The sequence below is a fragment of the Cydia splendana genome, chromosome 4 (assembly GCF_910591565.1).
Source record: "Cydia splendana chromosome 4, ilCydSple1.2, whole genome shotgun sequence".
Lineage (NCBI taxonomy): Eukaryota > Metazoa > Arthropoda > Insecta > Lepidoptera > Tortricidae > Cydia > Cydia splendana.
Genome location: NC_085963.1, coordinates 8675881 through 8817827, shown reverse-complemented (window position 1 = coordinate 8817827; position 141947 = coordinate 8675881). Strand labels below are relative to the sequence as shown.

The window sequence follows — 141947 nt, the reverse complement described above, 5'->3', positions numbered from 1 at the left end:
TTTCACTAGTTAGTTGGCACAGATAACCCCAAATTTTCCGCAAACATATTCGAAAATTTGGGACGGGTATTTAACGCCTTAGGCGGGTGGTCCTCCCGGATGACCTACATGACATGACGTTAAGATGAAGACGCTGCAAGTGTAATGTTTACCCCCTTATTCATAAACGCGTTACAAACCTCAATTAGCTAATAATCGTTTGTCCTTATCTGTCACTTATCTGTCACTTATCTGCTTAGGTATGTATTAGTAAGAGAGGGTTAAGAGCGCTCTTACAAGAAAAGTCGAAATAATGCAAAATTGATGATACTAGTCGACGAAATTCAGGACTTTGCGCTCATTATTAGAAACAATGAGTACTTGTTCCAGTAAAAGCGTCTTCTTATCTTTATAAATATCGTTGTAAATATTAGAAAAAGGACTTATTAAATTAGTAATGATTTTTTTTCTGATGGTCGTTTCCGAAAAACCCCGTGAAGCACTGAATGGCGAGCTCTTATTTGGAAATGTTGAGAATTTTACTCTGCTAAACCTGGCTATTTTGTATTACTAATACCCTGTACTTTAGGCATATCAAACTATATTTTTCCTACATACCTTTGAGAAAGAGAAAATCAAAATAAAACGAACTCGATTTTCTCTCCGAAACAAGTGTCAATTCCTACGAAAATCTACTTAATATCGAAGTCATTTTCATACTCAAGCAATCTGCAACGTTTGCTTATACTGTTGGTATACATTAGTGTTTATGAAATTCTACTATAATTTTTTGGCAATTTTTTGAAAACTACTCTATATTACCGATGACGCGCGCTGCGCCAGCTCAGTGCCGCGGCAGAGCTTGTAGAGGCAGGACGTGTGTCGGTCGGCTCCGCACATTTTCAACGGCGACGACGAGGTTTTTTATCATTGTGTGCGGCGGGCGCCGTGTAAAACGCTATACTGTGTGCGTGTAAACCGCAACGAGAGACTTTGATCCTAGCACTGTTTTTATAGTATTATAATTTATAATGGTACAGTTTAATAAACTACCGGACAGGATTAAAAATATTTGAAACGACCTGACATTCTATATGTATTTATTTGACTCAAGATAGTACTCAGGGTCTGATGATGGAGCCGGAAGGTGGTCACCGGTACCAATCAACCATGCAACTAAACCACTTCGTGTTTAGGCTCGTTTTATTCATCTCAACAAGATCTTTGACACAAGATAGTACTCAGGGTCTGATGATGGAGCCGGAAGGTGGTCACCGGTACCAATCAACCATGCAACTAAACCACTTCGTGTTTGGGCTCGTTTGATTCGGCTCAACAAGATCTTTGACTTAAGATAGTACTCAGGGTCTGATGATGGAGCCGGAAGGTGGTCACCAGTACCAATCAACAATGCAACTAAACCACTTCGTGTTTAGGCTCGTTTTATTCGTCTCAACAAGATCTTTGACTTAAGATAGTACTCAGGGTCTGATGATGGAGCCGGAAGGTGGTCACCGGTACCAATCAACAATGCAACTAAACCACTTCGTGTTTAGGCTCGTTTTATTCGTCTCAACAAGATCTTTGACTTAAGATAGTACTCAGGGTCTGATGATGGAGCTGGAAGGTGGTCACCGGTACCAATCAACAATGCAACTAAACCACTTCGTGTTTGGGCTCGTTTGATTCGTCTCAACAAGATCTTTGGCACAAGATAATACTCAGGGTCTGATGATGGAGCCGGAAGGTGGTCACCGGTACCAATCAACCATGCAACTAAACCACTTCGTGTTTAGGCTCGTTTGATTCGTCTCAACAAGATCTTTGACACAAGATAGTACTCAGGGTCTGATGATGGAGCCGGCAGGTGGTCACCGGTACCAATCAACCATGCCACTAAACCACTTCGTGTTTAGGCTCGTTTTATTCGTTTCTATAAGATCTTTGACACAAGATAGTACTCAGGGTCTGATGTTGGAGCCGGAAGGTGGTCACCGGTACTAATCAACCATGCAACTAAACCACTTCGTGTTTAGGCTTGTTTGATTCGTCTCAACAAGACCTTGGACACAAGATAGTACTCAGGGTCTGATGATGGAGCTGGACTGTGGCCACGGGTACCAGTCTACCATGTAACTGAACCACTTCGTGTTTGGGCTCGTTTAATTTGTCGCAACAACATCTTTGACACAAGGTAGTACTGAGGGTATGATGATGGATCCGGAAGGTGGTCACCGGTACCAATCAACCATGCAACTACACCACTTCGTGTTTGGCTTCGTTCGATTCGTCGCAACAAGATCTTTGACACAAGTTAGTACTCAGGGTCTGGTGATGGAGCTGGACTGTGGCCACGGGTACCAGTCTACCATGTAACTGAACCACTTCGTGTTTGGGCTCGTTTGATTCGTCGCAATAAGATGTTTGACACAAGATACTACTCAGGGTCTGATGATGGAGCTGATGATGATAGACAGGTACCCGTCGCCACCTTCGCGCTCCATCATCAGACCCTGAGTACTACCTTGTGTCAAAGATCTTGTTGAGATGAATAAAACGTGCCTAAACACGAAGTGGTTTAGTGGCATGGTTGATCGGTACCGGTGACCACCTGCCGGCTCCATCATCAGACCCTGAGTACTATCTTGTGTCAAAGATCTTGTTGAGACGAATCAAACGAGCCTAAACACGAAGTGGTTTAGTTGCATGGTTGATTGGTACCGGTGACCACCTTCCGGCTCCATCATCAGACCCTGAGTATTATCTTGTGCCAAAGATCTTGTTGAGACGAATCAAACGAGCCCAAACACGAAGTTGTTTAGTTACATGATAGACTGGTACCCGTGGCCACCTTCCAGCTCCATCATCAGACCCTGTGTATCTTCAGTGTCAAAGATCTTGTTGAGACGAATCAAACGAGCCTAATCATGTTACTACATGGTTGATTGGTATCCGTGACCACCTTAATCATCATCAGATCCTCAGTACCAGTTCGTTTTTAAACCCTCGTTGATACAAACTTTACAACCTACCAAATGCAATGACGAAACATGTAAATAAGCGAGTAGGTACCTATAATTTCTTTCGAGTAATATACCTTCATAAGTACGAGTATGGGGCTATTCATAAATTACGTCGTTTCAAATGGGAGGAGTGGGGGGGGGGTCTGGACATCGGATGATGGTAACATGACGTAGGAGGAAACAGATTCATCCTAAGCTTGATTTTTGGATGATTTGAGGGGTGGGGGGGGGGGGGGGGGGGGGGTCAAAAATCGTCAAAAATAGATGACGTAATTTATGAACAGCCCCTATGTACATTTGCACTGCATTTAGTATTTTCGTACTTACCAAATAACAGTTTTAGAACTTTAAAAGTTAAGTACAGTTAGTGTTGTTATGGTTGATTTCAATATGCTTCGCGAAGGATCAAGAATGTTTAATCCATCATTGTAGTGCGAGTGTGGTAGAAGGGATCGGCATACTGAGCTCGCACGGCCTGCCGCAGCGCGTAAAATACCTAAACTCGCTCAACGCCGAAATGTAATAGCGCTCTTAAAATATAATTTAACTAGGTAAATCAGGCCCTTAAGTTTTATGAATTAGTTAGTTTTTATTGATCGCGTTGGTGTGGTGAAAAATGTTGTTTCACTCGGTAGCAAAATGTACGTTAAAACACTCGCAACGCTCAAGATTCCACTTTTCTGAACCTTTTCGGATCCTCCGCTTATCAATCTCGCTGCGGGTATGAATTTTAGCACGAAGGTTTAACAACAATTTTGATCTCTTGTAAAACAATAATTAATACATATTAAACGCGAATGTAGATTAGTGCTAGTGTTAAAGTAACGTGTTAAATGTATTGGAGGGTGGCCTTTAGAGATCTCAGTTTATTATAGATTAAGTAGATGCTGACTGTACACTATGTACCTAATGTACCTATAGTAGCGTATCAGACTATGAGCCAAAATAGAGGGAGAGCTAGCCACGGAAATAGGTATGCAATTTATAGAGCGACGAAATCCCTCTAGTTAGTGTGCCATACTATCATTATTAATCAATCCGGGCGCCTGGCAGCTATTCAGCTGTGGGTGCGGGAGTGGACAAAGGGGTTGAAAAATCAATTGAAGGTGTGCAATTTATAGAGCTCTGAGTTTGATGTAGTATAATAACTAATTATGTATTTAATTCAAATATAACACTGCCAGGCGTTTTAATTGGGCGAAAACTAGTGCCAGGTGACGTACAAGGTGCGGAAAAAAGTGCCAAAGTTGTCTCATTTATAGAGGTCTGGGCCTTTACTTTTTCATTGGAGTGGACCTTCAAAATCGTGTGTGCAAAAATACAGGCGCAAATATTCAGTCGATCACCCCGCCAGGCGACGACAAAGAGCAACTGGCCTCGCGCCGCCCGGGCCACCCGCGTCGACCGCGCTGCCGTGTCACGCCCAACGCTCCGCAACTTCAGTTCTTTAGATGTGTTACGGATAACCAGTCTAAATCATCTTTAAAATTGTTGACAAATTTGAATTAGTACGGGTTCGATAAAACCGGCCAAGTGCGATTAGTAATAGAGTCCCGTTTTCAAATCAGCCCAACCCCACCCAAGTAACGAAACACGATACAATTTGACACAGTAAATGAGATGACTTGGCACTTTTTCGCGCATCTTGGACATGGCATTACTTTTCCCTCAAACAAAACGCATGGCATTGTTATATTTGAATTAAATATATAATTATAAATAAATATAAATATAAATAAATATTATGGGACATCTTACACAGATCAAACCTAGCCCCAAACTAAGCAAAGCTTGTACTATGGGTACTAGGCGACGATATACATACTTGTATAGATAAATACATACTTATATACATAGAAAACAACCATGACTCAGGAACAAATATTAGTGTTCATCACACAAATAAATGCCCTTACTGGGATTCGAACCCAGGACCATCGGCTTAGCAGACAGGGTCACTATCCACTAGACCAGACCGGTCGTCAAATTAGCTATAATATCACACCAAACACAGAGCTCTGTAACACCTTCAATTGATTTTACAACCCCTTTGTTGCCCAACCACTGTCACACCCACCGCTGAACAGCTGCCAGGCGCCCGGATTAATTAATAATGATGGTATGGCACACTAACTAGAAAGATTTCGTCGCTCTATAATTTGCAAATCTATTTTGGTACTGTTTCGCGAATCTTGTACGTCACCTGGCACTAGTTTTCCCCCAATTAAATCGCCTGGCATTGTTATATTTGAATTAAATACATATTTAGCTATTATATCACACCAAAATCAGAGCTCTATAAATTGCATATCTTCGATTCATTTTACAACCCCTTTGTTGCCCAACCACTCCCACACCCACCGCTAAACAGCTGCCAGGCGCCCGGATTAATTAATAATGATAGTATTGCACACTAACTAGAAAGATTTCGTTTCTCTATAAATTATAAACCTATTTTGGTACTTCTTCGCGAATCTTGTACGTCACGTGGCACTACTTTTCCCCCAATTAAAACGCCTGGCATTGTTATATTTGAATTAAATACATATTTAGCTATTATATCACACCAAAATCAGAGCTCTATAAATTGCACACCTTCGATTGATTTTACAACCCCTTTGTTGCCCAACCACTCCCGCACCCACCGCTAAACAGCTGCCAGGCGCCCGGATTAATTAATAACGAAAGTATGGCATACTAACTAGAGGGATTTCGTTGCTCTATAAATTGCATAGCTATTTCCGTGGCTAGCTCTTAGACCAAAAGTATAGGTACCTACCTACCATTCTCTGATACCTTAACAAAAAGCGATTGTCTCTAATATGTAGAACAAACTTTTACAGATCATTGCAGATACTTTTGAACGGAAACTGTCGAGAAATCTATTTGCTAAAGTACCTATTTGAGCCGTAGGTAGCCGTAGGTAGCCGAGGCCGAGGGCGACCCCTCACAACTTGGAGCAGCACCGTTAAAAGAGACATGGAGGCAGCAGGCATAGATAAAAGTATGACAGAACACCGCATAAAGTGGCGGAATGGTATAAGGAGGGCCGACCCCAACTGTGTATGTGTGCTTTATCGAATAAATGACTTTCTATTCTATTCTATTCTATTAGAGATGGGAATAATAATGGCCAGAAAGAAGAAGAAGAAGACCTATTTGAGGGTGGCAGATACATTTGGTGCGTTGTTTCATACGCTACTTTTGGAGCTGACAGTACACCTAAACGTATTATGAAACACCGAGTTGCGGAAACTAACCCGCGTAAACCAATAACCTTAGCTTATTTCATTTATCACCGCCTCGGGGCTTCGTTCACCGTTAACCATTATTTCGAATAGATTTCCCTTCGTTTCATTTTGTTAACATTGTCAGTCACTTTTGCCTGTGTTGAATAAATCTAAATTCCAAATATTTACATATACATTATTCTTATCCAGACGTTTAAAAACAAATGGTTGTTCCTGTGAGCAATATTAAAAGCTTACGAGTAGGTACGTGCATTTTAACGGTCTTCTTGCCTAGACGGTAGTGACCCTGCCTACGAAGCAGGAGGTCCCCGTTTCGAATCTGGCAAGGGCATGTAACTGTGTTGTTCACAAGTAAGTATCAGATCATATTATTGATGTTTTCTATGTAAGTATATAAGTATTTATTCTTATAAACCTATATTTATCGTCGTGTAGGTCCCACACAACACTATTACGTTACTCATATTTGTATAAGTATTGATTTTATAATATAACACAGGTAGATAATAATTTAATACACTTTTATGAGCATAAGGGTTGAATAAGAAAATTATAGGCTTTATAGCCGTTAACGTCGGGATTTTAGGCGGGCGTCGTTCTAATTGCAGTGTATTGTATTGTGTATCGTAATTGTGTGTAATATGGACATTTAGGGGTTAGAAGGTTCAAAGTGTAAAGATAAGCACCTACTTAGTTCAGCCAGTAAAAACACTTTCACTGAGTAGGCAATTTTGGTACATTCAATTTAACCGTATTGGAACTTGGTTCCGAAATACAATTTGTATAAGTAGTTTAAGAACCTTTTACATACTGCGACGGTTTCCTGCATTCGTGTAAAAATCGAAATTGTGCAGGCTGTTATTTTGGTATTGAATGAACGTCATTAACCGGAAGTTAATGCCATATAACATTTAGTCTAACTTTTGATACCTAAGTTTAGTTTTCCGCTATGAAGATTGAATTATATATTACAGAATTTTATACCTACGCAAATTTTCTCAGCTTGCTTACTTACTTGTTTGATAAAATAACCTAATACAAAAATTGGTAATAATAAAAGGTAAGGTACCTACATAATACAAATTAATCAAACAGGTATCTTCCTAATGACTTAATTTATGTCGAGCCATTACCATAAAGCCATACTTTATCGTATATTAGCATATTCATAAGGTACCTTCAAAAGTTTTAACATACTTTATTGTGCCGTCTGTAACTTTTAACTTCGTAAGCATGTACATCGGGTACATCCTTCTAAGATTAAAAAAGTTGTGAGTTCGTAATCATCAAGTTTTCTGTTGGATTTGAGTCTAAAAAAAGCTTTGATTCATCATCCAAGTAAACTCAATGATTTTAAAACACGTGCGCTTTTTTATGATATATGTAGGAGGCAAAGGAGCAGACGGATCGCCTGGGCTCAGTTTTATAAAGTTACAAGTTACAGGTTACAAGAGTACAGGCTACAGGCACCTGTAATGAACTGTGAACGGCTACAGGTGTTTTATAAATACACACAGATAATTACAGTTGTAAAGAACCACGGTCAATCTCGATTACATGTGACATCTACAGGTGTGAAGGACATCACTATTTAAAAATAAACGTCTGTCATAGATACTCTGTGCTCTACTTAATGCTGTGTTATTGTTTGCTGTAACATTTTAAGTATTGGAACAATGGCCAGAAATGAAGGAAAAATCGAGTGGTGTTCGATGCCAAGGATATACTTTTCGGGCCGTTTATAGATTCAGATTAAGTTAGATTTAATGAAATATTTACCTAGTAAATAACTACTGTTTCACATTACATTAAAATGTATCGTTTCGGTAGCGGCTCAAAGATACGTACGCTGTGTATCGAAAATTATGAATAGTACACTTTACCATAATGTGAATGCACTATACTTAAATAAAGAGACGAATGCTAATAAATCAACGACACATATCGGCACTAATCCTTTTCCGTTTCCTAGTAGATAAAATAAAACGAATCATCAATAAAATCAATATCAAACATATTATCAAACTACACAACGGGACTTAATCGCGTATTTAAGTCCCGTTGTGTAGTGTGATAATGTTTAATAATCGTGAAAGTTTAAATCAGTGTTATCAAACATATTGTCACTTTATTTCCTATTTACTATATATTTCAGATAGTAACATTAACAAAAACTGATAAGGTCAGTGCATGGAAAAGTATGCATGCCCTGGCACAATCGTTGGCGTTGGTGCCTAACAATAAAGAGTAAAGTTTAAAATCTCTCAGAAAACGAATAATTTTAATTAAAAGTAAGAATTACGAGCGAAAGAGCGAATCACTGAGATACTACAAGTAGCTGCTGTTGTGCTGTTACAGGACTCAAGACGTATGTCAGTTTTAGTTACAGGTGTACCAATTTACACTTGTAATTTGTGATATTTTTATAAAACACTTGTTCGATTATGAGTTTAAAACGGATGGGGAAACTCTCTATCACTCTCCCATATTAGTGTGACAGTGACAGTTTGCGTTTCGTTCGATACGGAGCATCTAAAAGGGCTGTTTGAGCTGACAATTTTCATTTTACTGCAATAATAACTCATGTTGTACGAATGTATAGTTGAATCATCGAGAGCGTGGATTTGCATATGTAGTAGTATTGTTTGTTTACAGGCATTCTATATTTGAATTTTCTATTTTCTTGTACTATCAGCATACAACCACTACAAATGCAATTCCATCTTCTCGGTAATTCAACTATAAAGTAGTATGGTAAAGTCGAATTGCCGAGACATGAAATCAGCAGGGATATCATGGTCGCATTTTTATCACTTGTCATGTCATGCGTCACTTTCGCACATTCATACTTGTTAGAACGTGACAGACATGGTGACAGATGATAAAAAGGCGACCATATTAGCCTTGCTGGTCAAACAATTCCTTCCATATTTATGAAGCCACGGTAAGATATAGGTATTCACAATACGGTGTACTTATCTCGGTAAGTGATAACTTAATCTAACGATCCATTAGAACAGATTATTGAGTTTAAATTAATTACACTGAACACGTTATCTAATTTGTTTCAGGTTCGGTGTACATAAATCAAAATGTGTTAATTATTATGTTAAACATATTTAATTACACAAACGGGTCTACCGCGATATAATTTCATTCATTTCATTTTTCATTTTTATAAACTAATTTCGGGTAGTTTAGTGGTGTTTTATTAATATCTCCGTTGACATTTGTTGGGACGTCAGTCTTTCCGTGACCACAGCTGGTGCAACTCAGCTGAAACGTCGGAATTAAAGGTAAAAACAATGAAATTATATCGCGGTAGACCCGTTTGTGTAATTAAATATGTGTACAAAACGCGAGAGTTTAAAGTGTTATATTATGTTAAATATTTATGTGTTGTAAACCAGAATTGTAATAATTTGCTGTAGCTAAATACAAAATTAATGTTTAGTACTAAATTTAGGTATACCTCACGCTCTTAAATAGATTAAGGAAGGCAAACTAACTATTATATTATTTATATTAAGGCTTTGTTATATGCCTAAATGGAAAAATAACTATTTTTAATTTACATAAAAATCATAATTCTTTTATTACAAAAACTTATAAATTATAGAAGTCGATGACCCCTATTCGACGTGTCGTGTTGATCTCCCGTTGATGTGGGACAAATCATAAGTTCTCGAATACGTACAATGTCAAAATTTGACATTAGCAATCCACAGTTAGGTGACAACCAAATCAAACCGAACTAGGGGAGAGCGGGGCCAGACGGGGTGACGGGTAAGACGGGGTAGGGGCTTTATTTGGCGATACGACTGACCAACCAGAATCCCGTTAGTGCATGACGATGCGTCGCCATCATGGTAATCTGTTCGCATAGTGACCGGTTAGACAAAAGGTGTCGTTAATTATTATTAGCAAAAAAAACGGTTATTGTCAAATTTCTTGTTATTTTAATGTCTTTTTTGTTTTGTGTTTGTTGCCTTAATATCACCAGCACAAATACAGTGTTAATTTATTCCCATGGACCAGCAATGACGCCCGCAGCTAAGGACTTGTTTGGTTTCAAATACGTAATGGTTTTTTTACAAAAAAAAATAAAATTTCATCAGCCACAGGGGGGGGGGGGGGGCAAGATGGGGTACATTGCCCCTCCGTAGTTTTAAAGTGATGAAATTGCAGATTTGAATGTATTTATTTCTACTCTCGTAGAATGGTGAAAATGCATAAAAAGAAAGTCAAATATAGGAGAGGCTATGAAAAAAGCGGTGGATGGTGTTATAGAAGGGAAGATGCGGTACATCTTTGCTGCAAAAACATTTTCTGTCCCGCACACGACCAAGAAATATAAGTAAAACCAGTTCGTGAGATTACAAATTAGACGACTATTCCAATAGCCATCAATGGAAGTTTTGTTTAGGCCCTAACGATACTGTTTATATGAATCATTCCTATAACCCCATCTTGCCCCAGAGGGGTACCCCATCTTATCCTACCTAGGGGGCATGATGGGGGGAAGGGACCTTTAGATATTTTTTTTTTTAAATTTAATTAACGAACTGGAGTTCCTACTAAGTGTTGAGTATGAAAGACTAATAACCAAAGATAAAAATAAAAATAACAAAACCTTAAAAATAGTTGCATTTTCAGTTTTATTGGACTTGAAACCTTAAGTACCCCGTCATACCCCCTCTCCCCTACCCCGAGTTCAGAGTTGAGTTTTGGTTGTACCAAATGATCGAATCAACATGCAATAAAATCAACTGTTGATTTGACGTGGATGCGAAATCTGACAGTTGTACATGTCGAATTTGGCCCCTTATTCACCGATTATCTTAGATACTGAGTCCGTCATAATCAACGGAACCATTTGGTACTTCAATAAACTAATACGTAAATGGTATGAACCTATGTAGGATGTAGGTAGACTAGGTAGAGGCCTAGGTATTCAATAAAGAATAATACGAGTAATTATTTACGCTGATTTCAGTACTTATGTAATACAGACAACACGCAATCAAACACGTTATTACGTTCCTTCAGTAAGTATTAACAAATTACAGCTAACCATTAGTAGGTACCTATAAATTGAGATAATCAAATGTTTATTCTGAACCAAATAACAATGAGGGTATCTGTATCCTAATAGGTTCAGCTCATTGTTAGGGAACAAAACACAAAACCAGCACGAAGTTGTAGACCGGCGACCTCTTAACCCTTTCATTTCTTAATGGATTTGTCCGAGGCACTTAATCAATGTCATCTAATTTGAGGCTTGATATTAATTGTTATAAAATCTGTCTTGTGACTCTCGCGATGAACTTGTGCATGGTATAATAATATACTCCGCCTGGTACTCTCTTCCCGTTTTTTCGTGGTCACGTGACTGACACAAGCCTACGTCATCATGCGACAGCGCTATATGATAATATGCGATAGCGCTATATAAAGTGGCAATGTTATTGTGACGTAGGCTTGTGTCACTCTGGGAAGAGAAGAGAAGACCATTTTTTATTAGACTATGAACTTGTGTAAAGTTAATATCTTGTATAATAGTAAATTGTGGGGGAAATCTGATACGCATTTTAAAATAGATGGTTCTTCTTAGTGATAACGGGCCATTTTCGAATTTTTTAATAATTATAAATAAAAATCTGGGCCATTAATAATAAAGAAATATATAGGAATTATATTTATGTTCTTTGTTCTATGTTTACACTAGGTGTATGTAATTTATTGACCGAGTACGGCAAATCAAAAAGGAAATGGTAGGTATGTTAGTAGCCTATAAAATGTGATCATTCGTAAATCTTATTACTTACATTGTGGTAAAACAGTCAACATACGCCTTAAGTAAAGAACTTACGTGTGATGTAGGTATTCTCATTACATATTGACCAAATTGTGAGTAAGTAAGCTCGGTAGTGCTAAATCAAAACACAGGTGTAACTAGGTACACCATAGCTGCACGTTGTAGCACTTTACCTCAAATTAACGATAAGTAAAAGTACCGGAAAATTTGGCGTAGTAGGTACTTTAAAGCATGTGTATACGATACGATTTTAAAATTGCGACTCTTCAAAACACATATTATATTTTTGAGTTAAGAATAACTTAAAAAGTAACAGAGTACCTATCGCGTATTGCAATGGGCTATACAAATTTTAAGTGTTCACGTTATTTACTTTGACGTTGTTATCGCCAGGAAAGTCAGTTAAGGTTTTAAGGCCATTAAACCAAAAGTCAATGTCGGGAAAAGTCCAAATACCGCAAGTAGAGCTTTAAATAGTGCTATAAAATCATAAAATTGTAGGTACTGTAACAGCTAAGAATGATTCTACATGATATATTTTAATCATAACCTACCTGTATATTTTATATGAGTAGGTACATATTTGTAAAGGTTTGAATTTTACTTTCGGTGGCTCTTTTGTAATATGCTAACATGTGGTGATAAATTAATCGATTAGGTATATCAAGAGAAAATAAGATAATTATTGCAACACATGCAGGGTAGGCCCGTCTCCGTAAATGATATTTTCTTGATGCTACTGTGCGCTGTCTACTTACGGCTAAAAGAGACTAAGAAAGTTAGATATTTGAAAACATAAGCCCTTCTCTTATTTGTTTGGTACTAAGTAATTGTCCCTAAGCGCAGTACACGTGCACTTTTACAACCCACGTGTAAACTCGACACGTGTGCATAATGGAAAATGCAGAGAACAAGGTAAGAAATGTACAGTCAGCTGTAAAAATATGGGTGTAGCCAACTTATTCAAAATTATGTCCCATAGTTCTTAATTCGCTGACATAAGAGCTATGGGACATATTTTTGAGATAATTTGTGCACCCATCTTTTTACAGTTGACTGTACCTAACATTTAGTTACTAAATCTGGAAAAAATATATTTCTACCGTTTTTCATCGGGCAAAATCCTCAACAAATTTGTAGGTAGTACAATACCCTCTTAATCTATCAGGGCCTTTCACCGACATGCTATGCAATAAAACCGGAAACCATTAATTTTGCACGATGGATAAAAAAGGTTTTAGACTTATACAATGGCGGAACTGACTAGGGGTAGTGATTAGTGACTCGAAGACTTCGAAGAGGCTGAGTTCATCTTTAATTCGACCAGATTTGGCCTAAGCCGACGCCGCCATTGTTCTAATTGAAGTGGTTTCAAAGATTACTGGCTGTTTGGCCGTGTACGTATTGCCATTGCATGCGCGAGAGAGTGCGTATTGAGTACTTAGACGAACCAGCATAATGGTATCTCGAAACTTGTACCAATTGTAAGTAATCGGAGAACTCACTTTTATTGGTTCTTCACAGCCTTCTTGACAAGGGTGTGGAATGACACTCGTGCTTATAGGGTTCTGGTAGCATTTTGTGAAACTGTGTCGGTTAAAATATACCTATTATACCTACTATTCATGATTGTTGACTGTGAAATTAGATGCTAGCAAATGGGTGGGAGGGCTTATTATTCTACCTAAATGTTGATTTTGTATGTAGGTACCTAATATATTTATGTAAAAGTTAAAGTTTCCACATAAGTGCATAGCATTCGCATTCCAATTATTGCCGAAGCGCAACGTAACGATTGTTGTATAATTTAAAAATAAATAAGTGTTTCTCCTAATTGTATTTCAGAAATCAAATTATAACACTAGTTCGATGGTTCAAAGAAGCAATCCATAGGTACATTTAAAATTATCGTTCAATAGATAAATTGAACGCAGAGTTTGAACACTGGCCTGGATGGTTATCACACAGATCGATGACCGCGGGCTCCCGCCACACGAAATCTGTCAGCTCACACTTATCTAAGTGCTTATTTCCATCTCTTGCAAAAATGACATAAACATTCGAATATAAAAATTTCTCCCAGATTCTCCTCTTAGCAGTATCGCGATAGAACAGTAGGTATGTTTTATTGTGTTGAACTGTTTTATTTTACATGGGACTAGCAGTAATTCTGTAATCAAAAAATAAAGATAGCTTTTCCTTTTTACTTATGTTAAAACTTTGTTTGCCGCTTGTTTAACCATTTGGTAACAATAGATTGAGTTTCCTTTTTCTTGTGAGTTACTGAACATATAAATTATGTAAATGTTTTCTTTTCTGATGAGCCTACACCTACCTGAGAATTATAGATGATTTAGTAGGTAAGTAAACGCTTTGTAAAATAAATAAGGATAAGAGAATCATGGCATTCCATCTCCACGGATTTAAAATAGGCAATTACTTACAACTAGGATGATCCAGGCGTGGTACTGGGCTTTATCTAATTCTTACGCATTCTTACACTTTTTATTTACAAGCTTTTATTTACTTTCACCTGACCGTTGTCTGTATGTAATCAAATCTTGCAAGTTAAATTTGATCCACTTTCCGGTTTCCGATTGAGCTGAAATTTTGCATACATACATAAGTCGGGTGACAATGCAATATTATGGTGTCATCGAGCTGATCTGATGATGGAGATCGGAGGTGGCCATAGGAACTATGTGATAAAACAACGAAACCTAATTGTGTTTGGGGTTTTTAGAATTGTCTCGATGAGCATTAGTTGCCCGTGGAAAGACAAGTACAGTCAGCGATAAAAGCTTGTACCAAAAATGAAATTTTTGCCAATAACTTATTTGAACCTTGACATCAAATATAACACCAAACGACGAAGCGGTGAGCATCAAAAAGTACCTACTTAATCTATAAAGAAAAAACTATTATATCGAAATTCTTATTATTGAATTAAAAGAATTAAAAACATATAACTACATGATAAAACTTATTACTCAGGGATGCTTGAGTTTTTTTCTGGATAAGCCGCTTGCCTGCGGCTGCCCGTGTAAACATGTTTTCAAAAGTTAATTGCTTTTGCGATATTAATTTTGCTCTTGTTCGCTAATCGTGATTAATTAAAATACTTTACACGCCACGTCACAGGTGTTTGAGATGCTATTTTAAAAACTTTTTGACTACTTTTTCAGTTCTTGCACAAACTACTAAGAAGATAGGTACTAAGTTCTCAATGTTTTTTTTTTAAAACATTACGTAAATATTTTACCGATTGTTTCACAGTGTCAAAAAGTTAATTATTCAATGCTATGTTAACACAATGTAAAATGCAAAGAATTCACACCCAACCCAACCTGCAGAAAAAAAGTAAATAATTTGTTTTTGAATTAGAACATTATTTATTATGAATCCTTCATACCTATACGACTCGGAGATCAGAGAGGAAAAAAGTAGAGCTGAACCAAATAAATATATTATAATTAATAATTTCATAGAAGTTTGACGTTTAAAATGACACTTGCACTGCGTGGGCTATCAAAATCGCTGCAGACTTTTCACGGTCTGACTCTACCTACTTGTTATAGACGGTCAAGCAGATCTTGTCAGTAAAAAAAGGCGCGAAATTCAAATTTTCTATGGGACGATATCCCTTCGCGCCTACTTTTTTCAAATTAGCCGCCTTTTTCTTTGTCATTTTAAACGTCAAACTTCTATGAAATTATGACGTATAAATAACACTTACACTGCGTGGGCTATCAAATCCGCTGCAGACTTTTCTTGGTGCGACTCTAAGTAGTTAACACGTCGTTATATTTCTGTTTAAAAGATCATTTTTAATCTTATTTGGTACCCTTTTATGGCAGTTTACGTACATATACCTATGTGATAACCTACTTTTGGTTGAAATGCAGAAGTTTAATTCAATATATTGGTACATATTAGACTATATGTACCTATATGGTAAATTAATGTTAGTATGGGTTACTTTTTTTATACGAACGCGATTTTACGGGTTGTTTTTTGTTACTCGACAAAAATTTATTTTGTCCCTTCATATAAGCACGGTTGTGATAGGAGACAACGTGATTATTAAAGTGTCAATCACTTTAATACGCGCGGTGTTAAAAATGACACTTATTTTATCACGTAGATAAGCTATCATTTATTACGTCTGCAGTCTGCTTCCTGAAAAATACTGACACATGGTGTATTCCTCTCCAATAGACAATAACACATGATATTACTTTTTTTTTCATATGTATTAGTTATTAGAGTTAGACCAAGAAAAGTATGCACAGATTTTGACAGCACACGCAGTGCAGCCGGCGTATTATGGATGGCTTTATCTATATTTATCCACGTGATAAAAGAACAGTCACTTTTTAACACCGTGGGATAGAAAGTGACGGACACCGTTTTATCACGCTGTCACGTAGACAAGATCGACCATCATATTCGTACTGGTTATGTAGGTGTTATTTTAAACGTCAAACTTCTATGAAATTATGACGTATAAATAACAGTGGCACTGCGTGTGCTGTCAAAATCTCTGCAGACTTTTCTTGGTCTAACTCTACATATTTTTACTTATGAATTATTCATACAACACAAACGTTTCATTTTGCTTTAATCTTAAAATTAGACATTCAGTAATGGTATACGGCTATTTCAGGAATTACCTTAATGGCTATCTGTCTGGAGGTGAGTGGGATCTGACAGTGAGTGGCGTGCAAAACTTATGCGGGCCAAATTATCAGGACTACAGGAGCCACTTTCTTTTCCACTTCATCTTATATTAACTATCAAAGAGTATATATGCAAAAGTTATCATTCATTTTTACGGCCCTGAAATTAATTATTAAGGAATATTGAAAGATAATTAAATAAATAAGTTATTCAAGGGTCATTCTGATTAAGAAAAGTCAGAACTCCCTGGCTAACTACCTCATGAACATTTACCTAACTGTTAGTTATGACGTATACATTGTATACTATAAGTATGAGCTATGTGGGAAGTACCTGATGAGAGAATTATGTAAAATCGATTACAAGTTGTAGCATGAATGAATAGGTTCCGAAGGCGTCAGGTGGGTGGTGTCGCCGTCGTGTAGGTTTGCGGTACATTAGATTTGCGGAACATTTTAGCAGCCTCCAATAATAGCGTCGCTTTTTGACATTGGAAATGTCTTTTCGTTCGCTCCAGTATACGGTCCGATTTCACGAAAAAGTGCGATCCCCTTTTATCTCGGAAAGTTGTGAAGATATGATATTAAAAAATAGGCTCAAAAGACGCATAATCACGAGAGCTGTAAGGTGCATAAATAATTATTCGAGAAAGTCAAAAACAAAAAAAGTTATGGTCGAAATAGTGAAAATAAAATTCAATTTTTTCCGAATTTTTGATTTTGGTGCTCGATAATTTGGAAACGAAGAATGATATCAAAAATTTGAGAAAAACGGCTCTGGACAATTTAGTCAGCTACAATTTGAGCCTAAAACAAAGACGATCGGGTTAAGGGTTTGCCCTGTAGCCTAACCTTAAAATAGTCAAAAAGTCAGAACGACATTTTTCACAGGACATTTATGACTTCATGTTTCGCAGAGTTCGTTATCGGTGTCTGTTGTGAAGAGAGGGAGAGGGAGGAGGGAGAGGGAGAGGGAGAGGGAGAGGGAGAGGGAGAGGGAGAGGGAGAGGGAGAGGGAGAGGGAGAGGGAGGAGAGGGAGAGGGAGAGGGAGAGGAGAGGGAGAGGGAGAGGGAGAGGGAGGAGGGAGAGGGAGAGGGAGAGGGAGAGGGAGAGGGAGAGGGAGAGGGAGAGGAGAGGGAGAGGGAGAGGGAGAGGGAGAGGGAGAGGAGAGGGAGAGGGAGGAGGGAGAGGGAGAGGGAGAGGGAGAGGGAGAGGGAGAGGGAGAGGGAGAGGGAGAGGGAGAGGGGAGAGGGAGAGGGAGAGGGGAGAGGGAGAGGGAGAGGAGAGGGAGAGGGAGAGGGAGAGGGAGAGGGAGAGGGAGAGGGAGAGGGAGAGGGAGAGGGAGAGGGAGAGGGAGAGGGAGAGGGAGAGGGAGAGGGAGAGGGAGAGGGAGAGGGAGAGGGAGAGGGAGAGGGAGAGGGAGAGGGAGAGGGAGAGGGAGAGGGAGAGGGAGAGGGAGAGGGAGAGGGAGAGGGAGAGGGAGAGGGAGAGGGAGAGGGAGAGGGAGAGGGAGAGGGAGAGGGAGAGGGGAGAGGGAGAGGGAGAGGGAGAGGGAGAGGGAGAGGGAGAGGGAGAGGGAGAGGGAGAGGGAGAGGGAGAGGGAGAGGGAGAGGGAGAGGGAGAGGGAGAGGAGAGGGAGAGGGAGAGGGAGAGGGAGAGGGAGAGGGAGAGGAGAGGGAGAGGGAGAGGGAGAGGGAGAGGGAGAGGGAGAGGGAGAGGGAGAGGGGAGAGGGAGAGGAGAGGAGAGGGAGAGGGAGAGGGAGAGGGAGAGGGAGAGGGAGAGGGAGAGGGAGAGGGAGAGGGAGAGGGAGAGAGGGAGAGGGAGAGGGAGAGGGAGAGGGAGAGAGGGAGAGGGAGAGGGAGAGGGAGAGGGAGAGGGAGAGGGAGAGGAGGGAGAGGGAGAGGAGAGGGAGAGGGAGAGGAGTCGTGGGGAGAGGAGGGAGAGGGAGAGGGAGAGGGAGAGGGAGAGGGAGAGGAGAGGGAGAGGAGAGGGAGAGGGAGAGGAGAGGGAGAGGGAGAGGGAGAGGGAGAGGAGAGGGAGAGGGAGAGGGAGAGGGAGAGGGAGAGGGAGAGGGAGAGGGAGAGGGAGAGGGAGAGGGAGAGGGAGAGGGAGAGGGAGAGGGGAGAGGGAGAGGGAGAGGGAGAGGGAGAGGGAGAGGGAGAGGGAGAGGGAGTGGGAGAGGGAGAGGGGAGAGGGAGAGGGAGAGGGAGAGGAGAGGGAGAGGGAGAGGGAGAGGGAGAGGGAGAGGGAGGGAGAGGGAGAGGGAGAGGGAGAGGGAGAGGAGAGGGAGAGGAGAGGGAGAGGGAGAGGGAGGGTTTAATACAACATAAGCACACGCTGTTTTGGTCATCGGACTCGTCTCGATGAGCACTTAGGAGAGTATAGTACCCAAGATAGAGCTGATGCTGAACCCTGGTTGTACCTAAAGGAACTCAGGTTTGTTGCAGCATAGGCACACGCTGTTTTGGTCATCCGACTCGTCTTGATGAGCACTTAGGACAGTAGTACCCAAGATAGAGCTGATGCTGAACCCTGGTTGTACCTTTTTTTTTTTTTTTTTTTTTTTTTTTTTTTTTTGACGCAGGGGAAATGCATTTATGCATCCACCCCGGGCTGGAGAGGCCCATTGTGGGGGTGGTATGTGGGACTCGCTCCTCCCGTAACTCCCTCTGCTAATCAGAGGGAGGGGAGGAGAATACCCACTAAAACCCCTGCGGCGTTACCCTCTCTGCCGTTATAGGGGAGCACCGTGAGGTCACTAATATTCTACCACGATGCTCCCCGGCCGCCCCGGCTGTTCACCGGGGGCACCCTCAGATTGGAGGAGGAGGGATTGTGTAACGCTACAACCCCTCCTCGAGCGTGTAGAGCTTTATTTACGGGTCCCCAGCCCGCAGCTCTACTGGGGAATCAAGGCATTGACGAATTGCCGCCGCCTGACTCCCCTCCGTCTTTGTCGTAGCGGATGCGCATCGGCTCTGTCCTCGCGCGCCCGCTCCGCTTCTTCCTTCTTTCTCATTACTTTTTCGGAAAAGTTATGGAACGCCGCCCAGGATCTCTCGCTGACTAGGATTCTTGCTACTATATTGTGCAGCGAGAGATCATCCACGTTCAGGGCCATTTCCAGCTCCCATCTCTCAGGAGCCCAGGTTGGGCATTCCACCATCGTGTGATAAGCAGTGTCATCATCGTACCCGCAATGGTGACAAACCGGCGAAGGTTCCCTCCTTATTGTGTACAGGTAATGACCGAAGCAGCCGTGTCCAGTCATTACCTGCACTTGTCTATACGTAAGAGTACCACTTTTTCGGTCTAGCCAGCTGTCAAAAGATGTGAGGAGCGCCGCTATGGTATACGTACCATAGGGCTCGTCCTCCAGCTGGCTTTTCCAACGATCCCTCGCTCTCTTTTTTTTCCGCATCAAGCCGAGCCTCCAACTCCCTGGGAGCCAGACGCTCATCGGCGATGCGTAACTCCGTCCGCTGGTTGTACCTCTCGGCCAGGAGTCGGGCGTCAAGCTCCCACGGTATGGTGCCGGCGAGGGCGCAAGCGGCTGCATGCCCTATTGTCTTGTACCCTCTTATGATGCGTTGCGCAATCACTCTCTGCGGCCTTCGGAGGAGGGCCCTAGTTTTGCTGTTAAGCCTCCCGGCCCATATAGGTGCCCCGTATAGTGCCATGCTGCGAACGACGTTCGCATATAGGCGTCGGCATGGAGCTTGGGGGCCTCCTACATTGGGCAATAGACGCTCCAGCGCCGAGGCGGCACCAACGAGCCGAGGAACCAGGTTGGCAAAATGTTCCTCGAACTCCCACTTGCTATCCAAGACTAGGCCCAAGTATTTGATGTGGGCCCTCAGGGGAACCGCCTCACCCCCTACTGGGATCACATCGTTGGGCCGCAGTTTCCAGCCTCTTCTTTGAAGACCACGGCGTCAGTTTTATTGAGGGACACAGCAAGCCCTAGGAGGTTGATGCGTCCCACCGTGAGTTCGGTTGCGACAGCGGCTCTCCTCAAGGTTTCCTGGAACTGCTTCCCCCTCACGGCCACCATTGTGTCATCGGCATAACAAATGGTGACCATGCGGGGAAGCTGCTCTCCTCGTATTGCCCAGTCGAATCCGATGTTCCAGAGCAGGGGCCCCAGAACCGACCCCTGTGGAACACCACATTCCATCCGTCTTTCAAAGCGGTCGCCTCCCGATTCATAGAGCACTACCCTATCAGTAAGGTAGTGCTCCACGATCGTCCTTAGATAGAGAGGGACGCCGTGGTACCGGAGCGCCTCTTTTATAACTCCGTAAGGGAGAGAGCCAAATGCATTGGCAATGTCTAGAGACACTGCTATTGCTCCCTCCTTTTTCTCTGCTGCCAGATCGCTGAATTTCTTCAACGTGCCTACTGCGTCTATTGTAGACCGCCCCTCGCGGAACCCAAATTGCCGTTCACTAATGTTTGGGCCCGTGTCCTCCAGATGCTTAGTGATACGCTTTGCTATGATGCGCTCCAACATCTTTCCAGTTTCATCTAGGAGGACGATGGGGCGGTATCCCGAAGGAGAGTCAGCTGGACGACCCTCCTTTCGCAGCAGGCACAGCCTACCCTCCTTCCAGCAACGAGGGAAAATTCCCTCTTTGAGGCAGTCATCGAATAGCCCGCGAAGTCGGACTCCGAGGTGTTTCAATGCCAGGGAGAGGACTCTCCCTGACACACCATCCGGCCCAGGAGCCTTTTTGCCGGCTCTCATTCTGAACACTGCTCCCATGATTTCCACGTCCGAGATTAAAGGGACATCCGGGAGGCCCTCCGGTTGTTCCACTGGGAGAGCCATGACGGGAGGCGTAAAGTCCGGTGCCACCGGGAAGAGGCCCTTAACAACTCTTCTTAGTAGTTCCGGCTCTAAGGAATCCATGGGTGGAGCATGTTTCATTTTGTTCCTCACAATTTTATAGGGTCGCCCCCATGGGTCCCTGTCTAAGGTTCTCAGGAATTCCTCTCGGGCCTCATCCTTCCGTTTTGCAGCTACTAGGGCCTCCCGGAGTATCTCTTCCTCTGCCGCTGTGTGATGTCGGCGCCTGCACCTTATGAATTTACGGCGTGCAGCATTGGCAGTTACTCTGAGGGCCGCAATTTCCTCCGACCACCAGTAGACCTGTTTTTTGCCAGTTGGTTTCTTTGCCCTCGACATGCCAGCATCGCACACCGTGGTGAGCGAGGTACGGAAGCAGGCTGCCCGTTCTTCAACCCCGAGGTCTACTGGCGGGGGAGCGCACCAAGCCTGTATCAATGCAGCCTCCTCAATCATCTCTTTATCTAGGCTAGCCAAGGACCACCTAGGGAAGCGGCCATTGGGACGACGCCTACCCGCTGTATGCGGTAGACCCTGTGGTGGAGCCGCTGGAGATGGAGAAATCCTCATTCTGATGTAGACGTGATCGGAGAGGGTCTCCACATTCTCTAGTACACGCCAGTCCTCAATTCGATTGGCGATAACAGGGGTTGCAAGAGTGACGTCCACAATGGACCCTCCCTGGTGTCGCACACATGTGTAAGCGTGACCTTGGTTTGAAACCACAAGCCCCATCGCTAGCACCCAATCCCTAAGGGTTTCGCCCCTCACGTCTGTAACAGGGGAACCCCAGGCTGCGCTTTTAGCATTGAGATCTCCCATTACGAGTACCGGGGTTGGCGCTAACCTCCTTATCAGCCCCCCCAGATCGTCTAAGTAACCCTCGAATTGCCATAGTGGCCTATTGGGAGAAAAATAAGTGCCGATTATTATAATATTTCCCCATTTGGCTGCCGCAATTCCTGGACCTTTATGAACGGCGATCAGGGGAGGATAGTCCCCGATAGCCGGTACCATTATGGCCACTTTCCGATCAGTTGCTCCTACCCAGTTGGGCTGAGGAGGAACACAATATGGTTCCGCTGCCACAGCCGCGCCAATGCCCCACTCTGCTATTACCTGCATAAGCAGGTCTTGGGCACGGGCGCAGTTGTTCAAGTTGGTCTGTAGGAGTTCGTAAGGGCGTGGCAACATTACACATCCATGTCTTGTCCCTCGTCAGCCCCATGGGCGGATCTCTGATCAGGCCCCTGGGGCCGGATGGGGTCTTGTCTACCCTTAGTCGGTGGGGGGCAGCACGCTTGGCCTCCCATGTAGTGTCCGGCTGGTTTTTTGGCCTGATGACATACCGCGCAGAATGGCGCCTCGGTACAGCCAGACGCCTTATGTCCCGGCTTGCTGCACCGGAAGCACGTGTTGCCTCTGTCTATTTGTGAGGGGCAAGTAGCGCGAGTGTGTCCCGTCCCCATGCACTTATAACAGCGGAACGGTGCTGGATCTAGGATCTGTACTTGTGCACTCGACCACCCCACAAGCAAACGCCCTCCCTCTACTATCTTTTTGGCGGCTGTCACCGGGCATTTAATGAGGGTCGATCCTGCCCCATTCAATCCGGTACGGATTGCACCGACCTTCACTTCGTCAAGTCTACAACCACCCTTCGCTGTTATTGCCTCGGCTACTGCCTCCGTGGTTGCAGATTCCATGAGTCCTGATATCCTCAAGCCAGCCATTTTAGTTGGCCGGTACACCCTCGCGTCGTCGCCAATAAGGCCCTCCAATTTCTCGCGCAGGATATCGGCCGCCCTGCCATTGTCGGTACCAGAAACCTCGATGATACGCGCCCCATCGGCCGTTTTTCTAACTTTGACGTGGTCTATCCCCACCTCGGCTACACACACAAACATAGACAAACGCTGTTATGGTCATCTCTCGTCGCGTCAAACTGCTGTCAAGAAAATTTCATATCTTGCAGCAAATGGGCCGCTGCCGATCACCACTTCTCGAGTTGACTACGGATTTGCCGTGTAATAATTTTCTTGTACTTTGAACATTAATATATCCTGCTTATTAATCGAAAAATGAAATATGTACCTATACTTATGCGCCACGGCGACAATTATTCAAACTTGGATACGCGTGGGGAAATTTTGCAATTTGTTTGTTCACATGCGTTATGTCCAGGATACTTGTGTTAGTCTAAGAATAAAATAATTATCATTCAACGTTGTAGTTTTATTTTGTAACTTTTTCCTTATCCAGACTTTCTCGTCGCTCAGCGACAATATTTTTTCGAATTCCGTAGATTCATTTCCAATGTGCTCGATAGTCGTGTGAGGCACGAAATCTGTGAATTTTTATTCCCTCCAGCCTATGCTTCATATTTTTCAATAATATTTCCTGAAATTTTATGTCGTTTGTAACATCGTGGGTAGTTTTGCAAGCGGGCCGGCCGGCCATGCCGTAATTGATTGGTTTCACACTCGACCGCTCGCCACGCTACATAGCACACGCCCGCGCCTCATCACAATGCCCCATTGCCAAGGTTTCGGCGAAGAATAATGGACCATATAAATTCAATATGGACCGGTGTCGGGGGGTTTTTATTTGTAGTCTAAATTTAGATATATTTAAGAAATGTCCAATAACATGTATGATTTGATGAACATAAAAAGGTGAACTTTTCTTTAACCCTTAATTCGAGAACCTCCAAAATACAGGACCATAATTTTGCATTAAAATAGTAATTTTTTGCATTTTTGTCCTAACCAAAATCATTAGAGTCAGACGAAGAATAGTCTGCAGCGGATTTGATAGCCCACGCAGTGCAAGTGTTATTTTAAACGTCAAACTTCTATGAAATAATGACGTAGAAATGATACTTGCACTGCGTGGGCTATCAAATCCGCTGCAGACTTTTTTTGGTCCGACTCTACAACTATAAGCGCTTCACCTTCCATGTTTTGTCGATTTAAGGGCTAACCATTGCGGAGGTTTAAGCGAACATCTCCTTCCTCCCCTTTTTGATTTGATTGCAAACAATCAAATGTCATTATTAACAAACAAATAAACTTTGTCAAAATCAAATAACAGATGAATTCATACACAAGTTTGATTAAAAGTATTCTACAGGTTGGCCTAAAGTATGTTGTAATTTTTTTTTACTGCGCTGCGGCATATTTTAAATCATTGTAACAAACGTAACCGTACGTGTCGTGTATCAAAGGCATCAAAGCTAAAGGATAATATTTTGAATATAGTTAATATTACGTTTAGTTTAATTATTGATTTTAGCTTAAGTTTTTTAAATTACTTTTTGTAAAAGTTGTGTAAGTAAGAAATATACTCAATTTTTTTTATCAACTGGTTTTGGGACCATCCTGTGTTGTGGCTACCCATAGTACCTATATATATAGTTAGATCGCTTCCAGGAAATTCTAAGAGTAGGGTAACCTGAGGAGGGTAGTTAATTATTTTCACCACACCAGCTCGGAAAGGCTTACTTTGCCCTTCAAAAACTGATAGCAAAGTTGCATTTTATTCACATGTGAGGCAAAGTAATCAAATGCAAATTTTGAGTTGTTTTCTTATGTTTGCTGGTAGAATTGACTTTTAAATGATGATTTTGTATGATAAATATTTAATAACATTCATTTTAATAACATTATTTGCTTCGGGTTGGTGTGGTGAAAAATTTTGTGTTCACTCGGGGGCAGATTTTGTTTAACCCTCGTGCTTTGAAACCCTCGCAACGCTCAAGATTCCATTTTTCGAATGGATGGAGAAGAATCAATTTTGGAATCTTTCGCTTGCTCGGGTATCAATATTAGCACGAGCGGTTAAACAACAACTTTGCCCCCTTGTAAAACAAATAACTATTGTATAGCTATTTCGTCTATTGTATGCTTCTTTGCCGCCCACATGGTACTTATTAATAATTTTACAAAACTACATACCTATTAGTAATTATTACTAAGATAAATAAAGTCTAAGAAAAAAACGTGCCTCGGAAATCAAGAAAAAGTCATTCTCGAATAGATGGCGCCATATACCTTTGGCCTATTCTCGGCTAGATGGCGTTGACACCGTTTGATATTCAACAATTTTAACAAATATCAGTGAAAGAACATGGGGCAATATGAAACAATAAAAATTAAAACTCATTTATCCGTATACATATTTTGATTAATTTATACATTTTCATTTTTTTTTTAAGTTTTAATCGTGTGTCGATAGATGGCAGTAAATGTACCGTGACTACAAAATTGACTATGGCAATAGCCCTCTATGTATTACATACCTACGCACAGATGCGAGAATTACGATATAAGTTATGTTATGTGAGTGTCTATAATCGTTATGTTTGGCGTTTTGTGTTTAATAATTTACCGGTAAAATAAATTTAAAACACACTGTTAGCTGTACCTTTAAGTATAACTTTAAAAACTTAATACATAACATAATAATGTGTTTTAGCTAATTGAAACTCAAGCCTTACCTTTTATTCTCAAGAGTGTAATTTTGGCAGTGCCGCTTATTGAAATTGATCGTTGTTTCCCTTATTTTAGACGACAAAAGGGCATCATAACAAAATTAAAAAGGTTTCGTCGTGCAAGTTAATAAATAACAAAAATACGAGTATCAATTTTAGTCCTCAAAAGAAAATCGGTGTGTTTACGTCATACGTATAATGTATAACTGGCTAATCATAATCATTATCAACTGTGTAATTTTCATTTAAAAGGTACTTACGTCACAGACGTGACGTGCAAGTGTTATAATTATTAAAATATTAAACGTCAAAATTCCATGAGGTTATGACGTTTAAATAACACTTGCACGCCTGTGCCAAAGAGAATATAATCACTACGTTTCACTGTGATATACAAATCGCTGCAGAGTTATCTTGGTCTGAATCTATAATCATTCCTTGTCTCGCAAAAAGTCCGATACCTCCACGTCACTGTACTAGTTTACTATTTAAACGTACTTGCGAAAGAGGAACCTAACGTCTCGTTTAATACACGTCAAAAATGATCACATGTGTATAACATAATTATCTTCAAGGAAAACGTTAAAGCGAACCGTTAAAATAAACTTGTGAAATACCTACGTTTCAGCAAAATATAATTTAAAAATAAAATTTACCGCTGCACGAGAAACTTTATCAACTAAAAAGTTTTGCATTAGATACCTGTTGTACGGACGAAGCGTAGTTAAAGTTAACATCTAAACCGGTAGAGATAACGTTATAACATATATTTTTTCACATTCGATAAAACACGAAAATGAAATAGGGTTTATGTCATTGTACAAGTGTTACTGGAGCAAACTGCTGTTTTAAATGTTTATTCCTTTCCTTATCTACAATACATATAATGTTTTAGTTTTGAGAGTTGATTGGTGTTAGATATTGGACTAAGTGATATTGATATACAATAATAGTTATTTGTTTTACAAGGGGGCAAAGTTGTTGTTTAACCGTTCGTGCTAATATTGATACCCGAGCAAGCGAAAGATTCCAAAATTGATTCTTGATTCGAAAAATGGAATCTTGAGAGTTACGAGGGTTTCAAAGCACGGGGGTTGAACAAAATTTGCCCCCGAGTGAAACACAAAATTTTTCACCACACCAACCCGAAGCAAATATTAAATATAAAATATCAAACAAAATCAAACCAAATCAAACCAAATCAAATTCAAATGAATGTTATTAAATATTTATCATCCAAAATCATCATTTAAAAGTCAATTCTACCAGCAAACATAAGAAAACAACTCAAAATTTGCATTTGATTACTTTGCCTCACATGTGAATTACTGATAGCAAAGTGCAACTTTGCTATCCGTTTTTGAAGTACAAAGTAAGTCTTTCCGAGCTGGTGTGGTGAAAACATAATTACCTAATTAAAATGTTATAACTGTCACATTTTTGACGTAAAATGCTTAAACACGGCAACAATTTAGTATGGATTTTTTTTAGTTCAATTTTATTTAATTTCTGTTATTTTATGTCACACTCTTAGTCGCACTATATTACAGAATGTTAATTGAAATAAAATTATTTTTGTCTATTTACTAATTAGGAACTTTGATGAATGAAATGATCAAGATGAAATCTTAAACTTTATAAAGTATTGAAATGGCACTCTTAGTTAAAGCAATTAAATACTATTTAGTACTGATAAGTGATACTACGTTAAACACAGAACTCCACCGTGATACGGTTGAATTTAAACTAACTATTACTTTCCTAATGGAGCTGAACTCGTGTAAATTGCACTAATCGCTAGCATCGAGAACTCTACGCTCTGTGGCTGCTGCAATCTCACGCGTCTTGGCTCCGCTAGCATGCTTCATTTAAAGTGGTTTCAGATATTTGATACACTTCTAAAAAGCAATAAGTTCTCGTACAAAATCCAAGCCAAAAAATAATAGACGAGTTTAGGCATTACTGTTGCTATGTGCACCCGAGGCCGAAATAATGGAAACAAGCATATACATAAGTATACATAACAATAAATTATTTTCATGTGATGGATTTTTATACTACTTATTGACACCCTGAAAACACAATAGTAAAAAATTATAGAACATAAAAAGAAACTCAAGTTATGGTTGCGATAATAATTGCCAGTTCAACATTTAGTAAGGCAATTAAAAAAGGAGATGTAATTTATACTTAACTACACCTTATAAAACAAAGTCCCCCACCGCGTCTGTCTGTTTGTGTGTTTGTATGTTCGCGATAAACTCAAAAAATACTGAACGGATTTTCATGCAGTTTTCATATATCAATAGAATGATTCTTGAGGAAGGTTTAAGTGTATAATTTGTTAACCCGTGCGAAGCTAGTATATTTATAAAATCAAGCAGGCCGTGTAAATCACACATTGTATTATTATACATTAAGTGTTTGCTTTACGTGTAAAATGACGCAATTCTCCTGGATAAGACGATAAAAGAATAATAAAACTTAGTAACTACGATTTATGAATCCGTTTACGTGAGTTATCCGTGCGATGTCATGACTTTTATACTCATGAAAATGGTGTAACCATATTATAATGTACGTACCTACTTGGTACTCGTTATCTTTGGGTTCGGGTGGTTGCAAGGCATAAGATTAAGCAAGGCGCGGAAATGTGATTAAAAAAATATGATAATGCTAATAGAGGCATGGATTATAAAATAAATATGTAGTAGTTTATATTGTCGATCGATAGCTTTCACTAGTACCTACGATGTTTACTAGACTTAGTGCTTATAACTTTGAAGCCTGGAATGAAAATTATTTAAATATAGCTAAAAAATATTTCCGTATCATAGGAAAAAGGATGCACTACTTACATAATGGCGAAAACTTGTCAAATACCTATAGGTACACCCTAGCCACGTTTATTTAATTAATAATTATTTATGTATCATTTTATACTTGTCTTATTTGAATTTCGTATTTCGTATAAATACTTAGGAGCACCTACATACAATATTTCAGTCAGTGGAAAATAGCTTCCGATTACACTTCAATTGGAAACTTAACTTAGTCCTAGGAGATACACCATGTACGTCATACGTTCCATCTCTGCCAGTGCACCGAACGGTCGGCTGCCCACAATCACTCGCGTCTTGGTCCGCACCAAATCGGTAAGTGGGTTTACTCCGGCGACAATCCTAATTGGCGTATCTAGACAATTTAGCATTTATCGTGACAACTTGGGAGCTACCAAATATTTCTAGGTAGGAGACAAGAAATCAAATAGGAATCACGATTACTTTTGTGTGGTTAAATGAAATTTCTTCTCTTTAAATTGACTGTTTTTCGTTCAAATTTTAATGACGTCACCATAATGACAAAAGCAATTTGTCATTATCATTTAAATAAGTGTTAGTTAATAAACTAAAACCAGGGTGCCCCTTACTACGCCTAACATGAATTGTCATAATATGAATTCGCATAACATATTTGGCATAACATGATTGTTCATAACATTGAACAGGCATACTAATAAGAAAGCATAACACTTATTGCGCATAATAATGAATCCGTATAATTGAAATATGCATAACATTATCAACTATAACTTTAACTGTCACAAAATGAATTAGCATAATTTTACAAAGCGAGCGAATTAGATGGATCAGGGCAAAACCAAATTTGTTAGGTAGGTTTTGTTAGGTTTTTTTTTTCTAACAGCCAGATAATAGATATATTCAGATCCTAATTAACTCCTCAGATCTAACTAAATAAATTAAACAATATATACAATCAAAATTCCATTTGTCAGTATCTACCTATGTATAACTGGTAAAAAAACCTACGCCTATAAATCGGTAGGATGGAAAAAACTAAATTTACATTGGCTGCAATTGCTTCCATATATCGCTTTTTGGTGACGTAATAATCGGTTTTCTTCCTGTTATATTTATACCATTTGATAATTATGCAAAGTAACGTTATGCTTATTACATTTATCCCAAGTCATCGTTATGATAATTTATGTTATGCGCATTAACATTATGCGTACTCAGTTATGCGATATAATGTTATGCGATTTTAAAACTTATGCGTAATATATGTTATGCCAATTTCAATTCGGAGTATTACGTTATGCGAATTAATATAGACCCCTAAAACCAACTTTTATTGTGACACTTACTAGGTACTTCTAACATTTTTACTGAAACCATGAAACTAACAAACTTGCTTTATAGCAATACATACATACGTCTTCCCAAGTTTCGTACAAGAATGCCCTTGACACTGCGGTCGGATTAACATGCTTCTAAAGAGAACTTGAAGCGGGCGAGATAAGGCCACGTAGTTAAACCGTCAAAGTAGGAACAATGTAATTCAGAAAACCCCTATAGAAAAGTGTTTACGATTGCACGGAAATAAATTCACTTTACAAATCTTCGGATCAGTTTCGTGTTTAAAAACAGGAGCGAAAATCGATTTTTAAGACTTGTCATTCAGTTGTTAAACTCAATTCGTCGAATCTCGTTCGCAATGAGCGAGTACCTAATGTCAAAATGAGATCAAATTAGCTTATATTTGTACTAAGTTATAAGATTTTTGTTGGCATGTCGCTTATTACAGTCAATCACAGTCATTGTACATCTAATCTACATCTACAATCGTGGCGGTTCGTAGGTTCGTAGCTAGTGGTGGGCCCGTAGCAGTCGTAGCGAGCGGTGGCGCGGCATCAGTGCTACGACCGCCGCGCCCGCCGCCGGCTCGCGCGAGCACGCAGCTTCTACGCGCCGTAAACCGCGTTTTACGAACGTTATAAACATTTTTACAACTCAAATCGACTCCGTAAAAATCTGTACGGATTTTGAACAAGGTTTTTTTGCACTCTCTGTGTCGCTCCATTATTAAGCGACTGTAAAATGTGATTATGAACTTTTAGTAATTGGTCATGTTTAGAAATATGTTTATTTGTATTTTTGTAAAAGTGAAAAGTGCCAAATTTTAAAATGAAATTTCGCGTGTGCCATGTTTCTGATATACTTTATTCTTCAGTCATCAAATTATTAATTTGGGTAGCGGTTTCATTCTTAATCAAAGGTAAGTTTCTTTTTCTATTCAAGTTACTTCTCTTTAAGTTTAGCTTAACCCTAACGACCTAAACTTCATCATTTTATTCAAGTGTGTGGTAAGATTAGAGTAAAGTTTTCCGAGTAATGTGTTATCTTTCCGCAAAACAATGTAATAATGGAATAATCAAATACAACGTTTGAGGTAATTCCCATGTTACTGAGACGTTATGAAATCGCAAGAAGGAAACCCATATTACCTAAGCTTGAGTCAAATAAATAACACATTCATGTGCGTTTGGGAATTTCACAAACGGCTACGAATGACGGACGGTAAGACAGCGGAGGCTTCATTATATGTATTTGGTCTCTTTAGTCACACTTTAGGTACGGAACCCTGAAATTAAATATAAAAAATATATTAAATGGATTTTCCTGTAAAAAAAAGATGTTTCTTTGATGAACACTTAGTTAAAAATAAACTTGAAACATAAAAAACTACCTTTTATTTAGAGCGTCCCTCCAAAAATTGGATTGAACCACTTCAACAGATTTCAATTACAGATTCTCATTTCTACAGATCCTCAGGTTGACAGATTTATTGATTTTATCCAAACTTATCATTATCTCGTCTCGGCGTTCGTCTTTTTTGGGATTCTCTATCCAAAGGGTGACAAACGGAAACGGAAGCCAATACTAAGCCACCGCTGTCAGTCAGTCTATGTCAGCGTGAAGAATCGTAATAATTTTCTAAGTAAATAGACATGAAATTTTCTCATAGTGATTTTCTATGCCAGCAATACAATTATAAATAAAATATGTGATATTTTACGGTCTGAGTCAATTACGAGTTACTCTGTCTCATGACTCTCATGAGCCTTCAAATCAAAGAATATAATACTCACTAGGAGAAGAACGGTAACTCCATACAAAAAAATGTCCCCAACCGTTTATACGTTTATACTAGTGGCGCCGTCTTTGTGTACCAATGGAACTAAAGTTGACAACCGGTTTAGCCTGGCGGGTATTGGTAGGTAGTAATTCTGTTGATAAACATATTTGTTATCTTCATATCACGAAATATATGCAAGATGCAAATATTACCCCTTGTTTGTGGTATTATCAATTGATTTAAATAAAAGGCATGTTTATGTTTATAACATTATATATATTATTTATTAAAAAATGTTTTATATATAAAAATATACACTGAAAACTGGCAACTGGCAACTTAATAAAAAAATAGACATTAATAAAGCGCATTCACAAAGTTTTCAGTACCTTTTATACAAATAACATTAGGCATGCCTACCTATTACACTTTACACACAGATACACTACACTTTACATACGGCATTTTACACAGATTTCCAACTTGTATTCATACATTTCTTCACGGTTAATTAATACGCTTTCCAGATGCGTTATGACTCGGTTCCTTCTGAACCCACTAAAGTTGTAAATTTGACTCTGGCTGCTTCAACAGCCGTTGCTCCGCATTTAGCACATTTTCTATGTGCATTGCTGTAATCCATGTAGGTACAGACTTACAGTCTTAAGTGGTACGTAGCGGTACACGTTGTATGTATTATTTAAAGAGTTAATAAATAAAATTTTCGTTATGAACTTTAACCACAGCAGTTGGACAGAGTCATTGACAAATATATTTTTTATTATGGTGGGTAGACGTACCTACCCTCCATATATTTTATGAACATTGATAAAGACAGTTGGAAGCAAATATTCATTATAAAACTTAATCGCATGTAATTAAGTTTTAAGCGTTTTAAGTCCCGTTTTATGATTAATATTGTATAAAATTCGTGATAATTTAAATCAGAGTTGGGAGCAATGTTGCTGTAGAAAAATGTTTTTATTTTTATTACTCGCAACTTTTTCCCGGAGGCCAACGCACACATAGAAGATTAAGGCGCACACATGCGCAATTATATGGGGACATAACTTTCTTAGGAAGTGAACAGGCCTTGCTTCAAATGTAGATAAAGATTAGCTCCCTTATTCATAAACGCACTACAAACCTCAATTAGCTAATAATCTTTTGTCCTTATCTGTCATTTTGAGTTATGTATTTGTAAGAAAGGGATAAAACATAATTTAACTAAAGGCCCGTAAAGTTTTATGAATAATAAGGGGGTAGGTATGGAGAGACAAATATTATTAACTAGACTAGAATGCCTACAGCATATAATACAAATCATTCCTACAAGAATAAAATAACACTAACAAAAAAGCTCCTAGAGTTAGACCAAGATAAGTCTGCAACGATTTTGATAGCACACGTAGTGCAAGTGTTATTTTAAACGTCAAACTTCTATGAAATTATGACGATAAATAACACTTGCACTGCATGTGCTATCCAAATCGTTGCAGACTTATGTAGGTCTAACTCTAAAATATTCAAGCAACCGAAATAGATAGGTATGTATCCTGTTGGAGATACCATGTATGTATATACAGACACTAAATTTATAACGTCCCTATGTTTTGCTTTGAGGGTATAAAAATCATCATGAGTTCTCATTCCTTATATATGTTGCAGTCAAAAGTGTGAACTGGTCAAAAGAACTTTTAACCGACAAAAACAGGCAAAACTGCTTTTGACTGAGCATGTTGGTCAAAAGTAGTTTTACCTGAAAATCATACCTATTTCTGGCAGCAGTTTCGTTTTTAGGGCGTAGCAAAAAAATAATAACCCTAACCTACCTATCTCTGGGAACAGTTTAGTTTTTTGGGCGTAGCAAAAAAAAATAACCCTAACCTACCTATCTCTGCGAGTACTTTTGACTGATAGTAACAGTCACAATTACTATTAACCAATGATTTTCAGGTAAAACTATTTTTGACCAACATGCTCAGTCAAAAGCAGTTTTGCCTGTTTTTGTCGGTTATAAGTTCTTTTGACCAGTTCACACTTTTGACTGCGACATATACATTATAAATATAACATAACCTTGTTAATATTTAATTAATGTTCCAGTAAAAATATAAGCATGAATATGTTCAATGACAGTGGTTTGAAAACGGATTACGTTACATTTTAATTAATGTTCCAGTAAAAATATAAGCATGAATATGTTCAATGACAGTGGTTTGAAAACGGATTACGTTACATCACAGAACAGGGAAAGGATATATCATTTTGCGGTACACGTCAAGAAATGAAAGGAAATTCATCTCGGGTTTTTCTTAATATGTCGGCGGTACGCAGATTTAATGTACTTACTTTATTTAATAAACCACCTTTTAAAGCTTCCTGTGACTTGACTCACAACATCGAAATAAAATGATATAATTCTATGCATATTTGTTTGATTGTATATGATTGCAGATGAATAATATGTATGCATAGGTTTTTAATATAATATATAAATAAATATTATAGGACATTAATACACAAATTGACTAAGTCCCACAGTAAGCTCAGTAAGGCTTGTGTTGTGGGTTACTTAGACAACGATATATATAATATATAAATATTTAGATACATAGAAACCATCCATGACTCAGGAACAAATATTTGTGCTCATAACACAAATAAATGCCCTCACCAGGATTTGACCCCGGGACCACCGGCTTTATAGGCAGGGTCACTACCCACTAGGCCAGACAGGTCGTAAACTTCATCAGTACGTCGTACACAGATTAAAAGAAGCAATATATGGTACAAAACTATAGCTTTTAGCAAAGAGAATAGATAGTATAGAGGGGTCCTGTCATAGTAAATTTTGTAGTCACAGTAAATTTATTGCTATCTATCGATACACGCCTAAAACTCAAAATGAAAACGTATAAAATTATCAAATATATATATATATATATATGGATAAATGATTTTATTATTTTTATATCATTTTGACCCATGTTCATACACTGATATCTATGTGTTAAAATTGTTAAATATGAAACGGTGTCGTCACGCCATCTAGCCGAGTATAGGCTAAAGGTGTGAGCGCCATCTATCCGAGAATGTCTTTTTCTTGATTTCCGAGGCACGTTTTTTCCTTAGACTTTATTCATCTCATACGAAGTTACATATGTCTTTGCTTTTCGTTTGAGGTTTAGCTTTTGCTGGTCGCCTACATATTTTTATTAACTTTATCAAGTCAAAGCCTACTGCTACCTATCCTCAAAGCTAATATTTGCTATCTAGGCTTTTTGGCGAAAATACAATCAAATGAAATTACTTGCCGCTTTTATAAATCATTATAATAATATACTTCTATGAAAATGTATTTGATCTGATAGTCCTTCTGAATAGTATGCACCCGCATTATCACAGAAAGTACAGTTTTCTGAAGATAATATGAGGATTAGCATTTGGGTGGAATAGGATAAGTACAACTGTACAAGTGCCTAGATAATAATTGTAAAATCGATCAAATTCTTTATAGCTGTTTTCAAATATAAACCATTTTAAACTGAAATAAGGTCGATTTATTCCATAAACATTAATAATGTTAACTAGGTTCAAAGTAGGTACAAATCTATTTTCGGTATAGTAAACTAGGCATAGGTACTGATAATGCAAACTTACCTTCTTCAATCTGTTTAAAAGTCTAGACGTTTTCAATAGAAAGAAAGCGAGTATAGACTTCCGATAGAATATTAGCTTCGTATTTGACGCCTTTCACCTTAAATAGCTTTTAAGACCGAGAAGATTTTATTCTTATACCTAGTTCAATTGTTTGTTTTAGTGTTTTTGTTGTTAATTTTATTGTGTGTGCCTATCTATTGTCAAACGTGAATACGAAACTAATCTACTATAAATCTTGGTTTAAAACATCATTGGTTAGTTGAGTTGAGCAGTAAATTGCTAGAAGTAACAAACACGTCCCGAGGGATCTAAGTATTTTAGGCATCAATTCATTAGAATTTGTACCACGTATCGGAACGTGGGATTGTAAACGAACACCGGTAAAAGAATCATTAAATCTTAATGCTAGCGTATGGTACCTATAGTCTGTATCTTTAGGTATTTAAAAAAGAGTAAACAAAATCTACCCTCAAATGGCTTCTTAAGCCAGTTGAGGGTAGATGAAAACATTACATGATCAAATAATGTAGGTTAAAGTCAGGTCGTTCAGTGACAGATCCAGGTGGTTTTGTATTTGGTTGGTTAATCAATAACTGTTATAACTACCCGAAAATATACAAATTATTTGTTTACTTTTATTTAAGTACCTAAAGATACAGAGTATAGTTCGGAACTGGTTTGAGCAATAGGTATAGCGTGGAACTCAATTACTACACGTTAAATTTGCAAACGTAGGCTCTCGTAATACGTACGTATGCACACTGAAAAAATTACAATTCTACTGACTCAACGCATATCAGAAAAAGAGACAATATTTAGGAGTATATAATTAAACACTGAAAGCTGCACAGATAAGTGACCCCCCTTGCATAGAAATTTGATTGCAGTCACTTAACTCTGATACTTACTAATAGTCCTTGTTCAAAGAAGCATTGCCAGTACACTGAGCATGGCCCAACACGCTCTTTGCCGGTTTTTTCATTCAATTGTCAAGTTTTAATTCGAAGCAGTACTTTCCAAGATATTTTCGATATGGCCAATTAATTGAATCTGACCCCGACTTGCAGAACATTAATCAAAGTAAGAAAGCATTTAAAAAGTTTGCAGCTGTTATGGTGTGGTTTATGGCCGGCTGAATTAGAAGTTGGTCAGAAATTGGAGAGAAATTTAGTCGAGGGTTAGTGAGGAACTCTACGAAGGCTTTTTGGTTTTATACTAGTTGGATACCTGCGGGATATGTACAGTTAACTTCAAAAGCTACTGGTCACTTTAATGCATTTAAAGGGACGCGGGGTTGGACTATATTTAAGTTTACTGTCAAGTTATTATGTTGTAGAGAAATCTTACTTCTTTAATTAATTTTTGTTAATGATAAGGTAGTTTTTTTGCAACTACAAATATTTTTACAGTATACTGTAATAGTTATGTCGCAGTCGGATCGTATAATCCGCCGTATTACATTACGGCTAGCCGTTTTCAAAAACAGGGGCGTTTCGAAATGCGGCGGTTCAGCGATTAGCCGGATTGAATGCGGCTGAATGAGAATCCGCCGGAATGTATTCGGCGCCATACGTTCTTCAACACGGCTAGCCGTAATGTAATACAGCGAGTCATTAGCCGCCGCTTTGACAGTTTTTAGTTCCCATTTTTAACACTCGTGGCGCTGCCTGACTGACACAACAACAACAAACTATGAAAAACGCTGGGGTGTCCATCAAATCTGGAGTTCGTCGGACTGTTTCTTTTCAAAAAACATTTCCTTCGCAACTTAACTAGACGGAGGCCCGCTTCCCGGGGCTCCTATTTCTGAGCGGTTTGCCCTTCGGGCATCTGAAGCTACCTAACGAACCTAACCTACCTATTGATTTAGTGAGACGTTCGTGAAAACATTACACTTTGGGGAAAAAAGCGTAGGTTAGGTTCGTAGGTAGCTTCAGATGCCCGAAGGGCAAACCACCCAGAAATAGGAGCCCCGCAAAGCGGGCCTCCGTCTATTTAAGTTGTGAAGGGAATGTTTTGGAAAAGAAACACATGTAGTGCGCTGGGACCATGGTAAAAATAAATTAAATTGCAAACATTGGCAAACTCCGGTTACGTAGGCGACCGAAAGAGCTGATCACTCTACAATCTAAATAGTAGTACGATGCGGCTAAACGTAGGCCGCCTTATCGAAGAACGTATCGCAATGACAATCCGGCTAATCGTCAAACCGCCGCATTTCATAACGCCCCTGTTTTTGAAAACGGCTAGCCGTAATGTAATACGGCGGATTATACGATCTGACTACGACAGTTACATATTTATTTGTAATTTCTACACTCGACCAATCGAGTGGCGGTGTCGCAAAACACGACCAATGGGACATGAATTGGGAATTGTCTTTCTACATGTACTTTAAACAATGTTCTACAATGAATTATGCGAGAAAATATAAAAATAAATAACAAGAATCAAATTCATCTCAAAAATATAGCATCTTATTTCTCAACGACACTCATGCGAGTACCACAGGCCCTGTAAACAACATGCCAATCGCTAACGCTCCGTAGCGAACGAAACGCAATTGTCACTGTCACACTAATATGGAAGAGTGATAGAGACATAAAGCGATTCGATGGCGAAGCGCAAGCGATCGTCACCTTGGCTTGGCCGCCTGTAGCTGCACCCCGCACGTTAGCCCCGCGCCGCCAGATAACACAGCATTAAGGTGACAGTCCATTTCCAACGACAGCAGCACTACTATTCATTTTACTATGGAAATTGACAATAACACCGACGCGTTAGTGCAGCTGCGGTCAGAAAAGGAATGTTACCCTTACTCGGCGCCTGCATCGGGCGCAGTACCTTTTTTCACGCATACTACAAAGAGGCATTTTCTATGCCTCCATACAAAAACACTTTCTTATGTTCATAGGTATGCAATGTAGCAAATTATATAAAATACTAAGCTTAATGGTTTCGCAAAAAGTGTTTACCACGGAAAACAACACAATATTACCATAATGTACCTTAGTGAGGTTGCTAACACGACAATAACAACATGTCTGTTAGCGATTAATATTGTGAGTACCTCCTTGTTGAGGTAACGTGCAATTAAATGGTAATTAGACGCTGTTAGGTGGATAAGTCGGGAAATATCAATAAAACGCTGGCGACCAAGATATAACTATTTATTTAAAAAACAAAACAACATCATCATGTAGATTATTAGTTTTAAGTCAGGTACCCACTGAAAATCAGCGTCATGGCTTGCCGTGGCATTATGCTAAGTGGGGATCCTGTTTAGCATCTAATTCGTTTGTGTAACTTGTTTATAGTGTGTTATTACCCAGCTGTTAAATAAATATATTTCTTCTTCTTCTTCTTCTTCTTAAAATCAAACAAAATAAATGTTTACTATCCATTCACTAAATAAGAATAACATAGAGAAATATGGGATTGTGGTTTTTATGAGAGAGAAATCATCTATTAATTATTTTTAGTTAGGTAAATATCTATATATATATATATATATATGTATATAATTATGTTTATATATTGTACCTAAATTTTATTGGTTTAGACTACTTTTAGATAGCTACATGGATTATTTTTTGGATTAAGCTACTTGTGTGAGACTCCGGGATACCAGCCCGCCGCTCTACCAACTAGCTACCGAAACGTACCTACCCGTTAACAGCAAATATTTCCCCCATATCCTTAACAGTGTTTTTTCTACTTATCCTTTATTTCAAAGCATTATAAATGGATTTGATTCAAAATTATGTTTTGTTTTTGCCAAACAGAATGTTGTTACCTTTTAAATACTTTTACATATGGCTTTATATAACATAAGAAGTTAAATCAAGGTCAGACATGCAGTGCAAGAGGAAATCTCCGTAAACGTTTCTTGCGAAACGACAGCGAAGCACCAATTAAGATTTATATCTGAGCTTGACATCTCAAGTGAAAATAAACAACACTGTTGAGTTTACAGCCGCCAGTAACCACTATTGAACAAAATAAACTCCACAAATGCTTGCCTGTTCTTGAATTACGATTTCTAGAACGATTTATAGTTTGGTGAATGGTCTTCGTACATAAGAGTAATCAAAACAAAGTGCTCACCAATTTCGAAATATTACCTACTCTAAAATTGATAAGACGTTTTGTATCTTCAGTTTCTCGAACAGCCTGTATGTGTGTGTGCGAGCGGTATGTGCATACTATGGTAAGGGCACCGATCATAAGGCATCTAAGAGAAAATTTGGAATAATTATGATATTTCTCTGAAAGCTTCAAAATTTCGCTTTGCAGGTTAAAAGTTGAATGTCTTATTTATATTATATGTTTTCGACGTTTTTCATCGAAAATACTTCAATTGGTTTAATTAAACATAATTAACAGTACAGTACTTTTTCTCCACAGTAATATGGTGTCATTTCTTTTAAAACAGACAAACAGCGACGGAATATAGTTCGTTGCAGACAAACATTAATGAAACGTCAAACTTAAGCAGCTCTATGGCTCTTGTTTATGGTAAAAGGATGCCAGTGTTTAAAAACGGATACCTATACTTACTATACTCTTTGGGATACCTACTTATTTTACAGGATTGGTGGTTTACGTCTCGTTATTAGTGTCACGCCCTTTACCACTGTACCTATAATATAACAACAAATAATTATTTCATTAAACTTTTGTTACAAACTTAACTCTTAATATTCGTTAAGAGGAATCATCACGATACAAACCACGTAAATAGCTCTTCAAACATAACCTTAAAAACAACTTGATAAAACAAATTGATTTGGTCAAAATTATTCACTGTCTCTCCCTAATTTATCTGTTACATATGAGAGTAATCTAGGGAACTGCCCATATAACCATTCCAGTCGCAGAATCACAAAGTGGTAACTAAATGTCAGATGTGTCGTAACAGAGTCCACACAATGTGTCTAGAATTGTTTCGAACTTCGAGCAACACGGAAGGGAGGCGGCATTCGCACTATTTCCCCTCTGCCGAGGTACAAGATTAGCGCGTCAATCTAATCTAGCGCGGGTAATAAAACTAGTTGCACTTGGATTTTTCACTAGACCGAGTGTTACATTTCACATGTAATATTTTTTTTACATATCATACGTTTAATTACATTCAAACACAATTATTATATTTTAGTCTCATGTAATTGTTGGATTTATCGATTTTGCTCGCTCAGTACAAATTGCGGATCGGTCGAGCGACAAATCCGACTTCTCATCTCTCAGAATACAATAACATACTTCAACGAAAATGTGTTAGTGTGCGTGTTGTGACACTTGTCACTCGTCCGTACACAAAAAGAGATCGAGGTTTGCAAGATTTGTCTTTGACGTGTGTCATTTTCTATGTATTTGTGTCGTCATTACAGATTGGATTTTGTATGTAAGTGTGTAAGAAGTGCGACTGTGTCCACCTTTCCCCCCGCGAAAAATGGCAGAAAGATTTGTACGGTGAGATATCGCTTGGGCCCCTCCCTTCCGATGTGTCGGAAGCCGGTGTTGCTCGAAGGTTTCGAAACAAAGTGTCGTCGCCGTGTCTACACTTTTCCGTAACAAGGTGTCGACACATTTGTGTGCACTTTGCGTGCGGTTTGCGACTAAATCTGACAGCAAATTTGTGACAGCAAATGTCAATATAAAATACCTCTTGAAAACCAAGGTTTGTCAAACTACTATTAGTGTCTCGTGTGCTCGTAATTCTAGTAAGTCATCATGGGCAATGCAAATGATAATAATCGACCGAAACCATATAAACACCCAACACCCGTCAACCTTTTACAGAAAAGTTTTTAAAGAAATTCAATAAGCTACTTAGGTCAGGCAACGAATGCTCCAAAAGTTGTAGAGGGAAATGCTCGGAACACAATTTTTGACTCCGTAACTCGGTTTGACAAGTTAGGAGGTGAACATATCAAAAGTCCCCGGCCGTAGCCCTTGAGCGGGGGGGAGAGAGGGGGCTTTGAAGGTCCCATTTTCCCGTTTTTCGATTATATCTCGGAAACTATGCATCTCAGCGACATGGCCACTTATACAAAATGAAAGTTAATTTAATTTGTTACAAGTTTATTCCGTCAATTTTTTCGATATGTTGAATAGTTTTTGAGATATCCGCTCTTGAAAGTTTATTTAGGGCTCTCAATTTTATCTTGATATATCTATATCAGTGAAGGTGCTAGGCCGTGTTTGGTATCGTTTTCGTATAAATCTGGGGTGCTGAATCCATTTAAAATATCACATTGACACCATTCCACAAAATAAAAATAAATCTTTTTAGGGTTCCGTGCCTCAACAGGAAAAAACGGAACCCTTATAGGATCACTCGTGCGTCTGTATGTATGTCCGTCTGAATACACAAAATAGTTCTTTACCTATAGATGACAGGAAAACCTATTAGAAATGTGCAGTCAAGCGCGACTCGGACTTAATGTACGGAACCCTTAATACGCGAGTCCGACTCGCACTTGGCCGGTTTTTTTGAAACTCTTCTTGACGCTTAACCGCTGAACCGATTTCGTTGAAATTTGGTATAGAAATAGTTTGCGTCCCGGAACAGGACATAGGATAGATCTTATAACCAAAATCATCTTTTGAAGGTGTGAAAAGTGGCGTGGAAATTTGTACGGGAAATCAATAACCGCTGAACCGATTTATATGAAATTTGGGATGGTCTACATCTTTGATTTAGTTAAAAATGATGAAAAAACATGACTTCAAACCTAAACTTAAACAGTATTAACTTCAAGAAGTCAATTCTGAATTCCCCCCTACACCTCATTTCACACCTTTAAAGGATGATTTTTGAGATAACTTATTATATCCTGTCTCGGGACTCAAAATATATGTGTACCAAATTTAAATTAAAACTGTTCAGCAGTTTAAGCGTGAAGAGGAGTTTAAAAGAAAGTATTTTAATAAGTTTATATGTTTTTACTTCGGAATGGTGTCAATGTGATACCTTAACTAAATTTGGTACTGCGAATTTATACGAAAACGATACCAAACATGGCCTCGTAGCTTTACTGTTGTAGAAGTCAAAATAAAATTGAGAGCCCTAAATTCTTATTACTTGGCCAAACTTGTGTAGAAGGAAAAGGTAAAATAAAAGTCTTCGGCAGGAATATAAGACACAAATATATTTTTTTTTTGCGTTACTATTTCATTCATCAAATATAAACATACCTTGATTATACTATTCTAGTGAGATCCTCATAGATAAACAAAAACATTTACTTAAAAAATTACAAGGTCGAAATGTCACGGAACTTGTGAGAGTAATATGTGAAAAATATAAACTTTTATGACAAAAAAAATCTGGACACAATTTAAGAATCACCCAATTGCGTCGAGGAATCATCTGTATTTTTGCTTGTTTCATTACCTCCTCGCTTCTTTTTTGTCCTTTGTATTCTGTAGCAATTTGTTAGATCTGAAAATAAAGATAACTTGCGTCGTCACGGATGTCGATTTATAGGTTTTAGGGAGTGCAGAATTCGAAAACGATGATCATTTTATAATCCAAGATGGCGGCTACGTATTTTGTCATAAAAGTGGAATCCAAAATAGTCATCATTTTCGAAATCTGCGCCCCCTAAAACCTATAAAACGACATCCATGACGACTTTTATGACATAGTGCATGGCCGCCATCTTGGAATCCAAAATAGTCATCATTTTCGAAATCTGCGCCCCCTAAAACCTATAAAACGATATCCATGACGACTTTTATGACATAGTGCATTGCCGCCATTTTTAAATTGAAAATGTTATCATTTTCGAAATCTGCGCCCCCCAAAACCTATAAAACGATACCCATGACGACTTTTATGACATAGTGCATGGCCGCCATTTTGGAATCCAAAATAGTCATCATTTTCGAAATCTGCGCCCCCTAAAACCTATAAAACGATATCCATGACGACTTTTATGACATAGTGCATTGCCGCCATTTTTAAATTGAAAATGTTATCATTTTCGAAATCTGCGCCCCCCAAACCCTATAAAACGACACCCATGACGACTTTTATGACATAGTGCATGGCCGCCATTTTGGATTCCAAAATGGTCATCATTTTCGAAAGCGGGGCCCCCTAAAACCTATAAAACGACATCCATGACGACTTTTATGACATAGTGCATGGCCGCCATCTTGGAATCCAAAATGGTTATCATTTTCGAAATCGGCACTCCCTAAAACCTATATATCGACACCCATCTCGACTTTTATGACAAAGTGTTTTGCTACCATCTGCATGCAAGACATTTCTATTATTTTTACGTACAAAAATGGCCCCCTGTCAACTTTCAATCGAGATTTAATCGATTAATATTCAGATTAATTCAATTTCAATCTATGTTAGGTCGACTAAACTAATCGCGATTATAATTTGAGAATTAACTTTTTTTATTCCATTAATTAGTCGAATAAACAGTTAATCGATTAATGCCCATCTCTGACCACGGCATTTTTACACTTTGAGAATATCTGAAAACAAATCAACACAAGGAGCCATTTTGCAAATCCAGTAACATACCAGTAACTTTGTTATTACTTTTGACAGCGCGTGTCATGTGTCAACACAGAGTCGACACAAAGTCGAAACATTGCAACTACTTTGTGACTGCAATATTTCTCAGCCTTAAACCATATTTATACATCATAATTAACAAGTTTCGTAGTATGTAAAGCGTTATTTCTGTTATTTAAGTATAGTATACGCATCGAAGTACTAAAAATGCTTCAAATAATATAGTTATGAACACAGGCACTGAGAAGTAAACAATTTCATTTCCGGCTAAACTAAAACAATGTGGTGGCGCGTTGATTATATTACACTTAGTTTATCAAATCACTCGAGCAGTTTAATTCCCCATAATAATTTAAGTCATATTGTAATATAAATGCAAACAATATATAATTACGTCTTGTAATCCGTTTTAGAGATGGCGTATTAATGTCACTTATTTTTATTTAAGTATTTTTCCATCTGACAGTTTCCATTTGACAGGAACAAAATGAACGAATGAACGAATGATTTTGGCATAAAGTAGTCGCAAACCCGAAACAATGTGTGCACACGGCGACCACACTTTATGTCACTTTGTGTCATGTGTCGACCCTTCCCCATTTCTGGTAACTGTGTCGACACGGCGACGACTCTGCGACTGGAATTGTGACCGAAACAGACGGTGTCGACACAAGATGTGTCAACACCGCGTCGTAACGGCGACTGGAAATGGTTGTATGGGTGATGCCGAACATTATGAAGGTTGATGAGTATAATCTGGCAGCAAAATTGTAGGTCATTCTCATTTGCATTTATTAGGTCAAAATGGGATTCAATTATACCATTTCCTTTCTTAGACATTGATCTCAAAGAAATTTTAACCAATTACTAAAATTCAATTTTGGGTAAAGTTTAGCAAGTTAAACCGTGTTTAAAGATTTTGTTCCCGGAAAATGACTTATAATATTTTAATCACTTTGTATGGAGTTATCAGTGATCGAAACGTCGTCTCTTTGTGATTTCTACCATCTTTGATTAACGTGTCAAAAGTTCCCTGATGTCACCGAATAAGAAATCGAATTATCTTTGATTGAAAATTGGGATGAAAGCAAGAAGACGTCCAAATATAAATGGGAATTAAAAAAGCCAGTAGGATCCTGGAAAATTAATTTCTTGCCAAACATTTAGGGATAGTATTGCAGGAATTGGTATTTGCCTAATTAATGTAAATATACTAGGCGTCTTTTTAATTTTGATACTTTGTTAATGATTACGTAAATTGTAAAAATGAAAATCACAAATAGACGTTGTAGACAGAATGATAAACAATTTACAAAAACTCTTTGTATAATGTTTTGTTTTGTCTTAAAGTTTAACCTGGAACAATACGAGTATTCCGGATTAAACTTTAAAAAAATGATTGTTTTTGTAACACCTACTGACATGCATAAACTTATGAATTTACCTAAAGAAACAAGATTATGTTTTAATGCCCAACAAAATAATCAAATACTAAGGGTAAGGGTATCATGTAACTAAGTACCTACTTTTCTGCTAACTATCATAGTTATAATAATATATGTACACACCCATAATGGGTGTGTACATATATTATTATACCCCTACGTTGTTTGCCTAAGCATAATGTTAAAGTAGATTCGAGAATGAATTTCAAGTTTGTATTTGCTTGAATACCATTTTTCAAGTTACACACTACTAATCTTAGTAGTGGTCTTAGTGGTGGTGTATTCAAGCAAATACAAACTTGAAATTCATTCTCGAATCTACTTTAACATTATACGAAGGCGAACGTAGCAAAAACGAAGCGAGGTAAGAAAGCTGATATAACGGTAAAAATAACAACAATAGGTACCTGTTTTATAATAAAATCAATAAGTCACAATAAGTCACAAGCTCTATACTTCGATAAATATTTTCATTATAATTGTTGTTCCAATTGGTTTAATCGACTGATTACGCTCAAAGAGTTAAGAGTTCTAAGTCAAAAATATGAAGTTAATTAATTATTAAACGAGCTTCTTAAAATATATTACATTGCAACCAGTTGCCACTTTGCCAGTTTAAAATTTATTAATGAAGTTTCGATATTTATTCAGTCTTACTATATCTACAGCGAGCTGCAAAACTACATATCCACTTTATGAATAACTTTTATTCATAAAATGAGTACCTATGCACTTTTGTAGCTGTGTGTACACTGTGTACGTACAATAACAATTAACAAGCTTTATAATTTAACGGCCTCCTAGCCTAGTCGACCTGCCTACGCAGCCGGGGGTCCCGGGTTCTATCCTGGTATGTGTGTTCATCACAGATATTGGTTCCTGAGCTATCTATTTAAGTATTTATCTATATACAAACATACTATACAACACAAGCCTTAACCTCGTATGTCCCCGTGTACTTGTACTTGTACTTGTACAAATTAAATTCGAGGCCTTGGGTCTCACGAGGTTATTGAGCTTACTGTCGGACTAGGTCGATTTGTGTAAGATTGTCTCATAATATTTATTTGTTACTCCATTTTTGATTTCACGGGCCTATAAATCTCGGTCTTTTGACAGGCTTGCGTGGGGTTATAGATCCAACACGTAGAGGCCCTTTGGAGAGCTTTAATGTCATGTAGAACGCCTGCTGGAACCCGTTCACAGCTGCAACAATAAACACCCATGAACCGGTCTCAGCAGGCATATTTATTTATTTATTATGTTAGGTACCTAATAATGTTATCTATGTATTTTTTATGTAGGTGCTGTATGCTGTGATGAAGAGTATCGCTTGGTGCGTCATCTCATGCAGAACTACGACGCTTCAGTACGTCCCGTGGAAAACTCCTCGCATCCTCTCCTCGTTACCTTCGGAGTCTCGCTCCATCACATAATTGATGTGGTAAGTACACAGATCTCAAATATCATAAGTGCAACCAAAATCCGAATGATGTTTGAGCACAGAATAATTAATAGTACTAGGTACAGAAGACTCACTCTATAACAAAACGCGTCTGTTACGATCAGGACAGATATGGCCGCTAGGTGGCGACAGCGCCACGCGCGGCTTATGGATAGCCACCAAAATTTGGTGGCTGAAAGTACTTTTAGCTACCTGTAGTAAAGCGACGAAATCGCGGAGTGAGCCACGCCTGGTTTGAGTGTCATTGGAAGTATTTAATCCAGAAATAATACGTGATCGCGTAAATTAAGTATTTGCCTTTTTAGCTAGTATATTCGCACTCACGAAACGTGATGGCTTTCCTTTGCACACTTCAAATAATTAGCGTAGGTCATTATAGATCTGTGGGTAAGTAAAGTACATATTTGTTGGCCCTGATTAGAGTGATAAGCGCGTCTGGTGTCTGGCTGGTGAACAGACCATTACCTATTGTTGTCGGGACAGCATAATTAATATAGGTTGAGACCTGAATTACGTTACTGACCTTGCAATTAAAATGTACGAAATCATAACCAAGACAAAGAGATAGTAATTTAGGTAAGTATGTTTCACCTCATCAGCTCAAACAAGGGTATTTCGCTACTTCAGTAACAGTAAGCAAAATTCGAATTTGCTTTCTGCACGAGACAAAGTGGCATTAAAGAGACATTTACATTTAAATGTTATTTGTGAGGCGTATTTAAATCAAAATATTTGGATACATTTGCTCTGTCCTCTGTCCCTGAGATAAAAAGACAAAAGGCATTTGACGTGCCCCTCCTCCGCAAAAATCGGCAGACTGTTTTGTACCGAAAATTACAGACAAGGCGTTTCCGTTTGGTTATATCCTTTAAGTTAGATACCTTCGAAAACATGAGTCAAAAAGTGATGAAGAAGGTTTTAATATTCAGGTTGTATTTTTCTTCTCACTGTTACTGTGAAAAATTGTATACAGGGTGATTCATGAGACGTGAGCAGGACTAATCCTGCACACTCAGTAACTGATAATTGATCGATCATCGTCGTATTTAGGTGAAACAACCACACTTTTTCCTATTTTTTAACTTTTTGGTGAGGGCAAATTTAATCCTCTACAATCATGGTCACCCTACAAGACCTAATTAATAAGCATAAAACCTCTTTATATTTTTGATTACGAAGAAAATAAACTGTCAAACTTGAGTGAGATACGAGTTTTCAAAAGTAACCAGACCGCGATGACAGTGATGACATTCAATTTGACACAGAATATCGGTAGTTTAGTATTCTAATTTTAGGGTGACCACGCATGTCGTAAATAAATCAATAACATTTTTTTTCAACACGACTAGAAAATTAACGTTAACCTCACTAATACTGATACGAAAGTGTTGCTTATAATTTACGAAATGCGCAGTATTAGTCCTGCTCACGTCTCCTGAATCACCCTGTATGTGCGACACAATATCAACGTTATGTACATCTCGTGCTTTTGATTCTCTTATAGAATCTTTTGCACAAGACTCTAAATAAGCACTTGTAGAAATATCGGACTTAGTTCTCTTGTTACACAATAATTATAATTTATCTGGTATAATATTAATGTTACATTACCTATGTCTGTGCTATCAATTTCACGCAAATATAAGGGTGCTTATTGAGACCACAAAACCCTGTGCCATGATCAAAGAAGATTTTGAAAAAGAGCCTTATTATCCGGTGAATATGATCAGTGTACCTAAGTATTTACACGCCTCTGTGAACCTCAGTACATAACAGCCCCTTAATTAAGGAATGTGTACATATTTACCCCGAGGCAAGTTCTTGAATCTCTCATGATGTACTCGTATGTATAAAAATATTAGTCGTAAACATTTTAGAATAAAGTAGGTAGATACCTACAATACCGGAACGCCTCGCCTTCGCGTAGTAAGAACTTATTACCAGACAATGCGGCGTACAGGAGGGTAATGTGGTTTATTTTATTCCTTTAAGAAATAAATTGCAGGGATAAAACATTAACTATTTCATGTGATTAATAAAGTCTTCTCATTTATTGAGTAGAACATTCTCTCCCTTAGCTTACCTACCTATATATCCGCTACGTTCGGCTAGTCAGTCGGGTAAAAATAATCCATGTTGATTAAACTATAGGCCTGACAAATTTTGAAATCCCTTTTATTATTGTCGGTACACTTATATTGGTTCCGAAAAACACAATATTTCAGCTATACTCGTAAGATTTAACATAAATAATTGCATTTTATTATAGCTAGTTTAAACTTTGCGCGAAAACGCCTCGCACGCCATTTGTGACGTCATCAGTTAGTTGGTGGCAGAGTGGCAGACATTGTTTACATACTTACAGTTACGAATTTCCCTTGAATCCGAATGATATTGTTAATTCAGCACCATGTATTACGATTAGGGATGATAAATACAACACAAAAATTTATCACAATAACTTATTTTACACAAAAACTCTCACACGGTTGCGATTTAAGATGAATTATTTAGATACATGTACATTTTGAGTGAAAATCACCTAGCGCCGGTTTTACTTTTTAATCTTTCATTTTTTCTAGTTATGATAGCCAACATGGCAATGATAGTTCCATTCAGCCAAATAATTAAAAGAATTTGTTGGTGTAATATCGTATTATTTAGCATTTTATTTAGATAACTAGACGGGCCCGCAGCTCCGCTCGCGTAAATGGTAACCAATTTGGAATTTTGTATACATATTTTTGAGCACTTTGTCCGTATACATGTTTTTGAGCACAGCGAGTCAGGTGTGTTGTGAACGTGTTAGAATATTGTTATTCTATGTACAAATTGTATTACGTATAAAACTGACCTGTTTCTCTTTGACGTTCAATGTTGATAATATATTACACTATTTAAACACTTAACACAACATTACTTGAATTTTACAGAATTTGCTATTTATGTGGGTAGGTACGATACGAAACCACCGTTGACAAGAGAAACAGTAAGTCTGTTAACTTACTACTTAAATTTGTAAACTACTTTGAAGTAATTATATTTTGAATTAATATTACTGATTAATAATTATGTATAACGGAGTTTATTGAAAATATATTCTAATAGTTTTATTCTGCATGATTCGATAAATGGACGAGGTACATGAGAAACTACTTCTGTGACGTCACTTATCGAATGACAAGTGGCATGATCAACCAGTTGCCAGGTAGAAATGGGTATAAAAGGGACCGACCGATCCATTATTGATCATTCTGATTCTTCATTCTGCTTTGAGCATTCTGCATTCTGCTTTGCCCTGCAGCACTGAGTTAATCATCGCCAAAGGAATATTAAAAGTTAAGTAAATACTATGTTGGTAATTATTGTAATAATTATGTACTTACTTGATTAATTAGATGGATTCATTAATTAATAATTAATTAAATCATCTTTTACTGAATTATAAACTAATAGTGATTGTGTTTATAAGTTGTTGATGATAATGTTAATAAATTGGAATATTTACTTGAATAAAACAGTTTTATTTTCAATTACATCAGTTTATTATTTTATTTATCTCACTTAAAACTTAAATAGTATCCAGTTATTGATTAAGCAGTTTAACATAATTATGAATCAAGTTAAATAAATAACATCCTGACAAGTTTTGCCTTGAAAATAATATTTACTATCAGTTTTGTGTTTTTAATATTTAATATTTTAAAAAATTATTCATTTATCTAACATCAGAAGTGGGATTGTATCCAGCTACACTACATATATACTTATATAATTTCAGACGAATTTGGAAGCTGTGTGAAGCCTTCTGAAAGCTGTCTCCGGTGCTCGCAGAAGAGACAAGGACATCGCTTTGCCCACCTTTAACCCGCTACAAGCGACAGTGGAGCAGAGTCCTGGTGTACCACGAAGCTATGGTCAAGTAGAAAGATGTGTAGCAACTGTAATTAATATGTTTAACACAATGTGCAATGATACGTCAGATTGGCCGAACGATCTTTATGTTATGTAGGTAAATATTATGTTACTCTATATTTGAATAGTTAATATTTATTGGTCAAAATCACTTAAAAGTGATTGATTAAAGTTATTCATTGATTGATTATTTTTTATTGGATTTGTAGCGATGAAGTTGAACACTTTCGCTGGTCGGCCTTTCATTTGGTGTTTTTCTGTCTCACTAGCAGCGAGTGAATGAGATTGACATGTCTAGATGATTGGCAAAGTGTTGAGTTAGTTAAAGCACTCCGCTGGTCGGCCATTTGTTTGGTGTTTGTTCATTTCATTAGCAGCGGGTGAATGGGACAAACATGTCTAGATATCTGGCAAGTGGTCAAAGTTAATATTATTTTAATCAATCACTATCCTATGATTATGCTATGGTGTTTTTTTTATTATTATTAAGATTATTGATTAATTGTGTACTTCGAGAACGAAGTATACGTCAGTATGGCCGTGTTAGAATATTGTTATTCTATGTACAAATTGTATTACGTATAAAACTGACCTGTTTCTCTTTGACGTTCAATGTTGATAATATATTACACTATTTAAACACTTAACACAACATTACTTGAATTTTACAGAATTTGCTATTTATGTGGGTAGGTACGATACGAAACCACCGTTGACAAGAGAAACAGTAAGTCTGTTAACTTACTACTTAAATTTGTAAACTACTTTGAAGTAATTATATTTTGAATTAATATTACTGATTAATAATTATGTATAACGGAGTTTATTGAAAATATATTCTAATAGTTTTATTCTGCATGATTCGATAAATGGACGAGGTACATGAGAAACTATTTCTGTGACGTCACTTATCGAATGACAAGTGGCATGATCAACCAGTTGCCAGGTAGAAATGGGTATAAAAGGGACCGACCGATCCATTATTGATCATTCTGATTCTTCATTCTGCTTTGAGCATTCTGCATTCTGCTTTGCCCTGCAGCACTGAGTTAATCATCGCCAAAGGAATATTAAAAGTTAAGTAAATACTATGTTGGTAATTATTGTAATAATTATGTACTTACTTGATTAATTAGATGGATTCATTAATTAATAATTAATTAAATCATCTTTTACTGAATTATAAACTAATAGTGATTGTGTTTATAAGTTGTTGATGATAATGTTAATAAATTGGAATATTTACTTGAATAAAACAGTTTTATTTTCAATTACATCAGTTTATTATTTTATTTATCTCACTTAAAACTTAAATAGTATCCAGTTATTGATTAAGCAGTTTAACATAATTATGAATCAAGTTAAATAAATAACATCCTGACAAGTTTTGCCTTGAAAATAATATTTACTATCAGTTTTGTGTTTTTAATATTTAATATTTTAAAAAATTATTCATTTATCTAACAAACGCAACTTCAAACACGTATAAAAAAACTACGCGTCTCCTAGACACAAATCGGGTGTCATTTGAAAGGGGTGACCAACCCCTATAAAATGCCACCCTTCCCCCCGCCCCTCCCTATAATGCGTGATTCAAATGCTAACCCAAAATTATTATTTATTTTTATAAGCCCAATTGCAAACACGTTCATTAGAATAATTTCCGCCTTAAGACGAATATGTACGATCACCACCGCCCATAAATAGCATTTTCATACAAATGTAAATAGTCCCCATTTCCCTGTCTGGATATTGACATTACTTACGACGGCTACGGTGACGCAACGACCGAAAATGAGTCCTGGCTTCCGACACCAGATCACATCATGTTTCCCGGTCTTGCGATAGCTCTCGCCAGTCGCCATGGCCGAGGTTGATCAGATCTTGAGCAACCCTTGAGCTCCAAAATATCTGAGCATGCACTTTAACTACATTATAATTTACATTGTTCAGATATTTGTGAATACCTCAGCCGTTCCGATATATCTGATGCTGACTGTTCAGCAAGAAGAAAAAATCCTACCTGGTCGAGTCGCATCGTATTACGCTAGAAAACAGTTCCCGAATTGGTTATATCTGTAAAGTCATTAAAGTATAATTATCACACACACTTTATTACGGGCACCATCCCTTAAACTGATGGGTTCTCTGGCCCATCTCGGCAGCCCGTTCCCCGGACGAATGGCAATGTTTGCCGAAGCCGTGAAAGTCAATCTGAATAATATAACTCAAAAAGAAATTTAAAACAATAAAATACAAATTATTAACACGATAATCATACGATAATATTAATTTGATGGATATGTCATAAATGGCATAAGGCACTCGTATGGGCTATGGACTAAGGTTGAGGTTAGCAGCAATTTTTATTTTACTTCGTGTAAAAAAACTCAGAAATACCTGTATACCAACATGACAAACATAATTTAGGTTACTTTAACTTACGGATAATTTGGTCTAGTCTGTAGCACCGCCAAACGAAAACAACCGAGAGTTGCCGAGAATGGGCGATTATCGTAAAATCAAGATTGTTATGAAAATTTCTTTTACTTATTGTAAATTAAATACGCATCGAAAGCGATAGTTTTTATGCTCTAGTTTTATTCTCATATGTAGATAGATTTAAACAGTTTTTTCTTATCATACGTGCGTTGTATTCGAGATACGTGTCAAAAACTTTTTTAGAAATTTGTAAGGCGCCATCTCTCTTCTTCGCTCGTTTTTTATCCCGTTCTGGTTTTTCAATTTTATATATATGATAACAAATAGATATCTACTTTATATCGTGTTAGAGATGGGCGCCGGCGGGTAAATACCGGGAAAATACCCAAAACTACCCAATCTACCCGATATTTACCCGTATCTACCCAAATTGTTGGGTATTTAAAATTTGTTCGTATAATTGAAGAAATTCATTATGTAACTAAGATATATCAATATTATTATCGTATAAATATGAAAATAAGTTAAAATAAAGTATACAAATCACAATCTCACAACTTTTTTGTACACAATGAATGTATAATTTTTTCGACGAGTGCATTTTGTTCACTGATTTGAGGTGTAGGAATGTTAATTATATATATATATATATATATATATATATGTATATATATATATATTTTTTTTTGTGAATATTTTTTTTATTTTATACCTATATACCTACTATTTTTAAATTGTTTTCATATTTTGGTTTTGATATTTCTACATTTTATTTTATTTATTGTTTAATACAGTAATTTTTTCGTTAGGTATACTTATGGCCAAATTTGATTTACTGAAACCGGTTTGGATGAAATTTTGTGTGTATCTAGATTGTTTGATCTCAACCAGATCCCGAAAATGAGGATTTGAGAGCTACACTAATCCGCCACTTTACCGAAGACTTGCCAGAAATCAGCACTGACGAAATCGAGATGGCCCTCAGACAGCATAAAAATGGAAGAGCCCCAGGCGAGGACGGCGTTACAACTGAGCTTCTGAAAGTCGGAGGCAAATCTGCATTAAAGGAGCTCCAGAACATCTTTAACGCCGTTCTCTTCGATGAGAGAACTCCAGAGGTGTGGAGTAGGAGTGTTGTCGTGCTGTTCTTCAAAAAGAGAAATAAGGCCCTACTGAAGAACTACCGACCCATTTCGCTCCTAAGCCACATCTACAAGCTGTTTTCGAGGGTCATCACGAACCGCCTAGCACGAAGACTCGATGAATTTCAGCCACCGGAGCAGGCCGGATTTCGAGGAGGATACGGCACCATAGACCACATCTTCACAGTGCGGCAGATTATACAGAAGACTGAAGAGTATAATCGGCCCCTGTGCTTAGCATTTGTGGACTATGAGAAAGCCTTTGACTCCATTGAAGTCTGGGCTGTTCTGGATTCCCTGCAGCGATGCCAAGTCGACTGGCGATATATCCAAGTATTGAGATGTCTGTACAACGCAGCTACCATGGCCGTCCAAGTCCAAAACCAGCAGACTTAGCCTATCCCCATGCATCGTGGTGTGAGACAAGGGGATGTGATTTCCCCCAAATTGTTCACAATAGCATTGGAGGATATGTTTAAAACGCTCGATTGGAAGGAACATGGTATTAACATTAATGGCGAATACATCTCACACTTGCGATTTGCGGACGACATCGTCATCATGGCTAAGACGTTGCAGGATCTAGAACATATGCTGACCGGTCTAGCTGATTCTTAGGTCTCCGGATGAATTTGGACAACACGAAAGTTATGTTCAACGAACGTGTTGCTCCGGGACCTATTGCAGTACAAGGGGCTGTTCTCGAGGTTGTTCAGGAATACGTCTACCTCGGGCAAATACTGCAGTTAGGAAGGAACAACTTCGAGAAAGAGTCGAATAGAAGGATACAGCTGGCCTGGGCAGCATATGGGAAGCTGCGTCGAGTCTTCACGTCGTCGATCCCACAGAGTCTGAAGACAAAAGTCTTCAATCAGTGCGTCCTACCCGTGATGACATACGGAGCCGAAACGTGGACACTCAAGGTAGGACTGGTCCATAAATTCAAAGTCGCTTAGCGAGCTATGTAAAGGGCTATGCTCGGAGTCTCTCTGAGAGATCGTATTCGAAATGAAGTCATCCGTCAGAGAACTAAAGTCGTCGACATAGCCCACCGGATTAGCAAGCTGAAGTGGCAGTGGGCCGGTCATATTAGCCGTAGAACCGATAACCGTTGGAGTAGACGAGTTCTCGAGTGGAGACCGCGCATCGGCAAACGTATTGTAGGACGCCCTCAGACTAGATGGAGCGATGACCTTCGCAAGGCGGCTGGCAAGAGCTGGATCAGAGTTGCCGCAAATCGTGCTCAATGACGTGCAATAGGAGAGGCCTATGTCCAGCAGTGGACGAGAGTAGGCTGATGATGATGATGATGATGATGATGATGATGAGATTGTTTGAAAACACAATAATAATGACCCAGTAGGTGGCACTGCTATCGGTATATATATAGCCAATAGTGTTTTTAAACAATCCAGGTACCGGTTGAAATATACTTACACAAAATTTCATCCAAATCGGTTTCAGTAAATAAAATTAGGTGATATACCGACAGCAGCGCCACCTACCGGGTCCAATAGTGTTTTCAAACAATCCAGTACCGGTTGAAATATACTTACACAAAATTTCATCCAAATCGGTTTCAGTAAATAAAATTAGGTGATATACCGACAGCAACGCCACCTACCGGGTCCAATAGTTTTTTCAAACAATCCAGATACCCGTTGAAATATACATATATAATAGTCATATACACAAAATTTCACCCAAATCGGTTATATACCGATAGCAGCGCCACCTACCAGGTTTAATTGTTTTTCCCAACCCTTCAGGAACCCATTGAAATATACACACAAAATTTCATCCCAATCGTTCCAGCCGTTTAGGAGGAGTAGAGTGACAAACACACGTATTGTAGAACGTATGTATTAAGATATTAAACATTTGACATTTTTCTTAGTCAATACAAATATTATACATTTTATAGAACTACACGAGTATCAACAAAACTGTTATTTACATTATCTCAATTCAATTTATTACTCCGTTTCCAACTTTTATTTATACCCACTTATTTGGGTAGAAAAGGTAAATACCGGGTAGATTGGGTAAAAACCCGATAAATACCCGATATCTACCCCGGGTATTTACCCGCCGCCCATCTCTAATCGTCTAATAATATTTTTTGGACGTAATAAATGTTTAGTGGCGAAATAATTTTTTTTTTCACCTTCGAACTCTTTGGTGAGGACGTATGGATTTCGGTCAATGAGGTTGTCTATGTTGCTCTAAGAAATATGTTATGGATTGATGACGTCACTGCTTAGACCGCTTCTGATTGGTGTTTCAGTAATAATGGCCGATTGGAGAATTTTGCACTTTTATTTTATTGAATATATTAATAATCCTTCTGTTTATACTGTGATTGGGCCATATTTTATAATCATATTAACATATATGTTTTTCTGAAACTTTTATTTCCATGATTCTTTGTTACTTGCAACAGGCCTATTCTACACTTTCTATAAACCTTTCGACAAATGGTTAGGTATGCGATTTTAGACAATTGCTGTTTAAGTAGGAGCAACAAATTCAATCGATCGACCAAATCCCGCTCTGTATTGCAAATCGCATGCGATTATCGGTGACATTTGGAGAGGCCATAATTTGTAGAGTAGATCAACGTTCGGTAGGCATTTTATCAATGGTCATTATTTTCAGCGGACAGGCCCGCGCCGTACGCTTTGAGCCATTTATCAACAATACATATGAACTAGACAGGCCCGCAGCTCCGCTCGCGTAAATGAAATAAGGAGTTTGTCTTATGTTTAGTTAAATAGCGATATTATTATTGTTATGTATTGAACCCTGCCAGGGTTTATAACTGTGATAGGGACTTCTTATATTTGTAACCGATATTTGGATAACTTAAATCGCCAATTTCTCTAAAAATTATGTGATTTGATAACAGGCAAGATTGTATTTTTTCATCTACGTAGGTATTTATTTAAAACTTGTTTCAACATAAAGTTATTATTTATTTTTACCCGACTACGGCAACGCAAAAGGAGGGTTATGATTTTGACCGGTATGTTTGTGGGTATGTATGTATGTATGTATGTATGTTCATCTGTTCCCTCATAACTTCTAAAGTACTCATTGAAATTTGACAAACGACGTGTCATTCGAATCGTCTTAATCGTCCGCTGGTTATAGGCTATATGACGTCACAAAAAAATTAACACGGCACCCTCTAGAGGTTATAAAGTCACGAACCAAAAAAATAAAAATAAGTAATGATGACGTGTTGTATATCATTTGAAAGAGCTCAATTAGCACATTTCAAATATATACATATTGTTAGCTTTTGCACCCGGCTTTGCTTGCATGCACCCGATAAAACATTAATTTATCTGGTAGGTAATTCGAACTACGAATCTACAATCGCTCTGGATTCTATCTATCCGCGTGTTACGCGACTACGGCGATCCAAGAAGGATTTTTCAAAAGAAATTTGTTTGGCCGCTATATACATGGTGTTTTTTAATGACCTGCAATATTTTATAACGTGAATAGGTATAGAAGTCCAGATCAGCAAATTTTTTTACGAGATCGGGTTGGTCCCATGGTAAAAGTTGCTTAGTAATCTTAGTAACTATATTCACCTCGTTAAAATTCGCAGTGGTCAGGCGAAGAATAGTTAGAATAGTTTAGAATAGTTTTTTTTTTATTCGTAAACACACAGACAACAGACATACATTGAAAAAACATAGTGAAAAATAAAGTGTCACGAAATGGTCCCATCTCAGCATGTTGCTGGCGACTTCCGAAGCATATTGAAACGTACCTATGTGATGTGACGCACCGGACTCGGTCCAAAAGGCGACACTAAAAGGATCAGGCGTAGCCCAACGTACGAGGCCTGATGTACGCGTTCCAAAGCCGGGCGCCTTCGGCGCCCTCATACTAAAAGAGTCGGGCGTAGCCCGACGTACAAGGCTCGCTGTACGCGTTCCAAAGCCGGGCGCCTTCGGCGCCCTCATACTAAAAGAGTCGGGCGTAGCTTGACGTACGAAGCACGATGTACGCGTTCCAAAGCCGGGCGCCTTCGGCGCCCTCATACTAAAAGAGTCGGGCGTAGCCCGACGTACGAGGCACGATGTACGCCTTCCAAAGCCGGGCGCCTTCGGCGCCCTCATACTAAAAGAGTCGGGCGTAGCCCGACGTACGTGGCTCGCTGTACGCGTTCCAAAGCCAGGCGCCGAAGGCGCCTTCAAGCCAAAGGTTGTCGGGCGTAGCCCGATATATGCGGCGCTCTGCGTGCATTTCTGTACTGAGGACGCCCTCGCAAAAGTAATATAAAGTGACTTCAAATATTATTGTAAGTAACGAAATCCTGACCCCAAAATTAATTAAATAAAAAATAAGTTCAAAAACTAAAACCCGACTACTGCAAATCGCCCTTATAATTTTCCTATATGATAATTTCAGATAAGAATTCTATCTTGTTTCATACTTTTTAGAGCGCGATTTGCAGTAGTCGGGTTTTAGTTTTTGAACTTATTTTTTATTATAAACCCAATTGCAAAATCGTTCATTAGATTAATTTCCGCCTTAAGACGAATATGTACGACCACCGCCCATAAATCGCATTTTCATACAAACCTGTTCAGCAAGAAGAAAAAATCCTACCTGGTCGAGTCGTATCGTGTTACGCGAGAAAACAGTTCCCGAATTAGTTATATCTGTAAAGTCATTAAAGTATAATTATCACACACATTTTTACGGGCACCATCCATTGAACTGATGGGCTTCATATTAACTTGCTGTCAACTTTGTATTTTTGGCCCATCTCGGCAGCCCGTTCCCCGGACGAATGACAATGTTTGCCGAAGCCGTGAAAGTCAATCTGAATAATATAACTCAAAAAGAAATTTAAAACAATAAAATACAAATTATTAACACGATAATACTAATTTGATTAATAAGTTTAGTCATATATGGCATAAGTCACTCGTATGGGCATAGACTAAGGTTGAGGTTGACAGCACTTTTTATTTTACTTTGTGTAATAAAACGCCGCAATAACTGTATACCAACATGACAAACATAAACATTTGGTATGTCTGTTGCACCACGTCAAATAATTTTGTCCGTAGCACCACCGAAATGAAACTAGCCGAGAGTTGCCGAAAATGGCCGATCATCGTAAAATGAAGATTGTTATAAAAATTTCCTTTGCTTATTGTAAATTAAATACGCATTGAAAGCGATAGTTTTTATGCTCTAGTTCTATTCTCATATTTAGATAATAGATTTAAACAGTTTTTTCTTATCATGCGTGCGTCGTATTCGAGATACGTGTCAAAAACTTTTTTAGAAATTTGTAAGGCGTCATCTTGCTTCTACCCTCGTTTTTAGGGTTCCGTACCCAAAAGGTAAAACGGGACCCTATTACTAAGACTTCGCTGTCCGTCCGTCCGTCCGTCCGTCTGTCACCAGGCTGTATCTCACGAACCGTGATAGCTAGACAGTTGAAATTTTCACAGATGATGTATTTCTGTTGCCGCTATAACAACAAATACTAAAAACAGAATAAAATAAAGATTTAAATGGGGCTCCCATACAACAAACGTGATTTTTGACCAAAGTTAAGCAACGTCGGGCGTGGTCAGTACTTGGATGGGTGACCGGTTTTTTTTGCATTTTTTTCCGTTTTTTTTTTATTATGGTACGGAACCCTTCGTGCGCGAGTCCGACTCGCACTTGCCCGGTTTTTTTATCCCGTTCTGGTTTTTAAATTTTATATATATGATGATTGTTGGAAAACAAAAACAAATAATGCTCGATCTGAGGTTACCTCGCCCATTGTTTAGACTTAGAGCTTACGTATTTACGTTAGATTAAAATTTGGGAACGTGATCGATACGATGAATAAATGAGCTTAACGTATCACAACACAACCCTTCTATAATTGAAATTCTGTATTCAAGATAGACAAAGGAAAAATGTTTTTATACAGCAATTTTTATGTCATTTCTCAATTAATAACATAACCAATATACATATAACACTCCATACCTAGTTCTAAATAAAATATCAAAAATAGGTATCTATTACTTTTACTTTTACCCAATTGTTTTAGTGACTTACATACCATAATTTGTAAATAATAATACTAAAATTAATTGTAGTTTACTATTAATAAATAAAGTTTACATATAATAGACCCAAAGAGGCAGAGGTAAATAACCAGTTGCATGAAATTTAATACCACACCAAAATCAAAATACATATATTCCAAACAAGTAAATTATTGGTGATTCCTTTGAAAATAAGTAACGTTTTGTCTGAGTTTGCACACTAGTTTTGCAAGAAACACGAGCTTACGGTTATACATGTACGAGAGGTAGCACACGACGGCTTTTTGCAGCGATGCAGTCACGATACAGGTGCGATGGTGTCGCTGGTCATAGTATACCCTCCCACACCACACGTAAATAAGATTCAGCATCGCTACTCGATGGTGGATACATAGGTGAAGGGATAACTACTGAATCGCTGCAGAATGTCTAAATACATATAATACTTGAGTTTGTTTTTGTCACACATATTTTTATATTATGATAATTGACACCATGGAAACGATGGCCATAGAAGACTGTCAGAGTTATCTAAGTATATAATTTTACAACTTGTATGCGGGTAGGGTTGCTTCGGCTTACTTATGTTATTGCGTTATGAATATATGATCAGAACCTTATGGTGGTTTCCGGGATCTCACAAAAAACGTGAATATAATGGTAACGCGTTCAGGCAAAAAAGGACCAAGTTCGAGAAAACCATATATTTTAGGTAGGTAGTAAAGTTCTTATTGTGATAAAAAATAAAAAGTATCTTTTACATTGTACCTACATCGCGATTTAAACACAATAAGCATAATAAATTCATTTTTAAATTGTACACTAGTAGTTTGATTGATACCGTGCAACATTTTCTGGAGACTTGGTTTATTTTTTTACTTTTATAATTTCTGTCAAAATAAAAGCATTTACATTTTTGCAAATGCCCATGGCGTTTACATTTAACCGTTTGGAGGTGTTGATTCATTGTCTTTTGATGTTTTTATTTTAAACAATAAATGACATAAAATTAAACGAGTTTGTAAACGCAACTAAATGTGCGAAAAAAGAGCACGTCATTATGGATTCTAAATGTTTACAAAATGACATCAACTAGTGAACTGAATTTGAGTGAAAATTAAATTCATAAATTTGTTACTGAACGCCTTTCCTGAACTGTGACAATGTTAGTAATAAGTAGAACTCGCTTTGCTAGCTATTTTAGGAAGTTGGGAGGGAAATGATGAATTTCCGCCGCCAGCGTCTCATTAAATGGAATAGGTGCCTTACCACGTCAATCTCATTTTATTACTTGTAACTTCGAAAATATAACACTATTACAGAAAATTGTTGAGGATTATCGGATAGGAGAATAAATTTATAGAATAAAAGGGGGAGGGTTGTTAGTATAACTTCAGCCTATAACGTTGGGTCCCTTTGGGTGCGGAACCCTAATTAAGGTTCTAAACTAGGGACGAGTTAGTTCAAAATTAAAAATAGTAGACGATATAGAATAGGGACACCTACTTACATTCATATACAGAGTCATTTTTGGACCGTTAGCCATATTGTGCGAGGTGATTAGGTAGGTCATACTGAACAACTTTTTCTATGGGACCAACCTCGAAATCCCAAAAAAAATTTGGCCTTCCCATAGAAAACGTCGACATCGACATCCACTCGACCAAAATGTATGAAACGGCCAAAAAAAATTTTGTGATTTCGGAGTTGGTCCCATACAAAAAGTTGTTCAGTATGGCCTACCTAATCACCTCGCACAATATGGCTAACGGTCCAAAAATTACCCTGTATTGTATAGTTGGTTAAATATGTTATATTAACACATGTGTTAAAACTGTTATAAATAATTTAAAAAAAAATTCGTACGCTAAACGAGTTCATCTGAAGTCAACATTCAATACTAGACCTTGCATACCCAGAGCTAGAGCATTGATTGGCTCAAACTGTTTCGGATCCGTTCGGGCCGGTCTTAAGTACCCGTGTAAACGGAGATACGTATCTGAGAAACGTTTCTTGGGAACGGTTCTTGGATACGTATCCGGATCCCGGCGGTTCCGTGTAAACCAATTTTTACAAATGGTAAAGAAGGTACATCATGACATAATAATGGCTCTTTTATATTATTATTTTGATACGTTTGACAGATGAAACATTGTTTAACAAATGATTCAATATGAGCATCCATTTGTGGCCAATAATATAAACCCCTAACAGTTTGTTTCATCTTTGTTATTCCTAAATGTCTTTCATGTATTTTTTTAAAAATTGTTAATCTTAATGACTTTGGAACAATCAATCTATCATTTATAAAAAGCAATTTCTGATCTATAGTAACTTCATGTCTCAATTTAAAATAATGTTTAACATTATCCGGTATTATATTAATAGTCTCTGGCCAACCTTCCTGTGTATACAATAACAATGTTGATAAAGTCTCATCTTTTGAAGTTTCTTCAATTAATTCTCGTTTTTGTTCATCTGTACATTGTAAATAATTCCCTAATCCAATACAATGTATAACTTCAAACATATATGACTGATCTTCATCTACTTCATTTAAATAACTACGTGACAACAAATCTGCAATATGCATCAAGCGGCCTTTTAAATATTTAAAATCGATATCATATTTTAATAACTTCAATTTAAGTCTTTGTAATCTAGCAGAGGGGATTTCATGGATACCTTTCTTTAATAGAGTTTCCAACGGTTTATGATCATTAAGTACAGTACATTTTTTTCCATAGATGTAATAATGAAACTTTTTAGTGGCCCAAACTACACTCAACAATTCTTTTTCAATCTGTGAAAATTTTTTTTCTGCACTGGTAAGACTTCTTGATGCATAACATACCGGCTTGCCCTGCTGCATCAAGCAGCAACCCAAACCGTCCTTACTAGCGTCACATTGTATTGTCACAGGTAAAGACACATTAAAATTTCTTAATACAGGTGTTGCACTTATGCATTTTTTTATATTACAAAAGGCATTTTCATGTATTTCTGTCCAAAGCCAACCCACATGTTTCTTCATTAATGTTTGTAAAGGTGCTACTAAATCTGCCAGATTACTAATAAAATTTCTTAAATAATTAACCATCCCCAGAAAAGATTGCAGTTCAGATTTATTAGAAGGGCTTTTAATAATTAATAATGCTCTTACTCGCTCTGGATCAATTTTCATTCCCTCTTTTGAAAACACATGACCAAAATATTTAACCTCCTTTAATTTATATTGAAACTTTCTTTTATTGAATTTTACATTGCTCACTCTGGCTCTTTCAAACACCTGTTCTAATATTTTATCATGTTCATCTTCATTATCAGCACAAATCAACAGATCATCACAGTATATGACCACACCAGGAATGTCACCAAAAGTTTGTTCGCTATATTTTTGAAAAATTTCAGGAGCTACTGACAAACCGAAAGGTAATCTTAAAAAATTATAGCAACCAAAAGGACTACTAAAAGTACACAGATCTGTTGAGTTATCTGTTAATCTAATATTATAAAAACCATCTGACAGATCAAGTACCGAAAATACAGATTTGTTACTTAACTTTGTAAGCATTTGTTCTAATTTTGGAATGAGATGATACTCCCTTATTTAATTCCTGTGGGTCGAGACATATTCTTAAATTACCATCACTTTTCTCTATTATTACAAGATTACTTACAAAGGATTCTCATTAATTCGCTGCTCTTGAAGACTCTGCAATTTACAAGCCAGACGCTCCCTTATTGCATAAGGAACTCGCCGAGGTGGCTTTACTACCGCCTGTGCGCCTGGTTGAATGTGTAGTTCGAGAGGTACTTGAAATTCCCCGACTCCCTGGAAAAGTGACAAATTTTTGTTAACAATAGCCTCCTTGTTATTAATATTAATGCTGTTAATGCTACTACTTTGTAGTAATTTTAATTCAATTAATGAGTTTAAACCCAAAATTGGTTTTATATTTTTCTTAATTATTATGAACTCAGTGTCAACTTTTTCATATTTATTTACCCCAATATTCAATGTTATTTTCCCTAACGGCTTAAGCCTATTACCCCCAAATACTTCTAATATTATATTTGTCTCAGACCACTTAGGATTTTCATCATTGACAATCATTTTTAAATCTTTTAATGAAATGACATTTACCTGAGCCCCTGTGTCACATTTAAAGGTTACTTGTTTATTTTCAATGAACAAATCTGACAACCATTCATTATTATTAATCTTACTAGTATTTCCTATAGAGTGAACTAACTTTACTAGTCACAAATCATGTACTAAGTTATTATCCTCAGTATTTTCCACTTCAATTGATGCTACATTTTTATTTTTACAAACCTTAGCAAAGTGGTTTAATTTTTTACATTTATAACATGTTTGACCAAACGCTGGACATTCAGATGGTCCATGTTCAAGATTACATTTCAGACACCTATAAAACTTACTATTATACCTCACGTTTTTCTTAGTATTATTAAAATACTTAGCTTCATGCTTAGGCTGATTTGACACAAGATCAACCGACACAGGTTCTTTCTTCTGGATCACCTGTGCATGTTCCTTCGACAGCTCAGCGACTCTGCACTTATCCACGGCTTGATCTAGAGTGAGGTCCTTATTTTCCAATAATTTCTGTTGCAGCTTTTTGTCCCTGATGCCCATGACAATTCGGTCCCTCAACATTCTGTCTTCCAGATCTTTAAAATTGCAATTTTTTACTAATTTCCTGATTGCAATGTAGAAGTTGTCAAAAGTCTCTCCATCTTCTTGTTTTCTGTTATTAAAATTAAAAGTGTTGATGAGTTCATTTTGCTTGGGTTTGAAATATTCGTCGAACAATTTGAGCAAATCATCAAATTTTGTGGTGTCTTCCGAGCCCTTTATCAAGTTATAATACAGTTCCAGTCCTTCTTGTCCGATACAATTCAATAAAATTGCCGACTTTCTAGCCTCACTCACATTTGTTAATCCAGCGGCCGTAATAAAAATCTGAAGCTGTTGCTTGAAATTCGTCCACTTTAATAACATATCACCAACTGAATCTAATTGCAGCGGTGCAGGCATTTTAAATTCTATACCCGACATTATTGCTTCTAGGCCTTTCTTGTCCTCCGTATTTTATTATTCAGAATAAATCTTCGTATGTTCGATTGACGACTGCGCCATGTAATGTTTAGTAATAAAAACCACTTGCTGCTGACACTTTTATTAAATTGATTTTATAATATTTTACAGTCTTCAAACAACATCCATCTATGAGTAAGTCCTGTATGGCTCCCCCTAAAGTTACCCAGTTCATTCTCCTTCAACAGCGTCTGTACTTAACAAATGCCGCTCGCTGTCACTGTTACTCCCATATGCATTGGGTCATTATAAACAGTCTGTAGTTGCGTTTCGTTACAAGCATACATTACTACAGTTTCGGATCCGTTCGGGCCGGTCTTAAGTACCCGTGTAAACGGAGATACGTATCTGAGAAACGTTTCTTGGGAACGGTTCTTGGATACGTATCCGGATCCCGGCGGTTCCGTGTAAACCGTGTTCTCAGCACCGCCGGTCTTAAGAACACGGGTATTCGTTTCGGCGTGTAACACGGATACCGGGAGCCCTAGTATCTACATATCCTAAATTAAAAGTCTTCCATTAATAATGCCAAGATTTCCATATATTTTTTTCAGAATTCCTGCGCTAGTAAGTGCTTTATTTTTTTTAAATGATGGCCTATAGACAGTTGTGTATGGGTAGCACTCATGTACAACAAGCAATCATACCTTCTCAAAATTACAAAATGTAAGGTAATAATTATTTGAAATTTATCTGATATTCATTTCCGCAATCGGCGATTATCCTAAGTACCCATCTATTTATGTTCCGAAAGATGTAGGCGGGAAGAGCGGGGGAGTCCTTTGTCTACCAATGAACAACATGACTTTTTTTTCAATGTTGTATCATTTGTATGAGTCAATCCGAGATCAGAGAAATGATCCGGCGACCGGGGCGTTGCAGCAAGGCATCTGTGACATGCCTAAAAGGGCGCATGTCGGGATTCAAAGAGGCATGCGGCCAGTTACTGCATCCTCTAGAACTAACTAGTCGTAGCGGTCCTCCGCTCCACTGGTAATTAGGACTAGAGGACGAGAGAGTGGACTTGTGTCAGCGCAAATACTCGGCCACTATAATATATTCACGCGCTGATGACCCCTGGCAATAATTTGGAACAACGAGTGCATGCCCTGCGGCGATGGAGACTGGTGGTGGGGGTTGAACTGGTGAGTTTGATCCTTAGCTGGCTCTCTGCACGTAGGCGGTCGAGCGGTGATGGTCGCTCCAGAACTCAAACGAGGCGAGAGTACTGGTTCGGCAGCTCGCTGGACGACAAAGCAGCCCTATTTAGGGATAGCACTGCTTTCCTCAATCCGAGGAGGGGCCTAGAAAAGGTGGCCTAAACAAAGCTCGCCTCATCTTGTCCCAGACGGCTAACCGCGGCCGTTTGGTCACCAACCTCAGCGGTCGAAAGATACAGAATAATATAAACAAGTTCCTTAACATTGCCGCTTGGAACGTGAGAACCTTGTTAGACAATGACAGAAACCAGTGCCCCGAAAGGAAAACCGCGCTCATAGCCCGGGAACTATCTCGATACAATATCGATATTGCCGCAATCAGTGAGACACATTTGGCAGACAGCGGTGAGCTATGTGAGGACTTGGGTGGGTACACGTATTATTGGATAGGCAAGCCTGCGAATGAACGAGCTGCCAGTGGTGTCGGTTTTGCGATTCGGAACAACATCGCCCGCTCGCTGTTAGAGCTTCCGAAAGGGATTAATGATAGACTTATGACTTTACGGCTCCATATGGCACCCAGAAAATATCTACATCTTGTAAGCGTGTATGCTCCCACTATGACAGCCTCTGATGATGACAAGCTTTCGTTTTACGAAGATCTGCGCATAGTTTTGCAAAACATTCCATCCTGTGACAAGCTGATCTTGCTCGGGGACTTCAATGCGCGAGTCGGTACTGAGCACATTGCCTGGAAGGACGTAATAGGTAAACAGGGGGTCGGCAAGTGCAACTCCAATGGTGTGGCTCTTCTAACCCTGTGTTCGGAATTCAACCTTAGTATTACGAACACCTTCTTCAGGCAACCTGACAAGTATAAAACGTCCTGGAAGCATCCACGCTCTGGGCATTGGCATCTCCTTGATTACATCATAGTACGCAGGCGAGACCTGAGTGATGTACGTATTACAAGGGCGATGCGTGGTGCTCAGGGCTGGACCGACCATCGACTTATCAGGTCCAGGATGCGGCTGAACTACAAGCCACCGCGTAGAGCAAATCACAAATTCCCTTCACGACTCAATTTTGCAAAACTAGTCCATGACGAAGAAACGAGGCACAAACTTGACGTAGAGTTCGATGCAGCTATGTCACATATCGTCAACATTCCTTCAGTAGATGTCAAATGGCGTACTTACGCGGGGACTCTTTACGAGGCTTCTTTGCAGGTTTTAGGTAAACCGTTGAAGAAAAACCAGGACTGGTTCGATGAATCTGACACGGAAATAAGAAAACTTGTAGAAAGATCTCGTCTTGCTCTGAGGGGTGTTGTTGGTGTGGAGCAGCGCAACATCATACAACGTGAACTCAAGATAAAAATTCGCGAGCTAAAAGAGAGTTGGTGGCAACATAAGGCCAAGGAACTGCAGTGGCTGGCTGATACCAGTCAAACTGCTAAGTTCTTTGAAGGCCTGAAGTCTGTGTATGGGCCTCGTTGCAAGAAGACGGCACCAATTTACTCGAAAGACAAAACTATGAGGTTAACAGATCCTGAACAAATTCTCCTTAGATGGGCTGAGCACTTTAATGAAGTGCTTAATCCCGGGAGTCAAGGAGCAGATCTATCCTACATCAGTTCGCGGGATAATCTACCATCTGTTTCAAGTTTGGATGATCCGCCATCTTTCGCGGAGTTCAGTAGCGCGGTAAGTCGCTTAAAAAACGGCAAATCACCTGGCTCAGACAGCCTGCCATCGGAAATTTTCAAATATGGTGGACCAAGTATTAGGTCAAGGCTGTTTGAGCTTATCAACTGCATATGGGACGTTGAGACTGTACCACAAGACTGGAAGGATGCTTCCATTACCAAACTGTACAAAGGCAAAGGGGACCTATCAGACTGCAGTTCTTTCAGAGGGATCGCCCTACTTTCTGTGGCTGGCAAAATACTTGCCCATATTATCAATAGGCGCCTTAATACACTCGCCGAGAGCTTCCTTCCTGAATCTCAATGTGGGTTTCGGCCAAATAGAGGTACGGTTGATGCCATCTTTGTTGTCAAGCAAATGCAAGAAAAAAGCCTTGAACAACACCGTGACCTCTATTTGTGTTTTGTGGACTTAGAAAAAGCCTTTGACCGTGTTCCTAGGTCAGCCCTGTGGACCGTCCTAGAGAAGTGCGGGTGCTCTGTGAAATTTGTCAACTTGGTGCGCCAATTTCACGAGGGCATGAGTGCCCGCGTGCGTCACGAAAGCGCTTACACAGAGCAGTTTCCGGTCACTAGCGGCGTTAAACAGGGCTGTGTCATGGCTCCGACCCTATTTGCTATTTACTTTTCCGCGGTAATGAACGATGCCCTTCAGAAATGTAACCATCAGATCATGGTAAATTCTCGAATGGACAAAAGTATATTTGACCTTGCGCGACTCAGAGCTAAACGAAAAGTCCACTCAACTGCAATCACAGAAGTTCTCTACGCTGATGACGTTTGCCTTATGGCACATACCCTAGAAGATTTGCAAAGGTATCTGGACAACTTAGACGATTCTTGTCGTAAGTTCGGATTGGTGATCAGCGCGTCGAAAACCCAGATTCTTAAACAACCTGCACGAGGCAAATCTGCGAACGACGCTGCTGTTTACCTTAGCGGCAATGCTTTGGATGAAGTAGGAACTTTTCGTTACCTTGGGAGTCTATTGCGAAGCGACAATCGTCTGGAGTCCGAGATATCTTCAAGGATCGCAAAAGCTGCTGCAGCCTTTGGCGGACTCAATCAACGAGTTTGGAAATCACACGACCTTAGCCTCCGGACTAAACTCGCCGTTTACAAAGCAATAATTTTACCTTTGTTGCTTTATGCTTCGGAGACCTGGTGCCTGTACAAGGGAGACATCAAACGTCTAGACTCTTTTCATTTAAAGTGTCTCCGGGCAATTCTTCGGCTGAGATGGCAGGATCGTGTTCCAAACTCGGAGGTTCTGCGTCGTACTGGCATGTCGGGTATGGAATGCCTACTCATGAATGGTCAACTGCGTTGGTGTGGACACCTTGTACGCATGCCACCATCAAGATTGCCTAAAGTTGTGTTTTACTCCGAACTAGCTTCGGGTAAACGCAAGGCCGGTGGACAATATCTGCGGTACAAGGACGTCCTGAAACGCCACCTGTCGGCCACCGGCTTATCGTGTGAATCGTGGGAGGAGCTTGCAACTCGGAGATCGGACTGGCGAACTGCGGTCAACACTGGTCTCAACGACTTCGAAAGTGCACGCCTCGAAGATCTTGACGCTAAACGCCAGCTTCGAAAAGCTCGGCCCAAGCCCTCCTACACATACACTTACGACTCAAATGGCGAGCTTTACTGCATGTCTTGCGGCCGGAAGTTTAAAACAAAACTCGGTTTCGCAAGTCACGTTCGAGCCCATGCACGTCAGAATTTACAGAATACCTGATACTGATTTGTCCGGGTGTCGCCGTCGACGGATACGTCTGGGAGGACATCATGAGTCAATCGGTTCTCGCTAGAAATACGGGCGGCCGGTTGCTCTTTGTCGGGTAGAAGCTATATGTGATGTGTCTAGTAGGTGCATAATAATATTACAGATTTGTTGGGGCAGGTCCCCGCAGCGAATACGGGTGGCCTTGTCCTAAGTTTCCAGGTCTTCGCCGGCGACTTTGGCGGTTTCATATAAAATAGAAGAAAATTGAAACTAAGCCATTTTCAGATTTGCTCATAATTAATATGACCATCATTATTTGGTCTGATTGGTTTAAATTAAAAAATATTTTTAAATTAAATTAAGTGGATGATTCTTAGCTGAAGTGCAATAAAAGTGAAATGAACGAAACTGTGCTGACTTTTACATAAAAAAAAATCGTATACCTAATATCTGTGTATGCTGTTTATCTGTATATTACAAGGACCTGTGATGTGTACCTAGTAGGTACGTCAAACGGAATTTCCTATACCTAAATACATGCATTTTTTTCGATTAATAAAAAAGTATCTCACATGAATATGGAGATCTATATGCCCATAGGAAACATCTCATTCACCTCATCTGTCCCTCGAGATAAGCATAATACATTGCTTGGAGCGAACTCATATGAATAAGGTGGCAATTCTTTTTATACTTTAGGCAATTTCTTCGAGGCCTTTTATAGGGCAAGTTGGCACATCAAGATGTCATTCAATCAACATTCAATTTCCATTTTCTTCGATTGTAAGTAAGGCAAAATAATGTAGGAAGTAATTTTCACTTAAATTGTTGTTAACAAAACAAGATTAACTGAAAGATATTGGTCTAAATTTAATACCTATAGACTTGTCATATGTTTCTGTCTTTCGTCATCTTAAGGATTATTACAGAAGCGCGAGACTCACTTGGCTATCTGATTCCAATAATTAGCGTACTTACACATTAGTTTTACGAAAGTGACTGCCGTTTGACCTTTCAAACCCGACGGGAAACTAAGCCTTTTAATAGTAATTAATCTTTATGAAAAAGTTCGATTCTTAGAAGTTGTAAGCTCTAAAGTAGTCTAAAATAGTCTAAAAAATTTATCGATTGCTTAAACCCACGGCCGATATCAACGCTTCATCGTGCCTTCAACTTAGACCACGGAAGTGTTCATTTAGTCACTACTCAGAATGCTTCTACGAGTAAATCGATTTATTTTATAAATACAAATATGTGTTGCTCTAAATTACACCATACGGCTCGATTCGGGAAATGAATTAGAGATTAACTAGATACGATATAGTAAAGATATGTGACGTTCCACGGCAAAAGGTGCCTTATGGCGGCTGGCGCCGCGATTCGGGAAATGAATTAGAGATTCACTAGATATGAAATAGTAAAGATATGTGACGTTCCACGGCAAAAGGTACACGAAAAAAGGCGCTTACGTCGCATAGCGCCGCATTAATATTGGAGCGGCGTTAATAATAGCGTAAGCGCCAACCGCCATAAGGTACCTTTACCCGTGGGACGTCACATATCGTTACTATATCGTATCTAGTTAATCTCTAATTCATTTCCCGAATCGCGCCGTTAGATGCACGATAATGAATGCCCTGAATGGGCACAATGCACGTATGCCAAACGGCGCAACACAACACAATGCATGCATTCATCGCCACTGATTAAACTGTCTCTATTATCATTTTCACCGCATATTTCGGTCCCTGCAATTAGTTCTGAAGTTTTTAATAAACTTCCTTAATGAGACTACTAAAACGCTATTATTCTATAATAGGTTATTTTTTTCACGAATAGAACCAGCTATTCTTTATTAAACCAGGGGGGTGTAACTACGCAGTTTAGGTACATTTGGCCGGCGCGCCTCCCGGGCAGGCGTATGACAGTGGGCTGCCGCTCGGCTTGCACGATAGTCATGTCAAGTGGCGCTCGCGCAAAATTGAAAATACACAATGGCTTCGAAATCTAAATCTAAGTCTAAGTAAGGAATACTTAGTAATAGTTAAAATGAACATCCTTAATTTGTTGAATATTGGTTGCCAAGAAACAATATTAGGAACTGAACGACATATTTTCAAAGGAATACAGCTGTGGCATACCTACTTCCGTGAGAGAATCAGACATACTATCTCCTGATAAAAATTGTATGTTTACAGAATCAACGTTTTTAATTCCTACATATTTAAACTAAACTAAAACTTGTCAAGTGACAACCCCGTGCCGTCACTCACAGCTCGGTCATAAAACTGCGGCGCGCAAAGAAGATTCACGGTTCGTGCGCGGTTATAAGTTTCAATTTTGTTGCAGGCGGCGAGTATAGGTATAATTTTATACCTAAATCTGACTTTTGTGAAGGAGTGAATTTTCTGTACGGTAGTACTAAATTATTAGTTATTCTGTGATTAAACATTAAAACATCACGCGAGGTGTTTTTGGCTACTTTTTCTCGCGGCAATACAGTTACAAATTGGAATTTAACCTTTATAAGGTACTACACGATCAATAAACATAAGTACTCATGAAATAAACCGAAAGGAACCGAAACCGAACCGAACCCAATAACCGTAACCGAACCGGGTAACCGAAGACAATATTATAAGTAGGTACTCATATTTTTATAAGTTAATAACATGGAAGACCTACAAACAGTCCATAATCCTACGACCTTACTATCCTCATCACACTGTAATAGGTATACTTAATGAAATGTAAAGGTTCGGGTAGGGTTCCAGGAATACGATTATTATCGTACCTAAAGACTCTTTTCGCAAAACAACTGCGTTCCTTTCCCTGCCTTCATTTTAATATGATCATGTCATACCAGCGAGTAAGCGCAATATAAAATCTATCTGTAAGTTTATTTCTATAAGAAAGGGGCTCGTCTCCCACAAGAAAATTTTATCGAAGGTAAGTACATAAGATTAGGTACAGTCAAAAGTATCTACCATTCACTAATAGCTTAACTAAACGACATCTATCTCTATTTGAAAATACGCTACTATTACTTTTACCGTTTTATTTAATTACTAATTTAATTTAGTCCTCCTCATCGATTTCGATGACGGATACCTCAGCAATTACGGAATAGGATGGGCCCGAATGTGGCTGGCCAGGCCGAACTTGGTCTTAAAGACTCTTCTGCAGGTGTTACAATAGAGTTGGCTACACGTGTTACGTATACGCGTAAGATGGCTTCCGCCTCTCTTTAAGTTGTTGGCGTTTGGCATCAAAGATGTATTTATTATAATGAATAGGGAGAGAGGTGACTGAAACTAAATATTTGGTGTAATGGTAATAATTAACTTCCTATATTTAATAGTTAGGTGAATAAATAAATAATTTAATAGATATAGCTACAACACAACTACCTAGAAATATTTTTTTTAGTAGTTACAAATATAAGTATTAAGGGGCCCACTGATTAACAGTCCGCCGGACGGTATCGGCCTGTCAGTTAGAAGAAAATTTTGACAGTTCCGAACAACTGACAGGCCGATACCGTCCGGCGGACTGTTAATCAGTGGGCCCCTTTAAAGGTCGATGTAATAAGCGCTGAAGAATGGGGGCGCATTTAAGATAAAACTAAAACTCGCTAACTAAACTTTTAGAGGATTACTTAGGTAACCTAGTAAAATAATCCGTGTGTTAGCAAAACATATGAAAACTATTGTGATATAATTGATATAAATGTAGCTAATTATTTTCACATTTTGTTGTTGATAACAGGAAGAAAAAGATCAGTTGCTGACAACAAACTGCTGGATCACGCAAGTGTGGATGGACTATCACCTCCGATGGAATACGAGCGACTTCGACGGAATCGGCGTCATAAGGATACCTTTCGAGAGGGTGTGGAAACCTGACATTATTCTTTACAATAAGTAAGTTGCTTCATTTTCGTTATTCAACATCATCAACATCAACATTTATTCAGCAAATAGGCCACAAGGGCACTTTTCACACACGTCAACATTGAATTTACATACAAGCAAAAATAATAACAATACATCAACAATTTAATAAAATACAACTAACAATTCAATCTAACGTATTAGGTACAATTACTAAGAGATGTATATGGTCTCTTAATGTCGAATTACCTACATAAAAATACAGATACAAAACACAAAAAAAAAGTATGAAATAAAAAAAACCGTAGTTATAGCCAAATATTACTTAACTTTATTTGTCTCTACCAAAGAAAGTACCTAAATTAAATTATAATCAGAAATAAATATTATCACTAGGTACTTATTTGTAACTGCGAGTAGGTATTATGGATTCTGTTAAATCAGTGAAGCTGCATATTGCTTTTAGTTTCACATCACAGTACCTATTGATCTTTATATTAGGTCATTACCTATGAAATTGGCGTTTTGTTCGGAGAATTTCAACGAAACACGAATTTCCATACAATTAATTTTGCGGATATTTTTTTGATGGCTAATTCAAACCAAACAAAATTTTTCCAGTAATTTTTGACACCTTTAAGGTATGTTTTCAATATCTCCATTTCTTGAAAATTGGTACCATTAGAAAAATATAAGTAATTTTAATACTCGAACCGACAGCACATGAAAAGACCTATTTTCAAGGCTTAATTCTGAACACTTAACAATAAAAAATAACAATTAATTGCTGTCAAGCAGTTTGGCGAAATCATATTGTAGTTTTATTGTAATTGTGTATGTACTTTTGTAAAAAAAAAAAAAACTAGGATCAGACTTATATCTATGAACAAAAACGCCAATTTCATAGGTAAGGACCTAATATTTCTGGTGATGTTTTTGTATTTTAATAAATCCGCTAGAGAAATTCTACCCTATTATGTACGCAAATAATCCGTAAGTAGCTGTATCAACTTTCACTAAATGGACAAAATAAACTAAAGAAATAGGACACCGCAAAAGTGAAATCGGGAATTATTAGCGAGAATCCCTACCGGCTTGTCTCGGGTATTGGCCGGCGGGGATTTTCATTATTTTACAGGCATTTTACGAACGGACTCTCCTTGAGTGTTGTTTTAACGTGCCAATTTCAAATGAAGCACTTAAATTAACATCCATAATTATTAAACAGTTTATTCTATTAGAATAATCGTTAAGAGAGAATTTAACGTGTTTTATAAAGCGAATGAAACATTTTGAATGGTTGTATGTAAATAACTTAAATAAGTAACAAACTGTGTAAGTATTTTGTCTTCAAAATTTGCAAACCACTTGCGGATAGGTTGGAGTCCAACTCCAACAATGGAGTTGAAATTTGACATACCGTTGAAACATACTAGTAATTGCCTTGGTGAGAAAAACTAGTATCAAATGTACCGGTACATGCCTTTTATTGCCCAACTCGCCACTTGGTGCTGCGGCAAGTATAATATCCGAGTTTATAAACAAACATATCTATTAGAATTTTTATAATCTTGACGAGTATTTCTGAAAACCGTATTTATAAACATTTAACCGGCGTTGAAAACGGAACAAAAAAGAAACAATCCAATATATTTTTAGTCTAGCAGAAATAAATTACTGGAAGGTTGTTAATAATCAAACAGTATTTTATTTTATTAATTATGAATAACAATAATGTGCGGAAATCTACTTAAATGGGAAATTAAACAAGCTTTTAGTTCGGATTGTTTGCTAAATATTACCATCAAAGGCCGAAAGATAAAAAGGACAACGTTAATTGAAAAACAGTGATGGCAATATCATGGCATGGTTTGAATTTTTTCATGATTTTTTTTTCTTACGCATGTTTTTTTCTAGTAATTAATTGACGATATCCGAATATCCGATAAACGAATCAAATTTTCCTCCATTACTTAACCACGCATTATAAAAAGTACCCTAACCTAGTCGGTAGCGCCTTTGCCTACGAAGCACGGTTCAGGGTTCGAATCCCGGTAAGGGCATTAATTGTGTGTTTATCACAAACATTTGTGCCTGAGTTGTAAAAATAAGTAGAAATCCAGTGTTCATTTTCCAGCGCGGATCCTAACTATCGCTCCGCGGTTATCAACACGAACGTGATCGTTCGTAACACGGGCGAAGTGACGTGGCTGAGTCATGGCATCTACGTGTCTGTGTGTGACATCAACGTGGAACAGTTCCCGTTTGACGTGCAGCTGTGCACCATGAAGTGGGCCTCATGGACTTACGACGGTTTTCAGGTATTTAAATTTTAAGTATAAGGTCAAGTACGTGATCTACACGATCGTGGTAGTTCGTCCCACGGGCGAGATGACGTCAAATATGGTAAGATGATTACCTACAGTAGATGTACACTACACTACATCTACGGTAAGCAATGTAAAATAAACGAAATACTGAAAAATTAAATTCATCAACGAGAGTGATTTACACTGTACAGTAACAGTAGATAATGTAGGTAATGTATTTTTGCCTAGGAGAAATAAATATCGTTAAATAAATCGTTCAATGGCCCTTTTTCATCAGGTATCTGCTGTATTCAGTATTTTAATTACGAGATGGCACTTAATACCGAGAAAGCTGTTATCTTACATTTTTAATTACGAAAGAAGGGAGTTTTTAACTCAGTTTTGTGAAGTAAAACAATACAAAACCGAAGCTTAGCGGGATACCTGAAGAGGTAAATTTTACATTCAAAATGTTTTCCTCATTTGTTGGAAATATGCATGAATAAAAACTGCGTCCTCATTTAAACGGACTGAGCTGAAAAGGTTATGGCATGAAATCTATTTTTAAGCGAAGCGGTGCAGTGACTTTGTACAACTTTCGTACTAAATACAACTGATATCTGTTGTTATGAATACCAGCAGTTGGATACATGTCTCTATTTATCTCGTATGAAATAATCAACATGTTCTAGCGATTTACCTATACAATTAGGTTACGTACCTAACGACTGCACAGAAACACTTATGCCTTTTTATAAATTGTAATTTTCTCATAAAATATACCTAAGTAATTTTTCATATGGAACCTGCCTAATTCCATATGTATCTACGCCCATGTGATTGAATTGCTCATAAAAATAATGTATCGTTATTGCCACTTAGAGTCGAAAATATTGTTTAAACTCTAATTTCTAAGAAGCAGTGTCGAGTAAATTAGAAATACCGCGATACGAGGATATTAATGTTAGCAGTAAATCACCGCCTTCTACTGCGGTGAGTTGCATGGCCGACCCGCTACGACTTTCTTGGAAAATATTATTTTAATCCTGCATAAAACTGCAGTTGTGCAAAACTAAATGCAAACGCTTGTAAAGTACCTACTTGTATTTGAATCAGTGACACGAGTATAGAACTGAAATAAAAATTGTATAAAGAGTGGTGGGTTGAGACCGTTTAGGGTAGATAGAAGTAAATCGGATCAATTTTTCTTTGACGGTAACTAGTAGTTCGCCCCGAACTGAGAACACGCAGTTAACCAAAAATTATTATAGAGCGATTGACTTTGTTGCACCTACTTAGGTATCGTATAGTGCGTCGTAAAAAATAAAATAAAATAAAATAGTCGTAAAATAGTAGAAAATAAATGAGAGCACCACTCTCTACGTAACTATTACATTTTTGACGTAAAATGCTTACACATGACAACAATTTAGTATGGACATTTTTGAGTTCCATTTTATTCAATTTCTACTATTTCATGTCGCATTATAAGCTGCAATGGATCAAAAATCGCCTGGATTTATTGCAAGGTCTGTGGAGCCTGTGACTGATAGATTTAAGCAAAGAGTAGTATGTATAACATAATATAGGACAAAGAGAGCCCTCTCGTGGAACTTTGCATCCATTTTGAAGTGCCATCTGTAATTCTTAACCAGAAATATCAACGTCAATATCAGGGGGGGAGAGGCATAAATAGCGTCTAAGTATGTTGCGAACGTAAAAAACTTTGACTTTGAAGAAAGGCTTCAGGATATTTATTAATACACGAAATCAGATTAGATACTTTTAACTTGACTGTTGATGTAATAAATTACCTATCATACACGGCTGGAATAACACACAATTGACCACGAAACACAATTACACGCAGCAGGTTGTGAATCTACCCGCCATAATTTTTCTAAATTTTTTGGTAATAAAGTTCTCAGCAACTGTGATGGCGTATGAAAACTTTGTTTCTTTTAACATTGTAAACCTGAAAGTATTTTTATTTATCTGAATTATGTCGTAGTACCTACAGACAATAAATGGGGTGTTTTAATAACAAAACTTCCGTGAGTGACCGGTATTAATATATTTAATAAATGGGGTGTTATAATATTTTGAGTTTTATTTGACAAAGTTGTTTTTTGTGACAATCGCCTCCATGGCAACGATGTCCATAAATAATCTGTTCTAACAGATGTTTTTTTGTTTGATCCATGCCTTAGATACAAGACTTTTAAGACGTTCTGGCGAATTAAGTGAAGCCATATTAAAAAAAAGTTTAGCGTTAAGTAATATAGATGTCGCTATTTTTTCGAATAAAGTGCTTTATATACGACTGTCCCTCCCCTGGATTTAAGTCATCATAGAAATCATAGAGATTAAAATAAACTGTATCTGTGCTAAGTCGAAATATTTCCTGTCAAATGTCAAATACCTATATTATGTTTATATTATTTTATTTTTATCTTGCTAATTATTTCAAAAAGGTAAATTTAAAAACGATATTATAAAAGTGCAAACCCAGCACTTTCATTTGATACTAAATTCGACCATGTTTTTGCAAATAAAATGACCAGAATAGCTAGGCCTCTCACAAACAGCTTTTTGGCCTTCTAAGCTCTTCTACCTCAATAATCCCTTAATCGAGCCTGCTCATAATTTAATCACTAAAATATAATGCCCTCAACTACACGTTTACCCAATTTCATTTAAATTAGAACAAATTTACTTAAGTTCTTGAGTATCAAACTATCTTCTGACAGTTCAGCTTAAAACATCGAAATGCCGGGACGTGCCGCTAGCCAGCCGCGTGATCCGAGTCGAATGTAAGAACTTCGCTTCGCTTCGCTCGCTCGTTCGATTAAATACGTTTTATGTGGACACGTTATTTATTTTAACAAAACTGGATTAATTTGTTATGTGGTCAGCGGCGGGTAAAAAAAAGAGCTCGAATCTTAAGGTTACGATCGTTTTAATCCGATCTGCCATCCTGCCATCAGATATTTTTGACCATCTTTTACGCTCCCTTATATCTGATGTCGACTGTATGTAACCATTATCTTCATCTTCCTCGCGAGTTCGTGTTATCCCGGCATTTTTGCCACGGCTCATGGGAGCCTGGGGTCCACTCAGTGTTGGGCATTCAAGAATAAAATCATTATTTGAATAAGAATTCGTATTAGGAATAAAATCATCTCGATTTTATTCCCGTCAAAAATATTCAAATAATTTTGGTCGTGAATAATTGGTATGAGAAAAAATTGAATGAGAATAACTTATTCTTAATCAAATAAATATAATCATGATTTTTAATCGAAATAATATTCCACGAATAAAAATGTAGTCCGGGTACCGTATAGGTACTAATTACGTATAGTTAGGTAGATGTAATAGTAGTTAGTCTCTTGTCTAATTTATACCTATTTTATGGAATAAAATCTTACAAATTGACTGTCGCATAACGCATAGTTTTAGTAACCGTATTATTTTTAATTTACTAACCAAATCATTAGGTTCAATTGAGCTGGTCTAGGGGCCTAGCCAAGATGCCAATCGCTTGCGCTCTAACAACGAAGCGCTTTCTGTCTCTATCATTCTTACATATTAATAGTGCGATAGAGAGACAGAGATAGCGTTTCGTTGTCGTAGCGCAAACGATTGGCATGTTGGCTATGCACCCAAGGTGCCTAGCCAAGATGACAATTTTTGTTTTTAATTTAATAACCAAATCTTTGGGTACAATTTAGCCGTTCTGGGGGCCTAGCCATTATGCCAATCGTTTGCGCTCCGACAACGAAGCGCTCTCCCTGTCTCTCTATCGCACTAATATATAAGAGTGATAGAGACAGAAAGCGCTTCGTTGTTGGAGCGCAAGCGATTGGTATGTTGGCAAGGCCCCCAGAACAGCTAAATTTACCTAATGATTTGGTTATTAAATTAAAAACAAAAATTTGCATTTTGGCTAGGCACCTTGGGAGCGTAGCCAACATGCCAAACGTTTGCACCACGACAACAAAACGCTACTTCTGTCTCTCTATCGCACTAATATGTAAGAGTGATAGAGACAGAAAGCGCTTCGTTGTCGGAGCGCAAGCGATTGGCATATTGGCTAGGCCCCCTGAACAGCTAAATTGTACCCAAAGATTTGGTTATTAAATTAAAAACAAAAATTGGCATCTTGGCTAGGCACCTTCAGTGCGTAGCCAACATGCCAATCGTTTGCGCTATGAGAACGAAACGGTATATCTCTCTCTATCGCACTAATATGTAAGAGTGATAGAGACAGAAAGTGCTTCGTTGTCGGAGCACAAGCGATTGGAATCTTGGCTAGGCCCCCAGAACAGCTAAATTTACTTAATGATTTGGTTATTAAATTTAAAAAAAAAATGTCATCTTGGCTAGGTACCTTGGGTGCGTAGCCAAGATGCCAATCGTTTGCTCTACGACAATGAAACGCTATCTCTATCTCTCTATCGCACTAATATGTAAGAGTGATAGAGACAGAAAGCGCTAAAAACAGCTATATTGTACCTTATAATGATTTGGTTATTAAAATAAAAACAATCTTAGCTAGGCACTCAATCGTTTGCGCTACGACTGCTACGACAACGAAACGCTATCTGTCTCTCTATCGCACTAATATGTAAGAGTGATAGAGAGAGACTATGCGCAACTCTACGGAGCGTCAACGTTTGGCATGTTGGCTAAATAAATAAAAATAAAATAAAAAATAAAGAACCCCCCTAAGCACCCTGATCGGATGATAGAACTAGATAGTGTATAGCGGAACTCTTCAATGTGTACTATACCTAAACTAAAGTAACAAATATCAAATCAATCCGACTTTTAAATAGAAGGGTGAAAATCAACTTACAAAATATAACCAATTGTACTACAAAAATTAACTTCAGTCTAAATAACATTTTAAATGAATAAAACCTTAGTTAGAATAGGCCCACTTCTAGAATAATTATTCTGTTTTTTATTCCGCATTTAAAATAAAAGTCACATGATTTATTCACCTTAATTTTATTCTAAAATAACTAGTGCAAGAATTATTCTAATTCAAATCGATTTAAATAAGAATAAAATTTCTGTTTTTATTCTTATTCTTATTCAAGTTAATTTTTCCCTAACTCTGGGTCCACTTGACAACTAATCCCATGATTTGACGTAGGTACTAGGTTTTACGAAAGCGACTGCCATCTGATCTGCCAACACAGAGGGAAAACTAGGCCTTATTGGGATAAATCCGGTTTCCTTACGATGTTTTCCGTCAACGAAAAGCGACTGGCAAATATCAAATGATATTTCGTACATAAGTTCCGAAAAACTCATTGGTACGAGCCGGTGTCTGTAACCTTTATATGTAAGTATATGGCAATATTCAAACTACATAATTACATAACTGCTCAATAACTTTTACATACCGTAAAACGGGGTGAGTAGGTTTCGCGGGGAGAGTTGGGTTATGAATGGGGAGAGAAGGGTTGAGAGGGGGGTGAGAAGGGATTTTAAGGCTATTGCTACAAAAATAATGTATTCCAATTTAAAATGGAGCTATAGTAATACGCATAAAAAAAAAATCGATCCAACAATCTTCCAAAATCACCTTTGTATGAAAACCCCTCTCACCCCAAATACGAGGCACTACGGGGTGAGGTGGGTTTTCCTCTATATCGTCAAAGTTATGAAATGGAACTACCCAAAATAAAATAAAATAAAAACTAAAATACAAACGTCCGGAACACTTATTATATTCACCATTTAGTTTTCATATCTAAAAATAAAATGTTATCCAGGTTTGAATTTCAGTTTTGACTCTACTCACCCCATTTTACGGTATGATATGATACTCGGCCTCACCTCACCTAATCCCACCTTAAGTTGAAACGATAAATTATTAATATTCTGATATACATACCAACTTACGGTACAAAAATTTCACTTCAAAATTAATGAGGCCTCGGAAACAACGTCTATTATTAATTTTTAAATTAAATCGCTGTCTGAAAAATGTCACGGAGAATATTTTTCAGCACAGCTTTCATTTATCACTTCATCGTTCATTCATCTTTCTGTGCTTTTGAGTATCTATATTTTTTTTATTATGTTGGTGATATTTTTACCAGCTAAGATGACAGCGATTTTGATAGCCCAGACTGTGCAAGGGTTATCTAAACGTCATAGGTTCATAGAAGTTTGACATCTAAAGACCGTATCGTTAATTATGGGGACAACTTTACTTAGCCGTTTTTTTTGGTATTATATTTTTATTTCAAAATTACACATGTGTTTAATTACTTAGTGCTTTAATAAGGTACACATTTCGTCCTGGGAGCTCGACGTAAAGCATATGGTTTGGACGAAATTTACCCAATCCTCTCGAGTAACAATAATCACTGCTGACAAATACTGGGTCAATTTTTGAAGAGGGTGTTTTTTCGACATTTGTATGGCATTTTTTTATTTTTGGGGAATCAGATTTATAATCATCGTTTTACATAGAAAGGGTTCATAACAACAAAAAATATACTGTACGAGGCACCACTCTACTTTTTATAGTTAGCTAGATATGGACGTTTAAATATTGACATTTGTATGGCACTATTTAGCCATTTGTAAGGCGCTTTTGACATGTATATGGCATTTTTTCGATAATGTATGGTAGTGTCAACATTTTGATGGCACTATTTATTGTTTTTGTGGCATTTGTAAGACCCTGACAACATTTGTATGGCACCTTTTCGACATTTGTATGGCAGTATATCGACATTTGTATACCACAATCGACATTTATATGGTCAAAATAGCCGTACAAATGTCGCCATACAAATGTTGCCAATAATATTTTTTTGCGAAATTTCCTACACAATATAACCGATTCACTTATTTATTTTACGATATATTTTAACACTGTATTTGTAACTATTATTGTAAAATACAGATTTTTATTTCGACTGTATACCAACATATTAAGCGTCCATACAAATGTCGTTGTAGTTGTACCAAAATATGTCGAAAGAGATTCTTGCCTGTTTTTATATAAATAAAACTGGGTCCACGTCCACATTCGATGTTGATCGACGCCCAACTAACCGCACTATTGCGTAGTAAATTTAATTTAAGCGTTATTCAATAGACTAAGAAATAAGAAATTTTGGGGGGTATCTTTAAGTCATAACAAAACAAGTGCCGCGCGGGACAATGATAAAAAGGCTTCCCTTGTTTTATTGAATAACGCATTAAATTATCGAAATTATTAAATCCATTCTCTAGAAAATGCTTTTTACAAAAATATAAAGTTATTCATAATACGTTGCCTACATCCAAAATTATGATTTTTTTATTGGGTGTGTGCCGCCACTGGGGACACGCAAAAAACGGCAAATTTAGCCGTTTTTGGAACTTGAAATGAGATTTTGTCAGAAAGCGAAACATCTGGACATAGTCTAAGCACTTCTTTTCGTTAAAAAAAAAGTTTAAGATCTGTGCATGGTGGCCTTTTAGAAAATATGGCATGTTACTTACGACAACTCTGACTTTGACATCTAATATAACTATCATGGAGCGTTTCTATCATATATTCTTTGGTTTCTATCGACCCGCTCTAGCGATGGATCAACGCCATGAATGTCCGTTAGGCTTTGGTCTTTAGCTTATTCTTCTAGCTGTCTCCATCATTTCGCTTGCATCAGAAATTGAAGGGATTCCAAAACGTGAGGTGAAAAATCGTTTTATTGTAAATATAAAAATTCACCACATTTATTACGCAGCTGCTCAATTGAATAATCATGAAGAGGACACTTCTAGATAACATGTTTTGGCAGTCTATTAACCTGTTGTTACTTTAAATCGTACCAAAAAGTGGGTGAAATAGTCTCAAATTCAGCTCGATAGGCTTGTCCGGACTGTATTTGCTATTAATAGCGGTATTAAACGGCATTAAAAGCATCATAAAGTCCCTAAAATAAAAAAAATGTCAAACCTTCTTAAATCAGATATAGCTTAAAAATACCCTCAGATCAAACTCTTAGAACATTGTAATAAAAAATAATACACATGCCAACAGTTAGACCAGGTTTTATCTGTCCCTATAATTAACGATACGGTCTTGAATATAACACTTTCACAGTCTGGGCTCGCTAAATTGATGCCAACTTAGCTTGGTCTAACTCTATCTTTAAATCCACTCTATAATTTTGTGGTCAAAAGGCTAGCTTTTGCACGATTTTGGCGAAATGCGAGTTCACAGTTCGGGCGAACTACTAGTATTATTTAAGTTTACTTATTACGAGTACAAAGATTTTCTCGTATAATTTTCCGAGCATATTACAACGACAACGACAAACTATGTAAGCAGTGAAATCGTGCTAAGTGAACTATGATTTAGACATAAGTACCAGCTAAGCTGCCTGTCTAAAACGAAATAATAAATAAATAAAATATTGGGTACTTAAACTATTATATTATATCGAGTAACCATTATATCCATGTAACAATTTTATTAAGGTCATATAAATTCAACAGCCATAGTGAAAAATATAGGAAACAGGTACTAGTAATACCTACCGTGTGATTTCCGAAAATGCAAATGTATACAGATTTTCACGGTCATGATTTATCATGAAGACATGAATAAGGAAATTCTTAATTTCACGGAGCACTGCACAAATTTGATACGGCGTGCCAATAGTCATATTTACCTCTGAGAGGAGGAGAAAGTGAGTTTGTTTATGTACTACTTATTACTTTTATGTTGTTACAGCACCGTTTTTCGCTCGTTAGGTAATTTAAGTCGTCTTTATTTAGGTACATGAAATGATCTTATTCCGTTAAAATAACAGTAAGTATCAGAGTTAGGTACATGACTTGAGTGTTTATTTTAACTTTATCTTGTATTTATTACCTATGCAGTGATAAAAACACGAGTGTTTATATAAGATGTGTTGTGTGTGCATAATAATATTACGTTTGTTCGATATTTCTTCTATATTGATTTGATCATGAATCACGCAAAATAATAGCGTATTAACATTGTAATCATAAATTATTTTAGGCATGTGAACTCGACAAGCGTGCCCATGACACGTATACACGCGTCAGTCAAATGATGAATGGTTGTATGAAAACTTGAGCCGCTGAGATTCGGAAAAAGGTTACCGCGAAAAACCTTGGCGCGGAACGGAAGAGTTTGGGGGACTTACCTACTACTAATCAAAAAATCTGAACCTGACTAATTTTGACCAATTAAATATATTAATAAACGGGTCACTCACGTATTTTTTTAATAATATTTAATATGTCTGTGTCTCACGGAAGTTTTGTTATTAAATTTTGACCAATGACAAGCAAAAACAAACTTTCACAAAGCTTTCACAGCTTAATACAAGTAATAAAAGAAACCGGAAATGTAGTTTCAAAACGAACATTTCTAACCCGGCCTGAGCCCTTGAACTGAGAATATACACGAACAAACGAAACAAAGTAATCAAAAGTGCAATGTACCTATAGGTACTGTCACGGACGTGTGATCGTGCTTCGAATCTAAACTTGTATCCTGTAGGAAACCGCCTTGCAGATGTCTACCAGACAAAGCCACCTGGCGGATCATAACGAAAGTCAAGGCCGACATTTACATCTATAGTGCAGCAATAAGGGAATCACAGTGGTTTAAAGCCTTGATTACACGTACGTACGCCGTTGGTGCGTGGCTTGAATAGAGCAAATAAGTTGCTGAACTAAGCGCAGGCTTCCGTTAACCTTACGCTTGATTAGATTTAAACATATAACTACCTACAATATGGGGTTCTTCGAAAAAGGAGTGAACATAATTAATATCATTAACGGGTCTAAAGGTAAGCGTCCACAAGCCCGCATCTCACGCATCGGACGCATCGCACGTAACGGATTTTAGTATGCCTTGTATATAAACTCATACAACAGCGTCCACTGATCCGCACCGTACGGATCGCTCATCGGCAATGCCGACACCGATGCTCCGAGAGGCAACTTTTGCGATGCGTGCCGATTACGTCATACGGAATGCCGATCAGTGGACGCGCCCCGCGCGCTCGTTCTGCATCGTCGGCCATTTGCATTTGGCGATCGTCCTTTTGCGTCCTCTTCTGCTAACGAACAAGCTATAACGACAAATTGTTCTTCATCACTTTCCTCCATTCTCACAAACACATATCTCACGGAGTCCACACGTGCGCCCACTACGAAAATCCGAATGAACTGGCATCGTCAATCCGTATGCTGGTACTCACGTCGGTGATCCGAACGCTGCCGATACAGTTGACGCGCTGTGAAAAATTTATCCGTTTGATGCGATCCGGCCGTTGCGTACGATACCGCCAAGTGGACGCTTACCGTAAAGCGAGTGTTATAAGGAGTAAACGGTTTTTTAAAGGCTCGGCAAAGCCCCCACGGAACAGGTGTCCATAAGCTACGGTGATCGCTTACGCTTACCACCAATAGACCCGTAGGTATGCTTGTTTGCAAAAAAATGATCAATACTCTAAATAGGAGATGGGTTAACAAAATTAATATAAAATTAAGAGCCGGTGATAGGAGAGTTCATCACCAAAAATGTGAGATAGAACGTTTTTGTTATCCGTCAGCCCTCCGGCGAAAGAGGTCCTTGTGAATACAATGGACCGCCTGTTTGCCTTTTAAATTACAACATTTTTTTCATTTTTACACCGAAAATAACAGTGAACACAGGGAATTACAGTGACTGCCTAACATATTTTGTATGGTGATTAAATTCATTTCTAGGGAGTTTTTAGGGTTGCGTAGCCAAAATGGTTAAAACAGAACCCTTATAGTTCCGCTATTTCACTCGCTGTGCACCTCGCTCGTACTTAGTGATGTGCCTCTTGTACCCGAAATGCACTGCGAGTAAAATGTCATAACAATACGTATCAAATCAAGCAAACAGTTTAAAACTTCAAATAGGCCTCTGGTAAATTTATATTCGGTGAATGATCAAATTAATTTGGTAGGCATTTTGTGCTACACTTTTTAATTTTTTTTTTCAGTGTTGCTCACTCAGACGATGCGATATGTGTTTAACAGATGGAAACTCTGACATTCATATTTATTTACTTTAAAGGGTAAACCAGTAAACCGCGTGGAATCCGAGTGATGTTTAATTAAGCTCAAGAGGGATGTGACACTGTAGCGTAATATTTGACATCATATAGCTTGTGGTTCCAAATCCGGCACTTTTAGCGGTAATAATTTGAAGTAAATTATATGTATTGACCATGCTACATTAGATAATTCAATAATTATTAACAATTAAAGAGCCTTATAAAAACTGCACGCTTGCTTCTGTGGAGTTCTTTCTAATGCTAAAAAAACGAACTATAGTTTAAAGCTTAAGTTCTTTAATTATATTATCACCAGGTATTGCTTTTTAATATTCACACGTCATGTAAATTATAATTGTCTTTTCCGAAATCGTAATTTACATATTAAGAGTCATACGAACCTGCCGCCAAAAAGTAGTAGTTTTGAATGTAAAACTACTACTCGCCCAAATTTCTTTGTATTACAATTTCTAGCCACGAAAGCAGACATAGATTGTATATTATGTTAAGGATCACTCACGCTAAACCGGGCCGTGGCCGGGCTGAGGCGTCCGACATGTCATCTATGACGGCTGATCGGTGATCACGTGGTGCTTTCCATAGGAAACGAAGCGCCGGACGGAAGCTCCGGCCCGGCCCCGGCCCTGTCTAGTGTGAGCCATCCTTTACTCGAATGTTTATGTCAAATTTTATGTTATTTCAGAATGTAGTTTTAAATGAGAGCGTTCTTTCAATTTTATTGTATGGCGGTGGCGTTCTGTGACTCTAAACATTGTAAGTAATAATAAAATATCTATTAAGTAGGTAGGTACCAAGCACTTTTGTAGACTTTCTCCAGGGGATTAGGATTCCGGTATCACTTAGAATGTGACATCTATTTGCACTAAAAATTCAGCTTTCACAACATCAATGCTGCTTATAAGCCGATTTGCTGGTACGTCTCACTTATTTAGTATCTCACATTTTCCTTTCCAACCTACTATCGAAAAAGGATTTATGCTAACTAAAGCTTTTACATATCAGCTACTACAGTATAATATCACGGTAAAATACTTTTCATGTAACTCCCTAGACAATCCTGCACACGCAAAAGGATGTTCTTATAAATAGAACTACTGCCTACTACAAAAGTTGTACTAAAAGGATTATGGCCCATAAAATATTCAGGTGTAGATTTTCTCCAGATTTTAAATTTACTTCTCAGCGCTGCCATCTGACTTTTAAATCAGAATTCTCACTTTAAAATAGACTTGACCTGACTTTTTAGGTGTGTAAGAATATGTATAGTTGGGTAGAAAGTGATCCGTGCCGGATTTCTTCTTTCTAGCCAGCTACTGAATGAGTCAAAAAAGCGCTGATAAAACACATTCGGAACCGAATGCTTTTGCATAGTTTTAGTATATTATAAACCCTTTAAAATTGAAAACAATACACATGGATTAAAATTGGGACCCTTCATAGATAAGCAACATTCAGTATCTCGATTAAAAAACACGTTGACGCATTTGTTTTCTATATGATTCTTCCTCTCTGTTGCTTGTTCCCTTGAAAAGAGCCCTTACTCCTTAGCCCTTATCCAAACAAAATAAAGAACAAAATATTTGATACATTATTTTTACTCCCTATTTCGTATTCTGCTAGGTATCTCATAATCATAAAAGTATTTCAAGACAGCGTGGGTGTTATACCTGAATTTTACGAGCAATAGATGGGTAGGGACAATAACTTAAACCTACATAAATTACATAATAAATAAATCAACTATTCCTGGACAGTGTCACTTATAAAAACATAAAAAGATTTTGTTTCCTTTAGATATTTGTTTTTATACAGCATAGGTACCTACACCTAGTATATTAAAGGGATAAATTCTTAACCCCTTTATTCATAAAACTTGGTTACCTCTTACAAAATTCTGTTAAATTTTGTCTCTTTCTAACAAACGGAAATGTCAAAATGACGGATAGGGACAAAAGATTATCAACAGTTAGATTTGACAAACGTTTATGAATAACCCCATTAGTACCTATTTCTTAAACTAACACTTGGTTGGCGCGATGAACCAAAATGAGTCTTGGCTTCCGACACAAGAGCACGCCATTTCGCCGTCATAAAAGAACTTACCTACTTCAATTTGTCTTTTCAAATTGAATTAAAATTGCGCGGAAATCTTTAATGGCGCGCGTCATTACAGCGTGGGCATACAAAAATAAAATAATTACGTACCTTTTAATAGAAATAAATGACAGAAAAGACTCTATAATTTAAAGATAATTTGGCAAAAACGTTTTAGCTTTTACTATAACAGAGAGAGACGAATTGTACCTACAGTCAATAAAATTGTAGTCTTTCTTTTAAAGTATTGATAAAGGGTAAAGGCGGATGGCTTCTAAATTCTAAGGATAAAGGCTCTTATCTTGATTTTCTCGTTACTTGTCATTACGTTATTTATCAGATTATTCAGGTATAAGTGCGTCTGGAAGGGAGCGCGAAGAGTTGTTTGACTAAGTTCTTATTTGTGGTTTTGTTTTGTTTTGTTTAATTTAATTTAGTTTATTATTTATAGTTAATTTTAAGGTAACAGTTTTGCTTTGTGTTTGAAAATTCTCGAGGAAAAATCTGCGTAGAAATTTAATTGTGTGTATGAAGTAGTCTCAGATAGGACCCAAAAAAGCCCTTTTTATGCAATGAGAATTTATACGAAGCAGCGGAAAGCATTAAGATAATGATAATGGTTATGATACAGGTTGGCCCAAAAATATTTAAACTGAAACTAAATAATTCATTTTGGGGCTATGCATGTACCTACACTTGACATTTAGTAGTTACGCAATTCCGTTTCGATTATAGGATAAGCTATCGCAATCCGCACTAAACCTCATTTAAGAGCTAGATTAACTTGTCGTTGAGACATATCCGAATTAGTATAAGTATCTAAGCAATATATCTGAGATATTTGGTTTACATAACATAATATTGACATACTTTTGTAAACATTCAATGAAACAGAAACAATTGATCGCAAAAGTGACTCAATGGTTCGCGTGATTCAAATTAAAAATGGGCTACCGAGCCAGGGAACCTATGTTCAACATGATTGGCATCCGTTGTCAATTAATGTATTAAATCCGGTTAAGTAGTTTGCTTTACCACCTTGTGAAATATGGTTTTGCATAGGCACCTGTAGTGTGATAAGGACAATATCCGATATACCTACTTTTGAATTTGAAGAAACATTTTGTTGTGAGATTCTCGCTTGTTGAGCCTTTTTGCGTAAAGTGGAACACATAATTTACATATTTTACACAATTTCTGATATCAAGATTTTTTTTTACAGTTGGACTTAATAAAACAATTCGACGAAGGCGACACAACGAACTACCAGACGAATGGGGAGTTCGACCTCGTGAGCTTCGAGGCTAATAAGCACATGAAGTATTACTCCTGTTGCGTGGAGCCCTACCCTGACATTACGTACATCATCAAGCTGCGGAGAAGACCCATGTTCTACGTGTTCAACCTCATTCTTCCGTGCTTGCTTATTAATGGGATCGGTAAGAATTGATTTTACTAATATAGGTACCGTAAAATCTGGTAACTTTAGTCCACAATTTACAACTATGGTCCAAATTTAAGTTCCAGTAAAATATGTGTAAGTATTTTACAAATTATCATTAGTGTATCTAAGCTCCAAAGTAAATGTAACGAGTACAAATCATAAAGGCTCGTAGAACCAGTTTTCCAGTTTTTAGAGTTCTATTTAAGGACTATAGTTAGTTGAGTTTACGGTATATAAATAAGAAAGGTGTTTATAATATTTGCATGCTAGAACGGTTGTAGCTAAATAATGAAAAAAGAAACTGTATAAAAAAAAAGGTATATTTATACTTCTCTTTTCTAATTCTGAGTATCACTTTAATTGTAATTTGGTTGTTTAGTAATGGTAAACAGATATTTGAATGGGAAACCATACGATTGTAGCCCAACAGTGAATCAGAGTTCAATTTGACTGACCATACATAACATGGAAGTAGCAGTCTAGTGACGGTCACAGTTTTAGATCAGGGGCCGATTTTTTAATTTCGACCGCTCGATTTCGTGTATTTCGTTCAATAATATCTCCAGTACCTGGCATTAAAATTCTACTAATAGAATTGAAAACAAGTGGTCAATACCACTAGATTTCCAATTTCTATCGCTCGTATTTCAAAAATTAGCATTTCGCTGTTTTCCACCGATTTTCGAGTGACGAAATCGAACGCTCGAAATTCAAAAATCGGCCCCCAGGGTACGTAATAAAAAAAATACGCAATTGTTGGGGGTTCCGTTACAACCAGACAGTTGAAATTTTAGGGTCGGCAGTTTTATATGCCTACATGAAGCGTACGTTCTTATTCTTCTTAGACTTTATTCTACTCACGAAAAAATAGAAACCATACCTATACCCGTATGTGTTTAGCGCGATAGGTTGTGTGTTTGTGCATACGATGTGAATGTTCGAATGAATGTTCCCAATTAATTATGTCCTAATCAAAACGGTTCCAAAACATATTTAACACACGCGGTGGGGCAGTTCCGTTATTGGTCGGAATAGGAATTTAAACTTTAATTAATTATAATTTAAAATACCTACGTCTTTGCAGGTTTTTCTATGCAGACAAATCGAACGTTATGTATTATGAGATCATAAGTTTGTACCTACAGAGGTTGAATAAAATTTGCAAGTACTAATTTTAAATATAAGTACATAAAGATAAAATGGTTATATAGCATAATTTCTAAAATCAAATATCCTAAGTACGAAATTCCTAAAGACAGAACATCTAAAATCAATATGTCTAATGTACGAAATTCCTAAAGATGCATGTCCTACGGTTAATAAACCTATTTTTTAAATGTCTAAAGTACAATAACGCTAGTGCACGAAAATACTAACGACCTTTTTTCCTACGTCCAGTTGACCTAAGTTTAAAATGTATAAATTGCGAAATTTCTAACAACATTTGTCCTATGTTTAGCTGACCTTACTCGTAGTTTAAAGAGTCTAACGTACGAAACCTTCTTTTCAAAAAACATTTCCTTTACAACGTAACTAGACGGAGCCCCGCTTCGCGGGGCTCCTATTTCTAGGCGGTTTGCCCTTCGGGCATCTGAAGCTACCTAACGAACCTAACCTACCTACGCTTTTTTACCCAAAGTGTAATGTTTTCACGGACGTCACACTAAAATAAATCAATAGGTAGGTTAGGTTCGTTAGGTAGCTTCAGATGCCCGAAGTGCAAATCGCCCAGAAATAGGAGCCCCGCGTAGCGGGGTTCCGTCGAATCAGGATAAGAAGGAAATGTTCTGGGAAATATTGAGTTTCAAAGTATTGTCATTAGGCTTTTTGAACGTAGCTATTTTGAGCACTAGACATATTGACTTTAGAAGGAATATTGATTTTCGAAAATAAGATCCTTCGATTAAAAGTGTATTAGGACATGCATCTTTAGGAATTTCGTACATTAGACATTTTGATTTTCGATGTTCTGTCTTTAGGAATTTCGTACTTAGGAAATTTGATTTTAGAAATTATGCTACATAACCGATAAAATACCTTACAGTAAAGAACGTGTTAAGTTATTACCGTAGTAAAGTCACAGAATAGCTAATTACGTCTAGCCTGAATTTATACCTAAACTTGATATTTTAAACCCGATGCAAGCTTACGTTAGTAAAATCATACGCGGACTTATGACTTCAAATTGAGTCAGTTTCAAGATCCCGTCCATAATTCAAACGTATTCATACTTGGATTGATACAATTTACTTTTGCGAAAGTTTATTGGAAAGGTTTACGAGTGGCATTGAAACAAATCGTTCGGTAAACAAAGTTTTGGTGTATTGGCTGGGGTGAGGTGAAGCGGGCAAAGGTATTTATCTGTCAATCTGTGAAGGTACTTGTACGTATCTTACAAACTTTCTGCTATCAATAAATCATATATATTATATTAGTTGAATAGTTTTTGTTTCGCACCTGAAAATTTTCTGTTTTGTGTACACAAGTTACGTTTTATTTCGCCTTTTCTGTTCTCTAATGTTATGACTATTGGGGTAACAAATACCCACACAAACACACATTTTACACTAAAGGATTTTCGCTGAACCAAGATGGGTGCGACACCTGTCAGTTCAATACATTTTGTGCCAGAAAGAGTCATTGTATACGCATTTTGCTTCAGCAAAATACTAAGACAAACAACAATCGAAAAATATTTATCGAGACGACAGATCAAAAGTCACATCATAATTTCCGTACATGATTTAATGTCGATTAGAATTTCCTATACACGATTTTCTACACCTGAGGTAGTTTTGACCGATATCCTAAAGTTACTATCAAAAATCAGACGAATATCCTTAACTTTATTAACAAAAGCGATAACTTTTGTTATGCAGCGTATTTATAACACATTCATATTTTGTTGGCTTTAATGTTATGTGGCAGTTTGAATAATGCTTTAGAGAGTTGGGTGCAGCGTAATGGTGACGCTTCTTCTTCTTGATCGGGACACTCTTGACAGAGCGGTCGTGGTCATCATTGGAAGCCTCCCTTTGTGACACGTTTGACAGCTCGCCTCCACTCTTCCCTGACGCCCTCGGTGACGCTTAAATAACTGCTAATTGCCAAACAGTGACGATCGTTATAGTTACTCGATGGGTAGGGTGACAGGTGTGATATCCATAAAATGTATAACTTAAATACCTACGTTAAATCTCTCAAAATTGTATTAAAATGACACCTTGCAGCGAACCCATAGAGTTAGGTAAGTACTATAAAATAGCGCAAGATTTTTTGCCTTAAGAAAACTAACTTTGCCATAACTACTTTTTTACTGGCAGCTCTTCTCGTGTTCTACGTACCGTCGGAGTCTGGCGAGAAGGTGACCTTGGGGATCAGTGCACTACTCTCCATGACGGTGTTTCTCATGACCATTAGGGACACCTTGCCACCAACAGAGAAGACTCCACTTATTAGTAAGTACTGGATTCCTAGCTAAGAAACAATCGACGATAGAAAACGCCAATCGAAAGTTAAATAATGTATTTTTCTCAAAAATGGACGGCAAAGTCGACTTTGCCGTTTAAAAAATAGGTCGCGAAGCGCGTAGTTTATGGTCAGTCAAAAATTAAAAAGTTAAAAACATTGCAGTCTCGATTTTGGGACTGCAATGTTGCATACAAATTCCATTATTTGTCGAGTTCCAAACTTTTTAAAAGTTGAAATGGCCATATCAAATGAAGGCACAGGCCCATTAAACAGCCAAACAGATGATTAGTACCGCGACTATTTAGCTGTCTCAAATAGGTTGGCGTATTTTCGGCAGAAAAATACACTTCTATTTTTTTATTAAAAAAATAAAAAGGCGGCAAAGCTAATTTTTTCAATTGTTTCTACTTTTTTCTGTGAAAATATATACGTAAGAACGTTGCTTTTGTAAAATATTTCTATGATATTTATATTTCTTGCACCATTTTTGAGAAAAGCACTATATATGACTCGGCTGGAAGGCTACTTGCTGGCTTCGGATTCAATTAAACGGACTCCCAAGGTCGTCCGTTTAAAACGAATCCTCAGCCTGCAAGTAGCTACTTCCGACCCTCGACAATAATGTACTATTTTGGTTGCCGTTTGTCGATGTATGATCTTGGCTAGGACCCTTGAAGATTAATTCGAAATAAAATAACTTGTCGACATTAACTTTTTCTAAAAATATTTGCGTAATAAAATCAATGCAAACATACTTATAAGTCTGAAGTAGTTAAAACTTTTAATAAGCTTGAGGTAAGTTAGTAACTAAACTAATCAGTACTGCACTGAACTAAGTAAGTAGGTAGTCTACTTTTGTGCTAAAATGAACTTCTAACTCATGATACAATGGATCTAACGAAATCCACAAACACTTGATGTCAATAAAAAAGTCACAAGTTCTAATGGACTTTATTTGTTCTCAGGTCTGTATTACGGAGTTAGTACGTGTCTAGTATCGTTCTCGGCGTCCCTCTCCGTGGTCACTCTAAATATATCCTACAGGCGAGTTGAATTTGTCTATGCTACTCGAGTCTGTGCGGAAAAAGAAGATTCGTGAAATGTATGGGATCCAGTACATTCTACGACTCTTCTCTTTCCGCACAGACTCTACTATTTTACGATTGCACAATCGCATTAATCGCGTTTTAAATGTTCTGAGAAAAAAAACCGGCCAAGTGCGAGTCGGACTCGCGTTCCAAGGGTTCCGTATATTACACAATTTTTAACAATCAGTGCCGGATTAAGATATGTTGACGCCCTAAGGATTTCTAGGTGCCCCCTCTCCCTCGGGTCATCAAGATTACATTGATTTTTTGGTAAATTGAGAGAAGTTCATTGCCGCGTTACAGCTGAGAATGGAAATCAGTCACATCATTTTATCACGAAAATTGACAGTGCCGCAGCAGTAATGTTGCAACAGAGTACCTAATGCTGTTGCAGTCGCCACCCGAATGTCACCTTTATCATAGCTTAGAAAGTAATAGAAACGCGAGCGAAGCGAGCGCGGAAATTTTTCGATATAAAAACGCAATATGATAGACAGTTGTAAATTTTTACTTTTAGTATGGAAATCAGTCACATCATTTTATCACGGAAGTTGACAGTACTGCAGCAGTAACGTTGCAACAGAGTAATGTTGCTGCAGTCGCCACCCGAATGTCACCTTTATCATACCTTATAAAGTTATTGAAAACGCGAGCGAAGCGAGCGCGAAAATTTTTCGATATACAAACGCAATTTTACTTTTAGTCCCAACCAGGCGCGAATCCACGATTTCATACAGAGAAGGGATGGGACAGTTTTCTATCAGCCTAGCTCGCATAGGGCTCGATATTTCTTAGGCTTCGATATTCGAGGTTGTTTTCATGCATAAAATATGCAAGAAAGCAGAGCTTGGAATTGAATTGGCGAAGTGTGAGAAAGGCAGTAGGCCTAGCTGCGAAAGAGGAAAGCTTGGATTTGGATCCACGCCCAAGTGTAATTAAGGCAGAAGGCCTCGCATAAGACCTAACGCCGAACCGCAAAAGAGTGGGTTGAAATCGAATCTATGCATGTAATCACGACTCTTCTACTGCTACCGATTGTTTCCCAAAGAATTACGCGCCATTATTTTTGCAAATTAGCTTTTGGACAGCTAAAAAAAATCGTGTGGTAAAAACGATGTGTCTGTCCCTAATTTTAAAATTTGTTCACCTTTTTCAACCTGGCATTTTGGTGCCCCTCCTGAACGTCGTGCCCTAAGCACGTGCTTGTTTTGCTTATTGGTTACAAAGTCTTTATTAATTTAACCATTAAAGTCGACGAGTACAAAAAACTTTAAGCTAGCTCTCAATTTAACATTTTTTTTAAACATTATTTTTAATTTGACCTTACAATTACTCGTAAGTAGGTAAGACCGTTAAATATTTAAAATGATTATCTTATCAGAAAATTATCACCAATTACTCTAAGAAAACTAATACTCTAAGTAATCCGGCACTGTTAACAATGTATTTTTTATGTGAAACGTGAGTGAAATCTCTTTAAAAAATCCGTAGGGGTCGGATTAAAAACTGTAATTAAGTCCGACTCACGCTTGACTGTACATTTCTAATAGGTTTTCCTGTCATCTATAGGTATAGACCTATTTTATGTATTTTTTTCAAAATTTTAGACCTAGTAGTTACGGATATAAGGGGGGGGGGGGGAATGGTCATTTTTTGCCTATTTTCTTGAATAACTTCTAAACTGTTGATTCGAAAATTATAAAAAAAAAATATTTGAAATCCTTACAATAAGCTCTTTCATTTGATATGTAACATGATATAGTTTGAAAATTTTTTTTTTTAATTTTTTCATTTACCCCCCAAAAGTGGCCCCCGTGTTTAAAATTCATTTGTTTACGTTACATGTCCGTATTTGGGTCACAAACTTACATATGTGTACCAAATTTCAACTTGATTGGTCCAGTAGTTCCGGAGAAAATCGGCTGTGACAGACGGACAGACAGACAGACAGACAGACAGACAGATGCACGAGTGATCCTATAAGGGTTCCGTTTTTTCCTTTTGAGGTACGGAACCCTAAAAATGGATCTGTGTGATGTTTAACACATTATAACGAATAAAGCTTTGATTGGTGTTTAAGTCAATAAATAATTATTATATGTATAGGACATTCTTACACAAATTGACCAATAATATAGGGCTTCACAATAAACTTAATAAGGCTTGTGATAGACAATAACGATTTATAAGTTTATTTTATATTTAGTTATTTACTTGCGACTCTTGCGAGCGACATGTACATCCAGCTGCAATAGTGTACACCCGCTAAATGATTCATAAAATAGGTATGCACTTTTGCTACATGCTGAGAATAAAATAAAATAACTAATTAAATTAAGAGGTAACGCCGCCAGTGTGTCATGGGGTCCATGTCGCAGTCCGACCTGTTGGACGGGGTGTTCTTTTTGTAATTGGTTTGGTTTTTTGTAGGTAAGTATATTTTATAGTTTGTATTTCAATATTATTACTTGGTTATATAATATCATACACCTTATTATAATTAAATAAATAATTACGGTTGTAAAAAAAAATACAAATACTCTTTATTGCACACCTCATTACATTATAATAATTCATTAAGTTCCCAAATACTAGGTAAGTATTAGGTATCCCAAATTCTATTTAACCTGAGTGTTTCACGGTTTCGAAATTTCTTTGTACAGAACTCAGATATCGAAGTTTGTGGAATTAAGTACCATTTAATTAATTTTATAATTCTCGTGTCACATAAACGAATTTAATTAATTATCTGAATGTCAAAAAAACAAGTACCTACCTTATTAACTACATATCTTATGTTTGTCAGGCGCAAGTAATAAGCAAATCCTTGAAATTAATTTGATAAACTTTCAAATATTCACTATAGTCCCTACCTACTTTCATTAATTTAATTATATACGGTGTTTGACTTTATGTAATCGCAAACGTTTAGGAACCAGGAACTAAAATCAACTCGATTAAACTCACGCGGGTTAAACTACGCGCCCAGTAATTAGCTATTACGATGTGTATCTATAGTTTTGGAGTTTGTCTCATCTTAATCTCGCTAAATGATATAATTTAGACTTTGCAAAATAATTATATTCGTAGGTACTCCGGTACTCCGTTTTTTTTTCAGTTATGAAATTTTATAACCCCAAAAGTAGTGGTAACTTTTTCCTCCAAAAATATATATGAGCAAATATGCACTGAATTACAATGTCGTTTGCATATTATTGTACTTGCATAGTATTGTAGTTAATTACCACTGATTTTGAGGTTAGAAACATTCTAATCCTGAAATTAAATCTTAAAATTATAGTAAGAGAGTATGTAGTTATGTAAATTATATTTTTATTAAATGTTTAGGAACTCAAGAAATATTTATATTATATACAAAGCAAATATGAAATTGAAGCTATGTAAGCAGTTTCCATTGAAAGTTTATGACCTCTTTTGTCGTACTTCAAGAAAAGTCCCCTAAAAGGTCTATCACTAAAAGGATTTGCATAACATTATTCCCAACATTACGAGTAGATAGGATGCGGCCTAGAAGCGGATCATTTATCTCTTTTGCTGTCACGTCATGTCACGTGAGGGATTTTCTATGTCACTAATGATTTATTTTCATCGGATATGATAAAAAATGCCTAGCCATTCGACACACCTGAGTACAACATATGTCCTGTACTAAAATCCGAAAGCTATATTTATTGGTCGAATATCGGAGCACGAAATCGGAAGTCCGATTCAGATTTAACAACTTGTTTCGGTTTTGATCTTGTAATTCGACCTTGAAGATCGCTCACGCTGATTGGTGCATGCGAAATGGAGTCGTGCGGGAGATGAGCCCCAATCACCAAGACGATCGTCAAGGTCGATCGTATCTAAACCAGTTGAAAGTCGTAACAAGTTGTTAAATCTACGCCTAAATAGTGTTTAGTTTTTTAAGTTTGTAAAAAAATGCATATATATGTTAGTCTGTATCTGTAAGGTATTTGTAATATGGCCCTTGTTGCCTGATTTAAAATAAATAAATCTGTATTTGGTTCCGCGTTGGCAGCACCGCGGACTGTACACGAAAGAATAGAGATATTGATGGAAACATTGAATACCAGAACACGATATCATTTGTTCGGTTCAGAAGAGATTTTACACCTTAAAAAACAAAGTCCCCCGCCGTGTCTGTTTGTGTGTTTGTATGTTTGTTCGCGATAAACTCAAAAACTACTGAAAACCGCATGCGGTTTTCACCTATCAATAGCGTGATTCTTGAGGAAGGTTTAGGTGTATAATTTGTTAATCCGTGCGAAAACGGGGCGGGTCGCTAGTAGATTTATAATAACAAAACTTTTTGATGTTGTTAACACGGGTGTAAAATTTAGACTTTACTTGGTCCAAAGGCTTTGTAATATAGATAACTACGAGAATAACTGGTAAAAATAATCATGAATGTTTATCTTACTCAGCCTACACATCTAATGTTGCTCCCCAAATGTCGGAATTAAGTAAATTATATCGTCCTACAGAGTGTTGATGCGTATGTATATCATTATTAGTTCCGGGTCTCTGCATTAAGTGAGAGAGTGCCGTTTAAGGGCTCGCTGCCCTTTGAAGCATAAATGTAGTGTAAACAACAGGGAGCCACGGAGATAATCCTGGAATAACTCGGGCTGTTAATTTTAAGACTAGGTTTCTACCTACAAACACAAAGATGAAGAAGATATGAAGATGTTGGTTGAAGATGTTTCGTAGACATTGTAAAGGCCACGCGTCCAAATACATTGTTAAACATATACCCCCTTATTTATAAACGCGCTACAAACCTCAATTAGCTAATAATCGTTTGTCCTTATCTGTCATTTTGACTTATGTAAGTATTTGTAAGATAGGGATAAAACATAATTTAACTAAATCAGGCCGGTAAAGTTTTATGAATGCATCAGACCGCGTCTTGTTGTACAATACGACAACGGGCTTCGAAAGATATGAAGTAAATCGATATGCGGAGAAACGCGTATTTATAAGACCTTATATTGCTATGACTTACATACTTACTTTAGTAGTATACGGTCGGCCGAAAAAAATGCTGAGCTCTTTTATGTTACGTATTAACTAATATTAAGTTAGCCTAATGCATCCTTGTTACCAACATGTGTGACAAGCTGATGCCATGCCATTATCCTTACATAAAGGATGACTCACGCTAGACCGGGCCGGGGCAGAGTCTGAGCTTCCGGCGCTTCGTTTTCTAAAGCACCACGTGATCACCGATCAGCCGTCATAAAAATGACATGTCGGGCGCCTCGGCCCGGGCCCAAACCGAATAGCCTGAGTAATCATTAAGGCCCACTTGCACCATCTCAATAACCCGAGGCTAAGCGGTCAAACTGTTAACCCAGTGTCAAATTGTACTGGTAATCATGGTAACTCCAGGTTTAACCGGTTAACCCCAGGTTAGTGGAATGGTGCATGTGAGCCTAAGAAGGTTAGGTTAATTTGATTATATAAATTTGATGATATGATAGGGTTGAGTGAAATCGGTTACCACGATTAAATGTAAATAGTATAAATAGTTGTGTTGTCCTTGGTGTGTAAATTCGTGTGTTTTTCGTAGAGGAGTGAGAGGGCAGCCTGTGCCGGCCGCGCTGCGCGAGCTCGTGCTGCAGCGGCTCGCGCGGCTGCTCTGCATCAACTTCGATGTGGACGCCAAGGTAAGGTTTAAGCATAACAAGCTCTATGTATTTTACGCGACAAGAATCATATTTAAAATAAGAACTTCATGGAATAATAACACTTTATGGCACTTTTACTCGCCATCTCCACGGGTTCAGCGACGTAAAGTAGGTAGCATTAAGCGAGAGAGATTCGTATATCCGTATATCCCTCCTGTAGTGGCCGCGTCAAACGTAGCGGAAGAAATCGAATTTCCCTATTTAAGTAGGTACATTGTATATTATATTCCGTGATCTGTTTTTCCCTGCTACTTTTTTGAACCTACAATAGATAAATTTTAAGTTTAGCGTCTAGGTATTTTGTAGTTCTGCTGACCAGCAACATGAATTAAGCAACAAGATTTTCATAATAATCTGCGTTTTTGGGAAACGTACCTAAAACCTCCTACCCTTCTCCTTCCTATACGTTCATACTTTACGATCTTCCGTATACACAACAACGTAGGTAAATTGTTAATCGACTTTTTAAGGGTTTGCTAATAATGCTCAATTAAGTCCTTGACGGGGGGATTGATTTCGTCTGGCTGAGCTTCACACGCACGAGGAGTGACTAATTAAATTTCGACTTGTGCCTTCCTAAATACATACACAACACACAACTAAATTATGATACTGTAGGTGTGTACCAATACGTATACGTAATAGTTAATACATCCGGATACACAATATTATTACAAGAGCAGATAAATATTACACGGGACATACTTCTCACAAAAAATACAAAAGAGAACACTCCTATTTAATGGAGGCATGCCATATGACAATTTTCAGAGGGCTCCCTTGCGGCATAGACCCTTCCCGTAGTTCGCCCTACATTTTATATGAAATTGTTACCTTATGAAAATAGTCACTTTGAGTATGTCGGTACAGTCAGAAAACTGTTTCTTGTTCTTTTTTGTCTTTACTATGTTACTTTAAAATAAACAAATTAGTTTTTGCATACCAATTGCTGTATTGAGAGCTGTTACCCAATCAAAGGTTGCCTGAAAAGTGCGTAGGTACCCACTCCCAAATTATGTATATGAGTCGGACCTGGTTACACGTCCGTCAAGTAGGCTGCCTTGAACAGGAAACATAACAAAACAAGCAAAAGGAGTAGAGTAAGGTGGTGGTACTAGTGCTCGACGCGGTTCCAGTAGTCATCTTTGTCATCTTGAAACTTAAGTCATTGTCAATAGAGGTGACAGCAGGGTGTCATCTATTGGGTAGTAGCATGTCGAGCACAAGTACCACCACCTTATATACCTTTGCAACACTTTTAGATACGTTTTTTTTATTTAGAAGAGAAGAGTTTTTGTGAATACTCAAAAATGAGCTTAACCGATCACGTTTGTTATAGTTCTATTGAAAGTTTTTACTAAGCTTCATAATAGGATTGAAGCAAAAAAAAAATCATCTCCACTTTACGTGTAGAGAAGGATCTATATCTGAATCCCTAAAGTCTTTTCTCCTATTTTTGCATTCCCTAATATTATTTGTCATAATGATCAGTTGTCCTAACACTCGTATACCCTAATTTTTGTTTCCCTATTATCGAATGGCCGATTTTTTTTTGTCCTAATATGTTTTTCCCTAATGGCACTTTCCTTACTTAGCCTATCGTTGCTTGACCTAACACTCGTATGCCCTAACTTTGATTTCCCTATTTCGTTTCGTTTTTACAATGGTCGCAGTTCTAACCTAACCTAACCCACTTTTGGGGCAGCAGTTGGTTTTTGCGAGGATTTCAGTTCTAACCTTTTTTTTTTTAAAAGAGGGGAAATGCTTTACACATACCACCCGGCGCGGGGACGGGCCGGGATGGTTATGTGGGACTCCCTGTTGTGGGCTAATGAGACCCCAGGTTTACCCACTAAAACCCCTCTGTTGCCGCCTCGCTGCTATATGGCGAGGTCCCAGGAACGCCGAAGTACTCTTCCGCAACCTCGCCAGCGGCCGTCCGGACTCGGACCCGACTCTAGGGGAAATCACCCCTTCACCTCAGTGGGCGCGTTGATTACACATCGCGCCCGCCCACGCAGGGACCTTTGTGTGGGCGACAGACGTCCCCGAGCCTGCCGCCCACAAGTGCCCTTATGGGGGTAACCGGCGGTCGTATGCCAACCGCCGCCGCCCCACGCGCTTGCGGCGCATTGGCTGAGAGGCCGGATCTTCCTCCCTGCTACGCTCCGCTGCCTCCTTCTGCACCATCACGTCCTCGCAGAAGGAGGCCACCGCCTTCCATCGACTCTCCCCACCAAGCATGGCTTTTACCACCGCTGGCAAGGACAAGTCTCTCCCCACTACGGCCACGAGTGCGGCCCTCTCATCAGCCCACGCTGGGCAAATGGCCAGCGTGTGTAGCGCCGTGTCTTCGGCATTGCCGCAGTCGTGGCATTGCATCGTTGGTTCCCGTTTCGCCCTCCTACACAGGTATCTCCCGAAGCAACCATGCCCCGAGAGGACCTGAGTAAGGTGGAAGGAGAGGAACCCCCCCTTTCTTCTGATCCATCGCTCCAGAACGGGTCGGATGGCTTCGACGGTCCAGTGGCCGGCACTTGGCGCCTCCAATCTCTCTTTCCACTTCTGGAGGAGCACTCAACGGGAATCAAGTCTCCAGCGTCTTACCTCCTCCAGAGGTGGTTGGACCCCCCTGGCCCGCGCCTCAGAGACACGCCAATAAACATCAGCGAGCGCTGCTGCGTCGAGGTCCCAGGGCGGAGTCCCCGCCAACACGCACGCTGTCTCGTGGGATACGGAGCGGTATGCCCTCACCATCCTGACCGGCCTCCGCAACTGGGCTTGATTTTCGGCGGTCAGGGTGGTCAAGGTTTTTGCAAGGATCGCAGTTCTAACCTAACCTAACCCACTTTTGTGGCAGCAGTTCTTTTTTGCAAGGATCGTATTTCTAACCTAACCTAGTTTTAACAGCAGTTCGTTTTTACAATGGTCGCAGTTCTAACCTAACCTAACCCACTTTTGTGGCAGCAGTTCGTTTTTGCGAGGGTCACAGTTCTAACCTAACCTAACCCACTTTTGTGGCAACAGTTCGTTACCATTCATTATGGAAAGTAATTGTTATGATAATTGATCAATAGGAAAAGTAACTGTTATGACAATTGATAATTAGGGCAATAGCCATTAGGTTAGAGCATATTATTTTATGCGAAACATTGTTGGGGATTTCGAAGAATATGGTAAAAAACATTAGGGATCTTGATAGTTATGGTACAAATGCTTAGGACAAATGAGTAATGGCTAACCATTCCATTATGGAAAATAATCGTTATGACAATTGATCGTTAGGGCATGTGCCCATTAGGACATACCAGTTAGGGCAAGTGACTTTAGGACAAACGTTGTTAGGGAGTCAGAAGTACACCCGTAGAGAAGGGGCTATTCATAAATTACGTCATTTCAAATTGGGGGGACATCGGATGATGGTAGCATGACGTAGGAGGAAACAGGGTCATTCGAAGCATGATTTTTGGATGATTTTATGGGGGGGGGGGGGGAGGGTGTCAAAAATCGTCAAAAATAGATGAAGTAATTTATGGACAGCCCCGAAGGTACCCTAATTTTTATGCGGTAGGTATTAAGGCTGCGTTTCGACCAGAGATGTGCGAACCAATAAAATCACTGCACGCTGATCGAGAAAAACAAATGAAGAGATTTTATTGGGGGACTCATATTTTTAATTCTCATAACACTTTATTCATAAAATTGTAAGTCATAAAAATCTTTAGTCAGAATTATTCCTGAGCATAACTGGATTTTTGTCATAAATGAGTTATGACATATTTTTTATAGTCATTAATTTAATTCGCATAACATTTTAAGTCATCTGCTTGATATCCATAATTGTTTTTCGTTCGAAGTATTGCAGTGCATAGTATTAATATAGAATTTAAAAAAATAGTCATATTTGTGGTGGTCATAATGTTTTTTTCATAAATGTTACAAAGCATGAATAATAAATATGTACCTATGGTTGTGACCCACCTATGAAGCAAATATTACTTTAGTCATAATCATAACCACAGAACGACAGTATAAAAGAGGAGATCCAAGGAGAGGAGCCCCCTCCTCCTCCCTAGGAGAAACGGTTTTATAAAAGAAATTAATCATAGATATGAGATTTATTCAAATAGTAGGTAGGTTAGGTTTGTTAGGTTTCTTTAGATGCCCGAAGGGCAAACTACGCATAAATAGGAGCCCCGCGTGAGCGGGGCTCCGTAGAATTGTTTTTGGACGGAGATTAGGGCTATCAATAACTAAGTATGCCTTAAACCATTATGGTTGAAAATTATTATGCTACAAAACGTTATACGTAAAAACATTATAAGTATCAATAAATATGCTTTTAGCTGGTATGACATCTGATTCATTATAATTAAAACCTATATGCAGAAAAAATATACAACAACTGACAACTGCTGAGTATGTCATCAAATATTATGGTTAAAAATGTATGACACAATATAATATGACTTTTCATTTGTATGCGCAATGATGATTATAACACAAGTTGTTATGCGCAACAAAGATATGACTTAAAATTGTATGCAACCCAATATGGACCCTTTTATTGGTTCTTAACAAATACATCCCTCGCAACTTGCGAGGAGTCGCAACGCATCCTCGCACATCTTTGATCAAACGCAGCCTAAGTTTTTATTTTACTTCCTCGTCTGCGTGATTGATTATATACCCACATCAAATTATATATGATTGATAGACAGACAGAGGGATATACCCTTATATGTTGACTATGGAACCCTATAAAGTATTATAAATGGGAAAAAGATCACTTTTAAATTTAATTTTAACACACAAATTTAGAAAACTATCCAGTCCTACTTTAGCTGAAAGCTAGTTTATCTTTTTGACTTTCGCTTACACATAATTCAGTTTTAGTGTAGGTTCGATGCCAGATGAAGTGCGCTGAGGCCGAGGCGTCAATAATTATGTTCTTTATATAAAAAGCTTATACATGATTGCTAATGATTAAATACATATAGTTAACTAGAGACACAACTTCTCCCTTAATGCAACAGTTTTTGTTAACGACTGTACTTACTTACTTGATGTGGTGGAATACAATTACATTTGCTTATCTCTCATACATATTTTATCTCGAGTACCTACTCTGTAAGTACCTACGTAATATGGAACACTAGAGTATATTTCTTTTGTGAGTTATTATAACCCATTTACTGGGATTACGCCTGGAGCTACGTGGTGTAAATACTGTTCATTGTTTGATTACACAAATAATTAAAACGATGAAAGTGAGGCATTATTCATGTTTCCCTACGTTACTAAACAAATACTCGTAGTAAGGGGCTGGCTAAAATCCAAAATTATAATTTCGATAATCCGAGCCACCATGTGTATCCATCCGTGGGACACGGCACAAATTCAAACCCATCCAACATTTCTTCGCTCTCAATGACGGTGGAGCCCTACCTAACCCGTCTACCTCCACTCTGCACTAGCGCCAAGTTTTTGTTGTTGCTCAACCTTTTTTTTATAATTTTACATTTTTGATGAATAAATAAATTCAACAACAAATACAATGGTGGCTTAATTGTGCCAACACATAAAATACTTGGTTGGTATGCAAACATTTAGGACATTAAAACAGGGACATTTAATTCGAAGCAAACGCTTTGGCTAATGCGTTGAGGTTGGGCGAAGCAGTAAGTAAAGTGCTTTCCCTTTTTGCCAAACAACCTTTTCTTGTATGTAACCCTTTCCTTTAACTTTTTAGTTTGTTCAATCCCTTTCATTATCCCTTCGGAATTCGGATAAATCTAGACAGAATCTAAAAGTCTTTAACTTGATTCAACAACTTTGTGTAGATATCTAATATGTACCTATTTTTTTGTTTGAATCATTCAACAGATAGCTACCTATGTTTTTTTCTGAATTGAAAAAGAAATTCAAACTCTTATTGGAAATGGAAATATACCGCCCAACTTTCTAGCAATTCGTAATTGAATAAAAATGGGGCCGTCGGATGGGTAGGGTAATTACACTGGATCTCCATTTGAATTTGCTCTGGAGTTACAAGAAATTAACAGCCCTTGATATCATATCTAATTAAGGGCAGGAATATTAATACCTAATACTTATATGGCTGTAAAATTGGTGTATTCCTATTTGTCTCCTAGCCGGGCACAGATGGAAATAGGCGCTTCATATAAAGCATTTCCTTTGTTGTCCCCTTCTCATGTATGGTGGGGGTCACGTGGGGCGGAGACAGATGGGAATACACCGTAAAAAGGTTTAAAATTTAAGTTTTAGGAGTACTTCGTACGGGAAATAGATAAATAAGTAATTAGGCTTCCCTACTTTTAAACTAAATTCAGTAAATAAGTAGGTAGGTACATATATTTATTATCCATATTCATAACATAATGCACACTTACATTGTATTTTCGAACGAGCGAGCGAAGCGAACGAAGTTCTTACATTCGACTTGGGCCACGCGGCTGGCTAGGGGCACGTCCCGGCATTTCGATGTTTTTAAGCTGAACTATCAGAGGATAGTTTGATACTCAAGAACTTAAGTAAATTTGTTCTAATTTAAATGAAATTGGGTAAATGTGTAGTTGAGGGCATTATATTTTGGTCATTAAATTATGAGCAGGCTCGATCAAGGGGTTATTGAGCTAGAAGAGCTTAGAAGGCTAAAAAGCTATTTGTGAGGGGTCTTGCTATTCTGGTCATCTTTTTGCAAGAAAGTATGGTCGAGTTTGGTATCAAATGAAATATTTCGGCTTACCACAGATACAGTATCAGTTAAGGGCTCCACAGACCTTGTAATATATCCACGCGATTTTTGATCCATTGCCGCCTATAGTGGGACATAAAATAGTAGAATGTAAATAAAATGGAACTCTAAAATTTCCATACTATAGTCGGTCAAACAAGTTTCTCAGTAGAAATTCGATATTCAAATTTTCTATGGGACGATAACCCTTCGCGCTTACATTTTTTAGCCGCTTTTTTCTACTGACGGAAATGGCTTGACAGACTATAAATTGTTGCCATGTGTAAGCATTTTACGTCAAAAATGTGACAGCTACGTAGAAAGTGGCGCCCTCATTTATTAACCGACTTCCAAATCTCAAAAGGAGGAGATTCGATTCTGATTTTTTTTTATGTTTGTTACTCCATATCTCCGTCATTACTGGACCGATTTTGAAAATATTTTTTTTGATTGTATGTATATGCATACAGATTGGTCCCGTTTTTGTCAAAACCCAGTTCTGATGATGGGATCCATGGGGAATCGACATATACATTCAAAAAAGTGACTTTTGATGAAGTGGAACTGCTGATGATGATCAGAACGGAACTCTTCAACGAAGAATAGTTCACGTTTGGCGATTTGTCCTCTACGTTACGTTTGTTAAGCAAGTTAAGTTTTTAAGCCACATTTTTGTCAAGCTCGAGTTCTGATGATGGGATCCACGAGGAATCGAGGGAACTCCTCAAATCTTAAAGGCATGCGTACAGAGATTTTTGTATTTTCATCAGAAAATCAAGCATTTTCATTAAAAACTGTCGCATTTGATGAAGTGGAACTGCTGATGATGATCAGAACGGAACTCTTCAACGACGCATGGTTCACGTTTGGCGATTTGTCCTCTTCGTTATGTTTGTTAAGCAAGTTAAGTTTTTAAGCCACATTTTTGTCAAGCTCGAGGTCTGATTATGGTATCCATGAGGAATCGAGGGAACTCCTCAAATCTTAAAGGCATGCGTATAGAGATTTGTGTATTTTCATCAGAAAACCAAGAATTTACATTACGATTAAAAACTGTCGCATTTGATGAAGTGGAACTGCTGACGATGATCAGAACAGAACTCTTCAATGACTACACGTTTGGCGATTTCGAATTTCGATTTTGACGGAGCTGGCCCTGGAGCCAGACCTGACCCGGATCCGGGCTCTTATCTGGACCTGAACCCGGACCTGGACCCGGACTTGGACCTGGACTTGGACCTGGACCAAGATCTAGACCTGGACCTCGACTTGGACCTGGTCCTGGACCCGGAACTGGACCCGGACCCGGACTCGGACCCGGACTCAGACCTTGACCCGGAAAAGCACTGATACCTAAGCTAAATAAACCACTATGATTACCTACCATAAAATGTAGGTATAAAGTATAATGATGCCAAACTTACTAGCCCCGCCCGCTCAAACCCCCGTACACCGCACCGCACGCGCCGTTAAGTGGGTTAGGTTAGGTTTGAACTGCGATTCTCACAGCACGGAAAAAAAGTGGGTTAGGTTAGATTAGAACTGCGAGCCTTACAGAAACGAAATGCTACCAGAAAAGTGGTTTTGGTTAGGTTCGAACTGCAATCCTCACAGAACCGAACTGCTAATATCAGAGAAGTGGGTTCGTGACGCTAAAACTGCGACCCTTACAGAAACGAAATGCTACCTACTAGAAAGGTGGATGGTTTTACCTCCTTTTCTACATAGTGCACCATCTATGTAAGTACCTACAATAATCTTTCACCGGCCCCCATAGAACTCGGTTTTTTTTTCTTGAAAATTATTTTCTACTATTTTATGTCGAACTATACGAGTAAGTAGGTGCAACGAAGTCAATCACTCTATATAATTTTTGGCAAACCGCGAGTTCTCAGTTCGGGGCGAACTACTAGTTTAAATAAATAACTGAAGAAGGTACTCATCTGAACCAGTATCGGATTGAATAATTGTACGGTTTAGACTCACTTGTTTTTAGTCACTCTGCGCGATATGTTTCGGACATAGTGAGTTCGTGCTGTGTATCGCTACAAGTGTTAGGTGACCCAAACCTTTAATGTTTTTACCAGGGTGACAGCACGCCAGTAGCGGTGGGAGTGCAGGTGAACCCTCGCACCGGCTCGCGCCTGAAGGCGGAGCTGAGCTGCGACGGCGCGCCCTTGCCGCCGCCCTCGCCGCGCTTCGCCCGGCACAACCACAACCACATGGGTAAGTTCAGGTGACAACAAAACAAACCATGACAGCGGAATGGGTTAGGCAAAGAACCGGTCGAGGCGGATCACCTACACTACACCTTTACAACGCGCCACCGCCGTGCCGCGCGGCGTAGCGGTGCCACGACGCTACGTGGGTTCTTCGCCTAAAAGTTGTTAAAAAGGTCGCAATACGGTTGTTCTGACTGTCGAGTGCCGGGGTTGATTTGGCATGCGGCTCTTTGGGGGTACAATTGCGGCTCTATAATCGCCCATAAAATTAACCCTTGATAGTTCTTACACCACCGAAAACAACATTTGCGCTTCTTTGAACTTCCTAGGTGCAGTTAGCTCTTCTTCGCAAAAGTTTACCGACCCCTGGCTAGTGTCTATTACGTTCTCAATATGAAATATAATTATATCTGTCGTAAATAGCAATCGCAGCATCCACGGTGTTAATTTTTTTCTAGTTATGGGTTCCGCATGCCTCCACTGCGACCCTTCTAAAGTGACCCAAGGGTAGATCCAGGAAGCTTTGCGATCTCCATGTTAAAAACAGATGTTTGTGATTTTAAATTAAGTATAGCATGTTATCATGCGTAGCAACTTGGCATAAAATTATCGGGAAAACAGGCCCCATGACGGCCGATACATCAACCATAATACGTCTAATCACTTACGCTGAGAAGACGTTCGTTACGTAGACATACTGATATATTATCCGTGGATAAAATATACAGGCGTGATCAGTTGATTTCAGATATTACATAGGAATATCCCATATTTTTCAAATATAGCCAAAATTAATCCGTCTTTTGCAATAGATAGCAGGCGAAGATAATCATATCTACCCATCTACCTGAAAGTTTTCAAAGTTTTATACATCCAGAGAAATAAAAGTTGCTGCAAGAAGTCTTAGGTAGATTAGATGGCTTAAGCTAGAAGACTAACTGCTAACTTTCAAGTTATATCAGTTGTTTTTTAGTTGAATTGAATGGTAATGTCGTTGATTAGTTATTATCAAAGAGATATTTATTATAGATAAAAAATAAGTTCAAAAACTAAAACCCGACTACTGCAAATCGCGCTCTAAAAAGTATGAAACAAGATAAAATTCTTATCTGAAATTATCATATAAGTCGTATGCCACTTTACCTTAAAGTTTATAATCGTGGCATACGTCCACGGCTATCCTCTGAATCTCTGTAAATATATAAAAAAATGATAGCTCTTATAATTTTCCTATATGATAATTTCAGATAAGAATTCTATCTTGTTTCATACTTTTTAGAGCGCGATTTGCAGTAGTCGGGTTTTAGTTTTTGAACTTATTTTTTATTTAATTAATTTTGGGGTCAGGATTTCGTTACTTACAATAATATTTGAAGTCACTTTATATTACTTTTGCGAGGGCGTCCTCAGTACAGAAATGCACGCAGAGCGCCGCATATATGGCTACGCCCGACAACCTTTGGCATGAAGGCGCCTTCGGCGCCTGGCTTTGGAACGCGTACAGCGAGCCTCGTACGTCGGGCTACGCCCGACTCTTTTAGTATGAGGGCGCCGAAGGCGCCCGGCTTTGGAACGCGTACATCAGGCCTCGTACATTGGGCTACGCCCGACTCTTTTAGTATGAGGGCGCCGAAGGCGCCCGGCTTTGGAACGCGTATATCGTGCTTCGTACGTCGGGCTACGGCCGACGCTTTTAGTATGAGGGCGCCGAAGGCGCCCGGCTTTGGATCGCGTACAGCGAGCCTCGTACGTCGGGCTACGCCCGACTCTTTTAGTATGAGGGCGCCGAAGGCGCCCGGCTTTGGAATGCGTACATCGTGCTTCGTACGTCGGGCTACGCCCGACTCTTTTAGTATGAGGGCGCCGAAGGCGCCCGGCTTTGGAACGCGTATATCGTGCTACGTACGTCGGGCTACGGCCGACTCTTTTAGTATGAGGGCGCCAAAGGCGCCCGGCTTTGGAACGCGTACATCAGGCCTCGTACGTTAGGCTACGCCCGACTCTTTTAGTATGAGGGCGCCGAAGGCGCCCGGCTTTGGAACGCGTACATCGTGCTTCGTACGTCGGGCTACGCCCGACTCTTTTAGTATGAGGGTGCCGAAGGCGCCCGGCTTTGGACCGCGAACAGCGCGCCACGTACATCGGGCTACGCCTGACCCTTTTAGTGTCGCCTTTTGGACCGAGTCCGGTGCGTCACATAGGTACGTTTCAGTATGCTTCGCCTGCCCACTGCCACAATTTTAACGAGGTGAATATACTAAGATTACTAAGCAACTTTTACCATGGGACTAAACCCGATCTCGTAAAACAATTTGCTGATCTGGACTTCTATACCTATTCACGTTATAAAATATTGCAGGTCATTAAAAACACCATGTATATAGCGGCCAAACAAATTTCTTTTGAAAAATCCTTCTTGTATCGCTGTAGTCGCGTAACACGCGGATAGATAGAATCCAGAGCGATTGTAGATTCGTAGTTCGAATTACCTACCAGATAAATTAATGTTTTATTGGGCGCATGCAAGCAAAGCCGGGTGCAAAAGCTAACAATATGTATATATTTGAAATATGCTAATTGAGCTCTTTCAAATGGTATACAACACGTAATCATTACTTATTTTTATTTTTTTGGTTCGTGACTTTATGACCTCTAGAGGGCGCCGTGTTCATTTTTTGGTGACGTCATATAGCCTATAACCAGCGGACGATTAAGAGGATTCGAATGACACGTCGTTTGTCAAATTTCAATGAGCACTTTAGAAGTTATGAGGGAACAGATGAACATACATACATACATACATACATACCCACAAACATACCGGTCAAAATCATAACCCTCCTTTTGCGTTGCCGTAGTCGGGTAAAAAGTAGTACCTAACTTAAGGAAAAATTCGTACGTAGTATTTTTATTTATTTATTTATTTAAACTTTTGTTTCTTGATAGTTAAACTAAAATTGCGCTATATACGGCGTCAAATATTATGTGGTAACTGAATAACAGAAACCAAAGTTACTGCATCATTGTATGTATGGGACCATACAGCGACATTGATTTCCATACTGACTCATATTTTTCTTAGACCTAACTAAATACATAGTTTGTTTAATTAATTTAGTCGTTATTCTTTATATTTGTATAAAGAACAGTGTAAATACATACGTATTTTTAACGGATTTCGGACTAATCCATTATTCTAGTCACGGCTCATGATCCAATGTTATTAAAGAAGATCTCTTTAAAACAAATTTCGTAATAGTTCGCGGGTTTATTCCTTTATCCAATTAATGACGTACCCGCCTTACAGGAGATCTTAATTAATTTTAATTCACCGACAGCGAAGTTTTGCTTCATCCAGAGCTAATGAAGAATGTACAGGTACATTAACTTAATATTCATTAAGTTTTATCGAGCTCAACTAACCCTAAACTTTGTTGTTACTAGTTTTATTGTTCAGTATTGAAAAGAATATGTGTAACTATTTGTTCTTAACTTCGATTCTAACCGGAAGCCAGACGCACGCACGATGAATTTAGACGATTTGAGGATTAGGCGATCTTCACGTGTGTAGACTTTTTACCTTTCCCAAAATAGTAAAGCGTGTCTAACATAACAAGGACCCAATTTAACTGGAGGAAAAACACGCTACGTGACGACCATTTGATTCGATGCATTTTTGATTAATGGCAGTGTCACGGCCAATAGTTACTTGTCTCTAACTGCCTGGCCACGACATCGCGCGACCAGCGCCAGCGGCGGCGGCGAGCGAAAAGCGAATGTTACAAAATAACGGCTCGATTCGGAAAATGAATTAGATTTCTACTAGACTTCAACAAGTTACGATACGGGTAATTTAAAGATATTTGTAAGATAGATATGTCAAATTTGACGTTTCCGCGATTCTGGAGGTCCTCTTGAACGATTTCGACAAGTTATGACTTAGATATCCAAGTCACATCTAGTCGATATCTAATGTAGATCTAGTTGATCTCTAAATCGTCTCAAGATCTTGTGATTATCTCGAAATCCGAATAGGCCTGTAAGGCGAAAAGAAGAGAGAGGCCACGACGCGCCGCTGCCAGCGGCGACTCGGCGAATTTACTCGAGCGACCGGCGGCGGCTAGGCGCGGCGCGGCGGGCGGTGGAAACAAAGACACGGGCGCGGGGAACGCGGCCACGACTCACAGCGGCGCGACCGGTCTTAGCGGCGGTACGCATCGGGCGGTGAATCGTAGAACAAATTTTTTTATAATATTCGCGCGCGATAATGGATACGGAAGTGTTTATCACGGAAATATGGTTGATTAGTCAGAACCACGTCAGAACTCTTTTTGATCAGAGTTTAGGTGTCTGTAAATGTTCGTCCAAGTGTTGGAGTATATAATCAAATGTTTCTACACTCATTCTTGTGTACTCGTAAAAATTTGCGGGTTGCTTTCTATTTTGCTTTTTATTTTATTTTTCTTCGTACAACTCTCTAAACTCGCCTAACGTATAACGGCGTCTATTAAGTTCGTGCACACCTTCTCTTATATTTAAAATATCTCTCATGAAATATGAGCTGCTGTCGAGGCACTGAAGAGCCACTTCTGACAAAGACATTTTTAAACACTTGAGTACGTCCCATTCGCTCGTCGCCGCCGCCGCTGCTGCGAGGTCGTGGCTAGGGCTTGCAATATCGGATGGTTTCCAATTCCGGAACTGATTTTCGATATTGGATTCCAATTCCGGAATTCCGGAACTGGTTCCAGAATTAGGCTTTATCATATTTTTATTCGATTTTTTAGTAAAAAACAACAAAAATGTGAAATTCTGATACTTTACGTTTATTAAAGTTAATATTGTATAACCACTCACATACTTGATCTTTTTCAGTGACCTCTATTATTATAATAAAATAAGGGTGACAGCTGGTAGCTACAGTTACCAAAAGCAAGTGAGTGGTTAAGAGAAATTTAATTTGAAGTAGGTACGTTTTCTTTACCACCCATTTTACCACCTTATTAAAATGGTCGCTGTTATTCACTTCTATGATACGGGGTATTTATTTGGGGAAACTATAGTTGCTAGCAAACCATTCGATGCATAATTTTATAAAATAGTTAACTATAATAGCTTCCTACTCTTCCTAACCTAGTAGGTAGCGGTGTTGTTTAAGAAGTTGAAGGTCTAAGTTTGGCTTTTTCCTTCCTAGTTCCTAATTATGATTCACAATATCATATATTATGTGCTTCTACAGGATTCGAAATCGTTAATAGAGAAAACCTCTTTCTCTCTGAATTCAAGGTAAAAAGTCCAAATATTTTTAAATATCAATTCTACAAATTCGCTTATGTATGATTCCGACTATTCTGACTATTCTAAGCAAGTAAATCGCTCTGCTTTTTTGTATTTTTATTTTTTTATTATGAGCCCATATTGTCCACTGCTTTAGCAAACGGAAAATTAAAATATACCTATACTATACTATAGTTCACTGAATGACTAAGAAGCACTTAATAACGACAATAAACACCCGTACGGTGTAGTTTCTTAACAATTTTTAATAATAAACGTATTAAAACCTACAAAAAGTACTTATATCCAATTCCGGAATTTTCGATATTGAGTGGTATCAATTCCGGAACTGTAATATCGGAAAATTTGTCCGAGATTCCGGAATTTCGATATTCCGGAATTCCGGAATGCAAGCCCTAGTCGTGGCATGCTCGCCGCGCCGCTCTACCTTGCCGCGCCGCCTGCCGCACCGCTGGTCGCTTAAGACCAATGTCGTGGCCAGGCCGTTATAATATCAAATCATATGGGGCCTATTTAACTCATCAAGGTATCAGATGTGTCGGACTACTTTCCACGCAAAATAAGTGTATGTTCGATAGTTCGTACGAATTAAAAGAAGAATTTACACTAGAAATAATATCTAAGACTAATCCTTAACTAAAACATAGCGCTGTACCATTAATTTCCTCTCTTACCTATATTGTAAGCATTCATTGATATCTAATATCAGCATATCTTGATTGATTGCGACCTCGGTTATGGAAAGACTTGTGTTTTTTTAATAAACAGGGATATTATGTGTTCAGCCTGTGAAAACAGCCCACTTCCCACTCCAATATTGACGTAACGTGCTGAAACACGGGTATAATCGCAAAGTTCTAAGCTATTTTTATTTTCGCATAAATTGTGTATGGTTCTAGTGTAAAGTTGTAATGTTTTTTGAAGTGAAAACTTCTTTAGCGGCGCTGAGCACTTTTTGTGACGGGGAAAATATGTTAAACTCGCGAGAGCGTAAGACGTAAGACGTGACGTCACGTGTGACGGACACTGTTACAATGTCATTGAGTTTTTCTTTTTTTATTTAAATGCCAGCTAGTGAGTTTCCCTCAAACTGGTACTAATATAACTCTAGAACTCACAGTGATGTGCTTAGGGGTTTCAAGTAATGCGACGAAATAACGTTACATGGCGTTAACCTCAATTATACATAGTGCTGCAAACATTTTGCACTAGATGGCGCTGTTATTAATATTTTGAGTTACAATGTCATTGAGTTTTCACTTCTGCCGGCACTCCCGGAGTGCAACCCGTTGTTTTTTTTGGTATAAATAGTTGAAACTGTATAATATGTATGTATATTGAATCAAATATAATATTATTAATCAGTACACAAATAAATAAATTACTTGTACTAAACGTGATACGCAAAAACAGTTTTAAATATTTCGGTGAAAATTTTATTATGTACGTAGCCATATGATATTTTATATCCCGGGTATATTATTTATGGGGGTCAATATTTACGGTCAATCATCCTAATGTACAGTTTATCTGCACTTTTTGCCCACATTTTCTAACAATATGCTTAACAGCAGGAGCGATGGCTGCACAGAGTGACGTGAGCACCGAGGCCTGTCCGACAGCGTGCGTCCGCTGCGCATGCTGCGGCTGCACGCTGCGCGAGGCCGCCGCGCGTCACGAACAGCGGGTCGCCGCTAACGAGCGCCTCGAACGTGCCAATCTTGAGTGGAAACAGGTCAGCTACATACTTTAACAGGAGGAGCGATGGCTGCACAGAGTGACGTGAGGAGCACAGAGGCCTGTCCGATAGCGTGCGTCCGCTGCGCATGCTGTGGCTGCAGGCTGCGCGAGGCCGCCGCGCGTCACGAACAGCGGGTCGCCGCTAACGAGCGCCTCGAACGTGCCAATCTTGAGTGGAAACAGATCAGCTACATACTTTAACAGCAGGAGCGATGGCTGCACAGAGTGACGTGAGCACCGAGGCCTGTCCGACAGCGTGCGTCCTCTGCGCATGCTGTGGCTCCACGCTGCGCGAGGCCGCCGCGCGTCACGAACAGCGGGTCGCCGCTAACGAGCGCCTCGAACGTGCTAATCTTGAGTGGAAACAGGTTAGCTACTTACTTTAACAGCAGGAGCGATGGCTGCGTTAAGGGACCTAGTACCGAGGCCAGTTACAGCGTGCGCGTGCGTTCGCTGCACATGCCGAGACTGCATACTGCGCGAGGCCGCTGCGCACCACAAACACTGGGTCGCTTCCAACGAGCGCCTTGAACGCATCGATCTTGACTGGAAACAGGGGGCCTAGCTAAGATAAAAATCGTTTGCAGAAAACTAAACGAAACGCTAAGATATACGCAAATAATGTATGAAAATGATAGCGTTTCGTTTCGTTTTCTGCAATCGATTGTCATCTTGGCCCCCTGCCGGCCTAGCCAAGGTGACAATAGCTATCGCTTCGACAACGAAACGCTTTGTGTCTCTCTATCACTCTTCCATATTAGTGCGACAGTGACAGTTGCATTTCGATCGCTACGGAGCGTAAGCGATTGGCATGTTGGCTACGCGGTCTGGTCGGCTACTTATTTGATTGTAGGTAAATTCTGCATGGGAATGTTTTCTCGTCGCTAGAGTCTATGAACTTAAATTTCTGCAGGTGTCATTTGATCGTTATCTGTATATTCTTACTTATCTACCACATGCGTATGAAACTATTAAGTAAAATAAACGTGGGTTTATACAGGTAGTCGATGTCAGAAAGACCAAAGGCGCTTTTGTTGGTTTTCGCCTAACGTGAGTTAAATTCTTTATTTAGGGTGGTCTTTATACAGCTTAACGTCATATTGCTCTCCCATACATTCCGATAACGTGGGTAATAGAAAAAGTTATATTTTGCTACGCTGCTTCTTATTTACAAAATGTAATAAAATTATATGATTTGTTCTTTTCTAAATGTTATAAGTTTTAATGAAATTGCAATCTTGATAAAACAATTAGTTTTGTTTATAATAAACGAACTATTGTAAGCATCAAAGCAAACTTGAATGACGAAATTAGGACAGAATCTATGCAGAGTCACGATAGTTTTTTTAATAAGACTTTGTACAACGGGTCCTTTATTTCATTAGTAGTTAAGTGCTTGTACTTATATTACTTTTGCATAAGCAAAGAAGCTGCAATTTTTTATTTTAAACGTATGTTTTATTTGAGATAATTTGTGAAACAAGGGGTGTTTTCATAAACTCCACTACTTTTAACGTCGGGGCTAAGGAAAATAATAAGAATAATAATAGTGGTCACAAAAGAAATAAAGACCTTTGCTAAGAATGTATAGCGAATTTTCCTGCATAATACAGGGTGTAATCGTTAAGTGTGGCCAGGCGATAATTCAGTAAATAAAACAGATATCAGAAAACTTCAAATTGATATCGAAAGTGCGTTACCCAATGAGTAAAATTACATTAATAAAAGCAAAATATCCCAAACATTAACTTTAAACCCTCCCATACATTTAGTACGACGACTCACCCCTAGAGATAAAACTGCTTGAGATTCATTATTTACGATAGTAAACTGTAATAAAATAATAAAACTACCGTTTATGAAATAATAAATCTTTTTAAGTTCACGTATGTTTTTTTACAATACCTACCTTTTTATGTACACTTTAATGGCATCACATACACAATAACTCAAAATTCATAACTATTCATAAGTGACAAAATATACTCGTAATTTCCCGATGCAGTAATAAAGTTTGACAAGAGTGATATCTGAATATACCTCTGATTTCACCCTTATTTTATTCAATTACTTAAACGCCAAGTCAATCAGCTGGAGTATTTTGCAGCCCTGAATCTACTTCATCAATTACACGACATTTCAGCAGGAATTGACGGTTATGCATGTCGCACTTAATTAATGAACAGCGTCGTCGGATATTGCCGGCGCGCCACGCTACTCACGACAGCTGTACATTTACTCATTATCCTCTTGAAAACGTATCTAACATTACGGTACTTAGGAAATTAAACCCTATTCTTTGGCCCATAGGGCTGGTTTAGCAAAAAAAAAATAGGTCGATTTGTACTTGAAAAAGTAAACATGAAAATCTAGATCTTATGCAGCGTTAACTTAGTATTTGGTTAGTTAATAAACCATAATATGGCTTTAATAATCATCAATATCATAATACATTCAGAGAAGATCGTTAAATATTTGTAAAGAGGAACCTAAGCATAAAATAATAAATTTATTGACCCCGTAAGTCCCTGTGTACTTGTACAAGTACAATTAAATTCGAGTTTTGAACACATAGGTATAGAAATAAAAGAAAGTTCCAAATTCAAAAGCGCCAAAATGCCCTAGGTCTTACGAGGACTAGTTTACATTTCGTAAAGTTCACATGATAAGTCCTCCTCTTAAGACACTTACCTACTCGAAGAAGATTTAAATTTCTACATTTATTTCGTTTTTTAGAAAGTACCTAAATAAATGTAGAATGTTGTCCATGTGTCAAAGCGACTACCTACATTAACCAAGAGGATAGATGTAAGCACGATGTGTGATTTAGGGTTTATACCTAAGAACAAGTAGGTGCGTACCCCCACGTGACTCAGTAGTAATTGGCGTTTGACTCCCTCGCCTGAAAATCTATCCTTGACATTTTGATTAATCGGAACACCCTACGGAGTTTAGGTACCTACTGTAAAATGTTTGAAACTCGAACAACTTCTTAAATCGCAACCAGTCGTTTTACACGTAACCGTTTTATTTCAAGCTGTGAAGTAAATCTGCTAAATTGGATTGGAACACGAAGTTAAATGAAAATGAAGACAGTATTTGAATCCGGGGAAGCGTTCAATAATTGATGGGCCTAGCAAATAAGACCACTTGATTTGGCCTTGTTGTCTTTAAGGGGCTATTTGGCATTAGGAAGGAAATCCCGGTTCAATAATTGACAATCTATTTATTCGTATTCTCAGGACCATAAGATAAGATAGTTATTTATTGTACAACCGTGTTACAGAGGTGTTATGTAGTACATGTGAGTTTCAACGGTAACCCAACTCGGGTATACAATGGACATTTAAAACTAACTTAAAACTAAGAAACATATAACTAAGTATTATACACATACATAGCATATCTATCTATACAGAATAGACAGTATCATGAAGAATATAATTCAAACAAATCCTTTAGAGAATAGAATTTCATTCTTTATAAGCCATTTTTTAAAACTACGCATAAACTCTATGTCATCTAACACTTTTAATTCATCTGGAAGCTGATTAAAGACGCGAATGGCAGTAATATATGTATGTGCTTTTATTTTTTTATCGTAAGTTTTACAGAGTTCGTATATATACGAGTATATGCCGGTTAAGGTTAGAAAATAGGATATTTAAAGCTGCGCAAATTATCGTGTTACCATAAGCTTCCTCAATAAACAAAATTTCATCATGCTATCTTTATTATGAAGCGAGTAGGTAAGTCTTTATAGAGCTTTATACTTGGCAGTCGCTAATTGTTAATTGTTTAAGTCAGATCACTTTGGGGGGTAAAAATTATAGAACTTTGTGAAAATTATACATATATAATGTATAATTTTCAAGCAGTAAGTTGTTAACTTATTTAAAATGCCAATATTCTTAAGAATCCATGTTTGTCTAGGGTGAAACTACGAGCTACAGCGTTTTTACGGCCTTATTCGTAAAAAAATCCATAATAGAGCCTTGAACGACATTTTATGGCCTAGCTCGGAAATATCACTGCGGTTGCGTCTAGTTAAGTACCTACCATCTTCTCATTTTTACATTTTACAAAACATCGGTTCATTTAATCACAGACTAATTTAAATGAATAAAAACAAATATAATCAACCCGTGGAACGACGGCAACAGCTTTTGCAATATATGTTTATTGACGCGCTTTCGATGATGGGTCTTTTCCTTGTTATTAAATCGGACAGCAAGCCAAAGCTAATTTTATAATGGCGCTCTCGGCAATGTTTTTTTTTGTGTCCTTAGATAATTCGACAGTGCCATATCAATAGCCTTCTATATGTTTATGTGATTAAATATTCATTAGAACTGTATGGTAACAGATCTATAGGGCAGTTAACAGTAGTTTTAACGAAGGGAAACGCGTTTTCACTGAAAACGGGTTTTACGGTAACATATACACCTACATGTTACTTACGTTATTTAAATTGCCGCATTTGAGATAATTCATTAATTTTATTCAATGTGTCATTATTATTCTCTTTATTTATTTCTCATCTTAAGTTAGGTTATTTTATAATATGAATATAAAAGTAAAATATAAAAACACTTACAAAACAATAAAAATTAATATAAACACATTATAAAAAACCTAACCTAGGGTGCCGCCAGCAGCGGGGCAAGGCCCAAGCTACCGTGGTCAGGGCTGCAGAGAGAGGAACCGGCGGACTATCCGCGCCGTGTCCAAGATCACCGCCTTCTGCATCTGACCCTTGATCCAACCACCTAGCGAGAGTCTCTCAAGGTGTTGGTCGAGACTCTTCGCTATTAGACCGTTTACTGAAACGACTATCGGGACAATGATCATTATTATTGTTATTACTTTGATAATTAAAAATGACAATTGACAATTTTACATGTTGTGTATATTGATGGTGATCTTACCCAAAATTGTGTGAGTTGCAAATGACGGTACCCACCCGTCACGAGTATAATATAATAGTATATTAACCTAAGTACTGTATATTGGTAGTTCACAGAAATTTTTAATTCAGTCAACAAAACATTCTAATACAGTGTTTGGCTGTTACTAGAACTTTGTTAATCTTAATTACACCTTTATAGAAAATATAATCGTAAGATGTGACTACGGCTGTTGGCAGGTGGCAGTAGTAGCGGACCGGGCGCTGCTGGCGGTGTTCGTGCTGGTCACTGTCATCTCCACAGCGGCCATTCTCCTGCCCCAGCTCACCAACCTGCACGTCGGAAACACGCCCTTGAAACCACCCACTTAGAACACAATTTCAAATATTTCGGTAACAAACTTTTGTGCCAACGAATAATTATTACATGGTCAAAATTGTGCCAATTAAGTATTAATTTGATAACTTATTCGAGTAAGTGAATACTCGATTCTACTTAAAGTTTTAAACTTTTACTATAACATCGGCCAAATTATGATATCGATAACATTTGGTATAATTTTAGACAGAGATTAAATTGCTCTATTTATTTTGCTCTGATGACAAAAATAATTGCCTAATAATTTAGTACCAGATGTACACGATTTGTTAAAACAATGTGTAAAAAATGTTTATCTTTTTACTTTCCTTAAAATAAGTTGTGCCAATTTTATAAAATGTCAATTATTTAACTAAATATTTGAAATACTGTTCATTAAGTTGAATGGTGTAACGTTTGTAGTTTATAGGAGATGGCATTATAGCTAGTTATTACTGTTTATACTTTGATTTATCTTATACCTATTGAATCTTCGCCATTTTATTAGCTTGTAAATACACTTAACAGATATCATATCACACAATTAACAAACAACAAAGTACACAAACAATGCAATCACTGAAATTACTCATAATTGTTCAAATTAGTTTTCATTTTAAGATTATATTGATTATCAGTGGAAACAGTTTAGAAATTGATGTTAGTTGTTGAAACATAATATTATAAAAACTAGTGTATGCTCAAGGTTGTTGCCAAATAAGATAATTAAAAACGAAAGTGTAAATATTAATAAGAAAGTTACAATAATATGTTACTTATTGTATTTTAATTGTAAAAAGTGCGAAATAAATTTATTGATATTATTTAAGTGTTGTTAATCAATTTGTTATATTTCGTTTATCGCCAAATTAAGTAAAAATGCGTTTTACCTAAGTGAAACCTATTTATGTTTTAATTTGTTATTCTGTATTTTTGCGTTTTTTATCGTTTGGTATCATCCGGGTAGCATAAGTATAGGTAGGTAAATAAGTAGCCTACTCCCTTTTTCAAATCGACTCCTAAAAAAAGAGGAAGGGCTTAAAAATATCAAAGCCCGGTTAAGGTTCTTAAGGCTGTCACTTGTTTCTTACGACTTACGAGTATTAATGGCTTGGTCTGATCACGACTTTGTAGATGAGAGAACTTCTCTTTGGTGCAATAAAATGCCGCGAATTCAAACAATCTTCTAGAACGTAAATTTATGTCGACCGAATAAAATTTAATTAATCTGACGTGACGAGAGAAGGCACTTCTTGAATAATATGCAATAAAAAACCGGCCAAGTGCGAGTCGGACTCGCGTTCCAAGGGTTCCGTACATTAAGTCCGACTCACGCTTGACTGCACATCTGTAGGTAAAGAACTATTTTGTGTATTTTTTTCTAAATTTTAGACCCAGTACTTTCGGGGATAAAGGGGGGAATGGTCATTTTTTGGCTTTTTTCTTAAATAACTTCTAACCTATTTATTTTAAAATTATAAAAAAATATTTGAAAATGAGCTCTTTCATTTGATATACAGGGTGTCCCATAAGTGATACGTCACAGTGACACTGGAGGTAGACCAGGCCAAGAGGACCCAAACCAACTTAACATGACCCCAGTAAAAGTGGCACGGTTTTCGAGTTATTGCCAAATTAAGGTTCTTCATGAATTTTGACCGTTTTTAACATTGTTAGTGCCAGTGTGCACTCGGAAAGGTCTAGAAAGTTATTTTTTTTATGTGTACGGCATCATGAATAGTTAATTTAGATAACAGAATAGGTATTTTATCGATAAACAATGTAAAATGCAAAAAAGTACTGGTTTAATCTTGAATTAAATTCACAGCGAAACATTAGTTTCGACTTTGACCACCTGTCGTGAAAAAAAATTACTAGAAATGTAATGTGCTGATAACGTCAAGCTATTGAGCATGTTATGCAGATTCAAAAATGGTATGACACATGTACCTTCCTGCAATAAAATAGGAATTATTATCGTCTTTCGAAAGCCTCATAAAAAATAAGTTAAAACTAGGAAATCTGCAATCCGTTGCTACTTATTAAAAATAACAATTTATGTTAAGATATCTAATTCTGGATACAGAAATAAAAAAAACGCCTATTCAGTATTTGCCGAATGCCTAAAAGGAAGATATGGAAAATGGTTATCTCCCTTTTTAAGGATATCATTGAGTTGATAAAGGTACAAAGAAAATAAAATACTGCAGGTTGAAGTTTAATCAATTTATTAAAATAATTTTATTTTACAATAGGTGCTCGAATTGTTTTACCCCGGCTCGTATGCACGCTTGGCACCGTCTTCTTAAACTTCAAGTTAATTTTTTTAAATAGGGAGATAACCATTTTCTATCTCTTTCTTTTAGGCATTCGGCAAATACTGAATAGGCGTTTTTTTATTTATTTCTGTATCCAGTATTAGATATCTTACTATAAATCGTTATTTTTACTCAGTAGCAACGGATTGCCGATTTCCTAGTTTTAACTTATTTTTTAAGAGGCTTTCGAAAGTTGATAATAATTCCTATTTTATTACAGCAAGGTACACGTGTCATACCATTTTCTAATCTGCATAACATGCTCAATAGCTTGACGTTATTTACTCATTACTTTTCTAGTAATTTTTTTCCACGACAGATGGTCAAATTTGAAATTAATGTTTCGCTGTGGATGTAATTCAAGATTAAACCTGTACTTTTTCGCATTTTACATTGTTTATCGATAAAATACCTATTCTGTTATCTTAATTAACTATTCATGATGCCGTACACATTAAAAAAAATAACTTCGAAACCTTTCCGAGTGCACACTGGCACTAACAATGTTAAAAACGGTCAAAATTCACGAAGAACCATAATTTGGCAATAACTCGAAAACTGTGCCACTTTTACTGGGGTCATGTTAAGTTGGTTTGGATCCTCTTGGCCTGGTCTACCTCCAGTGTCACTGTGACGTGTCACTTATGGGACATCCTGTATAACACGATATAGTTTGAAAAACTTTATTTTTTAACTTTCTCATTTACCCCCCAAAAGTGGCCCCCATGTTATAATTCATTTGTTTACGTTACATATCCGTCTTTGGGTCACTAATTTATATATAAGTACCAAATTTCAACTTAATTGGTCCAGTAGTTTCCGAGAAAATAGGCTGTGACAGACGGACAGACAGACGCACGAGTGACCCTATAAGGGTTCCGTTTTTTTCCTTTTGAGGTACGGAACCCTAAAAATGCAAGTGGTAAAATTACATTTCATGAGATTTTGAAACTTTGCACAGATGATTTGTGGTGTTACGTGCTTTGGCTGGTGAGTAGAATTAGTGGAAATTCTTGCCAAATGCGTGCCGTACCTGACGTGGTTAAGACTAAGAGTTGCAGATAAGTTACAACTTGTACACTGCAGATATGTTATGTTGAAACAACTGAAATACACGGTTATTGTTATAAATCTACAATTATACAATTTTCGGTATACTTTTGAATATATTTTGGAATAGAATCAAATAATGTTTGGACTTAAACGTAAAACTTTTCAGTTAACATGGCAATAGTAAAGCATAAACTAGAGAAAGAATTTAATGCTTACGTTTGCGAATCACTTTTTAATCGAACGAGCGAGCGAAGCGAAGTGAAGTTCTTACATTCAACTTGGAACACACGGCTGACTAGGGGCACGTCCCGGCATTTCGATGTTTTTAAGCTGAACTATCAGAGGATAGTTTGATACTCAAGAACTTAAGTAAATTTGTTCTAATTTAAATGAAATTGGGTAAACGTGTAGTTGAGGGCATTATATTTTAGTCATTAAATTATGAACAGGCTCGATCAAGGGGTTATTGAGCTAGAAGAGCTTAGAAGGCTAAAAAGCTATTTGTGAGGGGTCTTGCTATTCTGGTCATCTTTTTGCAAGAAAATATGATCAAATGAAAGTGCTCGGCTTGCACTTTTATAAAATAATTTCTAAATTTACCATTTTGAAATAATTAGCAATTAGCAATAAACCACAAATACCACAGATACAGTATCAGTTAAGGGCTCCACATACCTTGTAATATATCCACGCGATTTTTAATCCATTGCCGCCTATAGTGGGACATAAAATAGTAGAAATAAAATAAAATGGAACTCTAAAATTTCCATACTATAGTCGGTCAAACAAGTTTGTCAGTAGAAAAAGGCGCGATATTCACATTTTCTACGGGACGATAACCCTTCGCGCCTACACTTTTTAGCCGCTTTTTTCTACTGACGGAAATGGCTTGACAGACTATAAATTATTGCCATGTGTAAGAATTTTACGTCAAAAATGTGACAGCTACGTAGAAAGTGGCGCCCTCATTTATTAACCGACTTCCAAATCTCAAAAGGAGGAGATTCGATTGTGATTTTTTTTTATGTTTGTTACTCCATATCTCCGTCATTACTGGACCGATTTTGAAAATTATTTTTTTTATTGTATGTATATGCATACAGATTGGTTCCGTTTTTGCCAAAACCCAGTTCTGATAATGAGATCCATGAGGAATCGAGGGAACTCCTCAAATCTTAAAGGCATACATATAGTGATTTATGTGTTTTATCAACAAATCAAGCATATACATTCAAAAAAGTGACATTTGATGAAGTCGAACTGCTGATGATGATCAGAACGGAACTCTTCAACGAAGCATAGTTCACGTTTGGTGATTTGTCCTCTTGGTTATGTTTGTTAAGCAAGTTAAGTTTTTAAGACACATTTTTGTCAAGCTCGAGTTCTGATGATGGGATCCACGAGGAATCGAGGGAACTCCTCAAATCTTAAAGGCATGCGTATAGAGATTTTTGTATTTTCATCAGAAAATCAAGCATTTTCATTAAAAAATGTCGCATTTGATGAAGTGGAATTGCTGATGATGATCAGAACGGAACTCTTCAACGACGCATAGTTCACGTTTGGCGAATTGTCCTCTTCGTTATGTTTGTTAAGCAAGTTAATGGTATGGTATCCATGAGGAATCGAGGGAAATCCTCAAATCTTAAAGGCATGCGTATAGAGATTTGTGTATTTTCATCAGAAAATCAAGCATTTACATTAAAAACTATCGCATTTGATGAAGTGGAACTGCTGATGATGATCAGAACAGAACTCTTCAATGACTACACGTTTGGCGATTTCGAATTTCGATTTTGACGGAGCTGGCCCTGGAGCCAGACCTAACCCGGATCCGGGCTCTTATCTGGACCTGAACCCGGACCTGAACCCGGACTTGGACCTGGACTTGGACCGGACCAAGACCTAGACCTCGACCTGGACCTGGTCCTGGACCCGGAACTGGACCCGGACCCGGACTCGGACCCGGACTCGGACCCGGACTCGGACCTTGACCCGGAAAACCACTGAAATACCTAAGCTAAATAAACCACTATGATTACGTACGTAGGTACCATAAAATGTAAGTATAAAGAAAGTATAATGATGCCAAACTTACTAGCCCCTCGCGCTCAAACCCCCGTACACCGCACCGCACGCGCCGTTAAGTTGGTTAGGTTAGGTTTGAACTGCGATCCTCACAGAACCGAAAAAAAGTGGGTTAGGTTAGGTTAGAACTGCGAGCCTTACAGAAACGAAATGCTACTAGAAAAGTGGTGTTGGATAGGTTCGATCTGCAATCCTCGCAGAACCGAACTGCTATCAGAGAAGTGGGTTCGTGAGGCTGACAACTGCGACCCTTACAGAAACGAAATGCTACCTACTAGAAAACTGGGTGGTTTTACCTCCTTTTCTACATAGTGCACCATCTATGTACAATAATCTTTCACCGGCCCTCATAGTAGTCGGTTTTTTTTTCTTGAAAATTATTTTCTACTATTTTATGTCGAACTATACGAGTAAGTAGGTGCAACAAAGTCAATAATCGCTCTATATAATTTTTGGCAAACCGCGAGTTCTCAATTCGGGGCGAACTACTAGTATTATTAAATATAAATATAGAGATATTAAAATATGATATGATTTCTAGATGTGACATCACTGACGTCAGCTGGCCGTACCGGAGCAACTGCTGTGAGTCATGTATTGAAACTTATTCAATTATTTGGGAGTACTGTGACAACTTGCCCGGGCTGCTTTTGAAAGCTAGGATTTACTTTAACAGATTCGCTTTATACTAACATGGATTTCAACAGCAGTTTGGCGAAGTGGGATGCTATGTTACGTAAATTGGTAATATTTTTTTATGTGCATAGTTAGTTGTGTTTTAGAAGCTGTGCCTGTGACTGTCTTTCTGAGATTCCCTGTCTGTGGTAATTTCACGTAAATTACCTAATTTTAAAGTCAAGATTGAAGCAAGTTTAAAATTCTGTCAACTTTCTTTGCAATAGAAATAATAAATTCCATTTTTTGTACTAATCATTCATTACTTCTTGAGTCAAAAGAGCAGAATGTATTAGTCTAATTGGCATTAAATTTTTTTTACCTATTTATGGCGGATTAGAATTGCAAGATATATATAGAATATCAAGCAAATAATGGAGCTTCGAAGTATGGCCAACATAGTCCTTTGTCTAACCCGCTGCCTAATATATCCGGCGAACAAACAGTTAATGTGGCGAATAACAATAGGTAATAGGTACTTAGGATTTGTTACCTTCCGCTGATCCAGTTTTCAAAAGCTAGTAAGTACTGTAGATCTAGATAGGTAAGGTATATACAGTATTCTGATTGTAATAACTGGTTACGAATTTGATCTGCGGGCGCAGCACGGTTCCATTTTTATCGCCTATCACTATGCGCGTCCCTTTCGCACTTACATACTTGTTAGAACGTGACAGGCATGGTGACAAGGGATAAAAACGCGACCGTGCTACGCCGGCTGGATATGGTGGATATGATATGATTTGTCAGTGTCCAAAATGAAAATTCTGGTTGAAAAATGTGGAATTAATATTAATGGAAATGGTCCTACGGATATAGTGCATAATTATTTTCCAAGGTATTTTCACGGAAACGTACGAGTCTTACTATTTCAGACAGTCTCTGTACAAAAAGTACTGAGGTTGATTGAAGTAGCATCACAAATATGAAATTTTCAATTAAGCACTACATCTGTAACGTATTACCGATTGGTTTAAAGAAAAGTTACAACTACAAAATAACAAATGTAAAAAATTAATGTACAGGGTATCTATAACATAACTAAATACTTAAAAACAAAATACGATTAAATATTGGCGACGCACAATGTGCCGTACCTAAGCTACGGCGCCGCACAACCGCGTTCAGCCGCTCCAAAATATTACGTACCCGCATATTTGTTTGTCCTGTATCTGTTTGGCCTTATTATAGCCTCGTACCAAATTAATTTAAGTAGTTATTTATTGCGGTGACCGGATCCTCCGGTTACTTGCGTGGCCCACGGGAAATTGCGCACGGCAGATTTATTTCACTACCGACTTTATAGCCAAACAATTTTAGTCAGATAATGTCTAGACGCATTATAATAAAGTCGGTCGTGTCTTTAACTCTATTTAGTATTTTACTAGTTTTTTTTACGTATTTACTCAGCTATAGGTACCTACTGTAAATAGTGTAGATATTCATTGAAATCTTATTCTCTGGTACATATTTGCGGCAGCTTTCATTGTTCGTGGCATAGCATAAAAACAGCAAAAGAGCCGCCATCGTTGGAACGGCCACGTCTTACGAAAACTAACAAGTAAAGTGCGTAACAAAATGTTTAAAATAATTGACGAATTGTATTTACTTGCTACTTTTTTGTACCTGCACGTATAAGTGACAAGCTAAGAACCCTGACTAAAAATAAATAAGATACCAAAAAATTTTAGGTCCGTAAAGAAACATATTTCATTTGGTTAATATAGATATATGTACCTATTTCACGACGACTAATTTATACGACGGTTAACTTTATTAGCCTCATTTGTTTCGAACGTAGGTAGCAACCCCGGAAAACCTCTAAGTTAAAGGGCAATGAAAGCAAAATAGTGACACAAGATAATGTAGGTAGAGTCAGACAGTAAAAAGTCTGCAGCGATTTTGATAGCCCACGCAGTGCAAGTGTCATTTTAAACGTCAAACTTCTATGAAATTATGACGTATAAATAACACTTACGCTGCGTGGGCTATCAAACCGCTGCAGACTTTTATTGGTGCGACTATAGCGTTACAACAGAACACAATACTTAAATCACTTAACTAACATTGGACCAAGCTAATATAGCTACTTTGTGTAAGTATTACAAAAATGTTAATTCATTTCAATAGATTAGGATGAACTACATAAACGAATGCATATCAAGTTATTATATAAAGTGTGTGTGGGTGAACTGTATATCAAGTTATATGTATAATATAACGTTTCGAAGAGTTATTGGTACAGTCACCTGCAATAATATGTTACTCTTCGAAGACCGCAAAAATATGTGACACGCTCTTATGGGTCTACAAATAAGATCGTGTCAGATATATTTGCGGCCTTCGTTGTGTAACATATTATTGCAGGTGGCTGTACATCAATTTAAACTAGTTATAAATAACTAGGTAAACTAGTACTATAGTAGTAGTATAGTAGTGTAGTAGTATAGTAGTAGTAGTTATAGTAAACTATTTACTTGGTTCTACTTACGTGTTTAAACTACTTACCTATTAATATCTTCTCATAGTCTCAACAAGCACTTAAAATAATATTTATTATTTACCTACTCGTCTTGCATATATCTGTCAATATACGATTCAAATTCGTATCCATTTAATTGTGCAACCGACATTAGTGTTACACGAGCACACGTCATTCACTGTGACAACAATGGCACGAGACAACGTGTAAGCCTACCTATTAGTAATACATACTCGTAATCAGTAGGTATGTAATGACAATAATTTATGACATTATGACAATCAAGACAATACTAAAAGGTATACAGAATCATAAATGGCATAGAGCGGTATTAAGATTTTTACAATTTGGTAATGTTTTTGTATTAATATGATCATCATCGCTTTTTGTTGCGTGTTAGATACACTGCGAGTTATGTAACTTTAACATAACAAAAAAAAGCGAAAGAGATCATAACAATGTCAAATCAAAACCATTACAGATTTTAAAATCTGAATAGGTACCGCTCTAATTATTTTTTTGCGACTGGCTTATGAACTCAGTATTACCACACGGCTCTCCAAAGCATGCCATGAACGAACCCTTAGATATTTCGGACACATTATGAGATCACCAATGCATGGTATGGAGAAGTGTATCATCTTGAGGCGAATGAATGGCCAACGCGCTCAAGGTGGGGCTCGTAAGAGATGGTCTGACGCCATGAAGAAGACGAGTGGCGGCAGCCTGCACCGTGCGGTCCACTTGGCTTAATTATGACCGCAATCAGTGGAGACGTGTTGCATGTGGTCGCGATCCTCAGCATTGAGGGAACGAGGAAGAAGAAGAATGTAAAGCTGTAAACCGTAGCGCTGGTTGTGGTGATGTAAATACATGGAAAAATTGCATGGTTAAGGTCAATTGTTCACTATGTATACAGCGATTGTTGATAACGCGTTAATAATGTTAGTATCGTACACATTTTATAAAACACAACATGCGTAACATCCCTAACCCGCATAATACCGTAACAGTCATAGGAAACACATACAATTGTTGACCGTATTCTCAAGCAGTAAATTTTTAAATGGGGTTCAAATGTCTGATATGTGTAGTAGGGCAGTATATTTGTATACGAAATACATCGTCTCCGTTCTCACGCCGACGGCGCTTTATTCGGTAGGATGCACAACACAAATATTGCCCTAGCAGATTCAGCGATGCAATTGAGCCGATATCAGCTAGCGTGTTCCAAGTTTAAAAATAAGATATTATTATGATTTTTGAGTGTCCGTAATTGAGTCGCTTAACTTCAAACTTAGACCGGTAAATACATCCGTCAGATTATGCGACTTTAGTATTAAGAAAAGATTACCTTTTCTTAATACTATAATACTAGGGTAGATATTTGATGAGGATCGAATAGTTTGAAGTTAAGCGACACAATTGTAATTGTTCTTGAGTCTTAGTAATATAGATGGTCAAGCAAATCTTGTCAGTAAAAAAAGGCGCGAAATTCAAATTTTCTATGGGACGATATCCTTTCGCGCCTACATTTTCTAATTTGCCGCCTTTTTCTACTAACAAGATCTGCTTGACCCAGTATATATCATGCACCTAATGTCCGAATAAAATACTCCGGGACTAATGTAGAATCAACACTATCACGGATACAGCGAAGATCGAAGAGTATCGGTACTTGTTGGAAGTATTCTAATTGTAGAGTGACTATGCAAATTGTATTTTTTTACACCCTGTCGATAAACCGTCCCGTTATATAGATACTGATAAACAACGTAGCCTAAACCTTTAAACTAGGACCTTGATTTTTACATATAAGTTCTTCCGATATTCATAAAGTAGGTACATACTTAGCAAGTAAGTACATACTATGTAAATTTAGTTTAAATAATGAATATAATGATACCTACAGAATTATATGCGTGTATCGTCTCACCTAATGTATCATATTTCAATTATTATAAACGACGTGTACAAAATCACGAAAATGAGAGTAGCGTCTTATATTCGTGTAGAAAAATCAAGTAAAGCTTTTGCCAAAAAATAAATAGAACATTCAAGCTTTTGTTGTGGCGAAAGGCAAGAGCCTCCCGGCGTCGCTTCATTTGCCTTATTCGAACTCATCAAATTTATCATGAATGCGAGCCAGAACATCTACAGGATTCTGGTAAGTAACAATTTCTCTTTCTCCTGCTCCATAAACAATGCATTCTATCGACTTTAGAATCATAAAAGCGTTTGAAGAACGGAAAATCGGCCAATTGTGAGTCGAATTCGCGCCCCGAAACGAAGGTCACATCGAGAGCCAATTTCATATTTATTTATTTATTTATTTATTTTATTTATTTATTTATTTATTTATTTATTTAACAATATATTTACACGGCATTACAGACAAGCCAATACACCAATATATAATATAATGTACACATTCCTTAAGATCCCTCTAAATAAAGCCAGGAATTAGGAAAAAACATAAAAACGTAAAATACAGTCGACTCTCGTTAATTCGAAACTCAAGGGACTTTTAAAATATTACGAATTATCGAGAGTTCGAATTATTGAGTAATAATCAATTATGATTTATTAACTGCAAATTTTTTAACAATGTCAAATAGAGGTACATATTTACATGCACGGGTATAATGTGAATGAATTATTAGTCTTTCGGAAGAAGTCTGTAATATTAGTTTGCTTCAAAGCACTCGCTGAGACTGATCAATAACCTTTTTTTATCAGAAATACCTATCGCCTGAAATGCTTTTACAATAACAAATGCTCGTGCAACGATGAACTTGAAATTGTCTCAAAATGTAGGGTAAGTACGTACCTCTGCAATCTGATAACTTTGAATTGTCGAGTGTTTGACGCATATGAGTTCGAATTAACGCGTCGTTTTGTTATGTAGCGATGATTTTTTGGTGGAATTACGAAGTGCTTAAAAATGTATTGATTTTATTCGAAATATAAAGATATTTTCTAGGGAACTCGTGATAACTTCGAATTATAGAGAGGTTCGAATTATCGCGGGTTTGAATTAACGAGAGTCGACTGTATAAAGAAAACCGACATCAAAAAGGATAAAATAAGTTATTTTTTAAATATGGTGCATTGTGGTATGTTTAATAAAATCAAATAGTACATCTTAAAGTACCTATCCTAACTTATTTGTTTAGGTACACTCTAAGTAAGTGGAAGGGGATAAAGTTCTTAGAACATAAATCCGGCTTTGCCCTGTACAAGTTCCCGATTCGGAATTAAGAACTTGTAACGGATTTGAACTGGTTTTGACACGAGCTTGACGATTGCCGTGTATATCACGCACGACTTTCACTTCATTTTGCATGTTCCAATCAGCGTAAACGATTTTCAAAGTCGTAACAAAATAATATCAAAACAGTAACAAGTTGTTAAATCTGAATCGGGCTACAGGGTATAATGGTTAATTTATTAGCTTTGGGACTTTGGACTTTAACTAATCGATATAAGGTCGAGTTTTCAATGGCTTAAGTATATCTATATTGCTAGTCGAATGCCATGGCATTATTCAGCGGCTATCTTAATGACTCGCTGGACCAGCGGTACGACGACGAGACTTGCGTGCATGAGGTCGAGCGTTCGATCCCCGGCTCGCGTAGTATCTTTTTCTATTTATTTGTTTTGAAGTTAGTATTCTATACTGCAGTGCAGTGCAGGGCCAACAAGGAGTATGCCACTAGTTGGGAGGAGTTAGTGATCCTTCTCAAACGCACATTTCAGCCGCCGTTTTATCAAGAGGAGTTGCTGACGGAAATTAAAGCGAGAACTCAGGGTAGGGATGAATCGGTGGTGATTTACATTTCAATTATGCAAAATATGTTTAACAGACTACCTACAAAGATCACGGAAAAAGAAAAAATCATGATAATACTACGTAACATTCAACCCTACTACCAGCGAGCGGTTTGTAGAGATGATTTTTCTTCGCTTATGGATTTATTTAATGTGTTGCGGGTGGTAGAGCGAACCAAGATACATTGCGACAATTTTAAGGAACCTCAGGCACCTAAAAACTTGCTTGAACCAGACTTGGCTTATAAACTACCACAGGTCGCTTCTGGGGCCACGGAGGTCAGTGAGCTGATTCATATGTCAAAAACAAAGGTGGAACCGGTGGCTCAAAGGAGGTGCTGGAACTGCCGTGAGGCTGGACATTTGTTCAGAGATTGCACTATACCAAGACAACGCTTGTTTTGTTATCGTTGCGGGCGTTTTGGTATCTCCTCAAAAGATTGTAAATGCACAAAGGGAAACGCTCCGGGGGAAGTTTCAAAACCTGCCCAGTAAACTTACCCCATGATAAAGATACAGAGTGGCAGGAATGGTTGTTGGTGATAAGAAATTTTTTTTCGCAGGGAGATAGGGAACTGTGTCCGGTGTTAGTCAACAAGGAAAATGATAATAGGACGTATGTATACGTAGATATTATGCAGGTGCAGTTGATTGGCATGCTAGATTGCGGGGCAAGTCGGACAGTAGTTAATGGGACATATGCAGAAATTTTAAGTTCCCTAGGATTGAGGCCCGTTAAAGTTAACAGTGTGCAGGCTTCCACAGCGGGAGGAGAAAATCACGATATCACTCAGATATTCCATGTTCCATGCAAGTTTGATAACCAATACAAAGTCATCCCGATTTTAGTTATGCCAACTTTGAAACAAAATCTGATATTAGGTAGAGATTTTTTTATTCAATTTGGAATTGCAATAAAGTTTAGAAGTGAACTTATGTTAGATCAAACTGCAATAGATTCTTTGACACTAAGGAATAGTGCGGTGATTTCCAGAGAATGCTTAGAAGCACATCAGCAAGCACAGTTGGCGGATATTATAGACGAGATGAAACGAACAATTGGGACAGGTAATCTTGGAAGAACGGATATGTTAAATCACACAATAGATACAGGGGAGGTAAAGCCAATCCACCAAAAGCAGTACAATTTTTCTCCAGTGATAAAAAAAGAAATCGAGAGGGAATTGGATGACATGCTTTCTAAAGATGTAGTTGAGCCCTCGGTGAGTGCATGGTGCTCGCCTGTACTTATAGTTAAAAAACCCAACGGCGAGAACAGGTTGTGCTTAGATAGCAGGCAATTAAATAAGGTAACAAAGAGGGACACATATCCACTGCCACGAGTGACTAATATCCTAGATAGCCTTCGAAATGCGAAATATCTAAGCACTATTGATTTGAAGTCAGCTTTCTGGCAAATACCCCTGTCAGAAGGAAGTAAAGAGAAAACTGCGTTTGCGATAGCTGGCAGAGGCCTGTTTCAATTCAAAGTGATGCCATTTGGCCTGGTGAATGCTTCTCAAACCCAGCAACGACTAATGGATATTCTTTTTTGCTCTAATGAAGATAAGGTGTGGTCTTACTTGGACGACATAGTGATATGCTCAGCAGATTTTGAGGAACATTTGACGCTGTTGAGGAAGGTAATGAACACTTTACAAAGGGCCAAGTTAACAATTAATGTTGAAAAATGTCAATTTGCTCGGTCTAGTTTACGATTTCTAGGCTATGTCATAGACAATGATGGGTTAAGGACAGACCCTGAGAAGGTATCGGCAATATTGAACTTCCAAAGACCTAAGACCTTTAGAGAACTAAAGCGTTTTATTGGGCTAGCGAGTTGGTACAGGCGCTTTGTACAAGATTTTTCAACGATAGCAGCGCCACTTCACGACTTAACAAAAGGCAATAAGAAAAAGCTCCTAGACTGGAATAAAGAGGCCGAAGCAGCATTTATCAGGTTGAAAACCTTACTTACGACAACGCCAGTAATGACATGCCCAGACTATTCTAAACCATTTATTATACAGTGTGACGCCTCAAACACGGGCGTAGGAGCGGTATTGTGTCAAAAGGAGGGCGATGTGGAGCAACCAGTGGCGTATTTGAGCAGGAAACTTACGGACCAAGAATGTCGGTATTCTACGTCTGAAAGGGAGTTGCTGAGTGTGGTGTATGCGGTCGACAAATTTAGGCCATATATCGACGGTACACATTTTACGGTCATAACAGATCATAGTGCATTGCAGTGGTTGCACAAAATGAAGGACCCTCATGGTAGACTGGCCAGATGGGCGATGAAGCTTCAACAGTTTAGTTTCGACATCATTCACAAGCCAGGTAAAAGTCACACAGTCCCAGACGCGTTATCAAGATCCAAGGTAATTTCCGAAATAAATAATATAGAAATACTAGATCGTCATAAAGATCAATGGTATAGAGATAAGGTGAAACAGGTTAGTGACAATACGGAAGCATCAGATTGGAAAGTGTCTGGGGGGCGATTATTTAAGAAGATGAGTTTGAAGTTGTACCCAAAGTCAAGTGCTTGGAAATTAGTGGTACCGGAAGTCTTACGGAAAGAAGTATTTAACGAATGTCACGACAAGCCCACTGCAGGTCATCTGGGGGTTCGTAAAACATATTTTAAAATTAAACAGAAAATTTCTGGCCGAATATGTTACAAGACGTTAAAACATATGTAAGTAACTGTGAGACTTGCGCAAAATATAAAGTGTCTCAACAGGTACCCTATTAGACCGGGAGATAGTGACACATTTTACTGGGTCATTTGTACCAGTATGGCGGTTCGTCAGGGGTCTAAGCATGTAATGAAGGAAAGAAAATGCTATGACCATAGCGCTGGTACCGGCGGCCCAATCGCGTGGGCGTTAGTCGAACGTGTCGGATAAAATACGAGTGTCGAACGATTTGTACCACAAAAATCCTCGTATTATTCGATAGTCCTTAAAAATGAAGTAGGCGGTAGCGTAATGCCATACTTCTCCGGTGTGACTTACAGCCCGCCATACTGAGGCGAACACGTTAATTAAAAAAAAACAATTCAACCATTTGTACCAAGCTAATTTTTGCACAGGTGATCATCGTCGAGCAGCCATTCATGGACATCACCATGCCATACTTTTCGGATGGTTCCAAATGCCCGCCATACCGCCGCAAGGAAGTTAATTTTTTTTTTTTTGCTAAACGATTTGTACCAGTATTGCATTTAAATTTTTGGAGAGTATTTGATAAAATGTGACCGTTATTATAATTGCCATACTTATAGTAGGGGGATAAAGTGCTGCCATACTTGAAAAACTTATTTAATCGACACGTTTCAAAAATACGACTATGTATACGTAAAATATTTTTTTACAGCATGGCATCATCATATTCTGTTTGTTTGGATACAATTGTACCTAAAAAAATATATTTCAGATTATAACTACGGGGCGGACGACTGTGAGACTTAAGCCAAGACTTAAAACAAAAAACAATTTTTTGACGATTTGTACCAGTATGGCATTTGGATTTTTGGAAATTATATGATGCAATGTGACCATTATTATATTTGCCATACTTCTAATAGGGGGAAAAAGGGGCACCATACTTGAAATAAAAAAAAAATATTGTACACATTTGCCACCTCCTACAGGTATGGCATTATTAGATTTCCATTTATGATCACACAGAAAGTGTTGAAAAAAAAATTCAAGATGGTACAAATCGTTTAGCAATAAAAAAAAAATTAACTCCCTTGCGGCGGTATGGCGGGCATTTGGAACCATCCGAAAAGTATGGCATGGTGATGTCCATGAATGGCTGCTCGACGATGATCACCTGTGCAAAAATTAGCTTGGTACAAATGGTTGAATTGTTTTTTTTTAATTAACGTGTTCGCCTCAGTATGGCGGGCTGTAAGTCACACCGGAGAAGTATGGCATTACGCTACCGCCTACTTCTTTTTTATGGACTATCGAATAATACGAGGATTTTTGTGGTACAAATCGTTCGACACTCGTATTTTATCCGACACGTTCGACTAACGCCCACGCGATTGGGCCGCCGGTACCAGCGCTATGGTCATAGCATTTTCTTTCCTTCATTACATGCTTAGACCCCTGACGAACCGCCATACTGGTACAAATGACCCAGTAAAATGTGTCACTATCTCCCGGTCTATATGGTCTAATGGGCCAGCACAGAGACGCTACAGGTCCTTGGCAAATAGTGTCATTAGATCTGATGGGACCATTTCCAAAAAGTAAGAAATGTAACACGATGCTATTGGTTATTACGTGTTGGTTCAGTAAATTTACACTACTTTTCCCTTTGAGAACCGGAAAGGTTGAAAAAATATGTGAAATCCTCGAGGAACAGTTTCTGTTATTTGGAGCACCCCAAGCCTTAATCTGTGATAATGGTAAGCAATTTGTTTCTCATTTATTTAAGGATCTGGCGGTTAAATATAATTCGAAGATATGGTATACCCCGAACTACCATCCCCAAGCGAATCCAACAGAACGCGTGAATAGAGTCATAGGGACTATGATAGCATCATATACTACGGCAAAAAAGCACAACGAGTGGGATGTACATTTGCAGGAATTTGGTAATGCCATTAGGACGGCTAGGCATGAAACTACGACATATACACCCTCTTACCTATTCTATGGCCGCGAAACGGCAGTTCCTAACCCACACACGGTCGACTTTGGAAATGAATCAGATGCAGAGAATATGCCGCCACATCCAGATGTAACGAATTACATAAATGAACTAGAACACAGGCGCAAGGTATTCGCCGTGGTGCGGGAACGCTTAACAAAGGCACATGAAAGCAGTACAGAATATTACAACAAAACTAGAAGGCAGTGTGAGTTTCAGGTGGGAGATGTGGTATTACGTAGGACAAAATTTTTGTCAAACGCTCAAAAAAAGTTCAAGGCGAAGTTAGCTCCTAAATTTGAAAAGGCCGTTATTACAGCAAAATTATCAGAGAACGTTTATCGTCTTAATAATGCATATGGCAAAGATATTGGAGTGTGGCATGCAAAAGATTTAAAGATATAAAAAAAAAAATTTTTTTTTTAAAGAGGGAGAGGGCATATATAATGGTTAATTTATTAGCTTTGGGACTTTGGACTTTAACTAATCGATATAAGGTCGAGTTTTCAATGGCTTAAGTATATCTATATTGCTAGTCGAATGCCATGGCATTATTCAGCGGCTATCTTAATGACTCGCTGGACCAGCGGTACGACGACGAGACTTGCGTGCATGAGGTCGAGCGTTCGATCCCCGGCTCGCGTAGTATCTTTTTCTATTTATTTGTTTTGAAGTTAGTATTCTATACTGCAGTTTAGATTAATGAGTTTAAAATAACAACCATCTCGGGTCGCAGAGGCATTCCCGCTCATCTCTTGGTTGTGTTCACACCGATGTAAAGACGGCGATGTCATGTGTTAAGTTTACCCTCCAAAATGGAGATGAAATTACAATGGTATAAATGACATGCAAATTCGAGCATAAGTGAAATGTAAAACCTGTGTTTTACCTGTGTAATTATTAGACATTTTTGCAATTGTTAGTGTTTTATACGGCGAAGGGGTAAGTGCTAAGATTAAGCTAAAAACAGAATCTGTAATGAAGCACTATAGGCATTACAGTAGAATTAAATTAGTGCAATTGTTTTAGCCTCTGGACATGCCCTTCGAGTTCCGGGTTACAATTTGATATCGAATAGCGATTGGATCGAGGACCATTTCGAGTACATTTTACGTCGCTAGCCGGTGGCAACTGGATAGGCAGGGTTCCAGATATCGTAGAAAATCCCTCCTGGCGCCTAACAAAACTTAGATTAAGATAATTAGACTTAAGTTTTTCATCTGCTAATTTGTATCTTACTCAGTATAACACTAGTTTTTAATTAAATTTATACAAACGTGATAGTTGGTTGTCTTTCTTACCTCAAGAGCCCGTAACAAGGGGTAAAGTGTATTTGTACTATCAATAATAATAAATTCTTTATTTAAAACCATTGAGGATCATTGTGTTAGTAATATAAATAATCTTATCCGAATGTTAGAACTATACCCTTAATAACTATAAGTATAACTGTACATTTGTTTATTTATTACTGCGTGCGTGTATCAGGCAGCAGTTATTCAAATACAGGCAATCAATCCTGTTTGCTAACATTCTCAGAATGCTGTTGGAGCTGGCCCTCACTCTGCACAAGCACAAGGGATGTAGCTTTAAACATAAGCTATTAAACAGGCCTATTGATTAGGCTTAATGAGTTCAGCCCAAAGCATTCTAACTTGAAAATAAGTACAAAGCTGAACGGATTCGTGGAGAAAATACGGAGTATACGGACAAAGAATTTCAATAATTATGATTAACAATTTAGCACGTTATAAATACAACGTGATAAGAATATTTAATTAAGGAAGCCTTTTGTTGAAGAAAAAGCACCCGAGATTACAATTATCTATTCAATTCAAATTAAGCTCCCTTCGTAAGAGGCTCCAGCTAGTAATAATGTTAAGATTCCACTTTAAATACTTTTGGTATAGTTTCGACGCTTCCCGGAATAATGATTATAAAAGTTAAGTCAGGGATGAAGTTAGGATGTAGT

General features: G+C 38.0%; 1 protein-coding gene across 1 annotated transcript; it reads left to right on the top strand.

Annotated features, from left to right (window-relative positions):
- Positions 1-30832: 30832 nt before the first annotated feature.
- LOC134789847 (neuronal acetylcholine receptor subunit alpha-10-like) lies at positions 30833-123626 on the top strand. The gene is made up of 11 exons (XM_063760512.1): positions 30833-31172; positions 46991-47130; positions 74224-74378; positions 76486-76669; positions 91082-91298; positions 94627-94761; positions 95740-95818; positions 101459-101555; positions 110421-110559; positions 117425-117588; positions 122740-123626. Exons 1-11 carry the CDS (start codon positions 31082-31084, stop codon positions 122869-122871), a joined length of 1533 nt encoding a protein of 510 aa, XP_063616582.1. The 5' UTR covers positions 30833-31081; the 3' UTR covers positions 122872-123626.
- Positions 123627-141947: the final 18321 nt, after the last annotated feature.

What these genes read in the sequence shown, in the direction of transcription:
- LOC134789847 (XM_063760512.1), top strand. Translation starts at nt 31,082, where the DNA reads ATGAAATTTCGCGTGTGCCATGTTTCTGATATACTTTATTCTTCAGTC. An exon ending in ACTTCGATGTGGACGCCAAG is followed by an intron (nt 101,556 to 110,420) that starts GTAAGGTTTAAG and finishes TGTTTTTACCAG; the next exon opens with GGTGACAGCACGCCAGTAGC. An exon ending in GCACAACCACAACCACATGG is followed by an intron (nt 110,560 to 117,424) that starts GTAAGTTCAGGT and finishes TATGCTTAACAG; the next exon opens with CAGGAGCGATGGCTGCACAG.